The sequence below is a fragment of the Zootoca vivipara genome, chromosome 6, assembly GCF_963506605.1.
Source record: "Zootoca vivipara chromosome 6, rZooViv1.1, whole genome shotgun sequence".
In the NCBI taxonomy this organism is placed as follows: domain Eukaryota; kingdom Metazoa; phylum Chordata; class Lepidosauria; order Squamata; family Lacertidae; genus Zootoca; species Zootoca vivipara.
In genome coordinates, this window is record NC_083281.1 from 73,522,487 (window position 1) to 73,655,442 (window position 132,956).

At 47.7% G+C, this 132,956-nt stretch overlaps 5 protein-coding genes across 5 annotated transcripts; 2 read left to right on the forward strand and 3 right to left on the reverse strand.

The window, feature by feature from the left end:
- Positions 1-2,852: 2,852 nt before the first annotated feature.
- Positions 2,853-62,372, reverse strand: CHD5 (chromodomain helicase DNA binding protein 5). The gene is made up of 45 exons (XM_060276468.1): positions 62,350-62,372; positions 62,038-62,135; positions 61,564-61,694; positions 58,055-58,255; positions 49,706-49,888; positions 48,780-48,821; positions 48,397-48,515; positions 48,041-48,285; positions 47,650-47,774; positions 46,709-46,826; positions 44,397-44,563; positions 43,752-43,967; positions 42,645-42,851; positions 42,330-42,541; positions 41,338-41,469; positions 39,631-39,742; positions 39,031-39,222; positions 38,320-38,520; positions 37,130-37,267; positions 36,071-36,192; positions 34,393-34,566; positions 32,956-33,097; positions 31,244-31,375; positions 30,710-30,827; positions 29,532-29,656; positions 28,565-28,796; positions 27,769-27,894; positions 26,721-26,893; positions 24,052-24,226; positions 21,391-21,483; positions 19,572-19,660; positions 19,176-19,309; positions 18,157-18,301; positions 17,208-17,367; positions 16,154-16,233; positions 14,967-15,096; positions 14,268-14,366; positions 11,467-11,601; positions 10,329-10,437; positions 8,700-8,832; positions 7,838-8,033; positions 6,184-6,347; positions 5,557-5,671; positions 5,380-5,430; positions 2,853-4,815 (listed from the first exon to the last, which is right to left on the reverse strand). Exons 1-44 carry the CDS (start codon positions 62,370-62,372, stop codon positions 5,423-5,425), a joined length of 6,171 nt encoding a protein of 2,056 aa, XP_060132451.1. The 3' UTR covers positions 2,853-4,815; positions 5,380-5,422.
- Positions 62,373-66,498: 4,126 nt separating this feature from the next.
- On the reverse strand, positions 66,499-75,531 carry RPL22 (ribosomal protein L22). The gene is made up of 4 exons (XM_035120410.2): positions 75,397-75,531; positions 71,119-71,223; positions 68,393-68,517; positions 66,499-66,716 (listed from the first exon to the last, which is right to left on the reverse strand). The coding sequence occupies exons 1-4, from the start codon at positions 75,406-75,408 to the stop codon at positions 66,572-66,574; spliced, it is 387 nt and encodes a 128-aa protein (XP_034976301.1). The 5' UTR covers positions 75,409-75,531; the 3' UTR covers positions 66,499-66,571.
- A 3,783-nt stretch (positions 75,532-79,314) lies between these two features.
- RNF207 (ring finger protein 207) lies at positions 79,315-98,462 on the forward strand. Its single transcript, XM_035119779.2, has 16 exons — positions 79,315-79,505; positions 81,899-82,028; positions 82,866-83,010; positions 83,426-83,507; positions 85,032-85,107; positions 85,925-86,050; positions 86,253-86,299; positions 87,335-87,407; positions 88,061-88,129; positions 88,814-88,882; positions 89,677-89,798; positions 93,855-94,047; positions 95,982-96,167; positions 96,290-96,341; positions 97,506-97,623; positions 98,165-98,462. The coding sequence occupies exons 1-16, from the start codon at positions 79,315-79,317 to the stop codon at positions 98,277-98,279; spliced, it is 1,794 nt and encodes a 597-aa protein (XP_034975670.2). The 3' UTR covers positions 98,280-98,462.
- Positions 98,463-100,036: 1,574 nt separating this feature from the next.
- On the reverse strand, positions 100,037-109,095 carry ICMT (isoprenylcysteine carboxyl methyltransferase). The gene is made up of 5 exons (XM_035119780.2): positions 108,812-109,095; positions 106,038-106,126; positions 105,227-105,396; positions 103,749-103,966; positions 100,037-103,396 (listed from the first exon to the last, which is right to left on the reverse strand). Exons 1-5 carry the CDS (start codon positions 109,052-109,054, stop codon positions 103,214-103,216), a joined length of 903 nt encoding a protein of 300 aa, XP_034975671.1. The 5' UTR covers positions 109,055-109,095; the 3' UTR covers positions 100,037-103,213.
- Positions 109,096-125,271: 16,176 nt separating this feature from the next.
- On the forward strand, positions 125,272-128,250 carry HES3 (hes family bHLH transcription factor 3). The gene is made up of 3 exons (XM_035118803.2): positions 125,272-125,352; positions 126,068-126,149; positions 127,844-128,250. Exons 1-3 carry the CDS (start codon positions 125,272-125,274, stop codon positions 128,248-128,250), a joined length of 570 nt encoding a protein of 189 aa, XP_034974694.2.
- Positions 128,251-132,956: the final 4,706 nt, after the last annotated feature.

A 132,956-nucleotide genomic window follows, 5' to 3' on the forward strand; every position in this document is an offset into this window, starting at 1 on the left:
AGGTCATATGAACAGTGTGTGTGTTGGTGTGTTGGATTCTTCCTTGCAATGCTCACTGATTTTATACTGGCAACATTTATGAATGAGAATACTGTTTAGGCTGGAGAGCCACCTGGTAGCGGGCTCAAATGCTCTTTCAGCAACAGAAAACAGAGTAACAGAGTTGTAGCCACAACTCCATGTTCCAAGGCTTGAAAATAAGGGTGCCGGGGCACAGAATACTCACATCCAGGTACAAGGTTAGCATTATGGGACCTGAATTCTTCTTTGACTGGGACTTGGAATCCCAGCCTCCCCCTCCATCAGTAAGTGGGGTGGATAGAACAAGGTTTGGGAGATAAGAGAGTGCCTGGGATTGTGAGGGCAGGCTTAGGCACTGAAAACTACAACGTGTGAAGGGGGGGGTGCTCCGCTAAACTGTGCTTGCTGGTAGTTTTCTATATGCAAGGATTCACAGGAGAAACATTCCACCTATGCAAGCCTGAACTTGCTTGGGCTCAAGTCCTTCTTGCAGGTTTCCCACAGGCATGTGGTTGGCCACTATGAGAACAGGATGCTGGGTGAGATGGGCCATTGGCCTGATCCAAAAGGGCTCTTCTTATGGTGGCAAAGTATGTTGTAGCTTAGGCTAAGAAGCTTTGCAGTTTGGGGTGTATGCATTTTGTACCAAATATTCCCCAAATCTTAAAGTGACCTTTAAAAATCATCATCATCATCATCAAGAAAGCATATTTTTCCCCTTATTGAGTAACAGGGTCCTTATATTGCTATTTTATTTGGAATAAATCTATATGCTGTACTTTTGCGTGGATTGTTTAGAATCCTGTCCTGAGCCAAAACCAGCCCCTCGGGGACACTTGAATCACAATTAACCTCTCTGTGTCTGTCTTTTGTTTTACTGGCAGCTTCACGAGGCAGATTGATAAATTGGCACTTGTTTCTTGGGGTGACCTAAGGTTCTGATGAACCCACAGGTTTTCTCCTTGGGCCTTAAATCATGGGGTAGTAGCAGGCAGCGGTTAGTGCAGGTTCAGATTGACTCTAGACTCCTCATCCCTTACAATGACAAACGTCATGTCAAAAGTGTTTCTGTAAACGTGCCTCTTCCCATCTTCCAAACAGCAGAAGGTTGGTGGGACCCAGGAGAAGAACCAGCCAGCCATTCCCTCAGGTTTCCTTTTTTAAATGATTTATTAAAACACAAAAATTAAAAAAAAACAAAAGCGGGGGGGCCCTTTGAGACACACACAGAATTCAAAGGGAGGGGGGGGACAGTTTGTGGCATTATAAACTTGCCAGAAAGGCCACCCAAGGGTGGGGAGAGCACTGCTTTGATGTCCCACTTGCTGGTATCACACAAATAAAAACACAGGAGCAATATGACAAAGTAGCTTGGAACACTTTTCTCATTACCCCACAACCCGTGTTAGGAAATCTAACTGGTCTCACCTGCATTCATGCTCCCAGCTTAAGAGCCAGACTTTCTACTCAGATAGGGGAGGAGGGAGAAAGGGGGGGTCCTTAAACAAAGCCAGAGGGAAATGGTCACGGCAGGCAGGTGGTGGGGACTTGGGGTGGGTGGAGCCAGCAAAAGAAACTCAGGGGCAGATCCCAGCAGACTCTAAAGCTCACTGGTTTTCGGACTGCAAAACCGGTCATCTTACTATATGGATATCCTGCTCAGAGCAATGAAATGCTGGCTTGTTGTCAATCCTCAACATGAGCAACCTAGAGGCAGGCCTCTCTTTATCCATTTGCCTGTATTTCTAAGACCCAAGTTAGTTAATGGTACAGAGCAAAAACCACACTTCTAGCCACTGTTTGGCAAGCAGGCAGAGTCAATGCTAAAACTAGTAAATACTATGACCAGGAAGAGGGAAAATAGGGTGCTTTCCATTCTGGCCAACCCCAACATCAGAGGGTCTCCAGATCTTGTAGGACTCCCAACTTCCAGCAGCCAGCAAGCACTGGTCAGTGGTGTGGCATACCAGGAGTCCAGCAATGGCCAACCCCTCACCTGTGCATGGTTTGCTAAGGCTGACACGGGGCTTCCAGGTGTCAGAGTTCAGAAAGATCTAGGAGTCTAATAAGGCATCCTGAACTGCTCACAGGAAACCATTCTGGGCTTCTCCACATTCTGCCTTTCTCTCCTGGCATTGCACTTGTGTGTACCACAAGGAACTAAACTCCCACCCTCACTTAATCGAAGGGAGCTGGAGAAGCTTTGTTGTCAGGGAATAGCTTTGGTTCAACTGCTAAAACAATTGCCCAATAGCTGAGTGTTGTGCTCATGCGCTGAAAAGGATGAGCGTGCAACCTTCTCTGAAAAGCACAGTGGGGAAATAAATAGCAGGATAGCATCTGAAAAGGGGGGTGGGCGGGCATTCAAAATAGCAGAGACTTGAGGCACACATCCCAGGATCATCCACTGGGTACCTGCAATGCTCACGTAACCCAACAAAAATGCATACGAAGGTGCTACTTGTTGGGAAAATACTGGTTTTTGTCATGGGCACAGATCAGGACACCTCAAAGGCAGAGTCCTCCTTCAATGGCAGCCCCAAGAAGCAGATGGAACCATTCCCTGGTCCTCACCATATGGAGTCACAGGCACAATAACCCCTAACACCTTGGTCCGCAGACTCCTCAAAAGGTCAGGATTGCCCTGAGGAGGTATCTCCACAGCTTGAAACCCTGGGGCCTTAGAAGAAGCCAGCAGATGCAAAGAAAGGCACTGCCCCTTTAAATGGCCAAATGCAGCTTTCAAGGGGCATGGGGGGCTTTATGTAAAGCAGGGGTCAGCAAACCTTTTCAGCAGGGGGCTGGTCCACTGTCCCTCAGACCTTGGGGGGGGCAGACTATATTTTTTGGGGGGGGTGAATGAATTCCTATGCCCCACAAATAACCCAGAGATGTATTTTAAATAAAAGGACACATTCTACTCATGTAAAAACATGCTGATTCCCGGACCGTCCGCGGGCCGGATTGAGAAGGCAATTGGGCCACATCCAGCCCTCGGGCCTTAGTTTGCCTACCCCTGACTTAAAGGAATACTAAGCCTTGGTTATAAAGTTTGCTCCAAGACATTGCTAAGACAACTTCGATGGCCTATGTCAGCTGCAGGATTGCTGACCATGGTCTTCAAACACACAGGTTGACCACTCTCCATGGTGCTGAACTTGCCTTGCCTTCCTGTTTGCCTGGAACCCTGGGGCAACTGATCCCTTCTTCACTTCGGCCATCACCTATCCAGGGCAGAGGGCATTCTCCGTAGATCAGGGCACATTTTTGGGATTTAGACAACAGGGGCATGGGGACACTGGCACATTCTGTATGAGCTAGTGGAGGCAGAGGTAAAAAGGAAGGCATCCAGGCCCTTTGAACAGATTGCTCAAGCATATACAGGTGGAAAGGGACCAAGCCCAGATTATACTCTGGAAGAGTTATATACAGCTGTCTTCATTTTATGGGAAAGACCAGAGTGGTCATGGCAAGGGGTGGACCTACAAAATCAAATCAACAATTCTGGATTGATGTTTTCATGTCTGGGCACTTGTAGATTCACTTTGGGATGCAACCCCCTTGTCTCCTCGCCCTGGTTTTTGCTCAGGGGCACTGAGGACTTTCTACTGTGTGGTGGTTCACATCCCAATGCACATTAATGCATCTCCTTTTAAGTGTGATCAAGGTACACCCCAAGCCTGGTTCACACATGCACATTCATCACTTGATAGCAGACCATATCATGATGCCTTCGTTGCATTGCTTGGGAATGAGCATTCACAAACCCCAAAGACGGAACTTTTGTACCACCACAGCTCTTTTTGGTGCAGTCAAATTTACCTGACAGTCACTGAGTAGAGGGAAATCAAGCAACAGATGCACACATGTGAGATGGGCCTTGAAGATGACATGCTTGGTGCTTTCATATCCCTCATTACTGGGGCCAATTAAAAACCACATTGCTTGACCCTTGCAAAGCCTTCAATCTCTTACACCGTGACCATTAGCCAAACAACATTAAACACTTTGAAGTCCCACTGATTTCAATGGGACAGAGAGTTAACTGAACGATTAACTCCTGCAGAAAGTGATGGGAGTCTTTGGCTGGGCAGAGACCTTGGTGTCCATATTTCCTTTTTGAACCTCAGTTGGCTTTTTCGTTCCAATGCGGGTTGCATCCTCAGTCTTGAACACGTATCTCGATTGAGCACAACCACAGTTCAGAGCCTCCTCAACACACACACACACACACACAGCAGCAGCTGCATTCAGTCTACCCAACCTAGCCTATTCAACGTCTGAGCTCAGAGTGAGCTTGTACCTTCTCCAAGCACAGGCCAAACAGACATTAGCAAGGCTCTCCACTTGAGTCATGACTGCCACAGATATCTAGGTCGGGGGGGGGGGGAGGAGTAGCACATTGGCACCTGCTCCCAGTTTCTCATTCAGCTGCGTATGAAAGGGGAACAGCATCCAGGCTAAAAACTGAAGAATCCATTTGCAATCCAGCCAACAAACCTTTCAAGTCCTCAATAAGAAAGTGCGAAAGAAAAACCCAAGATACAAGGAAGTGAAAATCTTGCTGTCTCAAGGAAGTTTGTGAAATGGCCCAAGGGATGAGGGGGGCTGTCCTTGTTTTGAAGAACACTTTGAGATGTGAACACAGCAAGCCCAGAGCCACCAAGACTGGCCTTCAATCTTCGATGCAGATGACATTGCAATGCTGTCCCTTGCAGTCTAAGGTTGCACCATCTTTCAGGGGCTTGGGGACCTTTTTATCCGGGTGGCTCAAGGGCGGTCCATTGGGTGTTGCTGAAAATACAAAAATGGAGGGATTATGTTCCTTGGACTGAGTTCAGCCTGGATGGCTCAGTTGGTTAGAGTGTGGTCCTCATAACAGGTTTGATCCTTGTATGGGACAGATCACGAAGAGTCGGACACGACTAAACGACTAAACAATAACAACATGGGACAGGTGCATATTTGGGCATTGCAGGGGGTTGGGCTGAGATGATCCTCAGGGTCCCTTCCAATTCTATGATTCTATCAGGTACTTCCATCATGAGCCAGGGTCAATTTGTGAATTAAATACGTGGCCTGACCAATGCCATTTTTAAAAGCAGGGAAGACAGTATGTTTACTCCAAAGACTTACTGTCTGGGGATTACGCCATAGAAAGCACCCTTAGAATTGCAGCGTAAAGCTCAGGGGATCAAACCAATGAAGGTTTTGTCCATCAGGTGACAACGCAAACCCCAAAGGTTGCACGTTTGCCACCTGCGGGAAGACTAAGCTGGTCACAGCAGTGCCAGCCACCCCCACCCTGCCCAAAAAGACAGAACACAGTTTATCAGAGAGTAATAAGCATTGCCTTACCTCTCGTAGCAATGAGAACTGCAGAGGAAACTCTCGCAAACGGCTAAATATCTATTGATAAGAGAGAAAACAGCTGGCTTGCCCAATGCCCTTTTGTTTTTTTGACTCATGGCCCCCACTTTAAAATTTATATTCTTAAGAGAAGAGGGGGGGCAGCTGCAAGGAACCTTAACTCACCCGTCACGTAAGGTCCCAGGGGCATCTGACTGTAGTTGACAATCCCACCTGGTCCTGGACCACGGAAGTTTGGGCCAAAGTTGTTGCTGTAGATCTGGGAGGAGCCAAAAGAGGCCTGGAGAGGGTGGAGATGGGGAAGATCATTTATTTGAAATCACAAACCAACCCCATCCCCAATGGCTCTGGGTGGATACACTTTAGAAACAAAGAAACCATCAATATTACAATGATTATTTTTTTAACCGCTAGCGATTGATGCTGTGTACAAAATAACTTTAGCAAAAGAACAACCCTCTGCCGCACAGAATTTATAATCACAATTTCAAATTGAGGGAGTGGACACAAGGGAAGAGGAGAAATAGGCTTGAATTTGAACTGCTACAGGGTCAGCTGGATTGCAATTGCATCCCCAACAGATATATGGTTTGAAATGCAATTGCATCCCAAACGGATAAATGGTTTGTCTCTTTTCTTTACCAATGCACACAGAGCATCTGGCCACACACAGAAACCACAAGCCGCCACCCCCACCCCCACCCTGGATTAGTGGGGAAAGGCTTTCCAGAGAAAACAGGAGCGCATTCTGGGTGTGTTGATGCACCGATGCCTTTTAACACTGCCTCTAACCTGCTGGATGCTGGGGTCGCTCCCCCGGTTTGTCAGCCGGCTCAGGATGCTTCTCTCAGACATCTGGAGGCGAGCGGCCACAGGTGGGATGCGGGAAAGCATGGAGGGCAACCGAGTCACATCGGCTTTCATGTCACTCAGCAGCTCTTCCAGCTGGTTTAGGACTGCAAGACAGTTGGGCACCTATGAGCCCCAGAAACCTGAACCCAACCCATCTGGCAACACCACACTTCTGTGTAACTTAGGCTACCATTTCTTATATTTTATTTCAGTACGTGTCATCATAGGAAATCCATTAGCTGTGGGTGCATCTGACAGAGCCCATGAAAACCTATCCCATGATAAAATTGTTAGTGATTTTTAATGCAAAAGCATTTATAAAAATTAAAATAAATTAAATCGTTGATTGTTTTCCTGATATAGACAGAAAAGTGAGCCTGGCGGGCCGATTATGGGATCAGATTCTGAGAGAGAATTGTAACCAATGGGATCCCCAAAAGCTATGAAATGCAAGTCTATGGCACAGAATTGTAAAGTTGGAAGGTACCCCGCAATCTAGTCCAACCCCCTGCAATGCAGGAATCATAGCTCAAGAATCCCTGAAAGATGGCCATCCAACCTCTGTTGAAAAACCTCCAATGAAGGAGGGTTCACCACCTTCTGAGGAGCTGCATTCCACTGTCGAGCAGCTATTGCCGTCAGAACGTTCTTTCTAATGTCTAATCAGAATCTCCTTTCTTGCAATTTGAGTCCATTGGTTCGGGTCCTGCGCTCTGGAGCAGGAGGAAAGAAGCTTGCCCCATCTTCCGTAGGACAGCCCTTCAGATATTTGAAGATGGATTCATATCCTCTTTTCTAGGCTAAACATCCCCAACTCCCTCAACCAATCCCTGTGAAGCCTGGTTTCCATCTTGGCTGCGCTCTCTGCAGAGATGAGTCATATACCCTTTGGGGGTGTTCTTACTGTGCAAACTCTCCCCTCCTTCCCCCACCCACAACACGCACAGAGTTATATTTACTGATTGCAGACATTTAAATTCCTGTTGTTGTTGTTGTTGTTGTTGTTGTTGTTGTTGTTGTTGTTAATCCAAGTTCACTTTGCCAGCGCTCCCATAACCAGTGGCGAAGCAAGCCAATCGGGCACCTGGGGCAGTGCATGTGCACCCAGGGCCGGGGCCCGCCACACGCGGGGGTGGGGCCAGCTGCTGTGGGGGTGGGGCCAGCAACCGTAGGGGTGGGGCCAGCCGGGGCAGGACACTCCATGGGGCCTCTGAGGAGTCTGCCTGCCACCTCCCACTCAGATGCCCTACAGCTGAGGGGGAGGCAGTGGGAGGACCGTCTGGGACAGTGCAGAGCCTGCGGGCGCCCAAGCCACCACGTCACTCCCAGGAGAGATGCATGGCTTGGACACACTGCAGGCCCCGCGGTGAGTGCCGCCCAGCATTTTGTCACCCCCCTCAGTGATGACACCCAGGGCGGCCTGCCCCCACCGCACCTAGCTTCCTCCGCTCCTGCCCATAACACAGCTGTTAGTTTGAGTTCAGCTTCCCTTCGAACCTGAAAAATCTCTTTCCTCTCTTAGCCATCCAACTGGCATGGGAGAACCAAGACTGGGTGGAGCAGGGAGGGTGGTCCCTTTTCGGGAAAGACCCACCTTTATGAAGGACGGCGTTGGCGGGCTTGTTCCCCGCGAGGGACTCTTTGGAGAGGTGCTGGTGGCTCTCAGCAAGGCACTCCACTTCAGCCAAGCGGGCGTTCAAGGCCATGGCCGGGTGATTGGCGTCCTGGGTCATGTTGAGGTACGCTGCCCGGCGGAGCTGCTCCTCAATCACCAGCGCCTGCTCCAGCAACTGCAAAGAGGATACGGGGAGCAGGTGCCATTAACCTTGCAGAATCATCCAAGATGCAGAGGTGGCCTCTGACACAGATAGCAGCAGCCGAGGAGCGAAACTTTGACCAGGAGAACATTAGCAGAGCCTGCTGGATCAGGCCAATGGCCCATCTAGTCCAGCATCCTGTTCTCACAGTGGCTAAGCAGGTTCCCTAATGGAAAACTCATAAGCAGGAGCCCCAAGAGTGCTCTTGTTTACTGTAACTGGCATTGAGGAGCATTGCTGCTACTGTGGAGACAGATCATAGCCATCATGCCTAGTTGCCATTGATAGCCTTATCCTTTCAATATCCCATTACACAGGGGGATGCGAACGCGTGGGGGGGGGGACATCAAGACAGGCTGCAGAGATTTAAAACACCCTGGTTAAATTGTCCCTGTTTGCACCAGGAGGGAGGACATCTGGGAGTCCTTCAATTGAATCATTCTGGCCAGGGAGCTGGGAGTCCAGCAACATTTGCAGGGTTGCAAAAGCTCCCCACTCCTGATTTACATCAGTCAATCCTGAAAGGTACACTGCCTCTGTCCGTGGAAGCTCGTCTTTGCTACAGCGGCTGAGACCTGGCGATAGGTTTTATCCTCTGCAAATGTGGCCGCTCTCGAACGGGTATTTCTGGAAACCCACCTTGAACCGCCGTGCCAGGAACTTGTTCTTCATCTCCAAGTAGTTACCCTTGTGGATCTCTGACTTGAAGGGCTCGTTCAGGATTACATAATGCGGGTCGTTCTGGATGTCTTGCCAGCGGGCGTAGCCGTGACTTAGGCAGCAGAGGGGAGAGGCGTTAAGGGAACAACAGAACCATCTGGCATCTGAAACATCTCCATTCATTCATTCATTCATTCATTCATTCATTCCTGCCACCCCTTTCCTTAGTCAGTTCCCAAAAGCCTGTTGGAAAAAGAAAGTCTTCACCTGCCAACAGAAGGATAGCAAAGTGTGAGCCCGTCAGGCTTCTTTAGGAAGGGAGTTTCAGGGTCTGGGAACAGCCAACGAAAAGAAAGATGTAGAAGGGAGCTCTCAATTTCTACTTTTCCCAGTCTTAAATTTGGTTTGCCCCATTTCCACTTCAGCTTGGGCAATTTTTATAGAAGATTATCTCAGAGAATCTTCATGCACATTCCTCCTAATGGAATGCATTTTTGCATGTTCACTGATATTTCATTTTATTTCTTTCAAATAAATTTACTGTAAAAAACACACACCTCGGGGCAGTTTACCCCCCCAAAATTAAAGCAATTAAATGACCACTGAAAAAAATTAACAACAATAATTTGCTTCTTCTTTTTTTTTTGAAAAGTTAAAATAACAATAGACTAATGAAAACAGATTAAAACTTGCATCACCTTTCTAAACTTCAAGGCAGACACACCTAAAACAAAAATGATTTTAGCAGGCACTGAAAAGAATAGAGTGAAGGCGTCTGCCTGATCTCAATGGGCAGGGAGTTCCAAAGTGTAGGTGCCACCACACTAAAGGATCAAGTTTTTACAAATATGGAATGGGTATTATGTGGCACCTGTAACAGGGCGAGATCTGCTGAGAAAAAGTTCTGCGTGAACTTACCCCTGTTATATGCTTTTTTTGTTTGCATTTGTTTTCATCACAAAATCCAGTAATAATAAGAATTTGTATGCTGCCCATCTGGCTCAGTCCCCAGTGCCATCTCTCGGTAGGACCTTTCCCGTCAGAGTAGACAACACTGAGCTAGATGGACCAATGGTCTGACTCAGATTGGGCAGCTGCCTAGGTTCTTATATCTCTGTGTGTGCAGCTTGGCCGAATAAGCGTGTGAACTGCCCTTTGGATTTCACACTTCTCCTGTTTTGAGTCCTCAGCTCAAGAAACATACCAAAATGCTCATTTCAGGATTAAGTACCTTTGGAAATGTGCACACAAGATAAAATAGGGATCTGAATATGAATCTGCATGCATTTTTAAAACAAAACATCATAATAAGCCCACGTTAATTCAGAAACAGGGTAGGACCAACTTATATGTGCAAAATACGACATGGGCCGTAGTTCAGTGGGGTAGAGCATCTGCCTCGCATGCAGAAGCTCCCAGGTTCAATTTCCGATAGCGCCTCCAGGTAGGGCTAGGAGTGACCTCTGCCTGAAACCCTGGAGAGCCACTGCTGCCAGTCAGTGTAGGCAATACTGAGCAAGATGGAGCAATGGTCTGACTCAGCAGGAGGCGGCTGAAGGAAACCACTGCCGCATCCTCCCCGACTTCCCGTAACCACGCCAAGGATACGTGACGATTCCTGCCAGGAGCCAGTAATCGTGCCTCCGGTGCCAGATGTCGTAAATCTTCCCTGGGGAGACAGCCGCCCTCTCCTCGTTCTGCCACAGCGTGTGCAGTTCTGTAAAGCGAGAGCGGAGAAATGCTGCATTTCAGGCGCCACACCAACTGTGGACTGGAATGTCAAGAGGAGGCTTAATAACGCTTGACATTTCCACAGCCCTTGTGGGTAGGAAGCCTTGCAAAAAACTCTCGAAGGGAGGTCGCTGTTATTAGCTCCACAGGGAGCCGAGGGACAACAGGCTGCCCAGGAGTCCAGGCAACCAAGCCAAGAAATTCTTGCATTTCCTGCATTGCATGGGGGTTGAGCTAGATTGGCCTTAAGGGTCCCTTCCCTACATTTCTATGTGGGTTGCCAGGGCTCTGCCTTACCTCTGATCCTGTGTTATGCCTCTGTGTGAATTCATCATCGTCATTACTATTATTATTACCATTATTAATAATACCAATACAGTATTGAACAGTTATTTATATAGCACCATCAATGCACAAACGGCTCTGTACGCAATTGAAATAAGAAATTCTACCCCACAGGGTGTCCAAATCTAAGACAAACTTTAAACAGTAAAAAAAAAAATCAGTAGTTTGAAATGCACAATTCCCAATGCATAGCAGAATTATGTACACTTAGAGGAGGTTGCCTGTCACACCTCTGCATAACTCACTGCTCTGTCTTTCCCTCCTCCTCCCAGTTAAAGGGTAAGCAATTTTGCCATGTCTCTGCATCTCAGTCACTCCCTGTGCAGGGCATGGCAGAATTACCTGCCCTCAGAGGAGGTTGCCTGCTGTGTCTCTGCCCAGCTTGCTGCCCTGGCTTTGCATCCTTCCTCTCAGCCTCTGCTTGGGGCAGGTAATGCGTCTTATGCGACTGGATCAGAATTGTCCCTCCTTCTGAGGAGACTGCTGCTCGCCGTGTCTCTGTATAAGTCACTGCTCTGAGCTTCCCAACTTCCAACCCAAAATATGGGGCTGAGATGGTAACAATGAAGCCTGCCTCCAGTCTCAACCAAAGAAGGAACAGCGCTTGAGCCACCAGGATCTCACAGGGGGAGGCTGGCTTTCCAGGAGGTTGGGGCCTGCTCACGTGTACCTGTGAAGCCCCCGTCAGCGATGTTGAACATGAATCGGATCCCACTCTTGTCGTCCTTCTTCCCATCCTCCTCCTCCTCCTTTTCTCCATTCTGCTGAGCCTCTGACACCTCCTTTTCTTCTGCCTTGGCATCATCTGCTTAGCAAAACACAGAGGCACCACATCACAAGAACACAAGCATAAGAACATACTAAGGGCATGATGGGTCATGCCAATGGCCCGTCCTGTCCAGCGCCCCATTCTCACAGTGGACAACCAGGGGGAATTCATTTTTATAAATGCTGTACAGTGGTACCTCCGGTTAAGTACTTAATTGGTTCCGGAAGTCTGTACTTAAACTGAAGCGTACTTAAACTGAAGCGAACTTTCCCATTGAAAGTAATGGAAAGTGGATTAATCTGTTCCAGACAATGACAAACACCCCCTAAAACAGCAATTTAACATGAATTTTACTGTCTAATGAGACCATTGATCCATAAAATGAGGGCAATAATCAATGTATTGTACTATAAAATAAATAAGACAGTATTGTAGATGATAAAAAATAAAATTACAGTGGTACCTCGGGTTAAGTACTTAATTGGTTCCAGGATGCCATTCACACCCCGAAAAGTACTTAATCCAAGTGGCGATAGCACGTATGTGCAAAGCGCCAATAGAGCACTTCTGTGCATGCATGAAGCACGCAGATCGCTTCTGCGCATGCGCACGCTGCGGAACCCAGAAGTAAACACTTCTGGGTCCGCAGAGTACTTAAACTGAAAGTACTCAAACCGAAGCGTACTTAAACCGAGGTATGACTGTATTAGGTTAAGGTCTGGTTAATTACAGTAACATTTTTTGCTCTGTTTTCTACATGGGTAATATTCTTCTTCTTCTTCTTCTTCTTCTTCTTCTTCTTCTTCTTCTTCCTCTTCCTCTTCCTCTTCCTCTTCCTCTTCTTCTTCTTCTTCCTGCCTTACTCTGCACACTTGTCATTATGTATGTTTTATTTTTCAATAAAGAAAAGCATAAAAAGAGGGTGAATTGGAGGGGGGTTGCTTAAGAATGCAGACCAAACGAAATCCTTAGGGAAGCCAGAGTCTTGCAGAGGTTCTATATAATGATGGCTGGTTGCTGCTAAATTAATAATATCCTGAGTAAAGTGGATGGAATCCATCAAGTCTGCCTGTCCTAATACTGGCTCCATGCAGGGTAATCCCTCATGGCTAATCAAAAGTGACTCATTAATTGCTGGGGGCGGAGAACAGTAGCCAGTCAGATGCCCATGAATGGAAACCACAAGCAGGAGCTGAGCACAAGAGCCCCCTCCTTCCCCACACTGTGGTTTCCAGCAAGTGGGATTCAGAAACATGGCTGCCTCTGACAGTGGAGGCAGAGCATAGCCATTATGGCTGGTTCCCATTGATTGCCTTATTCTCCCCGATGAATTTGACCAGCCCTCTTCTAAAGCCATCCAAGCTGGCAGCCTTCAAGTGTGCAATGGAGCAGGTTCTCCAGAGCAGGGGTGCCAAGTTGAATAAAATATTGTAGGGGCCATGTGAGTCCTGCCTGGCATAATCGATCACATGACACAGTGCACACACACACACACACACACACACACACACACACCATTTGAATGGGTATGCCCAACAACTTTGTGGGAGCCCGTCTCCCTCAAATATTTTATAGTGGGGACTGAAGCCCTCACAGCCCCTAGGAGTTGGCTCCTATGCTCCAGAGTGAGCTTGGCATTCAAGCCATACCCAGCTGGAAGAAGATGCCCTGGACTTTTATCCTGGCAAACCTCATTGAGGGGCCCCAAGTGCAGCAGGGACCTCTGCCTGCCCACGTTGCAGTTGTAACAATGGGATATTTAAGAAACCTTTCAGAACACTTGCTCACAAATGAAACGAAAGGCACAAATACAGAATGGGAGACACCTGGCTTGAGAGCAGTACATGTGAAAAGGATCTAGGAGTCTTGGTAGACCACAAACTTGACATGAGTCAGCAGTGTGATGCAGCAGCTAAAAAAGCCAATGCAATTCTGGGCTGCATCAATAGGAGTATAGCATCTAGATCTAAGGAAGTAATAGTACCACTGTATTACACTCTGGTCAGACCTCACCTGGAGTACTGTGTCCAGTTCTGGGCACTACAGTTCAAGAAGGATACTGACAAGCTGGAACGTGTCCAGAAGAGGGCAACCAAAATGGTCAAAGGCCTGGAAACGATGCCTTATGAGGAACGGCTTAGGGAGCTGGGCATGTTTAGCCTGGAGAAGAGAAGGTTAAGGGGTGATATGATAGCCATGTTCAAATATATAAAAGGATGTCATATAGAGGAGGGAGAAAGGTTGTTTTCTGCTGCTCCAGAGAAGCGGACACGGAGCAATGGATTCAAACTACAAGAAAGAAGATTCCACCTAAACATTAGGAAGAACTTCCTGACAGTAAGAGCTGTTCGGCAGTGGAATTTTCTACCAAGGAGTGTGGTGGAGTCTCCTTCTTTGGAGGTCTTTAAGCGGAGGCTTGACAGCCATCTGTCAGGAATGCTTTGATGGTGTTTCCTGCTTGGCAGGGGGTTGGACTGGATGGCCCTTGTGGTCTCTTCCAACTCTATGATTCTATGAGGACAGAAAGCAAATTGATCCTGAGAAATCAAGGTGTTGATTTTGGAGGAAATTGAGCAAGTTCCTGGCCCTCAAGAAGCTGGTGGGGAGGAGCTTCTTTTGACCCTTGATGTGAGAAACCAAGGGAAAGTTATATATGACTATGCATGCTGAGCTGGGTAAAAGCTGAAGAGGGGGCTTCTCACCTGACTTGGATTCTTTACTGCTTCCTTTACAGGGGCTGGCATTTGATTCCGGTTTTGCGGCTGGCTTTTCATTCTCCTGGGAGGTCTCATCTGCAGGAGCTGGGCAGGGTGGGGGGTAGGCAGGGAGGAGGGGAAGGAAGCAAAGCCTCGCATCAGCCAACAAGGAGATGAACACAGCTTTCCCTCAGGCATCTTTGCATCAGAAATTGGCACCTGGGGCAATGGGGATAATATGGCCCTCTTTGGGGCCTTACTGTCTTGTCCCAAATATAATAATAGCCTCACCTTCCGCTTTTAAAACCATGCAAGTTGTTGGCCATCACTGCCTCCAGTGGGAGTGAGTTCCATAGTTTAGCTATGTGCTGTGTGGTCATATAATATAGCCCCTCATCCTATGGATGTGCACACTATAATGCGAGGCAGCTTTATTTACACTACTTTTTATTGCAGCCTATTATGCACATTTAGATAATTCTATGTGCTTTCTTTCTTTCTTAGTGCTTGTCATTGACAATAAAGATTTGCTTTGAACCCACGTTCCTCACACTGGCTCACTATTCCAGGGGCAAAATGACATCAAGCGAACTAGATCAGGGTCCGGTTTGATGGGTCGTTCTGAGGTACCGGTTGACACCCCCCCAAAAAAACCCCATTGCTCTTGCATTGTCACCTCCCCACGGCAGCTCATCAGCCCCACACCTTTTGCTGGCTGCTCCGGGACAGGCTCCACCCTCTCGCCCTCTTCAATGCTCTCTTCGCCCGGTTTTGCTTGTCCCACCACAATTTCCTCCTTCTCGTCCTTCTCCGCTTTCTCTCTGTTCACCGGCACCTTAACATAAAGCAGAGTTTCCATCACCCCAGGCTCTTTCTAAAATGAATTTGTCTGATCCTGATGGGGGCTGTTAGAAGGTAGACTGTAGTCTGTGGGTCAGTGCCCTATTCGTCCTAGTGGGTCTGCCCCACTGCTCTTTCTCATGGCCATCAAATGTCAGCCCACTTTCTACCCCTCTTTTTTCTTCTTTGTTATTATTAGTAGTATTTTCTTGATGCCAACCCATATATTTTCCCAGTTTACTCTGGGTTATCCCTTTCTGGGTGAAACTCATTATTATTGGGTCCATGGAGCCACAGGTCAATTCTGTGTCCAGGGTGGCTATCTATCAGCTCCATCTGGTATGCAGGCTGAGACCCTACCTGCCCGCAGACTGTCTCACCAGAGTGGTGCATGCTCTAGTTATCTCCCGCTTGGACTACTGCAATGCACTCTACGTGGGGCTACCTTTGAAGGTGACCCGGAAACTGCAATTAATCCAGAATGCGGCAGCTAGACTGGTGACTGGGAGTGGCCGGCGAGACCACATAACACCGGTCCTAAGAGACCTACATTGGCTCCCAGTACGTTTCCGAGCACAATTCAAAGTGTTGGTGCTGACCTTTAAAGCCCTAAGCGGCCTCGGTCCTGTATACCTGAAGGAGCGCCTCCACCCCCATCGTTTAGCCCGGACACTGAGATCCAGCACTGAGGGCCTTCTGGCGGTTCCCTCACTGTGAGAAGCAAAGTTACAGGGAACCAGGCAGAGGGCCTTTTCGATAGTAGCGCCCGCCCTATGGAACGCCCTCCCATTGGAGGTCAAGGAGATAAACAACTACCTGACATTTAGAAAACACCTAAAGGCAGCCCTGTTTAGGGAATTTTTTAATCTGTGATATTTTAATGTATTTTAATGTATTTTGGTATTTGCTGGAAGCCGCCCAGATTGGTGGGGGAAACCCAGCCAGATGGGCGGGGTATAAATAATAAATTATTATTATTATTATTATTGCAACACTAAGTCCCTATCCGTGCACCAAGGATGCCCCTCCTAGCTCAAGGGATGTGCCCTTACCTGGCTCTCCCGTGGCTTTTTTGCCCTCTGCTCCAATGGATCTTTTTCTTGGGGGATCCCTGGCTGCGGGTCCGCTTTGTCTGAAACAAGAGACAAGGCCCGCAAATGAAATGCAGGCAGCTTGGCAAAATCCTGCACACAAATCCATTTTCTAGGCTTTTACGCATCGTGTCAAGTCCAGGACTTCATCTCCCATCAGCCCCAGCAAGCATGGCCAAGGGCGATAGACATTGTAGTAAGGCTGCCATACGTCTGGATTTTCCCAGACATTACTGGGATTCTTAGGCAAGTCAATCGAAAAATCACTCAACAACTTTGGGGTTTGTCTAAAAGAAAAGCTGGGGGGAAAGTTCAACAACTTTCGGGTTGTACTGGTTTTTACAACCCTAATTGTAGTCCAGTAGCATTTGGAGGAGAGCATAGAAATAGGAATAATTTATTGGCCAAGTACCAACATACTTGAATTTTGCTTCGACTACATTGCAATGTAAACGTACCTTATACAAACACTATTCCACTCACAATACAATAGCACAGCAAAGAAACCCCACCCATAACTGGCCTCCCCTTCCGCTACACATCTACAAATTTAACAATTTGATGGCACAAGGGGGGAAACTGTTCCTGTGCCTAGGCCGTTTTTGTGTATAGAGTCCTGTAGCAATGTCCAGACGGAAGTAAATCAAACAGATGATGACCGGGATGCAAAGGTTCTGCGACAATTCCCTCTGCTCTCCTCCTAACTCGGATAGCATAAAGTGTCTCTATTAAAGGCAAACTAGCACCAGTTACCCTTTCTGCAATTCTTACTGCTCTTTGGAGCCTTTTCTTGTCCATCTTGGAGGCTGTGCCATACCAGGCAGTAATAGAATTACAGAGAACAGGTTCAATGATACCTCTGGATCAAAATTTCCCCACCACCCGATTTGCATTATATCAATCCAGCACTTTATGAACAAAAGAAGCTGCCTGCTATTGAGTCTAGCCCAGCCTTTCCTACACATTGTTTGACAGTGGCTGTCCAGGGTTTCAGGTGGGGATGTTTCAGCCATACCTGTTTGCAACGTGGGCCCCACCTGCCCATGAGCTGGGCTGGCCGGGACAGGCGTGTTTGGGTCTGAAGAAAGAACCTCCCCGCCCTTTTTGCTCTCCAGGCCTTCCGGGATGAGGTCAGGAGTGCTGTATTTCCCATTGACAGGTTCGAACTCTTGAACCTGGATGAAGGAATGGGCAGGGTGGGGGGGGAGGGAAGGTGCAAGGAACATGGGGTTAGACCCCCACACACACAGAGAGAGAGAGAGAGAATCCATTTATTTCTTAAAGTTTAAAGAACACCGTTTCTTACAGAGTACAAAAAGCAGCTTCAGAAACAAAAGGTTATGAATAAAATAAAATGAAATGATATTCAAGTTAATGACGTAATCACCCAGACAATGATATTTAGGTTAAGGTTGCCATATTTCAAAACATGAAAATCTGCACACAGAAGTTGATGAACTTTTTTGGGGGGGGGGCGGATGTTGTTGACATATCCCAATGAATGGCAGCCCTAATTTAGGTTGATGATGTCATCATCCAGGCAATGATATTCAGGTTAATGATGTCATCATGCAAGCAATGATGACTCAGAACTCAAACACAAAAATAAAGGTCATTTCACACTAACTCCCCCCCCCCAAAAAACAACCAACAACCCCTAAAACAGGAAAGAGCGAAACACCTTGATGATTAAACAGAAGGTAAAAACCAGGCCTGCAGTGCTATATCAGTTAAATTAATCTCGCCTTCTGCTACCTGGTGCCCTCCAGACATTTGGGGCCACAATTCCCATCAGCTATGAAAGCAACATTGGGTAACATCAGTAGAAGTCAACTTCTACAGTAGAAGTCAACTCGGACCCAACAAAAACCATATGAACAGTCTTACAATGACTTTTCCATCAACTCACTGAGCTCTTGTGAGCAAGCCTAGCAGGAAATAATTCAAGGAAAGAGTTGACCCACCTTCTTCCTTACTAGCGACATCACACCAATTCGGGTCAGCACATGCTGCCGGGACAACCCCTCGCGGGGGACACCGTCAGCAAAGGTCTCCGCCCCGTCTGCCCCGGGTTCGCACAAGTGCCTCATGAACAGGGAGACGTAGGCCCTGGGGAGGAAACAAACAGGAGGGAGGGAGACGCCAGGGCAAATGGCTTCCATTAAGTCAAAATCGATGCAATTGCCTCAACCCTTAAATTAGACAGCATGAGCTAAGCAGGGATAGATCTCTGTGCGGAAAGACTCAGCTTAGATCCAGGAACCAAACCAACACCCTGTGTCTTTTACCCAGAGTTCAGGTGGTGGATCCTGGAATCCTAACAAAAGGACAAAGCAGATCCCGCAAGTCTGCTTTGGTCTAGAAAAGGCTGAAATCAAGCAAAGCGCTTGGGAAATCCACTCCAAGGAAGTCCATCCATTCTCTGCTGCGACTACTCCAAAATAGGTCCCGAGGGCAGGAAGAGAGAAGGGTTGCGGGGCACCCCCAGTGCCAGGTGTGGAGAGTCCTCCCCTCCCTTTGGCAACTTCGCAGATAAGAATTAATGAGCAGTTGGTAGATTTATAGTCCTTTTATTACAGCATCATGTTGCAAGCACAAATACACAGCTCTCTGCAAGGAGGGCAGTTGCCCCTAGTCCAATCATCCTTCCGGCTTCCACAGCCTTTTCGGCACCAACGGGAAGTTCCTCCCTCCCTCTGACTCCTTTGGTCTCTGATACATTCAGACCTCTGAGTCTGAGGGGAAGGGGGATCCTCCACGCTCTCAAGTGACATGTCAACTAGCTGCTCCCTCCCTTCTGGTTCTGTCGTCATTATCTCATAACTGGGTAACTCCCCACTAAGCTGTTCAGCTTCTGCCTCTTTCTCTCTCTGCTTCTTCTCTGAGATTCTTCCCCCGCCAGCTCTCCATCAGAGAAAAGCTGGTCTGCCATACAATGCACTCCCTAATCCTTGTCTTTAGACCATTCCCTGACACCCAGTACCTGAATTCCTTCTCGCTTTTCCCCCGGAGGTCCCGCACCAGCCAGTGGGAATTGAAGGCATCCTGAGGGGGCATCCCCCAGCGCATGATGGCATTCAAGAACGCTTTCCGCTGGCGGGCGTTGAAGCCCAAAACCTGCAAAGAGAGGCAGGGAAGGGTGGAGAGGAAGGAGGCTGTGGGGAAAGGTGGCCTTCTCAGATGCCTAGGATAAAGAGGCAAAGCAGCATGGGATTGTAAGGCTGGAAAAGGAACCCCAGGGGTCATCTAGCACCCCCCCCGAAATGCAGGAATCACAGCTACAGAATCCCTGGCAGATGGACATCCAAAGTCTGAAGGAGGGTCCTTCACCTCTCTAGAGAGTCCGCTCCACTAGCCAACAGGGGGGGCCAAGACATACCTCAATGTTCCCACCGACTCTCGCCAATAACGGTGGGAGGGGCTTGTCCCTGTCACTCTTCAGCTGCCTTCGGGACTGCCGCCGGCCACCTAGAGAGCGTCAGAGAGATCCTGTGTCAATAAGCTGAGATCCTAGGAGGAAGCTGCAGCCTCGAAAACGCCCTGTGGAGGGAGGCGGTGCTCTAGACATTCTAGGGCGCTTAAAAAATAATAATGCATGGTTCTGTGCTGAGCTAAGCAACGTGGACTGGGATCCACCAAGGACCAAAAATGAAGACTTGAATTCTGCACACACCACACCAGAGCATCCCTGCATTCCGAAGTCATCACTGCAAGGACTTGACCCAAAATATAGGGCAGGGCTTCCGGGTTAGGCTTTGTTCGCTGACCTTCAGAGCGTCTTCAGCTGTGAGCCTGGAGGGCTGAGAGGCTACTGTGATGTTTTATTGGGTAGGATGTTGGACCGGACCTGGGAGAGCATTTGGCCATGATGAAGCTTGCCAGGTGATCTTGGGTTGAACCACCTCACAGGGTTGTTGTGGGGGTTAAATGAGGACTAAAATCTTGGAGAGGCCAGGGTTGAAATTCCCACTCAGCCAAGAATGAAACTCACTTTCTTTGTTTTTTTAGGATGGCGTCTTCTTTATGAAGATGAGAGAGAAAGGGACTTTAAACAGAGAAAGTGTGTGCAAGATAGGCAGAGATCCTTCAAAAACGATCTAGGAGAGACAACATCAGTGAAGCCTATCTTGTACAGAACTGCCAAAATGGAAGGAACTTTCTCCTCCTTTCCACAGGGTCGGACCAGGTCAGCCTTTCCCCAAAGCTGGTGCCTCCAGATCTTATGGACCACAAATCCCATCAGCCCCAGGCAGAACAGCTGCTCCTTCTGGGACTGATGGGAGTTGTAGTCTGAAATGACCTTGCTGGCTGAAGCTGATGGGAGCTGTGGTCCAAAATGGCCGTGATAGCTGGGGATGATGAGAGTTGTAGTCCAAAACATCTGGAGGCCATCAGCTTAGGGAAGGGTGGTCTAAACCAGTGGTTCCTAAAGTGGGTGGTACCACCTGCAGGGGGGGGGATTCCCTGGGGGTCACAAAGAGGCAAGGGGGTGGCAGGGAGGTGCTGGAGGTGCAAGTGACTATCAGAATGCTGTCGCTAGATCAAGTTCAGCAATTTTGTAGCAATACTATTAATGAAATAATACAGAACATCCACCCAGCATGCATGTTGTAAGCGACAGAAATTACCAGAGACAACAGCAAGCATAAACCTTGTCCGATTAATTCAACTGAATACTTTTAATTGGATTTTGAATGGACATGCAATTAATTGTGACTGTTTTGAATTTTACCGTGTTCTTCTCTTCCATGCTGGGCCGTGCAAACTGCTGTTCAGAATCATGCTTTTTATAGGAGGCGACAATGGGGATGGGTTTATGCAACAAAGGGGGTGGAGGATCCAAAAAAGTTTGGGAGCCACTGGTCTGAGCAAAGATTCGGGGGGGGGGGCGGGGAGAGAGACATGACAAGGAAGATTGCAGGCTGGACTTTAAAGATGAGTTCCAGGTCTGCAGGGTCAACCAGGGGTAACTGTGCAAAGGAATTAGTACCCCCTTTTTCTGCCTTGCTCCAACACCCACAGCAGACTCTGCAGATGCCTGAGCAAATGCCTGCTGTCCATCTACTTTGCCCCCACTTCTGTCAGGATCAGCCTCTAAGGGAACCAAGAGCAGTTGCTGGAACATGCCTGGCTGATGTCAGCACAGACAAGGAAAGGTGGGGGGGGGTTGCCATCGAAGTAACAAAGGTCTGACTCACTCTGACCTTCCGGCCGCTCCTCAAAGTCTTCGTCCTCATCTTCAGAGCCGATGGAGTACTCGGACTGATTGTCAGACAGCTCGTCCTGCCACTCTGCCGGCAGAGGAGAGGGAGGGGTCTCAAGAGGGAGAAGCAAGGGGTCCAATGCTAGGAGGCTCAAGGCTGGGTGCAGCAGCAGCAGCAGGCAGCAGGGTAAAGTGGCAGATTCCTCAAGGGGTTGCGAGGACTCTGCCACGTTGGGCCGCAAGCGTGAACTCACATTTGTGAACGTTTGAAACATAATAATAAAAATCTCCTCGCAACAGGTATTTAAACAACAACAACACAAGAGGCAAAGGTTAAGCCCGCCAAGGTCAAGATTCGGTTGTTGACATTTAAAAGGTACTTAAACATTTTTTTTTGGGGGGGGGGAACAGGCTACCTCCCCAAACACAGTCCAAGCTGAACTTCCAAGTAGACCCTGCTCTTCACTGCAATGATCAGCAGATTGTCACTTGGTGACAATGTGACAGTGGACCGTTCTAGGGGGCAGCAAACACCCTTGGGAATGCCCACCCCACTCAAGTAATTTGTTAGGCACGTGAAAAACATACATGTTTACCCATGGACTTCTACTTTCCTGGACTTTTTGTTCTTGGTTTTAATTGTTTTCTGCACGCGCCAGCTGCTTTATTTATGGCTTGTAGCTGCATTTGCTTCTTTGATTTTTACACTTGCTTTTAGGAAAAGTTGTTGAATACTGTTGCGTTTTTTTATTGGTTTCACAGAAATAGCTTTTAGAGATTTTTATTACATTAAAGCAGGCATCCCCAGACTTCGGCCCTCCAGATGTTTTGGACTACAATTCCCATCATCCCTGACCACTGGCCCTGTTAGCTAGGGATCATGGGAGTTGTAGGCCAAAACATCTGGAGGGCCACAGTTTGGGGGTGCCTGCATTAAAGCATTTTTGCAAATAAATAAACACACCCATAAATAGGGGTTAGCTAATTCTCTTGACTGATGGTTGCAAACATTCCATATGTATTAACATTTAATATGTTTTTTGGTGTACCGGATAAATCGATGGTCACTCAGGAGCTTTTCCAAGGGGCCAGTTTGGGTATACGTGACATCCCAGAATGTAAGCCTGGTGCAAGACACAATTGTACTGTGTTGGGATTTGCCACTGGGCTTCAGCTGGAGGAATCTCACAGTTTAGACACCCCTCTTTGTAGATCAAAAGCATCATTGCCTGCTGATTTCAACTTTTATTCTGATTCTCTTTTAAATTTACCAGCTGCACTGGCTCCCGGTGGAGTACAGGATCAGGTTCAAGGTGCTGATTTTGACCTTTAAAGCCCTATGAGGCATGGGAACCTTGTACCTACGGGACCGCCTCTCCTGGTATGCCCTGTTGAGGACTTTAAGGTCCACAAACAACAATATTCTGGAGATCCTGAGCCATAAGGTGGCTAGATTGGCCTCTCCTAGGGCCAGGGCCTTTTCAGTATTGGCCCCAACTTGGTGGAACGCTCTTTCACAGGAGACCAGGGCCCTGCGGGATTTGTCATCTTTCCGCGGGGCCTGCAAGACAGAGCTGTTCCGCCTGGCCTTTGGGCTGGACTTAGTCTGACCCCTGTGTTTTTCCTCCCTCATGGTTTGGATTTATGGACTACTTAAAATGAGGCTGCATTTTAAATTTTAATATTGTATTTTAATCTGTATTTTAATTAATTGCTTTTTATGTTTTATTGTAATTTTATTGGTGTTAGCCGCCCTGAGCCCGGTTTTGACTGGGGAGGGCGGGGTATAAATAAAATTTTATTATTATTATTATTATTATTATTATTATTATTATTATTATTAAATTAGTTCTGATGTTACATCCAAGTTGTACTTTATGCAGTTTTCCCCCCTTTTCAAAATGTACCCAGCAGCACAGAGAACATTGGGTTGATTGGCAGCATTAAAAAAATATCTGGAACTTATTAAATTGGGGTAGTCAACACAGTGACCTCCAAATGCTTTGGACTTCAAAACCTGCATCCTCCCTGGATACTGGCCATGCCAACTGCGGCTGAGGGGAGTTGTTGTGGTCAGAATATCTGGAGGGCACCAACCAGGTTGGTCACCCTTACATTAAAAATGTGAGCAGCAAGGAAACTCTCAAAAGGACAGATGAAAGCTTCTCCCATCCTTTCCCCTGAATGCACACTTAGAAACAGAATCAGAGGATTGTAGATTTGGAAGGGCACCAAAGAGACATCTAATCCAATCCTTGCCATGAAGGAATCACAGCTAAACCACACAGAAGAAAACCGGTCAGGATCACAGCCCCGTGGAGAGAATGCACAGAGAGTCACTGTGTGAGCTTCCTTCAGGGAAGCTGCATATGTTGAGTTTAAACATGTGTAGGCTCTTTCTCACGAGTACCTGAACCCATTTACAGGTATTTTGCACCCACGTAAAGTGTAACGTGTGGACACGCCTGGAAAGATTGTCCACGAATAACTAGTTTTCAAGTTACTGGATAGGATGAGTGCATATGTTTGAGAGAAGTTCCTGGACTACAATTGCCATCGTCCATTTCTAGCTACTGGCCATGGGCTGATGGGAGATGGAGTCCAACAGCAGCCAGAGGTCTTCAGGTTTGCCACCCCTGGACCACAACAGCCTCACCTTGGTCCTCCTGCGAGGCATCGTTGTAGTTGACCTGCTTCCGGACTCTCTTCCCTTTCCCAAGATTACGGGCCAGATCCTCCTGCTGCTGTTCATAGTGGTGCCTCAGGAGCTTCTCCCAGTAGTCAGGGTCCACGTTCTCCTCCTGCTTGATGATCTCGCGCTCAACTTCCTCCTGCAAGCGGAAGAGGCGAGAAGGGGACAGCTCTCAAACCACAGCTTTGAGAGATGGCAGTAACCATTCCCAAAAGGAGACACTCGCAGGGGGCATGTTGGCAGGGCTGTAGTCCAAGAAAGAAAGAAAGAAAGAAAGAAAGAAAGAAAGAAAGAAAGAAAGAAAGAAAGAAAGAAAGAAAGAAAGAAAGAAAGAAAGAAAGAAGCTTCCAAACTGGATTACTGCAATGCACTCTACATGGGGCTGCCCTTGAAGACTACTTGGAAACTTAAGGTGCTCCAAAATGCAGCAGCCAGATTACTATTTCATTTAGATGACATATAACCTGCTTGAAAACAGCCACACTGGTTGCCAGTTCATTTCCCAGCCCAATTCAAGGTGCTCACATTGATGTTTAAAGCCCTAAATAACTCAAGACCCAAATACCTGAAAGACCACCTCCTTCCCTACAGACCCTCACGGGTGCTGTGACTGGCAGAGGGGGCCCTCTTGGTAGCTCCTCTTCAGGAGGGGGTGGACCACAAGAGGGCCTCCTCCGTGGTGGCCCCTGAGCTGTGGAAGTGCCCCCCCAGAGGTGAGTCTGGCACCTTTGTTGCACAGCTTCCAGCCAATGCTGAAGTTGCGCACTTCTTTACCCTGGCTTTTGACACTTGAGGCGTTGGTTTTTAGGACCCACCTTCTTTTCATGGCGGCAAGTTGTTCTTAATTGTTTTTCACGTTGTGTTTTAATGCTGTAACTAGGACCTTATGGCGAAGGGTGAACAATAAATGAATTAGCTGCTCCAACACTTAAGTTACGAGACAGCCTTTGCTGCCTGGATGTGACTTTACTGCTAAATCGTTCGGAGGTATTTCACGGGAAGCAATTCATGAACGCAGTGAAATAAACAAATGAGCACATACTTAAGGGCTAGAAACATGGGCTTGGCTTGGGCTTTGAAGATTTTCAAGATGGCAGAATCACAAACCAATCTCTGCCCCCTGGAGCATAGCTGTCAAGTTTTCCCTTTTCTCGCGAGGAGGCCTATTCAGCATTAGGGAATTTCCCTTAAAAAAAGGGAGAACTTGACAGCTATGCCCTGGCCTGGAGTGTTCTTCGGTGCCCCAATGAACAGATTCCAATGGCAGGTGGGTATTACTGTCCTTAAGCATCCAGAGACCAAATAGCAAACATGCTCTGGATTATGGAGAAAGCTAGAGAGTTAGAGAAAAACGTCTACTTCTGCTTCATTGACTATGCAAAAGCCTTTGACTGTGTCGACCACAGCAAACTATGGCAAGTTCTTAAAGAAATGGGAGTGCCTGATCGCCTCATCTGTCTCCTGAGAAATCTCTATGTGGGACAAGAAGCTACAGTTAGAACTAGATATGGAATAACTGATTGGTTCAAAATTGGGAAAGGAGTACGACAAGGTTGTATATTGTCTCCCTGCTCATTTAACTTATATGCAGAATTCATCATCCGAAAGGCTGGACTAGATGAATCCCAAGCAGGAATTAAGATTGCCGGAAGAAATATCAACAACCTCAGGTATGCAGATGACACAACCTTGATGGCAGAAAGCGAGGAGGAATTAAAGAACCTTTTAATGAGGGTGAAAGAGGAGAGCGCAAAATATGGTCTGAAGCTCAACATCAAAAAAACCAAGATCATGGCCACTGGTCCCATCACCTCCTGGCAAATAGAAGGGGAAGAAATGGAGGCAGTGAGGGATTTTACTTTCTTGGGCTCCTTGATCACTGCAGATGGTGACAGCAGTCACGAAATTAAAAGACCCCTGCTTCTTGGGAGAAAAGCAATGACAAACCTAGACAGCATCTTAAAAAGCAGAGACATCACCTTGCCTACAAAGGTCCGTATAGTTAAAGCTATGGTTTTCCCAGTAGTGATGTATGGAAGTGAGAGCTGGACGATAAAGAAGGCTGATCGCCGAAGAATTGATGCTTTTGAATTATGGTGCTGGAGGAGACTCTTGAGAGTCCCATGGACTGCAAGAAGATCAAACCTATCCATTCTTAAGGAAATCAGCCCTGAGTGCTCACTGGAAGGACAGATCGTGAAGCTGAGGCTCCAATACTTTGGCCACCTCATGAGAAGAGAAGAATCCTTGGAAAATACCTTGATGTTGGGAAAGATGGAGGGCACTAGGAGAAGGGGACGACAGAGGACGAGATGGTTGGACAGTGTTCTCGAAGCTACGAACATGAGTTTGACCAAACTGCGGGAGGCAGTAGAAGACAGGAGTGCCTGGCGTGCTATGGTCCATGGGGTCACGAAGAGTCGGACACGACTAAACGACTAAACAACAACAACAATATTTGTTTTATTTGTACCATTTTAGAAAGGTGGGTGGGTGGGTGGGTGGATCTGCATGTAGATTTTAGTGTGCCATGCACAACTTTGCTTTGTGTGCGTTGTTGTTTTTTAATGCAACACCCTGAAATAAGCAAACTTATTGAAAAGGAAGGTAAACCATGACTCTGAACGCATTACCACACCGTCCTCTTCTCTCACAACATACTGGGCCACTTTAAAAGAGCTGAGATACTCGTTCATGTTCTGCAGCTCCGTGTCGTCAGTGGCATCTTGGTTGCGGTCCAGGAGCTTTGAGATGGCTGCATCATCGTAATGGATCACGCTGCTGTCCTCTACGTCTTTATTGTCACCTGGGAGGGAGAACATATGCGTGTGAGGAGAGCCTGCTGGATCAGGCCCATGACCCAACTGGTCTCCAGCATCCTGTCCTTGCAGTGGCCAAACAGATGCCCCAGCAGGAAGTCCACAAGCTGGACAGGAGGACAACAGTGCTCTCCCCTCCTGTGGCTTCCAGCAACTGGTAGTCAGAAGTATTGCTGCCTTCAACCATGGAGACAGAGCTTAGCCGTTGAAGCTACTAGCCTTTAACAGCCTTCCCGTCTATAAATTTGTCTGTTAAAGCCATCTAGGTTGGTGGCTCCATTAGTGCCTCCTGTGGGAAGGAGTTCCCGTGATCAGAGGACTGTGGCAAACTCTATGGTGTGAAAAAGTTATGACGCCTGGGGCTTTTTAGTTTAGAAAAGAAAGGCATGAGAACAAAAGGTGCATAAGATCATGTGCAGGAGAAAGTGGGTGGAGAAAACTTCTTCTATCCCTCACTTAACATCAGAACTTAATGGAGCCACCCTGGACTTTGAGAGGTTCAGGACATACCAAAGATACTGCTTCTTCACACAGCAGATCATTAAAACTGCAGAACTCACTCCCACAAGGAAAAGTGATGGCCCCCAACTTGGGAGGCTTCAAAAGAATGTTAGATAAATTCAAGTTGGATAAGGTGATCCACAGCTACTAGTCTCAAGGGCTGTGCTCTGCCCCCACTTTCAGAGGCTGTAGGCACTCAAGTTCTGTTGGTTGGCTGCCCTTCGGGGTGTCTGGTTGGCCATGGTGAGAATAGGAGGCTGGACAAGAAGGGCCCCATTTGACACCTCATCTTAGCTTCTCACGTACAAACTCCAGAGCAAAACAGCGTTGGTGGCATTTGTGCCTTCTGTCCTTCACGTACCTGGAGGAGCAGGGCCATGTTTTTTCTTCATGCTAGGAGTCACCGTCCCACCTTTGGAGGCTGGTGACTCCATGAAAGGGGTCATGGCCTCAGGTATGCCAATTTTCTGGGCCTGAGATATCATCCCTGGGAGCAAGGAAAAAATGTGAGTGTTACAGGTTTGTGCCAAGCAAACAAACACTCCACCTATTCTCACAGCAACTTGGGCCCACTAAGTCCAAGTAAAGCTCAATTGGCTGAGGTGTCTAGAACCTTGGTTCTTCAACTGTTTGAGGTGTCTAGAACCAGAACCCTTTGACTGGTTGAGTTATCTAGAACCTGGATCACTCAGCTGACTGTGGCATCTGGAATCATTGTCCATCAGCTGGTTGAGGTGTTTAGAACCTGAGCATGTTGACTGTTGAGGTATCTAGAACCTGGATCTTCAACTGCATCGTGTGTCTAGAAACTTGATCCTTCAAGTAAGTGAGGTGTCTAGAACCTTGGCCCTTCAAATACAGAGATAGAGTAATTCACAGATGGCCCCAGGCTCAATCCTGGACATCACGTAGGGCTGCAAAAGACCCCCATCTGCAACACTAGACAGCTGCTGTAAGCCAGTGCAGACAATACTAAGCAAGCTGGACCAATGGTCTGGCTAGGTATGGCAGCTACTTATGTTGGAATGGGACTATGACTTAGTTGCAGAGCACCTGCTTTGCATGCAGAATGTTCCAGATTCCATCCATGGTTCCCCCATCGCTGCCACCCTTCCCCACTCATGCATGGATCCTCAAGCACAGCCATGCCATCTCACCCTCAACGTCGTCCTTAAACAGTTCCTCTGTGCCAAACTTCAGGATGTCATCCAGCTCTTGTTTCGTCATGGAGCCAGACTTGGAGCCAAGGCCTGGGCGCACCACCAAATGTGTCAGCATCATCTTCCTCTTGGCCACTTGGGTGATGCGCTCCTCGACAGACGCCCTCGTCACAAAGCGGTAGATCATCACCTTCTTATTCTGCCCAATCCGGTGGGCTCTGCTGAAGGCCTGGATGGATGAGCAATGAGATGTTTCAGAATAACATGGAGGACCCTTCATGGAGGAGAATAGTATGTCGGTAATGGAGGATAATGCTAAAAGTATGTTGGGAGGAGAAACTATTAATGAATCTTAGCCACAATGGCAATGTTCTACCTCCATGGTTGAAGGCAGAAATCCTTCTGAACACCAGTTTCTGGGAGCCAAAGGAGGGGAGAGGGCCTTTGTGCTTGAAAGCTCAAATATAACATGGAAATTAACAGTTATGGAAATATCGGGGAAATGGAGTAGACTGCTGTGTGAATGCAGCCTTAGTCATGTGAACACCCCAAATGAATAAATTATTTCAGCAGCTTCATTTTTCAGCCGTCAATAAAATGGGGAACGTCTGGAGCAAATGCTGAAGCAAAGGAAAAACAGCAAAAACAAAAAAAACCAGCCAGCAGAACATTTCCATGTGAAAATGGCAGTGGGCAGAGAGGGGGAGAAGGAAAGATTTATACAAGAGGAGAAGGAGGAGCGAAGTCAGAAAAACAGGCATGCATTTCTAGGAAACACCAGCAACTTGCTTTGGAGCCAGGGATGGGGGGGAGTTTTTGAGGGACCCCAGCAAGATTGGTAGGGGGTGGGGAATGAGGCGAGGGATGCTAAGAGGAGGATGGGGGGTTGGGAGATGGAAGGTGTGGGGGGTGCGTTTTACTCCGGGGGTTACAAAGGCAGCAAGGGAGAACCGACGGAATTAACCTGAATGTCATTGTGGGGGTTCCAATCAGAATCGTAAATTATGACTGTGTCGGCTGTTGCAAGGTTAATGCCCAAACCTCCGGCTCTGGTGGAGAGCAGGAAACAGAACTGCTGAGCTCCGGGTGCTGAGGATGACAAAATCGACAAGGTTGTGGGGTGAGACGAGAGAGATGGGGAGACAGTGTCAGGGTTAGTCACAACAGCAGGTGCCCCTGACTGCAAGGGTGGGGAGAAGCCAAGATCAGTTAGTGGCAAACAAAGAGGGGTGATCGACAAGCAGGCAGGAGAGAAACAGACAACCTGAGCACCCTTTTCTGGGGTGTTGTTAGAGCCCTGCCAGAGCTGGCTAAACTGCTCCATCAGCAGTAGAAGCAAATTCATATTGTGTCTGCTTAAGTCCATCATTTTCAAACTGTGGGCCACGAAGGAAGGGCTAGCATGCTGTGAGAAGCAGATAAACGGAGCGAGAAAATGCTCTAGCGGTCCAGAAGCCTGCAGACGAGGCTGCCTGCAGGCGAGACCCAGCTCTGAGCTCACCTCCTTCTGATCTGGCAACCAGCTGCAGCCAAAGGAAGGAACTGCAGCGGGACCAAGGGCATATATGTTATGTAAATCAAACTGTGCAAACCAGGGGGAGCCCCCGGGCAACCAACGCAGCAGGAGAGGTAGCTCTTTAACCAATGGAAAGCTGGAATGAAGACTGTGCTAGTCCATGAGAATTAAGCTAAATAACATGAGTCCCCAACCCTTTTTGGCCATTTGGATAACAAAGAAACCACTTCATCATACATATCTTGCAACCGTCCTATAGAGGCATCAGCTGCTCATCCATGGAAAGACGTCAAATCCTGCAAACTTTCAGTGGCTCTGAGCTCCAGCTGGTTCTCCACCACCACCACCACATTCATTCATTCATTCATTTTATAACCCCCCCCCCTTTTCCTCCATGGGGCTTAAAGTGGCTTACATGGTTCCCCCCCCTTCGCATTTAATCCCCACAACAACCCTGTGAGGTAGGTTCAAGGCCGAGTGGGGATTTGAACCCTGGTCTCCCAGGTCCTCATCCGACACTCTAACCACTACACCACCACTGCCTCTCCACCAGCCACCTGCTGCCGGCACCTGCGGGCTGGAGCATGGCCTGCATCTTGAACACGGAACAGCCGAAACTGAAGTACCATTAAACCTGTCGATGGCTTCCTGCCTCAACCCTCCAGTGATGCCACCATCAATCCGCTCATACTTATAACCCTCGTATTCCAAGAAATCTTCCAACAAGTCAAGCATCTTCGTCATCTATTTAAAAAATTAAAATAAAATAATCAGACCATGAGTGCACCACCTGAAATAAAAAGAAACAATTAAAGGTCCCTTTAAGCCCAAAGTACTCGAAAACAGAAGACACTCCATGGCAGCCCCATGATTCCCCCGTGAAAACAGCAGGAAGATAACTGCATGCTGGTATACTGCTCTCAAACATTTGTCACTTTACTCCCACAATTTTCCTGGTCAAACGAGTTCCCCCCCCCTTTTCTTTCTAGAATCAAATAACACTAAAATGAGCACTAAACAAGCCCCATGTTCCCAAAGTTTCCCTGAAGTGCTTTCACATCACGCGGAATAACAAATGTGATGCGGAAATTAACAGTCTTTCGAGTAAATTGAATAAATGGCCGTGTGGATGCAGCCTTTGCCGCTCGACCTGTTCACACCTGGGAGAAGATGAGCACCCGGTGGCCGCCGTCCCTCAACTTCTTGAGCATCTTCTGCAGCAGCATCAACTTCCCAGACGACTTCACCAGCGAGCTGCCATCGTAGGATCCATTTGGCAATACCGGGGCTTCCTAAGAGCAAAGGGAAGTGAGTGGGGTATGGCTAAGTCCGACCTGCAAGGGAACAGCTCCTGCACAGCACGTGACCTCTGCTAGGAGGCCGCTGATTGAGCAAGAAGTGTCTCCAGAGAGATGAAGCCACACCCGGTCTTGGATGGACCAGTGGTCTTGCTCAGTCTAAGCCAGGCATCCCCAAACTTGGCCCTCCAGATGTTTTGGGACTACAACTCCCATCATCCCTAGCTAACAGGGCCAGTGGTCAGGAATGATGGGAATTGTAGTCCCAAAACATCTGGAGGGCCATGTTTGGGGGTGCCTGGTCTAAACCAACTCTCTGTGCTGAAGTCGGTCATGCTTCTGAACACCAGTTTCTAGGAGCCACAGGAGGAGAGAGGGCTCTTGTGCTTGGGTCCTGCTTGCAAGCTTCTCTTTGGGGTAACTGCTTGTCCCCTGTGAGAACAGGACAGTGGACTAGGTGGGCTACTGGCCTGATCCAGCAGTTTCTTCTTATGTCCTTATGTTCTGAATAACTTAGAGGTCCGCACGAAAAATTCCAAAATCCACAGTAGTTAGAACCCACCAAAATGTCCCAGGAACGACTTCGCAAATGACAATATTTTATAATGCTGACTAAACAAATAAACACACCGTTTACATCCAACAGCAGTCCTACTCAGAGTAGACACATGCAATTTAATGGGCATGGTTAACCTGGGTGCAATTAAGTTTAGTAGGTCTGCCCTGAGTAGGACTTAGTGCAGGAGACAACCCATATTGTTGGTTAAGATACTGTGAGTAACGGATGCATAGAGTTCTTAAGCAAATGGAATAAAGAAAATAAAAGGTTTATGGGATATATTCTGCCTCTGCAGTTGGAGGCAGTAATGGATACCAGTTGCTGGAAGCCACAGGAGGGAAGAGGGCTCTTGTGCTCAGATCCTGCTTGCTGAGTGGCCTCTGGGTAGCCACTGTGAGGACAGGATGCTGGACTAGATGGGCCATTGGCCTGATCCAGCAGGCTCTTCTTATGCTCATATGAAAGAGCAGAGTTGGGTCAAGGAGTTCCCCCACCTCCAATGGTGAACCTGATGAGAGTGACCTCATCCAGAGCAAGCAGACCCCTTAACGCTGGGTTGTTGGGCCTCTTGACCAAAAGCAACTCTGCCTTGGCTGGAGTAAGCGTCAGACTCTTTGTCCATGTCCAAACCACCCTTGACTCCACCCAGAGCTTCAGAACCTCCCCAGACTGAGATGGTGAAGAGAGACAGAGGTCCACATTGGTGACCACCAACTCTGATTCATACAGAGGAGACCCACTGCTGCACTTTTATTAAGTCCATCTGGACTCCCTTAGTGACTCTCCTTCCTTGGAGGTTTTTCAGCAGAGGTTGGGTGGCCATCTGTCATGGATGCTTTAGCTGAGATGCCTGCATTGCAGGGGGTTGGACTTGGTGACCCTTGGGGTCCCTTCCAACTCTATGATTCTATGATGGGCAACTGCCTAGGAAGCCCGCCCACCCAATGCACTGATCTGAGCTCCGGTTTGTAGCAAAGGTGGGGGGGGGGGAGAGATGAAATAGAAACAGACCTACCACGGCCGCCACGGGGAAAAGATACGGATGGTTACAACACTTCTTGAGATCCATCATGATATTGAGCAGGGACACCTGGTTGCCTCCACCTTTCGAATTCAGAGCCTCAAAGTTCCTTGTCAGGATTAACTTGTAGTATTTCCTGTGTGAACACAAGCGGGGAAAGGTCATCTTAGTTAAGGGGTTTCTGGGCTTCCCCTGGAAGCTGTAACATTTCCATGACTCGCAAGGGTGCTGAATGGGCATGCTAGATCCCCACCCAGCCACAAGCAAAATAAAGATGCAGGGGGTTGGACTAGATGACCCTTTGGGTGCCTTCCAAGTCTACAATTCTATGATTCTGTCTGAGATCCTAGGCACACTACCCTGCAGTGAATGGGGGTGGGGAGGATATGAGCATTTCCCTAGGCAATCGTATACATCTGCAAAGCTACCAGGACTTCCTCAACTGGTTGCAATGCTTTGCTTATGTTTCTGGAGCTTGGAACGAAAGCCACACTCTCCTGCCAGGAAGAGTGAAAGGGAGGGGGGGCTAAAACACAAAAGAGAATAAGAGTTTTGGGGGTAGCAGCTGTTAAGAAGCAGCCCCACAGAGCAGGAGGGCAGTGGCCTTTGAGGAAGCACATGGGCTTCCCATCTGCTCAACCTGTAAGTAAACAAGGACACAAGTCCCTAGCACTCTCTCTTCCTGGAAGAAAAATGATGGCAAACAGGCTGTCTCTGGAATGGCCTTCCAATGGGGGAAGAGGGAAGTGGAGCAGCCATGTGTAAAAGGCTGGCACAATCGGCCTCGTGAATTTTTTTAAAAATTGGGACATTTTCGGGGGGGGGGGTGTCAGCTGAGAACACTGCCTCCTTTTTGAGGAGGTGCTGCTTGCTTTCCCAAACTTCTTCTCTGCTCAGAGTTCTCACAAGATGACACTATTATTCTAACCACAATTCTTGCATCCTGCTTGATGCTTGTGTCCTGCTGCCTCTTAAAGACATGTGTGTTTCAACAGTCTACTCTGTTTTGATGGGCCTGTGACCGTATAATAAATGGTGGATGGGTGGAATGAGTTTTCTGTCTGTGTTTCAACGTGGGCATTTTTTGTGGAGGGTGGGGACTTGCAGGTGTTCTCACATTCCCCTTTCCACGACAAGTCTGAGGACAAGGATTGTCATGGAAGCCACTATGGACTTATATGGGAGCTTTTTCCTACTAAAGAGCATGATAAAATTGCCAATTATAATAATAGACACACCCACCATTTCTCTAACTATGGTAATGGATCGGTAAAGTTGGGGGCCCACATGCAGATGGAACAACTTCTGGGCCACCGGGACCACTGCAAATAAAAGCACCCCACCTGCCCCCCAGTTTCCAAGCTGTGAGCCATAGGGCTCAGTCACTGTGCTATTGCCTGGCCCAGCATGTCTTGCAAGGGGACAACTCACTTCTGCATCTGGCTGAGCTCCACCCTGACAATCAGCTCCGTCTTGGCAGGCATGTTCTTAAACACATCGGCCTTCAGCCTCCGGAGCATGTGAGGTCCCAAAAGGTCATGCAGTTTCTTGATCTGGTCCTCCTTGGAGATGTCCGCAAACTCTTCCAGGAAGCCCTCAAGGTTACTGTGGAACATCAGAAGATGAATTGTGGAGCAGCCAAGGCTTGGCGAAGGCAGCCAGGGCGCTCCAGCACAGCAAATGCCACCTGCTCTGCCTGCAGGATGTGTCTTGCACAGTGTCATTGGGTGGCTTCAAGGCAATGTCTGGAGAAGGTCCTGTTGCCAGCTGGCCAGGCTGGAGCTCTGGGCAGCCTTACCTGAGCGCAGGTTGGGAAGGGGTGCTCTTCGGCACGTGGGCGAGCCACCGAAACAAGAGCTGCAGGCAGCGGTGTAGCTAGCTGCCTGGGGGCAAACCTGAAGGCACCCTGCCAGGGGGCAGAGTATTCATCCTGTGCATGCATTGCGCGTCATGACGCATGACACACACATCATGACACACGGCGCATGCATGCACAGGAGGCATATGATGCGGCGACGTGGCAAAACCCGTGAGCAAGCCGTGGAGTGAGGCAGTCTCGCTTGCATCGAGGTTTCTCCTCGATGGCGCCAATGCAAGCGAGACTGCCTCACTCCGCGGCTTGCTCACGGGGTTTGCCACGGCACTGTGTTGTATGCCTCCTGTTCAGCCTGCTGCCCCCTCCCATTACTACGCCACTGGCTGCAGGCTGCATCTAGTCAACAGAGCCTTAAATACAGCAGGAAGGCAGCCCTGCGAGGTTGGCCAGGCAAAGGGGTAAGGCTAGGATTTACACCAGGCCTAGTCACTCCAAAGTCTTCATGCAGACCACCAACCAACCACAGGCACATCCACAGTCCCAAACAAAGCATAAGGTGTGGCTTGTTCAGCCTCAAGCTATGGTTTGTTCAATGGTCTGCCATGGAGCAGCTTTTCCCAATATGGTTTTCCCCTCAGCTGTTTTGGAACACATTTTCCATCAGCCCTAGCTTAGGGATGATCGCGTTGCAGTCCAAAACAGCTAGAGGGCACACATTTGAGGATATCTGTTTTGGAAGGTATGCAAGGAAGGGCATAACTTTCAGCATTTGGGATTTTTTTAGTTTAGAGAAAAAGTGAGGAAGAGGCGACATGATGGAAGTTCATAAAATTATGCATGGCATGGAGAAAGTAGACAAAGAAAAGTTTTTCTCCTCTCATGACACAACAACTCATAGACATCCAACGAAGCTGAATGTTGGAAGATTCTGGACGTATTCTAAAAAGTGCTTCTTCATGCATAGTTAAGACTATGGAACTCACTCCCACATGAGGCAGTGCCAGCCACCATATTGGGTGGAATTAAAAGAGGATTAGACAAACTTGTGTAGGAAAAGGCTATCAATGACTAGTAGCCACAACAGCTAGGCTCTGCTGGCACAGCTGGAGGTAGCAATGCATGTGAATACCAGTTGCTGGAAACCACAGGAGGGGAGAGTTGCTCTTGTGCTTGAGTCCTGCTTGCTGGTTTCCCATTGGGGCATCTGGTTGGCAACAGTGAGAACAGAATGCTCAACTAGATGGGCCATTGGCCTGATCCAGCAGAGGTCTTCTGATGTTCTTAAATACTCACTTGAACCTCTCTGGCGTGAGGAAGTTGAGCAAGTGGAAGAGCTCTTCGAGGTTGTTTTGCAGAGGCGTTCCGGTCAGAAGCAACTTATAGTCGATTTTGTAGCTGTTGAGCACCCTAAAGAACTTTGGAGAAAAGGAGAGGGGTTGACAGAGAGCTTATGGCAAAGGATCAGGGCAGTAGAACCATCACATAATCTTCCATTCAAAGAGAAGCTACTAACTACTGACCCTCCTAACCCATGTGATGTGATGCAGGAGTAAGAGGCTGCTCTGGAAACTGGTGCCCCACCATCTAGTTCACCCTCCTCTCCTCTTTGGAAGGTGGTGGACTCTCCTTCCTTGGAGGCTTTAAAGCAGAGGTTGGATCACCATCCATCAAAGATTCTTTAGCTGTACCTCCTGAATTGCAGATGACCCTTGGGGTCCCTTCCAAATCTACAATTCTACGCTTCTAGGGGGCACCCCCAGAGCAATGATCTACCTCATTTGGAGAGTGATGTTCTTGTTGGGACAGGTAACCTTGTATCTCTTTGGGTAAAGGTAAAGGGACCCCTGACCATTAGGTCCAGTTGTGACCGACTCTGGGGTTGCGGCGCTCATCTCACGTTATTGGCCGAGGGAGCCGGCGTACAGCTTCCAGGTCATGTGGCCAACATGACAAAGCCGCTTCTGGCGAACCAGAGCAGCACATGGAAATGTCATTTACCTTCCCGCTGTAGTGGTGCCTATTTATCTACTTGCACTTTGACATGCTTTCAAACTGCTAGGTTGGCAGGAGCTGGGACCGAGCAACGGGAGCTCACCCCATTGTGGGGATTCGAACCGCCAACCTTCTGATCGGCAAGCCCTAGGCTCTGTGGATTAACCCACAGCGCCACCCGCTCCCCTTGTCTCTTTACACATTCCCAAAACCAGCTTGTTCTCGCACAAAGCCAATGTGGTGCCTCCAATTTTGAGTCCAGGAAGGAGCATGCCTCGGTTATCAGCAGTTCGGGAAACACATCTGTCATTCAACCCCTGCACCAAATTCTGCCAACCTGCCCTGAAAAGGTGCACCTACTTTGGACTGGTTGTTCTTCAGCCTGTGGGCTTCATCCACCACCAGGCATGCCCACTCAATGGATCCCAGAATGGCCTGGTCAATAGTGATGAGCTCATAGGACGTGAGCAGGACATGGAACTTGATCTGAGCTTCTTTCTAGAGGAAACAAAAAGACAATGTCGGCAGCAAGAGAGACGTGATCTGGAGAGAGGCCGAGAGCTCGGAGCACACTGGCTTTTCACGCAGAATGTCCCAGGTTTGCTCCATGGCATCTCTCATTACAAGGAGCGAATAGAAGACCTCTTCCTTCTGCTGTGTCTGGAGTGCCACTACCAATCAGAATAGGTAAGATGGAGCTATGCGGGCAAACATTCTGCCCTGGTGTGAGGCAGCTTCCTGGGTTTCATGATGGCCCTGGGTTCACACACAAAACTAAGTCAGCTTTGGTTCAAGCCTAACTATGGTTTGCTTCAACATCCAGACCCGGCCCAGCAGACTAGCCATGCTTAGTTTTCTGCCCAACAAACCATGATGTGACACTATCGTTTGTTGCAGACCTATGAACCGGCAGCTTGTTTTAACTATGGTTTGGCATAATAGAGGTTAGATGGTCATCTGTCACAGATTCTTTAGCTGTGAGTCTTGCTTTGCAAGAGGTAGGACTAGATGGCCCTTGGGGTCCCTTCCAACTCTAAAAAAATTCCCCAACTGTAGCTTGTTGAGGGTGATGAGAGTTTTTAGGAGATCTCCTATTCCCCACACAGAGCTACAATTCTCAAAGTTCCCCGTGAAGGATTACTAAACCACTCTGAGAGTTTGTAGCTTTGTTAAACTGCAGCTCTCTGATGGGAACTGGGGTCTCCTAAAATTTCTTAACAGCTCTAACAAAATATAGTTCCCAGGATTCAGTGTGGGGTACATCATTACTGTTCAGAGTGGTATGATACTGCTTTCTGGTGCAAATGGGGCCTATGTTGGCTAGTCATTTCTATGGGTCTCCTCTGTGTAGAACTACTTTGGATACAAACCCCTATGTCTGGGATCTCCAGTGAGGGCTGGGAAGAACAATCCACACCTTAAACGCTGGCTGCCGGCCAGTGTCAGCAATAGTGAGCTTGATGGAGCAGTGGTCCATCGTGACATAAGGTAGTTCTTTCTATGTTCATAAGCATGTGATGCTTGCTCACTCCCCGCCCACCAGTGCTCACCTTCATCCGAAAAACTTTCTTCCCACTCCGGATGGCGTTGTCCTCAAAGGAGAACTCATTCTCGCGAATCACAGACCGGCTCTCCTTGTCCCCGGTGTACGTGACTACGTAGAATTCGGGCGCCCACATCTCAAACTCCCGCTCCCAGTTGATGATGGTGGAAAGGGGGGCGCTGACCAGGTACGGACCCTTGGAGTGGCCCTGTTCAGAGAAAGAGGGGTGTCTTTGTGCAAAGGGGAGGGATTTCCCCATAAACAACCTCCTTGCAAAGGAGGCCAGGTAAGGAAGAATGGTTGTGGGTCTGTTTAGCCTGGAGGAGAGATGACCAAGAGGGGATATGATGGCCATCTTTAAATATCTGAAGGGCTGCCACATGGAAGATGGAGCAGGCTTATTTTCTGCTGCTCCAGAGGGGAGGACCTGAAGCAATGGATTCAAATTGCAAGAAAGGTGATTCCGACTAAACATCAAGAAGGACTTTGTGACAGTAAGAGCTGTTTGACGGTGGAATAGACTCCCTCGGAAGGCGATGGACTCTCTTTCATTGGAGGTCTCTAAGCAGAGGTTGGGTGGCCATCTGCTGGAGATTCTTGAGCTGCGATTCCTACATTGCACGGGGGTGGAATAGATGACCCTTGGGAGTCCTTTCCAACACTACAATTCTAGAATTCTGTGGTTCTAAGTCAGGGTTAGCACAACAGAGGTCTCTACCTCTTTGTAAAGGGAGTAAAGGTACACAATGGTCTGGACGGTCTTCCCGAGGCCCATCTCATCAGCGAGGATGGTGTCCATTCCCTGCGCCCAGGAGAACCGCAGCCAGTTGAGACCCTCTAGCTGATAAGGGTGCAACGTCCCACCAGTTGTATCAATATACCACGGCTGCTTGTCGAATTTTACTGTGGGCTGCAAGGGAAGGAAGAAAACAAGGCATGCCATTAAAGCCGTCAAGCAATGGAAGACATTTCTAGTTGACTCATCGCTTTTCTAATAATAAAAGACAGGTATGCAACTGAATCTTCCATTGCTTCAAAATGCAACTGCTAAGGGCTGATCTAAGTTTTCTTTCCTTTTGTTTAAAACCAAGCAGCCAGCCCTCATGACTGCGACAGCATTCTTGATGTTGCACAGCCAATGCCTGCTGAACTCTCGGAAGCAGACCAAAAGGTGAGAAAGAAAGTGTAAGAAGCTTTCAATAACCATTTTTAAGGGGGACAAAATGTCATGTAGGAAACAGAAATGTGTACGAGGAGGCGAGTGGGGAAACAAGCTCTTCCTCCTCCCCCCCCCTTCCATATCCCCCTTCCAACGTACATCCACAAGAGGCGATTCTGGAGGCCTTTCTAGTTTCTCATCATTGAACTTCTTCCCTTTCTTGCTCAGCCTCTTGGCGGTCTGGCTGCTCTCCTCTCCCAGCATCATCTCCCTGCAAGGGACCAAAAACAAAAGTCAGTATGGTGCAGGAAGGCGCCTTAGAGCAAGTGATTCCTGCGCTGCAGGGGGTGGACTAGATGACTCTTGGGGTCCCTTCCAACACAACAATTCTATGATTATTATTTTTGTCAAACCATTGATCTGTCCAGGCTCTCCATAGTTCAGGCAGGGGTCTTTTCTCAGCCCTACCTGGAAATGATAGGAATTAAATATGGGACCTTCTGCATTACAAGCACTGAGCTATGAAAACTGACACCAGAGACATGACATAACTGTTTGCAAAGCCAACTATGGCTGATCTCTTCGGCCACTTGCAACACCACAGAAACAACGATGGCATCTCAGATTAAAACTCAAGGACGTTTGCAAGGGATCTTTGCCAATTTGAACCCAATGGCAAAATGGACGTACTGTAAACGCAGAAGGCAGGATTGGGAACCTCTCTAGCCCCTAGCTGTAAGAGCCCTGGCTTCAATATACTCAGGGCCGGCTCTAGGGGTAGGCTGGGTGGCGCCGGGCGCCAGGGCGCCGGGCCGGCAGGGGGGCGCCATGTGGCGAAGCCGTGTGGAAGTCGTGCTGCATGCTGCGGCCACCCACCAGGGCGGGGGCACCAGAGCGATCTCTGCACCACGGCGCCAGGGCGCCTGACATGCTTGAGACGGCCCTGAATATACTGAAATAAGACAGGGCTGGCTCAGCTGCTGGGGTGACGTGGAACATCCATAAACACTCCAACTTCTCCTGGTGAAAGGTGGAAGGGCAAAGGGGCTGATTTAGGGGAGGATAGAGGAGGGAGAGCTAGTGCAAGGATTGGTGGGTGTAGAACTGACACAGAAACAGAATCTATATATCCTCCATTCTCTGCTCTTGTTTTCATTATGTTTTTATCTTGTATTTCTATGTTGTGAATCGCCCTGAGATCTTCCGATGAAGGGCAGTATACAAATTTAATAAATAATAATAACAACAACAACAACTGAGAAGTGTTTGAGCTTGCTTTTCCCTCCTCCTTCCCATTCTTTTTTCTTCTTGTGTCATGTCTCTTTAAACTGTGTGTCTGAGGACAGGGACCATTTTAGCACTGATTGTTCTAAGTCACTCTTAAGGTAGGATTGCCATATTTCAAACAGTGAAAACTGGGACGAAAAAAGTTGTTCGCAAATAAATAATAATTGCCATTTCTGAGCTATTTTAAGGGGAAATCGGCACCTTTTTTGAGCTGTTTTAAGGGGAAATTAGCAAAATTGGCAACCCTTCTTAAGGACTTTTTTTGGCTAAAGAGCGGGCTATAAATGCCTTAAGCAGATAAAGAAGAATTTTCTGGTGGCAAGAGCTTTTGGGCATTGGAACAGACTCCCTTGGAAGGTGGCGGCCTCTCCTTCACTGGAGTTTTTTAAACAGAGGTTTTGTGACCAGCTCTCGGGGATTCTTTGGCTGCGATTCCTGCATTGCAGCGGGTGGGACTAGATGGCCCTTGGGGTCCAACTCTACAATTCTGTGATTTTATTCTCCGATTATCTGAATGCATTAGGCCCCTGGCTGCCCTCCCCGCATCGACATATGCTGGACAGTGCCTCACCCCCTGACCTGTGATTCCAGTATTGCTGCTTGAAGTTCTCGTAGTACGGAATGTCGATTTCATCCACCTCCCAGGTGCACTGATCATACGGCAGGTCCTTCCACTTGATCAGATAGTGGACATCTCCTTTCCTGTCAAAGCTGGGAAGCAGAAGACACAGCTGGTTTTTCAAAGCAGAGCCACAAACCTGCCCCAGTCCACCAATGAACAGTATTTCAGGATTCAGATTACATATTCTAGAAGTGGGATTAAGAATCTTCTGTTTAGTATATTTCACGTTGTACAGATATTATTTCATGACATTTGTGTTGTATGTTGCAAACCTACCTGTGGTCTTCTGACAAAAATTGGTATTATTATTATTGTCATTATTATTATTATTATATCTACTATAATATGGGGTGCAGGTGGAGCTATGGGTTAAACCACAGAGCCTAGGGCTTGCCGATCAGAAGGTAGGCGGTTCGAATCCCCGCGACGGGGTGAGCTCCTGTTGCTCGGTCCCAGCTCCTGCCAACCTAGCAGTTCGAAAGCACGTCAAAGTGCATGTAGATAAATAGATACCGCTCCAGCGGGCAGGTAATCGGCGTTTCCGTGTGCTGCTCTGGTTCGCCAGAAGCGGCTTTGTCATGCTGGCCACATGACCTGGAAGCTGTATGCCGGCTCCCTCGGCCAATAACGCAGGATGAGCGCCGCAACCCCAGAGCCGGTCACGACTGGACCTAATGGTCAGGGGTCCCTTTACCTTTACCTTTACTATACTATAGAAGAAACTTTGTTAATTAGATCCACATCTTCTTCATCTGACGCTGCTTTCCCTTTTAAAAAGACCAAACCATTTTATATGCAGTTGCAGCTAATCCACCAGATCCCCAGATATAAGATTGATAAATGAAGGCCAGCCTGCTGAAAATTTGTCCTTTGACCTCTAATCATTTGATGTTTGCGAAACCATCTTCCCGAGCCAACAAATCCACAGGTGCGGCGTGGGCCTCCTCACCTGTGGTTGAGGATACGATGAATCATCATCCATTCAGGTTTGATCCCGTAGCGATAATACTTCTCCTCCATCTTGGCGTACTCGGGGTCTTTGCTCTTCCTCTTCTCTATCTTGGTGTCCTCGTCGCCCGAGCCGTAGTCGAAAGCCGGAGGGTCGTCCATATCGTTCTTCCTTTGGTAGTTGCGGAACATCACAGTGTGGTAGAGCTCCAGCTGTAAAGGGAGAGCACTGAGAAAGGGCCGTAGCTCAGTGGGTAGACCGTATGCCTTGCATGCAGAATTTCTCCCCCAAGGCCTGCTGTGACTGCCTACTCACCTGCAACTCTTTAACCCAGGAGCAGTGCCAGTAGGACAGTCCTGCCCACTTCACGAAGAACTCTCTCTCGGGGATCCCCTCCAGAGGCTTCGGTGGCAGGGCAGCCAGCTCCAGATCCGCTGAAGGCAAGGCTGGCGCGAGCGGGGCTGGGGGCTCCTGCCAGATCCAGTGGAGGATCCTCTGCACTTTCCCTTTCAGTGGCGGGCACTGAGGACAAAAGAGGGCGAGACGCACACAATCTACAATTGGCTTCGCCCGCAAGAGCCAGACCAAGATCTGAGCACAGCACGTCTCACTTGCCTGTGGTGCAGAGTACACAACCAGCCTGGGGGGTGCAGTGGGAGGGAGAAGGGTCTCTGCCCTGAGGAGCTTAAAGGAAGGGAGAGGGGGAGACCAGGGCAACCAGCTGGCAAAGAGAGTGGAGTTGCTGAAGAAGCAAAGCAGGGGGAAGAGAGAGGACAATTCCTAGCCCCCCAGACAGGACGGCAGAAACTGTGCAACTGAATTATAAAGTAGGAAGACCCCTTAAAGATTGGTTGTTTTGACTCATCTTTTCGATGCAGGATCTGCAAAGATGAAACTATACCTTTCTTATAAATATTTTTAGAAAATGGAACAAAAATAATTGGGGGGGTGCCTTTTCCATTCTGAAATTTTACAGTGGAACCTTGGTTCCCAAACTTAATCCGTTCCAGGAGCCCGTTCGACTCCCAAAGCAGTTTGAGAATCAAGCCGCAGCATCCGATTGGCTGCAGGAGCTTCCTGCAGCCAATCAGAAGCAGTAGAAGCCGGATGTTCGGCTTCCAAAGAACGTTAGAAAACTGGAACAATAACTTCCGGTTTTCGATCATTCGGGAGCTGGAACGTTCAGCTCCCAAGGCATTCGGGAGCCGAGGTTCCACTGTACTTGGTGTGGATTTGACCTTTAACAAAACGAAGACAGGAAAGAGAGGGTGGGACCCTTGCTCCCTGCCAGGCAAAATTCCCCACACGCACCTCTAGGGGGATTGACTGGTGGCAGGGCCTTTGCGTTGGGATCAAGCCCAGCCCCACTGCCAGGGGGCACAAGGGAGCAGATGGCACGAGGAAGGCTGGTAAAACACTCACTGTACAACGGGGGCAGAGCCATTCACCATTTGGTATCTCCGGCAAAGGTGGGTTGAGGCAGTGCAGGTGGTAGGAGGACGGGCAGGTGTCGCAGCAAAGGAGCTCCCCTCCGTCCTTGCAGATGCGGCAGAACTCCATGTGGTCGTCCTCTTCCTCACCGACCTCCTCTTCCTCCTCATCCTCTTCCTTCGGCTCCCATTGGATTCCTTCTTTTTCCTGGCCCAAGGGGAAGGCAGAGCAGAAATGTTTCACATCCCAACTCTGGGCCCGCCATGTTTATCTCCTCTGCAATGGCCTGGAGCTAGATACTTTCCCCCTCACCGCAGTAATGTTCACACCATACATTTAAAGCACTATGATACCACTTTAAACACACACCCCCAAAAGAATTCTGGGTGTTGTAAGTTGTTAAGGGTTCTGAGAGGTACTAGGAGAGTGCCTTATTCCCCTCTCAGAGCTTCAATTCCCTGAATTCCCTGGGGTTGACTGTTTAAGCACTCTGGGAATTACAGTGCTGCAGAATGTCCTCAGCTCAGCAATTAGCCCCAGAGCATTGTCTGCCACACAGGTTAGAAATTTCCCTCAAAGCACATTCTGCACCCTTTTCTTGCCAGTAGCTGACCCTCAAGTGCCAAACCTCCTTACACAATGTGGACAACTCCACTTCCCTTCTGGCGCCTTCTCCAGCTCTGGGTCCAAACAGACGAGGTGGTAGGCCCGAGGGCAGGTGTCACAGAGAATGATCTCCCCTCCTTGCTGGCACACCTCGCAGTAATCCTGGTGGTCTGTCTCATAGCCGTCTCCTTCCTCAACTGGAAGGCAAAAGCCAGGTGAAGGAAACATCATTCTGTCTGGACTGTTTATCAGGGATTCCTCAATTAGTTGAGGTGAGTCGATTTAATATTTGCATCCCGCTTTTACAACAACAAATGTTGAGCTCAAAGTGGCTCACAATAATCACAACAGCATTAAGAAACAACAAACGTTGCAATCACTACGCTATCAAACACAATAGCATATAAAGCAAGCAACAACAAATCTGTCAAAACAATGAATATAATTCAAGATAGCCATCCTAGCTTATAGTATTGCCAGGATACTTCCTTTTATTTTTAATTTATTTATTTGGTTTTTCAAATTAAACTTTTATGGAGATATATCAAACTTAAATCATAAAAACAAGATTCCAAGGAATCTCCTGGACTTCCGTCCTCCCCTTTGTGGGTCATATTATTAATCATTTCCTCCTTCATCTTTTTGCCAGGATACTTCCTAATCTCATGGATGTTTACTCCAGAGCACCAAAAAATGGATTTGCTGTTGGCTATCAAATGCATTGTTTTTCAACACGGCAATGGATCAATCAGACTTTATTCGACTGTCAGTCAGAAAAAAACATTTGTCCATACAAAAATTAAAACATCTAAACATCTAAAGGAACTTAAAACGTAAACCAGGCATCCCCCAAACTTCGGCCCTCCAGATGTTTTGGACTACAATTCCCATCTTCCCCGACCATTGGTCCTGTTAGCTAGGGATCATGGGAGTTGTAGGCCTAAACATCTGGAGGGCCACAGTTTGGGGATGCCTGATTAAACAGAAAATAAGAAGTAGGCTATACATTTAGACCCGTGTCAAAGCTGTCAATTTTAACCTTACAATGCTTAAGGGCAAGAAAAAGAAATTTGGCCACCAAGGAGGCTGTTGTTCCAGTAAACTTGTTCAGCAAAAACAAAACCTGTCTTTCTCTGGCTAGGGGGCTAAGTTGGCATAGGAGTGGAGCTATAAGTTTTTGTCTAAGATCTGTGTAAAATGGGCAGACCAAAAGAATATGTTCAGTTGACTCAACCACTCCCAGGGCACAAGGACAAAAACTCTGGGCATATGGGACTCCCCTGTACCTTCCCAACAATACCGCCGATTCCAAACATGCCAATGGATGGAAACCTCATTCCCTGTACATGAATTATAGACACTGACACAGAACTATACATATAAAAACCATTTGGGGTGGGTGGTCAGCTGCAGACATGGTTGTGGGAAAAGGATTATCAGTCTGGCTTCAGGACTAGTTTCAGAACCGAAAGAGCCTTGATGTCAAAGGTTTATGTCAGGAGTGGAGAACCGGTGGTCATCCTTGATGTTGTTAGACTACAACTGCCATCAGTGCCAGGTGGCATGGCCAAGGATCTGGGTTGGGAGGGGGGCACAGATTCCCAAAATGGTCAAGCTGTTATCTCTGTGAAGCTCACAAGGAGGACATGAAGCAATAGCCGTCTCCTGCCATTGTTCCACAGTGAGTGGCATTCATTGCCACTCAGGTTGCCAGTTACATGACATGGCAAATAGTCATTGATGGAGATACCCTCCAGCCCAGGGGTCACCAACCTTTTTAGGCCCATGGGCTTAAATACGGATTATTGAGCAAGTGTCATAGGCACCACCTCCTCTGGTCATTTCTCTCTCTCCACCTGCCACCTAAGTAAATAACCTGATCCAGTAGAATGAATCTGAGTTTTGGAAAGCACATAGAGCAGAAGGGTGAATTGAGAAAGAGGGTCACTCTTCCAACTTCCTTCTTCAGCTCTATGTAAACTCCCATCACCAAACGGGCAGTGAGCAAGACAGGGGAGCTCAATGGCTTTGGAAGTGCCTGGAAAAGATTGTGCCCACAGGCGCCATTGCCCCAGCCACTACCCACTGCTTCTGGTCTTCCCAGACACATCAAAACATAAGAACATCAGAAGATCTTGCTGGATCAGGCCAGTCCAGCATACTCTTCTCACAGGAGCCACCCAGACGCCCTTTAGGAATTCTGCAAGCAGGACCTGAGCACAAGAGCACTCTCTCCAGCACTAAAGTGTGTGTACATAGCTCTTGGTGTGCTGCCCTGTCAGGATGAAGCCCTGCACCAGCCAATGCTGTGCCCCTGAGAGAAGTGCCTGGCGATGACCTACTTTTCTTCTTCTTCTTCCGCCTCTTTCCCCTCTTGCCCAGAACAGCAGAGGACTCGGAGCGCACTGAGGAGCTATTGATGCTGGCGCTGTCAGATTCCTCCCGTTCCTCCTCCTCGCTCTGGAAGGGAAGCCACGTGGTTAGCACTGGGGACCCTCCTGGCTACCAGCCCATGCCATCCGCCCCCAACCACAGCCGCACTCCCTTCGAGATGGCAAAACCTTCTAACATTAGACAATATAATTAAGGGATGCATTACAGCAATCAATGCGTATCTCCTCGTGCTGCCTTTCAGCTTGATCTACTATTTTCCGTGAACCTACATAGGGAAAAGATTTTGAGTGCTCCAATACGATTTTGTGGAGCAACTTGTTTTCCATGCTGTTCATAGCAGAACTTGGGTTCCCTTAAAACTGAAGCACCTAAATGCTTAGCCCTGGAGCACACAAAACAATTCCTCCTAGGTCTTTTTCCTGTGTGTCTTCTCCAGAGGAACCCGACTTGCCTCCTTCCACTCTGATTGGCTCCAATCAGCACAGAGGGTGAGAAGACTTCTTCTCGTTGGCTAAAAAGCTCCCCCTTCATGCTGATTGGCCAGCCCCAGGACCCTGGAGACCTCTTCTCGTTGGCTAAAAAGCCCCCCCTCATGTTGATTGGGCAGCCCCAGGACCCTGGAGACCGTGACCCAGCTTCAGAAAGAGTAACAGAACTTCAACCCTCCACACCCCTAGACCACTACACCACTGCCCGCCTCTCTTTGAACAAGAGCTATCCAGTCTCAGAAGTAGTGACTTAGTGCAGTTGTGGAGCAGGCATGAGGATGCGAGGAAGCTGGGGAGGTCAGGGGACTGCCACTATTATTGCAAAGGTTGTGGGCATGTGAGGAGTGATTCTGCACATGCCCAGGAACACCGGGCTTTAGTACAGACAGGAGCTTACTTACCGAGGAGCCCTTTTTCCTCTTGTTGGCGATTCCCCCAAAGCGGAATTTCAGAGCCCCCACTTTCTTCCCTTTCCCTTTCTTCTTGATCTCTTTGGTGTTCTTAATTTTTTTCCGCACGCCGGGACCTGCAGGAACATAGAGGCATTTGCGATGGAGACCACCTGAATTTCATTACCTCTCCTGAGCCCTAAAATCCCAAGTACTTTCCTCGTTTGAGCATTCAGCAGTTATCAAGAGCTCAAAACTTTCCTGGGCTTCTCTCTCCCTCTCCCTCTCCCTCTCCCTCTCCCTCTTTTCTCCAAATTTTTGTTGGCCTTAACACTCCCCCAGCCCTCATCGTTCTATTAATCACAGCTAGCACATCCATTCGCATTCTTCCACCCCATTTTACCCTTTCCCTCCTTGGTTTTGGCTTTCCTGATGGCGGGTGGTGGTGGCAGCAGTTGCTGGGGGCTGATGGTCAGTGGCGCCGGAGCTATGGCAACGGTTTCGACAGCCGCCGCTATGGCAGCTGCAGCAGCAGCAGCAGAGCTGCCTTTGAAGGGGTTGTTGGCGCTGAACTCCCTCCACTTGGCACCCAGAACAGTCATCATCTTGGACATGGGGATTTTGGGGTTCCTTTTGGCAACCAAAGGTCTGGAGAAGAAGCAGAAAGGACAGTTAACAGAAATCCAGGACACCAGTTAAAGTCCACAGACACACCAACACCAGACCAGATCAAGCCAGGCAGGGAACGGCATTACCTACCTGAGAAACTGGCTGAAGGCCTTGTAGTTTGTCAGCATGTGATAGTCTTCTTCGGAAAAGGCATAGTCCACGTCATCCAGACCCCACTCCTCCATGAGCTGAGCCGAGGTCTTGGGCTCCTACAGGAAAGCCAAGAGCTACAGTGAAGCTTCCCCACAAACTTCTGCAACTTCCAAGGCAGAGCTGGGTGAAATGCTTAGCAGACAGCATCACAGAGGAGTCATAGAATTGTAGAGTTGGAAGGGACCATGCTGGAATCCTGCCCACAGCCATCCCTGGGTGGGCTTGTACCACCAACCTTCTGGTTAACAGCCGGACACACTAAGCCATTCACAGACATTCCCCCACACACCTTCCCACGGAGTTGAAGCAGGCACACTCACCTGGCTGTAGTCATCCTTGTACCCATGGCGTTCTGGTGGCTGCTGTTTTAGAAGGGAGGGAGACATGGTTAGTGCCTCTTCAGAGGGAAGAAAAATACCTTGCAAGCATACCATGCTCCATTAAGAAGCTCCGTATGACTTTCTTGGAGCTTCATGTCTCATGAGGCCAGATCCTGATTAGCTTCAACAATGCTGGGGCATCACAGACCCTTCCCTGGACCCCAAAAAAGCACACTCCCCAAGGGTCCTTGGTGGAAACCAAGCAGTTCAAAAGCCCACCCATAGGGCCATTTGCAAGCCACAGGGGCACAGGGAGCCAGTGTAGTGTAGTGGTTTGAGTGGCAGAATAGAATCATAGAGTTGGAAGAGACCACAAGGGCCATCCAGTCCAACCCCCTGAATAGGAGAATAGGAGCGGAGAGACCAGAGTTCAATTCCCCCACTCGGCCATGAAGTTCACTGAGTGACCTTGGGGGCCCATCACTGCCTCTCGGTCTAACCCACCTCACAGGGTTGTTGTGGGGATTAAAGGAAGAGTGGGAAGACCACCTTGACCTTCTTGGAGGAAAAGGTAAATGCAATCAAAATAATGATAACAATTGCTGCCCGTGGTTCTTTCTGGTCACCCTAAGAGATGGCAAGCCTGAGACATAAGCTGCCAGGGATCAGCTCTTGTCATGCCAACACACTTGAGAAGAAAACCATCGCATAGACAGTCCTAAGATAGGTTTGGGTGCCCATGGCTAACTCAAATTCACATACACCAAGTCAAGGATGTTCCCATATGGGTACCACGCACACACAGGTGCATGTGTACACAGAGCCTTAGTCTGTAGTACTAATGTGATGCCCTCTCCTTACCCAGCCCCATCACAGCACCAAGCTGCTGGTTGCCACATCCCAAGATATCTAGAGTTGAGGGTTACTTTTAAGCCTCCTTCTTCGCTCTCCTCCTCGTTCTCCTCCTTCTTTTTCCTCTTGGCCTTCTTCTCCTTCTTCTCTTTCAGCTTCTTCTTCTTCTTCTTGTTGGGGGAATAGTCGCTGCCTTCACTCTCTGAATTCTCTCCAGCTTCCTCTTCGTTTTCGGAGATTTCATCCTCGTGGTTCCCCTACATTTTGACAAAAACAAACACGCGTGCATGAGTTAAAGGAAGACGGGTCATAAAATTGGATGAGGCAGATTCATGGAGGAGAAGGCTATCCATGGCTACTCTGCCTCCACTGTTGGAAGTGGTAATGCTAATGGTTTCCGGTTTCTGGGAGAATGCTCTTGCATTCAGGTCCTGCTTGCAAGTTTCCTACTGGGGCATCTGGGTGGCCATTCTGAGAACGGGATGCGGGACTAGATGGGCCACTGGCCTGATCCAGCAGGCTGTTCTTACATTCTTATGTTCTTAGGAAAAGAGGCAGAAGGCAGAGAACAGTCAGCTCTCCTGTCAGCAATGGGACTGCTTAACACACACACAACCCCCTCCTGGGCAGCTTCAAAGGCACGTCTCTGATTGTTAAGACTGGGAGGCAACTTTCTCTTGTTGTTATTATTGTCATTAGCTGCCCTTCAACAGCAGATCCATGGGCAGGTGACAGCCATTTTAAAATTCAGAATTAAAAAACAGTTAAAACATATTCCATTCACAAGAATAATCTGTCAAACTTGTGCAGTTAAAGTTTGCTTGTCTGTGTAAAAAGAAAGGAACCACTAGATTACAAAAGAAAAACCTGACCAAGTTGCAGTCAGTGGATCGAGGATTATAAATATGATCCAAAAAAACAGGGATGGGGATTCCTGGGGCCTCTGGGCATTGTTAGACTCCCAATTCCCATCACCTCCAGCCAGCATGATCAATGGTCAGGGATACATTTGTGTCATGCAAGCACTTGATATTGTCTTGAGCGTATACCTTAAATGTAATGTGAAAACTGTTTTACTCCCTCATGGCCTGGATTTATGGACTACTTGAAATGAGGCTGCATTTTAAATTTTAAATTTTAATACTGTATTTTAATCTGCATTTTAATTAATTGTTTTTACATTTTATTGTGGTTTTGTTGGTGTGAGCCGCCCTGAGCCCGGTTTTTGACTGGGGAGGGCGGGGTATAAATAAAATTTTATTATATTATTATTATTATTATTATTATTATTATTATTATTATTAAACTGTCTTATCCAGATGCACAGACTTATGCCATGGATCCAAAAGAGACCAGGACTGCTTTAGAGCAACATTTTTGCAGCCTCCCTTTCCATCTGACAAAGGCCACAAGCACATGCTGCACCAAGAGCTAGCAGTGATAAAGCCAGGAAGATTTCAGCACCTTGGACAGGGACAGAAGCCCAGAATGGGGCAGACCCAACTGCAGCCATCCCCAAACTTCGGCCCTCCAGATGTTTTGGACTACAATCCCCATCATCCCTGACCACTGGTCCTATTAACTAGGGATCATGGGGGTTGTGGGACAAAACATCTGGAGGGCCGCAGTTTGGGGATGCCTGCCCAACTGCATCCTCTGGCACAACTGGAATGCTCTGCATAGGAAGTCACTGCCACTGCCCCGCTGCCCCGCAAATCCTGAAGCTTTTAGTGCTGCTTGTATTTACAGCTGCTGCACAAGCACCAAAACTGATGTGCAAACATCTGGCCGATGATAAAGAGTCTAGAAGCCTACGTAAGACAATCGAGGGAGTTGGGTATGTTTAGCCTGGAGAAGAGAAGACTGAGAGGTGGCATCATAGCCATCTTCAAATATCTTAAGGGCTGCCACATGGAAGATGGAGTAAGCTTGTTTTCTCCTACTCTGGAGGGTAGGACCCGAACCAATGGAATCAAATGACAAGAAATGATATTTTGACTAAACATTAGGAAGAAGTTTCTGATGATAAGAACTGTTCTACAGTGGAACCAACTCCCTCGGAAGGTGGTGGACTCTCCTTCATGGGAGGTTTTTGAACAGGGGTTGGATGGCCACCTGTCAGAGATGCTTTAGCCGTGATTTGTGCATTGAAGGGCCTTGGTCTAGATGCCCCTTAGGGTTCCTTGCAACTCAACAGTTCTATGGTTCTATAGTCATGATTCCACTCCATCCAGTGTTCCACGCATGAGTGTCTTGGTTGAAACAACAAATGATGGATTCCCCCCCCCCCAGAATGCCAACTTTCCATCACAGCTTAGCACAGGGGGCGGCAACCTAAGGCCCATGGGCCACAAGCGGTCCATGAGGGTCATTTAACTGGCCTACAAGCTGCCCCTGAACTGAGCCACCCGCTTGGCGAGTCCCCATGTGCTGCGCTAAACTGGCACGGTGCAGGGACTTGCTTCCGCGGCGCCAAAAATCACGTCTGCGCATGTGCAGATGCCGGAAATCACTTCTGCACAGATGCAGGCGCTGGAAATCGTGGGCAGGCACGCTCACACTCACACACACAATCCGGCCCATGGAGGGATCTCCACTGGAGTGAACCGGCCCAGGCGACGTAAACCTTGCCTACCCCTGGCTTAGCATGAGTGAGAGAACCTGGGGCAGGGCTATGCAGATGAAAGGGGTGTGGATATGCAGACCAGAAGGGCTGCATTCTCAATGGCCTGGGGGGCATAGCTGCCAAGTTATCCCTTTTTTAAAAGGATTTTCCCTTATGCTGAATAGGCTTCCTCGCGAGAAAAGGGAAAACTTGGCAGCTATGCTGGGGGGGGGGCTTTCACAAGAAGTACAGAGCAAATTCACCCATGACCTGAGAACATCCCTTTCTTTTCCCTCAGATTGTGAATGGTACCATCTCCAGCCTGCAAATATTTGAGCATCCCTGGACCAGCGCACAGCATGACCAGATGGATGTTCACACTTGATATAAGCCCCCAAATCTCAATCTAGGTCCTTCCTGATGTTTTGGACTAGCCTGGGCCCATGGGAGTTATAGTCCAAAGTATCAAGAGGGCACCAGGTTGGGAAAGCTGGATCTAAATCATGAGTATAGAAACACACAAAGACAGCACTTGCTAATAATTCTGTGTCCTTCAAGTTTCCCATTTAATAAGGGGGGGGAAGGGGGAGAGAGAGAAATCTACTGTTGCTTTTCGCTGGCGATATGAACAGTTATAATTTAGGCCTGAATAATTGGTTGCCATGGTAATTTCTGCAGAACTGACTGAAATCCCATCTCTCTCTCTCTCTCTCTCCCTCCCTCCCTCCCAACAAGGACTTCCATCTACATATGTTCAGACTCGAACAACAGCCTGGTTATTTTATGTCAATACATCTCCCTCCTGTTCAGGTTATGCTGTTGAGAGCGCCAGTGGAGAACAATCAACAAATGCATTTGGCTGCCAAAATGGCAGGCATTGAGACAAACTAAATCTCGCAATCTAGATCTAGAATGAGGATTCGGGGGCGGGGAGGGGGCTTTCACAGATAAAGATATACAGATGAAGGGGAGGCAGAGGAGAAATGAGCTCCCCATTAGATTAGGGCCTCTCCCCTGTTGCAATCTTACTGCCCAGTCATGCCACCCTATGTACATACTTTTGAGGTGGAGGTCTTAGCTGCACCTCCACTCCTGTCCCCGCCCCCATCAAAGCTCCAGTATTTGGCTGCTCTGTTCCTTCCAGCCTTCACACACCCATTGGCAATTCAGCCATTCCATTCTGCTTTTCAGACTGCATCTCTGGTTCAAGGAATTTCCCTTCCGCCTTGTTTCCTCAGAGTTGAGCCTGCGGATTTTATCTCCATTCCTGGCAATTCATCCATCTATCTTCCTGGGGTCATTTTACTTTTGAGGTGAAGGTAGGAATCAGGTGGGTCCCAGTTTTACACATCTGCTTGGCATATTTTCTATCAGCCGCCCACTCTTCCTCTCGGCTTCCCCTTCTCTCTCTCTCTCTCTCTCTCTCTCTCTCTCTCTCTCTCTCTCTCACACACACACACACACACACACACACACACACACACACAACAGGTCACATCTGCAATGATACATGTATCAAGAAGGGTTTGCGGCTGCAGGGTATAGTACATAATCCACACTATAAATTTTTTATTCTTTATTCTTCAGTAAGAGCTTGTTGGCAAAAAAAAAAAATCCAGTACGAAAGGTCTGTCTAAAACATCATCTAATATTGAGCAGGAACAGCTCCCACCAAAACTCAACTGGTAAGGAGTTCCACAGGGCACAGCCCATCACACTAAAAGCTTGGAAACCCAAAAGCTCCCCATCCGAAGACAGTAGACCTCATATGCAGGAGTTTCTAGGGGCCCCTCGCCAGCACCTCCACTTCAAAGGATCTCAGGGCCCTGCTGCCAACCGTAATTATTATTTTAAATTAACTGTTAATTCATATACTGCTTAAAGTGGCAAGCTAGGCTTCAGAATGGACAGTTCAGAGCCTGACAGATCAGTATAAGGCAGCTGTTATCTGTATGCACAAGTCCTGGGTAAGATCAGCTCCCGCTAAAAATGGGTGGCGCCACTTGCATGAAGAAGCATTGCAGGGGGTTGGACTAGATGATCCCTGAGGTCCCTTCCAACTCTGCAATTCTATGATTTGATGAACCAGCTTTATACAAAACCAAGCCATTGGTCTGTCTGGCTCAAGATTTTGCCCCCCAGCCTGAGGATCTCAAGATGTTCTTGGACCAAAATTCCCATAATATCTGACCCCTGGTCATGCTGCCCACCCCATTCTTAGTAAAGAATTGGATAGACTACTGTATGCACCTTCTCCATTCTTCTCCACAAACAGAGGAGCTAAATTGAAAGACAGAGAAATGGATACTTGGATCCAGCCTGAAGTACCGTTGAGAGGACCAACATCCCTTCCCCCTTGCAACTTGTTGGATCAAAATAAGGAGCCGCCCAGCCTAGTGTTCTGTTCTCCAAAGGTGTTCAGCCTCTGGGAAGATCACATGCCAAGATTAGTCACTGGATTGTGCTATGGCAATAGTCCAACGGAGGACCAGATAAACTAGCAAGGTGTTCTGTGTGCTAGTCAGTTTTGCCCATTTCTTTGAACTAGGAAACGTTCCACTCGGTGGCTCATGGGAGGACTGTAGCTCTGGGGTGGAGCACCCACCTGGCATGCAGAAAATCCCCCGGGAGAGTTGAGAAAGACCCCCATCTGAAGCCCTGGAGAGCCAGTGGCAGTCAGTGTTAGCCCACCTCCCTGAACCTCTTGCCCAGCAGAAGTTGCTGGACTTCTGATTCCCATCAGCCCCAGCCAGCATGACCAATGATCAGGGGTGTTAGGAACTGCAGCCCAGAAACATCTGTAGGGAACCAAGTTCAGGAAGGGGGGGGGGACCTAAACTCAGAGCTGCTGCTGCTGAGAATCAGTTTCAACAAGGGTTGACGTGTGGACCTCTTTCCCTGCTCACACACACACACACACCAGTTTTGAGAATGGTGTTCTGTGTCACCACCAGGGAGACTGCCACTGTTTCCCCACCCATCTCTTCCTCGTGTCGCTCCCACGCACGTCTGTGCCGTCAACCGATGCAAATTGCTACCAGAATCCAGAGAGGAGAGACAGGCAGATGCAGAAGCCAACACTTTTGCTAATTAGAGCAACACCGCAAACGCTCACCCAAACAAAGGAGGCGTTGCCCACATGCCCAAGCAGCTTCAGAAGCATGAGCAGGAAATCTATACATTCATTTCTGTCATGGGAGGGTGTATCCTTTTTAATTTCGTCCATGTGTCTTGCAAGACCATAAAACTCCCAGGGTGAATGTGGGCTTCTCTCTATGTGCATCAAGAGCAGAGACCCCTGGCCTTGCTTGGTGAAACATGCCCCTTCTTTCCTAAGCTATATAATGTCATTCTGCAGCCAGGACACTGAACCTTTAAAATAATAACACTATTATCATTATCATTATTATCATTATTCTGCACAAATTCCAAACATAATCATGTGTCCTTGATGCAAATTAAGGGCATTTGCATTGCTGGGCATAATTTGTTTTCATTTCCCTGTAAAGAATGTATGTAGAGAAACATAGGAAGCTGCCTTATATGGAAACAAACCATTGGGCCATCCAGCTCAGTACTGTCTACACTGACCGGCAGCACCTCTCCAGGGTTTCATGTTTTATTATGTTTTGTATATGCTGTAAGCTGCCAAGAGTGGCTGGGGAAACCCAGACAGAGGGGTGGAGCACACATAATAAAATTAAAATTAAAAATTTCAGGCAAGCGTCTTTTCTCATTGCTAACTGGGGAAGCCAAGGATTGGATTTGTGACCTTCTGCATGCAAGGCAGTTGCTCTCCTGCTGAGCTACGGTCTTCCCCCTGTTTCAAGGTAAGGAGGCATCAAAGGCCCTCTGACTCTTGAGAGCCTTATTCCCTTCCAGCTTCCAGGATTTCTTCTCTAGGCATTGTCCACACGCTTCCGAGCACTTCTTCGCAAGGCTAGAAACTTGCTCTGTTGGAAAACAGTGATGCCCAGGAAGCTGGGTCCTGCCTGTGGAACTGTGGAGTGTGGGCAGCCGTCCGTCCTGTCATCCCGCTCTCTCCAAAAAGCATCCCCCAAGGTCCTTTCCCCTTCCTTGGATGCCCCATCCACAGACAGAGCATGGTTGGTACGCAGCAGTGAGCTGCCAAGATTTACAGCCAGCCACCAGGGACAAACTGTAAATGAGGTGCTGCAATGCAGCTGGAGTATCACACGGAGAAGGCCCAAGATGCTGGAGAAAACACTTCCGGTAAGGTGGAGAGGATGGGGCAGAAACAGCCACATCAGGATCCTGCCTTCACGCAGATCTGAATTAGTGCATGCATATTGTGTGAACACCTTGGCCCTTTCCTCAAACTTTCCTTTTAAAAGCTAATTCTCGTGCCAAGAGGTCCAGGACATACATACATCAGCAGCACCTGCCAATACTTTGCAAATCCAGATTTCTGCCAGAGGGAGGTTATTCTGTGCAGTGGGGCCAAGAAAGGGCAACCAAAATGATCCAGGGGGTAGAGATGTAAAAAAAAATATATGACCCCATAAGGAAAGATTGCAGTGTTTGGGACTTTATAGTGCCAAGGTGAGTAAGAGGCAACTTCACAGAAGCTTTAAAAAAATGATGCGTGGCATGGAGAAAATGGACAAAGTTTATCTCCCTCTCACATAACTCTGGAGCTTGTGGACATCCAAGGAAGCTGGATGTTGGAAGATTCACAGGAAGAAGTGATGGCTACCAACTTGGATGGCTTCAAAAGAGGATGAGATGAAATCATGGCAGAGAAAGTTATCAATGGCTACAAGCCATGATGGCTGTGCCCTGCAGAAATGCTTCTGAGTGTGAGTTACTAGAATTCACAGGACTTACCGAATCATAGAATCGTAGAGTTGGAAGGGACCCCAAGGGTCACCATCCAGCCCTCTGCAATGCAGGAATTCTTGACAGATGGCCGTCCAGCCTCTGCTTATAAACCTCCAATAAAGGAGAGCCCAATGAGCTAAATTTGCCGTGGGCATCAATTTCAGTGGGTCTACTCTGATTAGGTCGAATGTTGACTACAACCCATTATGGTGCTGAGGCGCCTGCCATGCAATCTTGAGACTGGGGGCTCACCCATACCTCAGCTTACTGTGAACTGTGAATCCCTCATGACTCCTTTAATTCCCTCTTGATCTCTACAAATACTGTTCTCCTCCCTAAATTGTAATGTCCACAAACAGCTGAACTGCAAGCACTGCTTTACAATGACCCAAAGCAGGCATCCCCAAACTTCAGCCCTCCAGATGTTTTGGACTACAATTCCCATCATCCCTGACCACTGGTCCTGTTAGCTAGGGATCATGGGAGTTGTAGGCCAAAACATCTGGAGGGCCGCAGTTTGGGGATGCCTGACCCAAAGCCTCACATTTCAAAATGCGATTGCATCCTTAAAACTGCACGTGTGCAATTGCAAAATGCATGGATTCTTTGGGGTGGGTTTTTGTTGTTGTTTTGCATATTTGCAAAGAGCACAAGTCTACCTCTCTGCTGAGAAACCTTTCCCATTGCTTTGACCTTCTTGTAGCAGATTTCCTTGCAAGGGAAAGGAGCTGTTATTGTGCACTTTGCGTAACATCAAGCCCTTTCCTTCTCTCAGCTAAACAGCTGGTACACAGGAGGAGACCCAGAGGGCTGGAGGGATGTATGGCTTTGGGGCCTGAAGGGTCCTCATCGCTGACATAAGCCAATTCAGCATTTCTGAAGGTACATACACTATCTCAAGATAAACTGGACAATCATGCAAGTGTGGACCTCTTACTCCTGCTTTCCTCATCCCAGAAAGCCCAAGAAAACCTACCTCCTTCTTCTTCCTCTTGACTTTAGATGCCTTGTTCTCCTTCAGCTTCTTGGCCTTCTTCTTCTTCTTCTGGGTGTTCACCTGCTCCTCGGGATAAAACTCCTCCAGATCTTCCAGGACTCCATCCTCTTCTTCTAGACCAGGAAGGAAAGGGATCAGTGAAGAAACTGGGATCCAGGAAACAGCTGTTTTAGCCGTACACTTAATCAGGCCTCAACAGCTGCCTCTCCCCATACAAACCGACCCGGACCCTGCAATCATCACCTGAAGCCCTTCTCCATGTGCCTCCTCCGTGAGAGGTCCAGAGGGTGACAATAGGAGAACAGGCCTTTTCAGTGGTGGCTCCCTGCTTGTGGAATGCTCTTCCCATGGAGGCTTGCCTGGCATCATCATAACATACTTTGAGGTGCTAGGCAAAACCATTTCTTTTCCCCCAGGCCTTTGGCACAATATTCCAGCACAATATTGATTCTGCCCGTTGTGTCTCTGCATGATTCATGACTAGAGACTTGACTTCTTAGCACCAGCCTTCAGTGTGAGGGGGTCATTCTGCTGCTTGTCTACATCAGGAATGATTGTCCCACCCACTAATTTGCCAGTGCAAATGCAGCAGAGGGGGCCAGGTCCAGAAAGGGTACTCATTCAGAGATGCGGTAGGGGTGCTCCTCTGACGCTCCATCATTCTGACTCACTGTCGTTAGAGTTTGCGGCTCCAACGCACTCTCTCACACACATACAGCCAGCAAGTATGAAATAAAAAGTTCAAAACCTGCAAATACATTGCCAACCTCACAGGGCTGTTGCAGGAATCATGGGGCCAATGCTAAGACACGCTTTGAACAAGGCCCAAAATGTGCCTAGTGCAGCCCTTGATGAAGTTAAGGTGATCTGAGTTTTGTCAGTGCCTGCATAGGAGACCACCCCATGTATGCCGGCTTTGAATGAAGGCAGGTTATAAATAGGTGCAGAGTGCTGTTACAGTTCTGGTGCAGCAGGTGGCCTTCAGTCACAGGTTCAGGTGAGCTTGTGATAAAGTAGTCCAGCATCCTTTTCTCACAGTGACCTGCCAAATGACCCAATGGGCAAGCCACAAGCAGGATCTGAGCACAATATCACTCTCCGCTCCTGCAGTTTCCAGCAACTGTCAGAAAGTTCTTCCTCGTGTTTAATTGGAATGTCCTTGCTTGTCCACTGGTTCGAGTTGTACCCTCTGGAACAGCAGAAAACAAGTTTGCTCCATCTTCCATGTGGCAGATATTTGAAATGGCTATTATATTTGAAGATAGCCATTTGTCCCTTCCCGAAACATTCTTCAAGGGCAGCGCTATGAAGAGTGCCTTATAGTAATCTAAGCTGGATCTTGCCAAGGTAATAGTCACAGTGGGTGACTATTATTGGATATCCAGGATCAGCGTTTAGATCCAGCAATTATAACCCACATTCTTGAGGGGGAGTGCAACCCCCCTCCCAAACATCTTGCATGACTAACCCTGCCTCTGTCCTTAAGGCACAGAGCCATCATCTGTATTATGGGGACAACAAGACTGACCTACTTTACAGGGTTGTCGTCAAGATTACTGGCAGAAGCACTTGAAACACGCAAAATGAGAGGCTTGAAAGTGTGTGTGTCCCTGCAGCAACATTGCAGAAGTATTTCTAGTGCAGGGGGTGCAGGACTTCAGAGGTTCCCCTGTAACTCAAAACCGCCTCCCCATAAAACAGGACAAATTGTGCCAACTGTTGAAGTGTTAGTTCATTAAGGAACTTTTTTCTTCAAGCAGTTTGAAGCAGAAAAGGAGACATTATTAGGCAAAGCACCCAAAGACCAAGCAAAAGGACAACCATGTTATTTATGAGCATCCTTTGGAGACCAATATGGTAACCTGTTAAAACTAGCAAGGCAAGCTTCCAGGTCACTAAGACAGGAGTGAACAGCTGAGAGCCCACCTAGTGGACTTTGCTAATTAAGTTTCAGAGTTCACTATAAGGTAAGTAAGTAGCAACAGCAGTGAGCATCTTTGGCAGTTTCCGAAGAGGCCTAGAGACAAATAGACTGAGGATATATCCAGCATCACTTTAGAGCCAAGTGGGGCCCTCCCCATTTCTCAGAAGGAAACCCCAGGACACTGAACGCGAGACATTTATAAAATTTATAGTTTATAAAATGAGTTTATAAAATTTATAGAAGTTTATAAAACTATGCATGTCATAGAGAAAGTGGCCAGAGATAAGTTTTCATCCCTCTCTCGAAACACTAGAAGTCGCCCAATGAAGCTGAATGTTGGAAGATTCAGGACCGATAAAATAAAGTCCTTCTTCATGCAGTGCATTGTTGAACTGTGGAACTCACTCCCACAGCAGGCAGGGGTGGCCACCAACTTGAATGGTCTTAAAGGAGGATTAGAAGAAAAAGAATATCTGGAAGAGAAGGCTATTGCCTTCTTGGTAGGAGGCAGTGATCCTTCTGAATGCTACAGATGGGGAGAGGCTGGTCATGGGCTTGCTGGCTTCCCACAGGCTTCTGGTTGGACTAGATGAGCCATTGGGGATGACCCAGCAGGGTTATTCTTATGTTCTTAAATGAAATTGAATGGAGGATGAGTTTTAGGAATTCCCTGAGGTCTCTCTGGAGACAGAATACCAGATCAGAAGGACCACTGGTCACCTGGCCCAGAGGGGAACACTTTCCTAGGATGTCCCACCAGGCTCACAAAGGCCTCCAAATAACATCTGCTACTTGTCGAACGTTACTTACAACCTGTGCTCAGGCTTGGCAGGAAACCCCATCGATTTCAGGAGGGTGTGTGCAAATCACCGCCCTCCCTCTGAATAGGCTTACTGAGGACAGCTATTAGCTAGAGGGGGGGGGGGTGAGGTAGCACACTTCTAAACTCCAGAGGCTCAAAGAGATGTGGAGAAGATGGAGAGCTGATATTATAGCCATCTTTCTGCTGCTCCAGAGGGTGGAAGCAGAACCGACTACTAAACCTTAGGAACAACTTTCTGAGCTGTGGAAAGGACTCCCTTAGAAAGTGGGGAGGTTTTTTGAAACAGAGCTTGGATTCAGAGTCAGGGATTCTCCAGCTGTGACTCCTGCATTTTAAGGGGTTGGACTAGATGACCCAGCGCGTCCCCTCCAAATCTACAATTTTATTATTCTAGTGGCTTTGCCCTGCTGCATCCAGACTCCAGGATCGGATGGAGATGGAGAGAGGCGCCCAACAAGCCTTTGGATAAGCTAAAGGGAGCCTCCATGGGCAGGGACAGTCTACCTGAAGTAGATGATCAAAGAGAGAAAGGGGCCACCACCTCAGGGCCCTGTTTGGGAGAGACCCCCCTCCCAGCGTGGGGGCGATCTTGCAGGCCACCTTGGAGAAAGGCGCCTGATCCAGTGGGGCTCCTCTTTGGGCTGTTTTGGGGAGAGAGGTGCACCTTCCCATATGAGCCCCCACTCGGGTCGGGTTTTGGTTTTTTTTTTCCTTCTTCCTCCCCACGCTTTCTCCACCTACCTGACATGTCCTCCGCGATCTGCGGCTCCTCCGCGCCGCGCATCGCTCCGCGGGCCGATCGGCGGCCGCCTCCGCCCGGTGCGCACGTTGCGCTGCGGAGGGCGAGGCAGCGAAGATGGCCGCTGCAGCGACTGGGGAGGGATGGAGAGGGGGTGCTCGAGAGCCCGGCGCGCGGGAGGGGGGCAGAGATCGGCCCCTCTTCTTCTTCCTCCTCCTCCTCCTCCTCTTTCTCGCCGCTGCCTGCCCCGCCGCGATCCGCAGCCGCGCAGCAGGAGGAGGAGGAGTGCGCTGGACCCACCTCGCACAAGCCAGCCCGGAGCGGCGGCCGCGCACACATGCCCAGGCGCGCGCGCTGACGTCCAGTCTGGTTACCTTGGCAACCGCATCCCATCATTTTGGGTACACCGGCGGCGGCATCTCTCTCGGTAGAAAGGCAAAGCAAGCCCCCTCCCCACCCCACCCCCAAACACGCACAAACGATCCTCCAAGAATCCTCCTCGTGGAGATTTTTACGCACAGGAAAGTGAGAGGCGCCGGGGGAGGAAGATGGGTTGGCGTTGAGAGGGTTGATCCTGCAGGGACAATGCGATATGAGAAAAGGACCACAATATTTCTGAGGGGAGATACTTTGATTTGGCTTGGCATTTGCTTTTGTTTTTAAAGGACCATTTATGTAAGTTTTTTTCTCCAAAAAGCCGTGTCAAAGGCCCATCAAGGCTAGAGAACTAGTGGTGCCATCATGGTTAGAGTCCAGGCTTCAAATCTCCTCTTGGCCACTAAGCTCACAGCATGACCTTGGGGCCAGCCATTCACTCCCTGCCTAATCTACCTCGCAGGGTTGTTGTAAGGACAAAGTGGGGAGGATGCCACCTTGAGCTCCTTGGAGGAAAGGTGGGATCTCAATGTAACACATAAATAGCAGTCCAACTTCCTGTTCTTGCAGTGGGAGATGCCTGTGGGGAACCCACAAGGGGGACCCAAGCACAAGAGCACCTTTTGCCCAGCCGCGATTCCCAGCAACTGTTATTCAGGGGTCTGCTGCCTGCAACAGTGGAGGCAGAACATAGCTATCAGAGTTAGTAGCCATTGGCAGCCCTCCCCTCCATGAATTTGCCCAATCCTCTGGGTTGGTGGCCATCACTGTCTCCTGTGAAAGGGAGTTCCATAGTTCATACGCTGCCAGAAGGAAGACTTCCCCTTATCTGTCCTGCAGCTTCCAGAATTCTTGGACACCCCTGAGCATTATGAGAGAGAACTTTCTACAGTTCCATCATGTCCCCTCTTACTCACGGAAAGTCCCAAACTCTGCAACTTTTCCTTGATCAAACCTTCTCCAACTCTGCAATGTCCTTTTTTGAGGTGAGGTGACCAGAAGAACTGCAAACAGTACTGCAAATGCGCCATATGATGTCGAAAGTTTCAGTTCCTTTCCTGATTATCGCTAGCATGGAATTTGTCTTTTTCACAGCTGCTACACACTGGGCGGGCACACTCTCTCCCTATTTGTATTCCCCAGCAGATGGTATTTAGAGATGACGCTGGTTAACCTGAAAGAGGTCAGGGAGGAGACTGGCGTGACCTGTGCCCAAATGAGGATTCAATCTCAGGGCTTCCTCACTTTGCATATTCTGAATGCGAAGAAGCTGGCAGCCCACAAGGGGAGCAGCAAATTGGGTCCCTGGGAAAGCCCCACAGCCACCCCGGGGTGGTTTGTGACAGAGCAAAGAGTCGAATGGAGGCTTCCACAGCCAGATCCTAAATGATCCCTCACCTTTAGGATGTACCTCTCCAAAACTAAGGCAACTAGTAAACAGTAGGCTTTGCTTATTATTCTGCTCTCTTCCAGATGACTGGTTAATTGAGCATTCAGCCCGGTTTTGTTTGCAGGTAGATTACACCATACATTGAAAGCAAATCATACCCACGCTTAAAGCTCATGATTTCTCCCCAAAGAATCTTGGGAATCGTAGTTTTTTCACCTTCATAGACCTACAATTCCCAGCACCCTTAGCAAACTACGGTTCCTATTATTCTTTTGATGAAGTTACTCTGGAATACTTCAGTCAGTAGAATTTGAGACTCTTAATCTCAGGGTTGTGGATTCGAGCCCCCCATTGTGCAAAAGCTTCCTGCATTGCAGGGGGTAGGGCTAAATGACACTCATGGCACCTCCAACCTTTGCCATCATGGCACCTCCAACCAACTTCTGAAATACTGTTAAACATCCTTAATATTACCTGGTGTGAAATGCCAGCTTAGCAGCATTTTATAAATTAAGAATATCTCTCATTGCTTTCCTTAACTACTGGCTGACACAATAGCCAGAGTACTTGGATGTTCACCCTACACAGCTTGGCAAACTTAATTTTGTTGATTTTTAATAGATTTTTTGGGGGGGGGGAGCTTTCCTCAACCTCTTCTGTTCCTCAGAAGCAAAAAGATTAGTTTGCCTGGCAAAAGAAACCCCCTCTTCCACAAGGTTGCTGCAACAGTCAAAGTGGGAATTTCCTTCACAGCCAGCAAACTGCATTTGCTCTCCAACTCATCTTATCCCACCCAGCTGCAAGAAGATCTAAGCAAAACTTGAAATAAGGACAGAGGTAGGAAGTAGCAGCCAGGGAGCTAGAAGCATGGCCTTGGGGTAGCAGAGGTTCCGTGGTGCCAGCATGGTCCACAAAGCAGGGCGTATAGTTCGAAGGGATCTCCAAGGGTCATCCAGACCAACCCCCTGCAAATCAGAAATCGCAGCTAAAGAATCCCTGACAGATGGCCATCCAATCTCTGCTTAAAAGTCCAAGGGAGCCCGATCCACTGTCAAACCTCTCTTTACTGTCAGAAAGTTATTCCTAAAGTTTAGTCAGAATCTCATTTCTTGCCATTTGAATCCATTTGTTTGGGTTCTTCCCCTCTGGAGCAGCCGAAAATAAGCTCGCTGATTTTCCATGTGACAGCCCTTTAGCTATTTGAAGGGGGCACTCATATCACCTCCCAAGTCTTCTCTCCTCCAGGCTAAACACCCCCAATTTCCTCAGCTGTTCCTCCTAATGCTTGGTTTCCAGACCCTCTGGCAGGCCACTAGTGCATCTGTCAAAACCCCAAACCCAACCACCTTCAATACTCTACACCAGGCATCCCCAAACTTCGGCCCTCCAGATGTTTTGGACTACAATTCCCATCATCCCTGACCACTGGCTCTGTTAGCTAGGGATCATGGGAGTTGTAGGCCAAAACATCTGGAGGGCCGCAGTTTGGGGATGCCTGCTCTACACACTGCTTCATACATCCCCGCCTCCCTCTGAAACCAGCCTCTTCTTCCATATTATACAAACACATGCTCTGCACCCCTCTCTCAAATTATGAAGCCTTTTCCATCACAGCAAGTGTGGGGAGCCTTTAGGAATCTAGACATTGATGAACTACAACTCCCAACGTCAACCTTGACCATGCTTCCTGGGGCAGATGGGACTTGGTACTTCAGAACCAGAGGTTCCCCGCACCTGCATTGCAGCAGCCCTTTCATCCCACCCCAATACAAGGGGATGAAACTTCCCCTCAGCCCGGAGTCTCCTAGGCTGGCACCCGCAGGCACAATGGCCCTCTCAAACACCAGCACTCAACACCCTCCCAATTTTAACTTGAGGTGCTTTAGCTTGTGGAGAAGAGTTTGGTTGGGGGGGGGGTGGAGGGCTTGTCCAACCTTTGGGGGGGTGGTCTTCTTTTTTCCTGTTTTATTTGTTTTGGAGTGGGGTGGGTAGTTGTTTTTTCCCATGGGGAGGGGTGGTGTTTCCGAGCATCCCGTTTTTTCTTCTACAAAATGGGCCCTTTGCAGCGATTGTGAGTTTGAGATTTCTAAGTGGGCTCTTGGGCACATCAGAAATGGGAACACGTGATTGTAGCGCCACTACCCTGGAGAGACTTTGTGAGGTTTATGCATAGATATGTCCTTGCAGAATGATGTATATAGGTAAATGCTCCAGGCAAGTAAAACTTGAACACGCAACAAAATCGTGGAAGCACCGCTGGTAGAACACTACATGCAATACAACACACAGAAGATGACTTCTTGTTTTTTGTTATTTTGAAGTTATCCCCAGATCGTTTCCATCGCAAGAATATTGACAAACTTTTGTTACAAGAGACTAAGTTCATTCATCTGTTTAACACTCTCTCCCTTGGGTCTAAACAACCATCAAGACTTTACTTCCTTTCTGTAATCTGCCTTATTCCTCACTGTATCTTTAAAACAGATTTTGTACCACTGCCTCTTTAAATTCTTAAATCTTTGAGTCTTTATTAGAACACACCCAGTTTCCTTCCTATATATTACAAACACACTTTGGTTATCTAATTTGATCTACATGTACACGTTGACTCTAAGACTACAGTACTTAGTAAGAATATATTCTCATTGTTATATTTGCCTAGACATGTTAAAGATTCTTTAAGACAGCGATATAGATATGCTTGTGTAATACAATGTTCTTAGAGGGTCTCTAATGAATGTATACTTATTCCAGCTGAAGAAGAATTGTCAAAACAGGGCCCTATCCTGGTACACACACCTATAAACTTCTATAAATAAATCCAGCTACAGAAGAGACTATTTGAAACTATTGTATCATTTGAACTACTACCAGGGATACATTACTAAGGTGGCCTGAGTTCTTGCCTTTCTACTACTGTATTTCTGTGGGGCCTTTCTGGCAATGGCAGAGGTGCCCACATGGTCCACTTTGCCCTATGCCACAGGTGGGCTGGCCCTGCTTGGGCAAAAGAAAAAGTTAAGGATCTCTACCACTAAGCCCATACCACCATCTCTCCATAGAGGACAGCAAAGAGAGGGAAGGGCAGGGGAAGCTTTTGGTGCAGACATCTATTCTGGCTATGTTTACATGGCAGACTGCAATCCAGACAGAACCACACAACAAGGAGAAATGTTATAACAACTTTCTCCGCATTTTATTGAAGGAAAAGTGAATGTACAAAATATTGCCAGATGCCTTTGCATTTAATCTTCCTCCTCCTCCTCTTCTTCATCCTGGTTGATCTGGAAATATCGCAATTCATAGCTCTCCTTGCTGTTGGCGACCACACGGAGCCAGTCACGCAAGTTGTTCTTCTTCAGGTATTTCTTGGTGAGGTACTTCAGGTATCTGCAGGAGGAACAAAGAAGCAGGGAAGCAAACTGACTGCGGCCCCCAAATGACGCCACCGGAGTCCGTTGGGCCAGTCGCACGCCCGGTTCTCGAGCGGCTTAAATAATTCAAGCTGAGCCAACGGCAACAGGATCTCAGTCACCTGATGGGGAATGCAGCAGCCAAAGATCCCCCAAAGGCATGATTTCTGCAAATGTGGGTGAAATTTGGGCAGCCCAAAAAACCCTTAGCTTTCTTGTCATTTTATCTTTTAAGAAATCACATTTCCAACTCCCTGTTTCTGGGTGTGAAGATGAGTTGACGACACCGGCTGAAATCTCCAAGGCTTAGAGGAAGGACTCCGTAGGACACCCAGAGGGTAAGAACTGGTTTCATGGGCTTGCATTCTTCAATACCCCAAGCCAAGAAAAAAAATTATTAAAGTTTGTTAAATGAGCAATTTGGCTTCATTTATACATGGAATGGGAGGGCCTGCATTCCCCTAAAAATATTTTTTGGACTTTCAACTCCTGTCAGTCCCCACACAAACTAGCACAACAGAGCCTTTCCAACCCTCCTTCTCACTGTACTCAAATCTTGTTTTAAACTGTCTCTATCCCGCCCTCCATGACACCACCTGCTCACTTTACTCAAACTTCCATGTTTTCCTCTCAGTGTTCAGGTTGCAAGGTTTTTAGCTGGGGCAATTAGAATAAGATCCATTATTTGACTATTGATCCAAACCCTCCAAATGTATTTTATATAATTGACTTTTTACCTTTATTCTTTGTATACCGCATTTTGTTTGTTTTATTGGTATGGCTGGTGGCTGGTGCAAATAAATAAATCATTCATTCATTCATTCCTCTCAGTGTTACTCCATCCCTGCTCTACTCAAAACCTCCACCATAATTTAAAACCACTTTTGTTCTTCTATCCCACCTGGACTTCACACAAATCCAGGATTGTGTTGCGACACTACAAATCCTCAAACGGGGGCTGCATGATAACATTTCTATTGGAAATGTTTTATATATAGAACTGTTTTATATTGTTTTCACACTTTTTTGGTTTAAGGCTATTGAAATATAACTCTGTATTTTAATGTTGTGACTCGCCCAGAGAACTTATGGTAAAGAGTGGGGAAGCAATTAAATAAAGCAATAAATAGCCCTCCTCCACTGTTGCACCCCACCAACTAGTAATTCAGAGGCAAGATTTCTCTGAAGATGGATGTTCTAAATCAGGTATCCCCAAACTTGGCCCTCCAGATGTTCTGGAACTACATTTCCCATCATCCCTGACCACTGGTCCTGTTGGCTAGGGATGATGGGAGTTGTAGTCCCAAAACATCTGGAGGGCCGAGTTTGGGGGTATCTGCTCTAAATAGTCCTTATGAATAGCAGCCATGAATAGATTTCTCCCCCTCCTCCAATAATCCCCTTCTAAAGGCACGAAAGCTAGTGGTCAACAACACACCCTGTGGCAATGAGTTAAATGTATTGTATGAAGCAGCAAATAAGCTTCATTGGGTGGTCCTCTTTTCTCATCCTGCAGCTGCAGCCAATTGTACAACAGGAGGGCAGCAAGGAATCAGAGGGGCAGGGGCAACACCACAGCTTAAGTACATCAAGAGGTAAGGCCTCTTTAAGTCAAAACCACCCCCAGTCTTTTAACCCCACATGGCTCCTTACCTCTTGGAAAAAGGGACCTCTGAGGTGACTGTGATTTTGCTTTTGCTTCTCTCAATGGTCACCACACCCCCGCCAAGATTCCCAGCTTTCCCATTCACTTTGATCCGCTCCTGCAGGAACTGCTCCTGCAAAAAAAGAAAGAAAAAAGAAATGCCTGTTTAAGAACTGGCACCCCAATTTAATTTGTTTTTTCCTCTACCCTCCCTGTCCCTTTTCCCTTGCGTGCTGTGTTTTTTAAGGTTGTAAACCTGCAGGAAGGGACTGCCTTGTTTTAAATGATTGTACGCAGGCCGCTCTGGGAGCCTTTCTGTCTGAAAAGTGGATAATAAATGCTCTAAAGAAACAACAAGCACTTGAAGAGTGACTGTTATGAGGCGATGCCTAACCTTTTATTTATTTTCAAGAACATGTTCATGTTGCCATTGCTCCCTTTAGGGAGATAAAGGCAGTGCAACTGCCCCCCCCCAATCCATTTCATCCCTACAACAACCCTGCAAGACAGTCTGAGAGACAGTAACTGACCAAAGATCAGTCTGCGAGCATCATGGGTGTATAGGCAGGGCTTTAAACCAAAGTCTCCCTGATCTTAGTCCAAAATCCTGACCACTACACCAAGTAAAGGTAAAGTCCAGTCGCAGACAACTCTGGGGTTGCAGCGCTCATCTCGCTTTAGAGGTCGAGGGAGTTGGCATTTGTCCGTAGGCAGTTTTTCCAGGTCATGTGGCCAGCATGACTAAGCCGCTTCTGGTGCATCAGACCACCGAAACCAGAGCAGCGCATGGAAATGCCATTTAACTTCCCGCCGGAGCAGGACCTATTTATCTACTTCCACTTTTTTGGCGTGCTTTCGAACTGCTAGGTTGGCAGGAGCTGGGACAGAAAAACAGGAGCTCACCCCGTCGTGGGGATTTGAACCACTGACCTTCTGATCGGCAAGCCCAAGAGGCTCAGTGGTTTAGACCACAGCGCCACCCGCATCCCTTGCGACCACTACACTAGCCTTCCCCAAAGCTGGTGTCCTCCAGAGGCTTTGAACTATGGATCCCATCAGCCAGTTGCAGTCCAAAACATCTGGGGGACACAAGCTTGGGGAAGGCTGTTCTGCAACAAAACTGGACATGCAAATGTCCTGAAAAAGGAGACACCACTGTCAATTTCTAAAGGTCTAAAGCACAACGAAGATTAATGAGAGACTTCAACGTAATTCTCACAAACGTCGAGAAGAACCAGGATGCATAATATTCACCTGTCAACAATTTGAGGCCACCAGCCAATTAAAGGATGCCTAGATCAAGGATTGGGAACCTATGGTCCTCCATCTCTCATCTTTTCTAGCCAGCAGTCAGGGATGATGGGCCAACACCACACAGGTTCCACATCCTTGTTGTTCTGGAGGGTCATAGTTTAGCGCCAGAGCACAGAAGGTCCAGAGTTCAATCCTGGGCACCTCTCATGGAAATCTCTCAGGCAGCAGGCTTGGCAAACTCTTCTCTCTACCCCAGACTGTGGATAATTGCTGCCAGTCAGTGCAGACCAGAGAAAAGAAGCCTGCAGCTCTCTGGCTGCTGTGGCTTCAATGTCCATCAGGCCCAGCCAGAATCGTCAGGGATGATGGGAATCATTGTTCAGCAACAACTGGAGGGTCACAGGCTCCTCAGCTCAGCTCTGCCTAAGGTGATTCCTTTCCCCCCTTGAGCGATTAATAAATTTACATTTGAATAAATCTGCATGTATAATACAGATAATGGCAGTGCTTTTTTGAGCGAGTGAAAGAAGCAAGAAAGGATTTATAATACATAGAAGCCTTTGAAAGAATGCACAACCAACAAGGAAAAGGAACAGCCCACTGGGGTGTCCAAACTACTGGCTGAATGTACGCACTGCAGCAAAACGGCAGTGCCACAAGCAAACAGGCATCAGGTTTTGCCACACAAACTTCAGATACACACACATACACAGAGCTCCAAGATATGCCCACTCTAAACCAGGCTGTTCCTAAACAGGACATAAAGCAAGAATAAGGAACTGGCGGCCCTGCTGAGGCCATTGGACTACAAGTCCCATCATCCCTGACCAATCTGGCCACACTGACTATGGCTAATGGGAGCTGGAATCCCAACATTCTCTGGAGGGTACCAGGTTCCCCACCTCCAACCAACAATAACCTCCTGCAGGATCCAAAACCAGTTGCAACCAAATGTATGCAGCACGAACATAAAAAGAGCTTGCTGGATCAGGCCAGTGGCCCATTTGGTCCAGCCTCCTGTTCTCACCACAGCCAATCAGATGCCCCAGTGGGAAAACAGTAAGCAAGAGCAGAGCAGAAGAGCACTCTCCCCTCCTCCGGTTTCCAGCCACAAGAGCACTTCACAAGCGTTACAGAGCATAGCCATCATGGCTAGCAGCCATCGATAGCCTTGTCCTCCATGCTAGCTGGAGAGATCAGAGAGAACAGCAGGTGCTTGTTAGCAGTGTATTTGCAAGCAGCCTTTTGACAGCACAAGGAGGCATATCCTGCCTGTCAAAAAACACACTCCGAAACAGAAGCCCTGAACAAGAAGATAGAAGTGCCTCCCATTTCCAAAGATGGCAACAAAGCAACCAGTTCTGTTTGCAATCTGCGTGGGAGATGTGTCCAGTTACCCGCCTGGCCTCTCAGGGTAGCACATACAGGCAGTTAATGGGATTCTAGAGGTGGCCAATGCCTCCAAGGGCCGGGAACTTACAAAGTTGGCAGCATCCATGATGCCATCTTCCACTGGATGGGTGCAGTCTAGAGTGAACTTCAGAACCTGCTTCTTTTTTTTGCCACCCTTCGTCACTAGCTTCTTCTGCAGGAGAGAGAGAAAGAGAGGTTACTGTTGCTCAAGAAATCCTGGCACACGCACCAGAGAGGAAATTTTAAGGGCTCTTGTATTATTTTAATATGCTGAAAACCGCTTTAGCTATTTTCCTATACAGTACTTGAAATGCAGTATATAACTTTCTGTAACAAATAAATAAAACTAATGTCTCCCAGCCTGCCAAATGTAGGAGGGGAGGAGGAGTGAAACAGGCAGCTGTCCCACCCCAAACCCAGATTTTTCATCTTGGCTGGAGTCTAAACTTAACCAAAAAATTCAGGGTAGATCACATTGACTATACACTGGTCCCTGCCATCCAAAAGGTGAAATTAAAAGTACAGAGGAATGCAGTAAAGAGGTAAGAATTGGTCTTTCAGCAGATTCTTGTCCACAAAAGTTTGTCCCTTAATAAATTTAGTAAGACTCTTTCGTTGTTTTTGCAGCTACAGAATAACACGGTTACCCCTCTAGTTAACAGCTTTAGATGCCTTACAGGAGGTGACAATAACCGTAAACATGTTTTCTTTCCCTATTGGTGCCTGATGCTCACTGTAAAAGGAGAGGTCCTCTTCTCAACACCAGGTGAGCCCCACATAGAAAAGAAATTGCACAACATCACGTTTACCCCAAGCCCTTTTTTCCCCACCCAACACTCTGATTTTGTCTCACGCCTGTTGAATCTTTTTGCTGGCTCCTTGCCACTTCTCTCAGCCAATCTAGAAGTCCCTCGTCCTTAAACGCAGGGCTCTACAACCAGCTGCACCTCCTCTCAAATTTCTCCCAATCTTTCTTGCTCTCCCCAACCCAAATCTTCTGCCCCTACAATGCCCTTCGTGATGACGATTCTGCTTCTGAAGTCTAAAACCACGTTTTTAAAAGTCCTTCCTAAAATCCCCCTTTTCCTCCAAGATTGTCAAGCTGCCCCAGGGCCAACTTTTCTTTGCTCCTAGTAGGTTTCTTTTTATTGCTCTATCTTCTGCTATCCCATGTTTTAATTCTTCCTAACTCTGGTTGACTGGAAGCCTCCTGAGGAGAGTCCAGAAGGGGAGTGATGTTGCTCACTGGGCTTAGAGGAGCTCAGGCTAATCCAGCTTGAAAAATTCTGGAGGAGAAGAAGTTTGTCATTTGCCTTCAGCCATGACAGCAAAGAACGGAAGTGAGAGGCGGCATGTTGACTATCAAGCACTGGGGACAAACACCAGTGGGTGGCTATTTCCCCTTAATCCATGCTGGCCCAACTATCTGCTGCAAGCTAGCAGGACCACAAGGAGATGATACTAACTGCCCCCTTATCTGGTTGTCTACAGAGAGCCAGAAGTTATTCCAGGCAATCAAGGTTTGTAGAAAGCTGGCAACTTTTTCAAATTTTGCTAGAAAAGAATGTCAAAACACAAACACAGCACCAGACCACTAATAACTGAATAAGATAAATGAACCTGGGGTTGTAATCAATGCTAGTCCTACTCATAGCAGACCCACTGAAACTAAGATATATTACTAATGCAGATCCACTGTATAAACAACCATAGCTTCCCCCAAAGAATCCTGGGATCTTAAGGCTGCCGAGAGTTATTAGGAGACATCCCTATTCTCCTTGTTGTTGTTGTTAGTCGTTTAGTCGTGTCCAACTCTTCGTGAACCCATGGAGCAGAGCACATCCGTTGGACGTTCAGCTTCCAAAAATAGTTTGCAAACTGGAACAGTCACTTCCGGGTTTGGGGTGTTCGGCAGCCAAAACACTCAAGAACTAAGCTGTTCGAAATCAAAGTACAACTGAAAAGCCCTTGACAACTTTGGAACCAGTTTACCTGCAAGAACTCCTTACTCCATATGTGCATGCTTGACCACTTCAATCTGCAAAACTGGCACTGTTACAGCTACCCCATTACCTGTTCTGCATTGGTAAGAAATCAATTTTGTTCTCTGGCAGCACCTGCACTTTGGAACTCCCTGCCTACTGACACTGGGCAGGCACCTTCACTGTACTCTTTTCAGTGTCTGCCAAAAATATTTTTGTTTAGCCAAGCTTACCCTGATATCTAGAATGTTGATGTGTGTTTTAGTTTGTTTTTAGTTTATTGCTGGTTTGAATGTTTCAAATTATTGTTTTTAATTGTTTTTACCAATGTTATTGTTTTATTCTTCTTATTAACAACTTTGAGATTTTCTACAATGAAAAGTGTCTAAACCTTAGGAAATAAATAAATAATTTGTGGCCGAAAATATAGTGTACCTTTAGTCTGACTCCCCCTGTGAGTCAATTTCCTAAGGAGTTGATGTGAAAATATTAAAGTATGCTATCTTTTCATATTGTTTCATTAGACTTACTGTTTCAGCTTTAAATTTTGATTTGGTGTGATTTTTTTTTGTTTTCTTACTGACTGCTTTGACTGTCCAGATAGAAAAATAGTACAGAAGAAATAATAATAGTAATAATCATCACAGCAACCTGAGAGACAGAGTTTAAAATAGCTCTTACTGCAACCAAGAATTGGAAAGGACAAAGCTATAGATTAAATATTGTGGCTAGGATTATATAGCAGGTTCAGCATTCTGCCTACCCTACACATTTTTTCTTTTATGAGTGAATAGGTGTCACCTGGTCATATGGGGTGGGGTGGGGGAATTAATGGTCTAAATCAGGCATCCCCAAACTTGGCCCTCCAGATGTTTTGGGACTACCCATCATCCCTAGCTAACAGGACCAGTGGTCAGGGATGATAGGAGTTGTAGTCTCAAAACATCTGGAGGGCTGAGTTTGGGGGTGTCTGGTCTAAATCCAACAGAGGCAAGCTTAAGCCCACTGAATTCTGTGACTTTACAGAGTGTTGGATATAGGCCTATGTTAGTGGGGACACTGCAAGTTGGTGTTGGCCCTCATCTCACAGGCAGATTTTTCAATTCCATACCCAACGCAGCCACAAAGAAAGCGGACACTGGTGAATCCCGGGCTGCCAACAATCAGAGCTGCACAACATGTGTGTGTGAACACATGTTCTATATATAATGTGACCTGGCTTCACAGACAATCACACTGGGTGAGGTGTGGACTGTACTCAAAGAGGTAAGCCACAACCCTTTAGAGAAAGACTATTCTCTCCCCCCCCCCAATATTTATGTGTAAATTAATGGCAAGGAAGGCCAACCCCCCCCCCCAAAAAAAAGACACTGTTGGGACTCTTAACTCCCATCAGCTCCACTTGGCATGGTCAATGGTCAGGGACGATGAAAGCTAGAGTTGTTCAGCAGCCTCTGTACTGCATATTTTGGGTCTATGGACCACAATAAAGTTATGGTCACACCTGAAGGCCTCATGTTGGCTACACCTGCAGTAAACTATTTATGGTTTGTAGTAAACCTACGGTCCTTCAGGTGATGTTCAGCCTTCAGCTCCCATCAGCCACAGCCAGCATGGGAAATGGGAGTTGGGAGTTCAAAAGGCAACTCTTGAGACACCCCGTTTGAAGCCTCTGAGATAAATGAAGATATAAAAGGGACCTCTGATATAAAGGGCACAGGGCTGTGAGAAGGAGGATGTGCACTGTGAGAAGGGGGCTGGACTAGATGGGTCCCTTTTGGCCCGTTCCAGGGGCCGCAGGGCTCTTCCCAGTTTCGCAAGATTTGTCAATGGAACCTGCATAGAGAGTGCATTCTACCTTAGAATGCTGGAGAGTAGGAGTGGGAGGAGGCTGTTGCTCTCACGTGCTGCTTGTGGGGGGTTCCCTTTGGGGCACCTAGTTGGCCACTGTTCTAATGTGAGAACAGGAGGCTGGGCTGGATCCTTTGGCCTGATCCAACAGCTCTTATGGGTAGGCCTCGCTTCCTGCGCTCTCCTTCTGGAGCCAGATCTCGAGGGCTGCAGCTCAGCTGCTCTCTGCACATGCTCGGGGGGGCATGGGGTGCCCACCCCGGAAAGTAAAACGGGTGGGAGTCCAGGGAAGTCAGAAATGCGCTTCATGGGGTGGGAGGAGACGCTGAGGCCTACCTTGCAGGGAGGAAGGGGCAGGGGAAACCCCACCCCCCGGCCAGGTAGACTCCCTCCCCTCCCTGCTCCTTATGACGTAACTGCCAACAACCCCCCTCCGCCTCCTTAATACGTCGCGATCCTCACCCCGCCACCCTGGGCCTCCCTTTCTAGGCCTGACTCGGCCGGAGACTCACCGCAGGCGCCATGGCTAAAGCAACGAGGGGGAAAGAGAGAAAAGGAAGGCGGCCGCGCGCATGCGCCTACTTCGGCGCCGTCCTCCCGCCCACTTCCGCCCTAGCGTCAGGCGGCGTGCGCTGGCACACTCGCCCCATAGGAGGGGCAGGAGGAAAAGGAAAAAAGACAGCGACGAGCGGGTGGTTGTGGGGAATCGCCTCCGGCGTCCCGTCCTCTTAACGGCTCTGTTCGCGGAGCATGCTGGGAGGTGTGGCGCAAAGAGAAGCATGATGGGGAGGGATTGAGCCCGCTTCCCATCCTTCTCCTCATCCTCTATTCCCGGAGGCTGATGGGAGTTGTAGTTCCAGGCGCTGCTCGGAGCTGCCTGAGGGGATTGAGACGAGGTTGAGGGGGGGAAGTCATAAAATTTGAATACCCTATGAAATGTATAAAGAGACTAACGAATTATTCCACTAATTCAAAGAAATAAGTAAATGAAATAAACTTTATTAGTCTCGTTATTAATTAAATAAAGTTTTCAAACAAGTAAAAAAGAATGTTCTGAATGTTAATGTAATAGAAAAAATAAAAAATGCTCCAAATAACATAAACAGAGCTGCCTCTCTGTTTCTTTATGAGAGCCGGTCATGCATATGCACTGATGTTCTCTGTAAAATAACAGATATATATCCTTCCCAAGGTATTCCTCCCACATTTAAACTGTTTACTGAAATAAATAAATAAATAAATAAATAAATAAATAAATAAATAAATAAATAAATAAATGGTTGTCTAGGCAGAACTCACTAGGAGAAAACAAGATCCAGTGACTTGAAATTGGGGCGGGGGGGATTTGCTTCTTGGAATTTACCTAACTTCCTGAAACAATCCACGAACTGAAACGCATCTTTCCTTGGAATTTAACACTTTTCCAAATTTTGCAATGTGCTTCTCCAGCTCCCCAAAATGTGTACAAAGATGCTTATATTAGGGGATCGTAGTAAGCATGCATTTAAAAACGCTTATATTGGTGGATTTTTTTGCAATAAAAAACGTGCGTATTCAGCAGCAATCGATACAAAAATTGTGTAGATGTCATGGACTGAAGACTGGAAAAAAGAAACATCTATTGTAAGCCTTTGCCAACATGGTGCCTTCCAGACGTTGCCGCTGATGGGAGCTGTAGTTCAGCATCTGGAGGGCACCTGCTTGGAGAAGGCTGATCTACCCATAACCAGTGACTGTGAATAGTGTCTACCTGTCTTACTCCTTTGAAATTGCCATTCAACTTGCTAATCCTTGTGGCCTCTGAAACACGGAGGGAGTTTGCTTTGTTTCCATCACATGGGCACTTGATCTGACCTTGAATGAACCTTGACAGCGGCGGCAAATGAGAGAGAAAAGATTTTGACGTGCTGGAGAAGGGAAGCAGACCGTCAGTCGATAGACATTTGCGCTTGCCTCTCAGTTATCCTGCCTTCCCAAGGGAGCTGGGGGAGCAGACAGGTTTTCTAGCACTTCCCAGGAAATGGGATACAAGAGCCAATGAACTTTTTGCCTCTTCGGATCTGGACACAGCGTCTACTCCAAAGTATCCATACTTACTGAGCTTCTGCAGAAGAATTTATGAAGTCTGTATTTGTTTTAACGCCATGGGTGCACACCTGAAATTTGCCTGCTGTCTTTCAGAAGGAGGACTTTTTTGCCATTGTCTCAGCAGAAATTCTTGTCCAGGAGGGCACGTTTTTTTCTGACGTTACTACAATTCTAAACAGGTGGTAATTTTTCTTATACCCTGGCCGGCTGAAAGCTACAGCGATTTTGAACTGAAGCAAGTGGGGAGGTGGAGGCAGCAAATCGATCACTGCAGAAGTGGGCAAAGTGGAGAAGACCGAAGGGAATCCGGAAAAGGTAAGACGTTTCTGCCCTCCACCCAAAAGAACAGCATGGCAGAGGTGAGATAATTTATAATTGTAATTATGACACCCACTCAACTGATGCAGGCCTAAATTCATAGGGCAGTCGCCAATGTTAGTCCTCCTCAGACTAACTTGTGTCCATTAATTTTGGTGCATGGCTAAATTCCTGGATGGAATTCTCCAAACTTAAAAAAATTCTAAATAGGAAGGACTCATACAGGCTCAATGGCTGATAGTATTTCCTTTAGATCTATTTATTCCTCAGTGTGAAGTTGCCATTCTGCCACGCAGTTGGGGAACAACTGACCTAGTAGGAAAGGAAGCGCTCTGGTATTTTCAATTTGCTTAATAGCATGCATCCAGAACATGATGAATCACTATTCATAAAGCCCTCAAGACTTTCCCAAAAAAACAGCTGCTTCAGAATGAAACAAAGGGATTAGCATCCACTCTTGAAATATTACCCTTTCGCTGTCCATTCGTCCTTCACTGGTCTTCGCGGCCCATTAATCCATATTAATTGCAAAGCTTAAGACAAAGCAGATCATGGTTGTGTTTTCCTTACATGGGTGGTAGCGGGGGGGGGATGAACACGTATGTACTGTAATGTGTGAAAACTGCACACAAGTGTCAATACTGCCTCTATTTATACATGGAAGCCACAGCACACCCTGGCTCCTCAAACATGTGTACTTGCAACTGGACAGAAACAAAAATTTCAAACATTGTTTGCACACTTTTGTTCTCTGTCCCTGTGGAGGAGAAAATATTGAGATGCATGAATATGACATCTTCAACCAGGCATGCTGGTATCAATTCCACTGTATTTCTGGGTTCTGCCAGCAGAGGTCACTGTAGAGCCAAATTGCAACCTAAAGATGAACTTTCCAAAGTACTGTACTGTATACCAAAGCCGCAAACACCTTTCAGTTTATTTTCTTCAGAAATTAAAATATGATTTCTGGTTCCTCAACCTTTGAAAGTTTTCGGCGATCAAAAATAGGAAAGCTGGAAGGACTTTGGATTCTGTTTGGTGCGGGATAGCAATGTGCGTAAATAGTTTTTTCTTTTAAATCACTCTTTGATTACTAGAGTGGAAATATGTCTCAATTGCTACCTCGTTTCCTCTAGCCAGAAGCAAGCAATAGAAAGTCACTGATTTTAGCCTTTACACACACTTGTGATCCTTATATATGTGTGCGTAACTTGCTATAAATACACACAGTCCCTACTGGTCTTAGAGAATACAATATTTTAATAGTTCAGTGTCAATAGACAGTGGTGTGCTGCAAGAGAACACACAATGTGCTGTGAGAAAAAAATGAAATCGTTAAAGGCACCTCTGAGCCCAAAGCACCCTAGCAGCACAGGATGCTACCTGCCGCATCTCTGCATGAGCCACTGCTCTGGGATTGCTTCTTTTGAACCTGGGTGAATACCCAAATCAATGATTCCGGCACAATCACTGAGGGTGGGCTCCTCTGAGGGCATGCAATTGTTAAACTCACGCACCCTAAAAGCAGAGGGGTTTATGAATGGGCATCCCATTCAGAAATAAAACTCACTTTGGCTATCGATTGCTCCAGCGGGTAAGACCTGGACCAATGGATTCAACTTACAAGAAAGGAGATCCCAAGTAAACATTAGGAAGGATTTTCTGCTGGTAATAGCTGTTTAACCGTGGGACAGACTACTTCAGAAGGCGGCGGACTCCCCTGCGCTGGAAATTTTAAAGCAGAGGTGTGTGGCCATCTGTCAAGGTTTCTTTAGCTGTGATTCCTGCATTGCAGGGGGTTAGACTAAATTCATTCAGATATTCGGGAGATTCTGTAATAACCTTGGCAGGCCAATGGTTAATTCGCAGAAGGGTTGTGTAGGCTTTGAGCTCACACAGAGCTCTTCGCCTTTCTGCTTCCACAGGACTTTTGCCTGTGCAATTCAAGAGGGCCGCTTCTTGTTCTGTGGCCAGTTACCCCTCTAGCATCTCCAGTAACTCCTCTCTCGCCACTACCCTTCCAGATGTCTGGTGGGATTTTCTCCCCCTTGGAGAACCTCTGCGACCTGGACAATGCCAACTGCCACCCGCTGGTGTGCTTCCTCTGCCACGAGCAGTACGAACACCCCTGCCTCCTTGACTGCTACCACAACTTCTGCGCCAGCTGCCTGCGGGGCCGCGCCATCGAGAGCCGCCTGACGTGTCCTCTTTGTGGGTAAGGAAGGACCATCTTGCTCCCCTACGATCCAGAGATGTTGGGGCGATGGCCTTTTAACCGATGGGTTATTGTACTTCTGCACTAGCCTGGTGGCCGTTTGGAGCCCTTTGTTTGCTGCAAGAAATGCATGTAGCAATTTGAGAAATGCATTAAATAAGTAAAGGTTGGTGTGCTGTGAGCCCAAAGGTTCTATCCACAGGGGAGGCTGCCCACTGCATCTCTGCATGATTCCTTGCTCTGACCTTGCCTCCTTCCAACCAGTTTCCATCCGGATACTACAGAAATCCATCCAAGCAGCAGGATATGGGCATCTTTGGGAGGGACATGCAAGATGGGCACAGACTGCAGGTTTTGTAAAGCCCCTGGGAACTCTGGAGCACCCCCCCCCATTTGTGTGTCTGCCTCCTCCTCACTCCTGTCATCATCAGCTGCTCTCCTCCTCCTTGCTTGCCAAGGAGAGACCTAGTGAGCAAGCCGGCTGTTGCACCTCTGCTCTGTGTTGTCTGTATTTTAGAAACCTGCTGCTAATTCTCTCGTTTTATGCTGTTGTGAAAATCTGCTTTATTACACATTTCTTATTATTGCAATTGCATTTCTACAATTCCCTGGGTGTTTATGTTGCATAGGTATTATGTTATGTAGTGACATTGGTACTGTCATGCTGAATGCTCACTGGGACTGATAGGGCAGAAAGCAAGGAGTCCAACAGTAGGTGGCGCAATAGCCAAAGACAGGAAGAAGTTGAGCCAGCTCATTGCACCTTTTGTCCCTATCCTCCTCTTTGTTGAGTTCTACAAGGGCGAAACCGCGACACATGCAAACTGCCATTATTATGCTAGAACTTTAGGGTTTTGTAACCCTGGGGCAACAAATCACCTTTTAAAAAAGCATCAAACTTCATTGTGGTTTGGAAAGCAACAGGAGATGCACTGAAAAGTGTGGGATGAACAAATGATCTGGGGGGTGGGGGAATGTACGAATACGCCACAAGCAAATGCATGCCGGACAAATGTTCCCCGTGTCATCTCCCGGCAAATAAATCAGAACGGGTGTTCAATAAATGCCATCTAACCTCCATGCCAACTCTGCACAAGCAAACCAGAACATGGGCTGAATAAACGTATCTTGTGGAGGGGCCCTAGTAAATCTCTCGCTAGTGTGAGCCAGGAATAGAGTTTGGGAATTAGCGGAAGAGGAATGAGGCATCGACTTCCTAAAAAGGGAAGCCGTGACCACGCCAATGCCTGGCCTTTGTCTCCAGTTGTAAGACACCCATATCAGATTTGACCGTAGCTGCCAAAGGAATCCGAGGCTTTGTGATTAACCCGCCAGGGACAGAAACTGGGAAATAGGAGGGGGTTATTAGAGTCCCCTTCAACATTAGGAAGAGCCCCGTTTCCCCACCTTTGGGATGAGCAGTGTCAGTTTGTCTGTTTCCCCCTCCCACTGGAAACCAGGGTGCAAATCTGCACCTCTCTCGCCTCTGAAACATGAAGCCTCCCACCACACAATGAGCTTCAGGTGCGAACAGCTGCTGAGCTGAATGTCTCCCCTTTTAGCTCCAGTGGAATGCAATTCGGCAGCAGGAAGGAGAGAGGGAGAGAGAGAGAGCGCCTTGGCCAAATCAGGCAAAGGCGAGCAACAGGTGGGGGAGAGAAATGCAACCCACCCATCATCTTTTTGTAAAACACTCCGACGGGTTTTTGAAACAATCAAGCCATATATACATGTTATGAAATAAATAAAAATAAAATCTGCTACCTGAAATGTTTTTTTTAATTAGTTAAAGCTTATTCATTTACACACCTGGTTTTCCTGTCCATAAGGAAATTGATCTTGTACCTGTTTTCTGAGATGCAACTTTCATTGTGTTCCATGGGGATTATTTCCACCCACTTAGCTCTGAGGGCTTATCCGAAGGTCCCTTCTTCTCGTGCATTTGTGACGAGTTACTCTCAGGATGCATTTGAAGCAGTCCTACGTGATCAGTACCTGCACCGTCTTTGGGACAGTCACACTGCTTCATTTCCAACCGGTGCATAACCAATAATTTCCTGCTAAAGCCCTATAATGTTAAATACAACAAATATTCTGGGGTTTTGCTTATTTGGGTGGCAGTAATGCGGTAGCACTGGGAAGCATCGCAGAGCAGAATAAATCCACCACAAATGCAGCAATATTCTGTCATTAACTTTTTAGCTGTGATTCCTGCATTGCGGTGAGTTGGTATTCCTTGGAATCCCTTCCAACTATACAGTTCTGTGATTCTGTGGAAAGTGCCCAGTACAATAAAGCACCATATCTCAACATCCTTGCATGAGTCTTCCTATATTACTTTGACATCGTCTTTCCCAGGGCTTCCTCTTTCTCCCTGTGTCTTCCTTCTGCAGCCACCAGTCCATTGTCAAGGGGAATGGCCTCCCTCCAGAAGACCGACTCCTGAAGTTCCTGGTGGACAGCTCTGGGGATTGTGAGGAAGAAGTCCAGTGTGCAAATTGTGACATGCAGAGTACAAAGCAGGTAAGCAGAGGGCAGCAAAGAAGGCTTTTTGAAGTTCAAAACCAGTGTGTGGGATTCAGCCAGAACTAGGAGTGTTCAAATCTGCCCGTTTCATTTGCTTTCCATTTCTAGTTTTGTCCAGTCTTTGTTTAGTCCTCCACATTTCCATATCAGTGTGCAATTTTTTTAAAAAAGGAAAAAATCCTGAAAATTCATCAGTTTTTTAGTGTGCATTTCTTCTAATGCTACACCTGCCTGTAAGCAATTCTGCATACAGTACTATACACATTTTTTGCAAACCCAGTCTCCCAAATATAATGCATTTTTTCCTGTTAACCTCACTTAATATATGCATTTTTAACATACTCCTCAACTGTCCTACTAAGCAGGACATCCCTGGAATTACAGAAGCCATCCTGGCTTCTGACTGGATCCTGGGATGCCCCATTTTGGCTTCCATGAGAGCGTGGCCCCAAAAGACACACACCCTGATTTTCCTCTGTGGCATCTTGGAGGGTATGTTTTAATGCGCACTTTCCCCTAGTCCAGGTATTTCTGTACTCACTTCTTGGCTGGACAACTGCATTGCAAAATTCAGAGAAGTTGGAATTTCAAAGGAGATATCTTGTTTTGGTCCAAAAGTTAGTTAGGCTCAAATGGAATTTCTCCAGCCCTTTCACGAAAAGCAGTCAAAAACTGTCAAACAGCTGTTTTAAAAATTGCTTCTGCATCTAAGACTGTGGGGCTCATCCTGGGGCACCCACTGTTGCCACTGAATAAAATGTACTGCCAGTGTGTGGTGGGGGTCCAGGCATGCCAACCAGAGCTTTGCCCTCTAACCCCCCCCACTCCCTCCAGGACTTGGACGCCATGTATTTTTGCAATACCTGCCACCAGCCTCTCTGCTCCAAGTGCCGCGAGGAGACCCACAAAGCCAGAATGTTCTCCCGCCATGAGATCGTCTCACTGACCAAGCGTATCAAAGACATCCACAAGAAATGCTGTAAGTATCTTTCCCATATGGGCGGCTGTGCCTTCCTTAACTCTCTGTAAACCAAACCTTAGGAGAAACGATTGAGGAAGTTGGGTTTGCTTAGCCAAGAGAAGAGAAGACTGAGAGGGGATAGGGTAGTTTTCCCCCCCTCCAAATATCTAAGGTCCATTACATGATGGAAGATGGAGCAAGCTTGTTTTCTGCTGCTGCTTCAGAGGGGAAGGACCTGAACAAATTGATTCAAATTACAGGGAAGGCGATTCTGAATAAACATTAAGAACTTTTCTATAGAGCTGTTTGATAGTAGAATGGGCTCCCTCAGGAGGTGGAGGACTCTTCTTCATTGGAGGTTTTTTTCTTTTTTGTCTAATTTCTTTTCTTTTTTTTATTTCAAGCTTAAAAGTGACACCTGTGTCTCTTACAGCACTTCACGAGGAACTCTACATCATGTTCTCAACAGAGAAAAAGTCCATGCTCTGCATCAACTGCTTTCGGGACATGCCCGTGTGAGTTGCTGTTATTTCATATCTACATCACGAGCTATCAATGGGCATGGAAGAGAGGTCCCTGCTCTGAGGTGGAGCTTAGCATCTAGAGGGGTTCTCCAGATATTTTGAACTGCAATTCCCATCAGGCTAAGCCAGGCTGCCAAAGTTTGGTCTAAAGACCGATAGCAGGGAGAGAACAGAGAAAGGACAAAACAGTAAATGACAAAATATGCTCTTATGCAGATTTAAATTTCAGTGCATCTGGGGAGAAGTTGAAGACTTCATAGACCGGGGCTGGGGGGGGGGGTTGAAGAAGAGAAAAGAGGGAAATGGCACCACATCCAGGATCTAGGAGGGCATTCCAGGCATCAGAGGATGCAAAACAGTGCAATAGCTTGAGAGCATGGGAAATCCAGGAAATACATTCGTTTTACGAAAAATTCGTCTAGCGAATCACGGTTTCCCATAGGAATGCATTGAAATTCAATTAATGCGTTCCTATGGGCAAAAAAAATTCAAAAGAAATTCAATGCATTCCTATGGAATTCGCTAGACGAATTTTTCGTTATAAGAAAAGACCCGTGGAACGAATTAAATTCGTCTAGCAAGGCACCACTACCTTCTTAAGGCTGCCTCCAGACTTTTGTTGCTACTTTCTGGGGTGTATGGTTCATTCACATACTGTACTTGCAAATTCTGGCTGCTCAGGTACAGTTGATTAGGAGCACTTGTGTAAGCAACCCACTTCCCCAAGAGACTGTGATTTTTTTCCAGTAAGCAATAGGAAAATGGGAAGGGTGGGATAAGAACTTCCTTTGATACAAGATCATGGAACCTCCCTGCAAACATATCAGGATGAATGCACAATTAACAGGTCATCTGCAACCACGCTTAATGTTGTTGGGTTGGGCAAAGTAAAAAAAAGGGGGGGGGAGTATTTCAGAAAAAAACCAACTCAGATAATGGAATTGATAAATGAATATTATGAATTTTTTTATAAAAAAAATCCAAAGATGGGAGCTTAAGAGTTGCCCACTGCACCCTGATGGGTTTGACACACACATCTGCAAAGGATGCATTGCAAAGGATGACACACACATCTGCAAAGGATGCACATTTATATAACGTGCATAATGAGCCAGTGGAACTCCTTGCCACAGGATACCCTCTTTTTCAAAGAAAGAAAGCGGTCATGTTGTGGATGACAAAGACTTAATATTCCTTGATATCAGAAAAATTCCTCCAGTAGCACCTTAAAGACCAACTAAGTTTTTATTTTGGTATGAGCTTTCGTGTGCATGCACACTTCTTCAGAAGCTTCCTTATATAGCAAGTCAGAATTTTGGTCCATTTAGCTCAGTGTTGTCGACTGGTTGACTGGTAGCAGGTGTCCAAGAATACAGACTGGGGATATATCCAGACCTGCCTGGAGCTGGGGATTGAACCCGGGGCTTTCTGCATGCAAAATAAGATACTGTACTCCACGGCTGACCAATAGCGCTTCCACTCTGATACCTCCTCCTCTGGTCTTTCCTCCTCCAGGGAGAGTCGAGCGCACTGCATTGATATTGAGACTGCGTATATGCAGGGCTGTGAGAAGCTAGACCAGGCTGTGATGGTGGGTATAAAAATTCAGGAGGTTTCACTGGGGGGGCAGGGCTGTGGCCGGGAGACGCTTTATCTTGACACAACCTAGGCAGAAACATCTGGTCAAAGCTATTCCTAGATCATGTTGGAGCAGGCCCAACCTCCCTGATTTTTGAGCCAATTGGCGATGACAACCTTCACCTGATGATTTAGATTACAACTCCCATCAACCCCACTGTGCTGGCTGGGACTGATGGGAATCGTGGTCCATCGCTTCTGGAAGGCACTACATTGGGCTGTGGCTTTGGGAACGGATACAGTTGTGTGAATGGTTTTCCTGGCCAGGACACTTAAGGCATCTGTTTTGTGAATGGGCTCCAGGATGAGATTTGGGTGAAGGAGCTCTGAATAACAGAATGTACATCTAGGAACCTTTGATATAAATTGTTTGGGGGGGGAAAGGGGGGTAGAATCAGCCTTTGCCAAACCGATGCCCCCAGATGTTTTGGACTACAACTCCCACCCTCTGTGCTAGCTTGGGTCAACGGCGGCTGGTACGACCCAAACCAATGGATTCAATTGACAAGACATTCTGACAGGAAGAGCCATTTGACCATCAGAAGGTGGTGGACTCTCCTTCATTAGAGATATTTAAGCAGAGGTTGAGCGGCTATTGTCAGGGATTCTTGAGCTGTGATTCCTGCATTGTAGGGGGTTGGACTAGATGATCCTTGAAGTCTTTTCCGATGCTGAAATTCTATGATTCTTACCCTTTCCATGGGGTCTGCTCTCTCCTGTTTATAACGCCTGCGGTTTTCAACACTCGCCTTTTCTGTCCTGCGACTCAGGCTGTGAAAGAGCTCCAGACATCCACCAGGGAGGCAATAGTGCTCCTCAAAGCCATGATCGAGGAGGTCCGCAACAGTGCGGACGAGGAGGAGACCTCTATCAACTCGCTCTTCAGCAGCATGCAGGTGAATTGCGGCAGGGAAGGGTCGCTTGCAGCCTTGGTGCTTGAGTCTGCCTGCAGGGGGCGCTCTCTGAGGCAGCAACCTATCCCCTGGAAGCCCAGTTGTGGTGGGGTGGGGGGAGGCTGCCTAGGAGGAACAGTCCATCTCTCTCTCTCTCTCTCTCTCTCTCTCTCTCTCTCTCTCTCTCTCTCTCTCTCTTCCGCAGGAGAAATTGGCAGAGCGGAAGAAGATGCTTCTGAAAGTCGTTCAGAGGTAAAAGTGTCCCCGTGCTCCTTGCTACACGTCCTGTCTGATTTTTCCCCCCGTTGGCAAAAAATATGCAGGCGTGTCTCGGGGCTTATCCAAACAAAACTTTAGTGTAATGACAACCCACAAAGACCTTGCTCATGTGTTGTGAAGGATTTCTTCAGGACAGATAAAAAGAAAGGACTTCTTCATGCAGCACATAGCTAAACTTTGGAACTCCCTCCCACAGGAGGTTGACCTATATGAGAACAGGATGCTAGACTTGACTGTGGTCTAAACCACAGAACCCTGTGGCTTGCTGATCAGAAGGTCGGCGGTTCAAATCCCTACGACGGGGTGAGCTCCTGTTGTTTGGTCCCTGCTCCTGCCCACCTAGCAGTCCGAAAGCACATCAAAGTGCAAGTAGATAAATAGGTACCACTACAGCAGGAAGGTAAACGGCATTTCTGTGCGCTGCTCTGGTTCGCCAGAAGCGGCTTGGTCATGCTGGCCACATGACCCGGAAGCTGTCTGCGGACAAACGCCGGCTCCCTCAGCCTATAGAGCGAGATGAGCACTGCAACCCCAGAGCTGTCCACGACTGGTACCTTTACCTTTTGTCACAGCAGAACCTCCATGCCCAGGGACAGTCTACCTCTGAATACCAGATAATAAGGAGCAACAACTGGAGTTCTCTGGTCCTGCTTGCAGGCTTCCAATAATTGGCCACTGCGAGAAGAGGATGCTGGATTAGATGGGCCATTGGCCTGATCCAGCAAGCTTACCTTACGTTCTTCTGAAGAGATTTCCTGGAAAGTGCTGCCACCCCCCTAGTCTCTAACCTTGTTTTTATGGGCAAGTATTAAGAGGAATTGAAGTTTCTCTGCCTGCCTCAGGTGCATTTTAAATATCATCGGCTAGCACATTTCAGGTTCATTCCCACCTCTCTAACTGTGGAACACTCTCATTTTGTGCATAAGCAGCCTTATAATAGGATTATTATTATTATTATTATTATTATTATTATTATTATTATTATTATTATTATTTTGTCATTTCCAGCCAGTATGAAGAAAAGGAAAAAGCCTTCAAGGAGCAGCTGGCACACCTGGCATCTTTGCTGCCCACCCTACAGGTAAATCACCTGAGTCGGGAGGGTGGCCATTCCTCCCCCCCCCCCTCAAAAAATAAGGAAGGCTCTCTGCACCTTAACAGTAATGTGGCAGGCAAGAATACAACAGGCACAGTCACCATATCTCAGCCCTGCTTACCTCACAGGGTGCTTGTGAGGATGAAACGGTGGGGGCTTCCTTGAGCTCGAGGTGGGGAGGGTGCAAATTTAAGTAAACAAAGAAAAATACACCCAATCTGAATGGCAGAGGAGAAGACGAGAATCCCACTTTCTATATTTGCATTGCATTGTTTAAATTTAGAGTGCACCCTAAGCTTCAAGGTCAGGTAAGGTACCTTCAACCTCGTTTCCTAAAATTATGTAAGTCAAGTTTTGCCAGAGTTTGGGGGTACTTAGAAGTCTCACGAGATAAAACGTAGAATTGTGGTCTTTGTTGGACTGACTCCGAAATTGAGTGAGGTTTAGGTCTTTATGGAGGACGAGCAGTCTAAGGTGAGAGAGCCCTGTCTCCCCACCCCAGAGGGGAGGAGGCATATATAGCCTATTCAGTGGTGAGAGAAATGCCCTTGGCACATGCTCAGAGGCCCCCTCAGTGCCTCTGCTCCAAGTACTCATAGTCTGCTCAGATGTCATGTTTCTTTTCCTCTCCTCTTCAGGTCCACCTGGTGACGTGCTCTGCATTCCTCAGCTCTGCAAACAAGGCTGAATTCCTTGATTTGGGCTATGTAAGTCAGCACCCCAAATTCAAATACCACACCCTTATCACAGCTGCTTCTGTGGGTACTCAGATGAGGCGCAAAGCCCTTCTTGTGAGTTTCCAGGGCAAGAAAAGCACTCTGCAGCTGCTCAGAAGCACCTGATGGTTATGAATCTTTGTACTTCCATCAAGAAAAAGAGGATAGGGCCCTGCCCCAAGGAGTTTACAAACTAAACTTTGACACTGGGAAGACAAGGAAGGAAATGGCAGCTTGGGGATCAGGGGAGAAAGTAGCTGTCAAGTTTTCCCTTTTCTCGCGAGGAAGCCTGTTCAGCATAAGGGAATTTCCCTTTTTAAAAAAGGGAGAATGTGACAGCTATGGGGGAGAATAAGGTGCATTTAATTCAGCTATGTAGACATAGCAACAGCAGAGTTTGGGGGCTCAGGGGTTATGCCAAGGACTCTGGTGATTTGAGAGGGGTTACAAAGAACGAAATAATTAAGGAGATCATAGAATTGCAGAGTTGGAAGGGGTCCCAAGTGTCATCTAGTCCAACCTCCTTCAATGCAAGAATCACAGTGAAAGAATCCCTGACAGATGGCCAGGTGGTTCTTGTTCTTGACCAGGAACAGCCACAGGGTGAGGGCTGCTTTGTCAACGAAGGGCAGCATTTCATAGAACTGACCAAATAATCCACAATTCTGGTTTCAGCAACTGATGGAGAGGCTGCAAAAAATCGTCAAGCTGCCCCATCGACTGAGGCCCTCCCAGACGAGCAAGGTAGAAGTTTCTGCTCTTCCTTGCTGAGCCAACCTAGCAACTCCAGGCACCCAGAGACCATTTGAGCAAATGTTCACCCACCTTTCCCTCTGGGGTCATGCCTGTTTCATCTATCAGTTCTTCATGAGAAGATCATCCGGCAAGCCAGATATCGCCTGCACCATGAGGTCTAGCAACATGCCTGTAAAGCCAAATTTGGGTGTTTAACTCCAGGTTCTGTACCTGAGGCGTCCCAGAGTTTTGCGGGAGATAAAGATGAGGCTGCCTACACACCATAGGTGTGTCTTCACAGACAAGACCCTCTCCTGGATTGCACCCCCTTTCCACAAGCCTCTGAGGGCAAAATAACTATCAAAAGGGCCCCTCTGCCAAATGCAGACTATAGAAGGATTGCAAGGAAGGATATTTGAGATCAGAGATATTTCTGAGTCATTTAGCTTTAAATACCAACGTGAGCACCTTGAATTGGGCCTGGCAACCAACCACCAAGCAGTGCAGTTGTTTTTTAAACGGGGGTTATATTGAGATCCAAACAGAACCTCGGCCAGTAATACGACCACTGTCATTTTGGACCACTTGAAGTTTCCGAGTCGCCTTCAAGGGCAGCCCCAAGTAGAGTCTATTGCAGTAATCCAATCTGGAAGTTGCCAGAGCATGGACTATGGTGGCCTCGTGTTTACCATGAGACGTAGTCCTGTCCAGAGAGTCCTCGTATATCCCTACGTGCAGGAGAAGGGCTTGCAACTCTGGGTGCTTTCAGAGTGACAACTTGTCTTAATTGGTTTCCCTTCCAGATCAACACGGAATACAGAGCTGAGTTTGCCCACTGCCTGGAGCCCTTGCTGCTTCTAGCGCCCCGTCGCTCCGTAGTGGTGAATGGAGCGGGCATCGGACCTGGGATGAGCAACAGTAACATGTAAGCTGCTCCCGAGTCCTGCTTCATCTGTGGCAACCTTCCCCCAGATGTTTTGGACTACGAGTCCCATCATCCACTGCCAACAAACACAGGCAATGGCTGATGGGAGTTGTAGTCCAAAACTCCTGGAGGACACCACGTTGGGGAAGGGGGGGGATCTGTGAGGAGGGAAACGCAGTAAAGTATTTTTAAACAAAGGTGGGTTGGTTGGAGACATTTTGAAGCCCAAACTTCTCTTGCCTGCCTTTGAGCTGGGCACCAGATGCCCTTGGAGACAAAAACAGCTGTCCTGATTAGCGAGCAGACCAGATGGGCTGGCAGTGCCAGTTCCAGGAAGCCAAGCTGGCTGGTTGGGGGGGGGGTGTTGTTGCGTCAGAGAATCCCAGTGCAGCTGGCACCCGATCGAACATAGGAAAACGAAGAACACCGTTTCTGTTTCTTTGAGATGTGGAGCAAGGAAGCTAGCCTGAGCAATTGTAGCAAAGAGGCTCCAGGGATGGGGCAAAAATTTGATTCTGTTTGCATTTAGATGCGAATTTACCTACTGACTTTTCGCTTTGTGAAATGATATATGAAAGAGGCCAACCTTCAAAATTTGCCCTCCTTTGAATTTTGCCATTCTCCAGCAGGCATTAAAAGTATGCATTAAAATGCACATATTTGTAAAAATAACATGCGAAAATGCATTATATTAGGGGAAACTGCTCTGCAAACATTGCAGAGAAGCATGCGCATATAAGGAGAAATTTGCACCAAAGTGCTGTTGATTTTTTTTTGAGGACTTTTTTTTTTTTAAGTAAACTGATGTGGAAATGTAGAAAACCAAAAGATTGGAAAGATGAAAAACTAAGAGAAACTGAAACGGATGTATTTGCCCATCTAGTGAATACTTGCTTGAAAATAATCCTTTCTGTTCTGGCAAATGATTTCCTTTGCTTGCCTTACACACACATTGCATCTCCAAATGTTGCTGAATGTTGGAGTAGCTTTTCTGCAACCAGCTGCACCGAAAAATCAAACATTTTGGTAAGAATATTCTTAGGCGGAGGGTGGGTGGGGATAAGCTAATACATTTATTGTGGCTTTCACTGAAGAGAGTCCATAAGCATGTTAGCTTCACTGCAGCCTTGTTTCTGCTGCAAGAGACTTAAACAGTTACACCTGTGTCAGCTTAAGAAAAGAAAGAAAACTTTTTGGTCAGTTAACATAAGTGAAGACAAATAAGTGGCCTCCATCCTGGCGTGTTCATGCATCTGGAGTCCTGATCCTTGCTGTGCAAACAAGTATTTGAGGGCTGCTTGTTGGGACCCAGGTAGCGCTGTGGTTAAACCACTGAGCCTAGGGCTTGCTGATCAGAAGGTCGGTGGTTCGAATCCCTGTGACGGGGTGAGCTCCCGTTGCTTGGTCCCAGCTCCTGCCAACCTAGCAGTTTGAAAGCACGTCAAAATGCTAGTAGATAAATAGGAACCGCTACAGCGGGAAGGTAAACGGCGTTTCCATGTGCTGCTCTGGTTCGCCAGAAGCAGCTTTGTCATGCTGGCCACATGACCTGGAAGCTATATGCCGGCTCCCTCGGCCAATAATGTGAGATGAGCGTGCAAACCCAGAGTCGGTCACGACTGGACATAATGGTCAGGGGTCTCTTTACCTTTACCTAGTTGAGAAGGGGGAAAATGGGAGACTGGTGTGACAGCCACAGCCATTTGTTTGCACCATACCGCAGCCTCCATGCAGGAACAGTCTACCTGAGTGATAAGAACTTTGGAAACCCAGCTGGAGGCAGTGATGGCCACCAACTTGTGTACCTTTACAAGAGGATTTGGCAAAATGGCCAGGTTGGCTCTGCCCTGAACAAAAGTAGCAGGAAGCCCCAGGAGGGGAGAGCACTGCTCTTGTGTTCGGATCCTGCTTGCTGGTTTCCCATAGGCATCTGATTGGCCACTGTGAGAACAGGATGCTGGACTAGATGGGCCATGGGCCTCATCCAGCAGGGCTTTTTTTTAAGTTCTTATCTGCAACATACCCAACCACTGATTCCAGAATGGGGTAAGTGGGGTCAGCTGAGGAGCCTCCCCCAGGTATCAAAACATCCTATTACAACTACAGTACTTGGGTGTGGAATGGCCAAGACCCCCAGAAAATAGCAACACCCCGATGCGTCTTGCTTTTGGTGCTCAGCTAGCGCGCCTGTTGCCGTAGTCTGCCTGATCACCTTCATGCCCTGACCTACTTGAGAAGCAGATGGCAAACCCAGTGGATCCTTGCGCACACACCCCAGCCTGCCTGGCTAGCAGTTTGCCTGTCCCTATTTTTATCAGAATTTCAAAGAACTCTGCAAAGCACATTTCCCTGGCACTGGATATATTTAGGACCATTGACATCACAGGCCCCTCTGTTCTGGTGCAGCTGATTGCTGTGCAGGCAGGGACGGCCCTCTCCCAAAGCACTGGGGGCAAAGTGATGGGTTGGGCCGGGGGTCTTCAGGATCCCCTTTCCCTCCAAAGGGAAACTGAGGCTGAGAGCATTGGACTGGGAGTGCCAAGTGCCCGGCTGAGGCAAAAGGCCGAGCGGAATCTGCAGGGAGTCCCCATCTGCCGGTCTGGATGAACCTTCTGATCTGTAAGTGGTGATCTGAGCATCTGTCTTGGCTGTAGGATGAGTCAGTGGGAAGGACTCTCAGGCTGCAGCCGGGCTCTTTTTAATTTGGTCGTGGGTGGAGGGTCTGTTACATCACAATTAATTGGCAGATAATCCTTTACTGGTGTAGATGGACCAGTCTTTGACTTGTGATGCTTCCAGGTGTGTGTGTGTGTGTGTGTGTGTGTGTGTGTGTGTGTGTGTGTCAAGTATGTGTGTGATGATTAATTTCATTTATAGATTGCTCTGTGTGTAGCGTATCAAAGCCGATAAAAACATACACGAAATACACTGCATATTTAAAAACAGCTTTAAAATCACTGCATGTCTTAAGGAAAAAAAGGTCAGCACAGTAACATATATAGAAACAATTTCAAATCCAATACTGCGATATTGCAAAGGGGCTGCTGAGATACCACAAAGGGTGTTGCTTCTATTATGGGATGCATGCACACTTTCCCAAGTGTCAAAACACTGTTGGCATCAAAAAACCAGTTTGACTCTACCCATTTAACCCAGATTTACATTTTCTTGGAAAAATTACTGTTTGCCAGTGACCCGCTTGTGGTATCTGCCTGGCTGGTTTGCTATATGAAACCCCGGCCTGGAACCAGCCTTGCTCATCGGCAAGAGCTTCCTTTTGTTTTTAACTCCCATCAGATTTTCCTTGGAAAAAAATAACTCTGGATTAACTGGTGGTGGTGGTGGGATTTGGGCTGGGATTTTGACGATGACGTCGTGTGGCTACTGCCCAAAACTGACATGTGTGCACACCATCCATCCCACAAGAGGCGACATAATCAAAGCTTATAAAATAATGCGTGGCCTGGAGGAAGTGAATGGAGGAAAGTTTCCCTCCCTCTCTTATAACCCTAGGAACTTGTGGACACCCCAATTAAGCTGAATGTTCTGAATGTTAGAAGATGCAGGACAGATAAAAGAAAGTCCTAATTCACAGCGCAGAGCTGTGATGGCCACCAACTTGGATGGCTGTAAGAGAGGATTAGACAAATTCATGGAGCAGAGAGGGCTACCGATAGCTACTAGCCATGATGGCTATGCTCTGCCTCCATGGTCAGAGGCAGCGATGCTTCTGAATACCTGTTGCTGGAAGCCACAAGATCTGAAAGTGCTCTTGTGCTTGGGTCCTGCTTGCTGGTTTCTTACAAGCATCTGGTTGGCCGCTATGAGAACAGGATGCTGGACCAGATGGGCCATCGGCCTGGTCCAAAAGGGCTCTTCTTATGGCCTTACAACACACACCTGCTGCAGAAGCAGCCTTGGCACATCTCCAAACACACTTTGTTCCCCCTTAAGCAACACACCTGATCATGGATGCGGAGTTCCAAAGCCGACCTTCTGGAGCCTCTTGCTTAGGGACTCCTCCTCTCTTCATCTGGCTCCCTCTTCTTCCTCCAGGATGTCCGGAGGTCCCTGCTCCAAGACCCTCCTTGTGTCTGGCTGCCCCTCTACCTGTGAAAAGATGTCCCTGGCAGGCTCCCTGGTCCGGAAGCCCACCATGCACCGGTACATAAGCACCAAGGTGCTCCTGGCTGAAGGCGGAGAGACACCCTTCACCGAGCATTGCCGCAACTACGAGAACATGTATCGGGTAAGGATGGCAGGGCAAGGGAGAGGCTGCTCTCGCTCTGTCCCTGGTGGTGGTCCTGGGCATCCATGGGAGCAAGCAGGCACCGCTACTGCGGATGCTGCTCAGCCTTGCAACAGAGCAGGCCAAGATGAACCGGCAGACCCAGCCAATGAATGCAAAATAAGAAGACAGGAGCATTATAGCCTGACCACTGTAGTCATGCTTTGGTGACCTTGAGGCGGGATTACTGCAATGTGCTCTATGTGGGGCTGCCTTTGGGTCTGGTTAAGGAAGCTCCCAGCTGCTGCAGATACAGGGATACAGGAGAGGATATATTCTTTGATTTTATCCTTTCCAACTTGTGCTAACAAGTTCTACAATTTAGCAGAGTAACATTCCCCTTTTTAAACTTGCACAGCGATTGCAGTTGCTGAGGCTCGCTAAAGCCTCTAAAATACATTTTCCTTTTGGTAATTCCCCATTTAGTCCCTCATAAAAAGATAGACATGATACAGTCTTCTATAAAAGTATAAAAAGAGTTTACTCATTCACATTCTGTTCACAAATGGATCCCAGAAGTTACAAAAGTAATATACAACTGGAAACTATCCCGTAAGGAGACAGCCCCTTTGTCCTTTCTTGGCTGGAAGCAGATGTTGCTTCTTCGATGAATGTGGTCAGAGAGATAGATGGCTGACCGGTCCTGCTCTTTTGATACCTGGGCAGGTGAGGTCACGCCCAACTCTAGGAAGTCTATCCCAGCCTAGGAGAAACAGGAAGTTCTGACTGGCTGGTCCAGACATCCCCTTTTATGTCCACTCCAGGGATGTTGTACTTGACTGCTCTTCTGTTTCACATGCCACAGCTTCTGGCTGAGAACATAGGGCACCAGCCTTGCCTGCCCATCTACTACTGAGCCAGGTTCAAAGTCCTTGTGTTAATTAACAAAGCCCTGAACAACTTAGGTCCAGGGTGCTTCAGGAAATGCCTGAACCCTTATATCCCCAGCTTAATCATGGAGATCATCTGCAAGAGTATTGTTGGTTATTCCTCAAGTTGGCGAGGCTCCTTTGACCATAACAAGGAACTGAGCCTTTAGAGCCATCAACCCCATCCTGTGGAACATTTTGCCACTAGATTCAGAAGCCAACCTTCTGTGCCAACTTTTAAATGCCTGTGGGAAATGTTTCTGTTCTGCCAAGCCTATGCAGGCACTTAAGAATGCATTCTTCCGCAATTATTAATTAAATCTGTATACTGCTCTTCACTGGTATTAATGAAAATGAACATTAAAGCATTAAAAAGCTAAGAACAAATATCAATTGCTGGTTTGTATTTAGCTTTCTATGCTTTTAATGTTTGCTTTCAGATTCAGTATTGCTGCAAACAACTCATATATGTTTTTCTGATATAAAAAAAGGTAAAGGTAAAGGATCCCTGACAGTTAAGTCCAGTCGCGAACAACTCTGGCGTTGCAGGGCTCATCTTCCTTTACTGTCCGAGGGAGCCGACGTTTGTCTGCAGACGGTTTTTCCGGGTCATGTGGCCAGCATGACTAAGCCACGTCTGGTGAAACCAGAGCAGTGCACGGAAACGCCGTTTACCTCCCCGCTGTAGCGGTACCTATTTATCTACTTGCACTTTGACGTGCTTTCAAACTGCTAGGGACCGAACAACGGGAGCTCACCCTGTCGTGGGGATTCGAACCGCTGACCTTCTGATTGGCAAGCCCAAGAGGCTCAGTGGTTTAGACCACACAGCGCCACCTGCATCCCTTTTCTGATATAGTGGTATAGAAATATTTTTTACAAATAAAAATAATAATAATAAATAGTAAGTCATCAATCCCCCGTAGTTCGGCAAAAAGGAAGTTTTCAGCATTCAATTGCTGATCCTTCCGCCTCGTCAACTGGAGCCTTTCAAACTCGCTTCCTTTTCCCCCCGTGTTGCTGCAGGCCCTTCAAATAGAGATTCAGAACTTGAAGGATCAGGTGCAGGAGCTGCACCGCGACCTCACCAAGCACCATTCCCTCATCAAGACGGAGATAATGAGTGAGATCCTGCAGAAGTCGCTGCAGGTGGACGTGCAGATTGCATCAGAGTATTCCTCTGTGGAGATGATGCGGAGCGTGTTTGAAGAGGTACACTGACTTTTTCGGGCTGCAGAGTCCTGCAGCAACTAGGCAATCACAGTACACACACATGCACAAAATCCCCCGGCTTGAGGAGCATGTGCTGATAACTCCGACTTTGTGTTTTGCAGACCTGGGAAGAAACCTATCAGCGAGTGGCAAACGAGCAAGAGATTTATGAAGGTGAGCACAATATGAACTTCTTTGAAGCCACCCAACCCACCCCCATCAGTGGTAGCTGGTAAACTTTTTGACTTGGTAGGGCTGCAGTATTTAACCCTGCTGTTTCAGCACAGCAGGACTTGTACATAGGAAGGTGTGCCATTGTACACATGCAGAGTGGTCCTCTCTGAAATACAAACCATTGATTATTCTCTGTACATCTATGAACAGGAAAATCACTTCCATGTAAGAAGGCCAAGTACGCTTTTCAGAAAAGATTGGCTCCATGCCTCTTATTTGGAAATGTAGCCATGTCGCATAAGGTTTTGAATTTGTGTATTGAGAACCACTAGCTTAACTTGAGTCAATGGTGTGATGCAGCTGCAAAAAAAAAAAAGCGCTAATGCAATTCTAGGCCGCATTGACAGTAGTGTCTAGATCAGGCATCCCCAAACTGCGGCCCTCCAGATGTTTTGGCCTACAACTCCCATGATCCCTAGCTAACAGGACCAGTGGTCGGGGAAGATGGGAATTGTAGTCCAAAACACCTGGAGGGCTGAAGTTTGGGGGTGCCTGGTCTAGATAAAGGGAAGTCATAGTACTGCTCTATTCTGCCTTGGTCAACCCACACTTGGAATACTGTGTCCAATTCTGGGCCTCACAATTTAAGAAGCATATTGACAAACTGCAAGGTGGGCAAAGGAGGGCAACCAAGACGATTAAGTCTGGAAACCAAACCTTGTGAGGAACAGCTGACAAAGTTGGGTATGTTTAGCCAGGAGAGCGAGAGGAGATGTGATAGCCATCTTCAAGTAGCTGAAGGGTTGTCACATGGAAGATGGAGCCAGCTTGTTTTCTGCTGCCCCAGAGGACAGGACCCAAACCAATGGAGTCCAGTGAAAAGAAAGGAGATGCCAATAGACATCAGGAAGGGCTTACTGACAGTAAGAGCCATTTGACAATGGAACGGACTCCCCCAGAAGGTGGTGGACTCTCCTTCATTGGAGGTTGGATGGCCACTTGTCAGGGATTCTTTAGCTGAGATTCCTGCACTGCAGGGGGCTGAGCTACATCACCCTTGGGAGTTCCTTCCAACTCTACAATTCTGTGCACCTATGCTTATTGTGTGAAAGGGCCAATCCTTTGGTCTTGACTGACTTAACGCCAGACTTCCTTCTCGTGCAGCACAGCTCCATGATCTGCTGCAGCTCAAGCAGGAAAACAGCTACCTGACAACCATCACCAAGCAGATCGCCCCTTATGTCCGCTCCATCGCCAAAGTAAAGGAGCGGCTGGAGCCCAGGTGAGGAAGCCGGGAGCCCGGTCCACTGCTCTGCTCCCAGATCCTGCACAAGTTTGCCTTCAAAAACCTCCACTGCCTTATCTCCAGAGGGGAGGATCAGAACCAGTAGATTCAAGTGACAAGGAGATTCTGACTAAACATTAGGAAGCCATTCAGCAGTGACAGAGACAACCTTGGCAGGTGGTGGAATCTCCTTCATTGGAAGTTTTAAAAGCAGAGGTTGGCTGGCCATCTGCCCAGGGTGCTTGAGCTGTGATACCTGCATTGCGGGTGGTTGGAATAGATGACTTGGCCCCTGCATTGTAAATCCCCATTGTGCTTCATAAAACACCCATAGCTGAAAGAATATGTAGTCTGGCAGAGGGATGATCAAGCATTGTGACTCTGTGAGGGAGGAGAGACCCTCTGTCCTCCAGAAATCTCTTTTGCTCCAACCCCGCATCAAGGTGTATGGCTTTAATCAGTAGGTATTTGTGGTACATCTCTTGAGTCAGCTTCCCCCATGCCAAAGCCCCCCAACTCAGCCCAAATATCCCTTCAGGTTACAGGACACAAAGGAGGAGAGGAATGGCCAGCCAGAGAGCTTGCTGAAAATATACGATGAGAGCCCAGAGGCTGCTGACGTCCAGCACAGGTATCTGCTCCATTTCAGGTAGCATAGAATTTTGGTTCTATGTTGATGCCACAATACCGTAGGAGCAAAAAGGTGAATCTGTTGTTTTCCAAGTGGCCACTCCTCAGGGGATGCAGATTAACTAAGTGACGTGGTCAGTCAGCCATCAGTGTTTGCTTGGGAGGGAAAATACTTGATCTAAGAGGCTGGTTTAAAAGGGAAGCACTAGCAGTTTCATGCTTCAGTGTCAAAGAGACAAATTCATGGAGGAGAGGGCTATCAAGGGTTACTAGTCATGATGGTCATGCTCTGCCTCCACAGCTGGAGGCAGCAATGCTTCTGAATACCAGTTGCCAGAAGCCACAGGAGGGGAGAGGGCTCTTAGACTCGGATCCTGCTTGCAGGATTCCTACTAGGGCACCTGGTTGGCGACTGAGAACAGAATGTTGGACTAGATGGGCCATTGGTCTCAAACCTAGCCCTCCAGATGTTTTTGGCCTACAACTCCCATGATCCCTAGCTAGCAGGACCAGTGGTCAGGGATGATGGGAATTGTAGTCTCAAAACACCTGGAGTTTGAGGAAGCCTGGTCTAGACTCTAGCAAACTCTTCTAAAGTTCTTAAGAGCCTTGCAGGGCAGACTAAAGGCTGCCTTGTCCAGAATCTTATGCCCAGTAACATCCATCCAGATGCTTCTGCAAATTCTACAAGCTGGTTCCCCAAAACTGGTAGACTGTGCAAGAACAAAGAGGTTCCATTAAGCTGTCAGAGCTACTAGGCCTTCAATAGGCCCATCCTCCAGCAGTTTACTTGGTTAAAAACAGCTTGGCATTTATTTAGTGATAGAAAAGCCAGGGCTTGTTATGATTTCCGAGAGCATTCCTTCCACCCACTGTTCTTTTTCTCTTCTATCTGAGGCCTGATTTGTGCAGCGGCCTTGAGGAACGAGGAGCCTCGGAGCCCAAAGCAGAAAGCCAGATTCTCAGCCCAGCCGCAGAGGACCCCCTGCTGAAAACAAAAGAATATTACAGGAGCAAGCAGAAAGGCCGACCCGAGAGTCCCCCGCCGCCACTGGGACCTCGCAAGACAACCAAGGAGGCAGATCAGGAAACAGAGCTTCTCCTGTGCTGAACCTGCACTCGCAGTCTTTCTGAACAAAAATGTTCATGTACGGCATAGCAGCCGCTTTTCAGTGTGGTGTGTGCTCAGAAAACCATATATATTCTGCGCTAAGATAATCCCGATTCTGCAATGCCTAAACCATGCAAAACTGCAGGATTTATTTTGTGTTATTCTGCAGGGCTTCTTTCTTGTTGGCATTTCCAGAGCTCAGCAAGGTGTGGGCTTGTTAAGAAACAATGGAGGGTGCAGCAGTGGAAATCTTAATTCCTCCAGCTTCTACCAAGTATTGCCTGCGTTATTGTTTTCTGTTTAAAGACAGATGGCCTTGATGCAGTGCCTCTTGGCATGATGGGAATTGGGAGTCCAACATCTGGAGGGTTGCAGGTTCCCAACACCTGCCAAAGTGGTTTTAAAGTAAGAGGGCCCCTTCTTTACCCACCAGGAATTATGGGGTTATTCCCAGCCATGCATTATGAGGGGGAGACTAGAGTGCAAACCCCCGCTTGGTGACCTTGGGCCAGTCATCAGCTCTCACCTACCCTCCCTCACAGGGTTGTTGTGAGGCTCATATTAAGGGCTATATACACCACCTTGAGCTTATTGGACAAAAGGTGGGGATGTCGATGCAATAAATAAGTATGATCTAAGAAAGGGGCGCTGCCAACATCTGCCAAAGAATAGAGACTTAAAAATATTTTTTTATTATTCTTTTAAAAATACAAGAGAACAGAACTGATCCTCTGTTTGGCTGGTTGCCAGCCGACTGCTCCAAAGGGGACTGGAAAGTAAACAACTGCCTCTCAGCTTCCGAGGTAACAAAGCAAAGAACAGCATGATTAATTTTCATAGGGAATCTCAGGATATTCTCCTGGTAACACAAACTGGCTAGTTACCAGGGCAGCTGGGGGTGGGGGAGAGGGGGAGGCAGACCTGTGTGTATACCATGATTTCTATAAAAATGATGCTAGGATTATACATCCAAAAATTTGTTCTAATAAAAGTTGTATTCCACAATCCATACAAATTATACTGATTTGATTAAATGTGCATACTTAAAAAAACAAGTTTGCTTCTGCATATTACAGATATTCCCTGCATATTACAGATATGGACATGTATTTTGACCGGGGAGGGCCTACAGGTCTGAAGTAGGAACATAGGGTGCAACCTGATACTGCTTCAGATCTTTGGGTACATCTACCTCAGTACTGTCTACACTGACTGGCAGCAGCAATCCAAGGTTTCAGGGAGGGGACAGTCTCCAACCGTGGACTGAATATGGGGCCTCCTGCATGCAAAGAACAGAACTACCTCAGCTGCAGCTCCTTCCGTACAAAGCAGGGTTTGCAAAACACACACATGCTATGCAAGGAATTCAAACCTCATCCAACGAAGTGCAGATCCATTGAAATGAAGGGACCTTAGACATACCCATTCATTTCAGTGGATCCACTCTGTGCAAGACAGATCCGAATCTGACCCTTGAAAACCTTAGCAACTTCCTAGATTTTGAAATTCAACCAGACACACCCTTCCTCCACCATGAAAGCACATTTTGCAGCCATAAGGACTAGGAACCTTTATATTTACGACAACTGATTTTCTTGGGGACACTGATTTCTGCAACCGATACCCCATCTCATGGCGAATATACACCCCAGATCTTCTTCCCCATCCGAGCAAGCAAATATTGGGAAACATGGGTCAATGGACTGACTCAACATAAGAAAGAAGCTTCACAGCTTTCTGTTGCAGTAGGTCAACTGTGCAACAGGTCCCCCCACCAAGCTGTACTGTGACATTTGCACAAAGCCAACCAAGGGGCTATCAATCGCCACCTGACCGTTCACAAGCAACAGAACAGAATTTTTCAGATTCTGCTTGATTCTTAACGAGCCACCAAGGAAACAAATCGCCCTGAAGCTCCAAGTCATGAGTTGTGTCTCTCCATCACACACCTAAAATTAACTCAGCCGTGCTCCCAGATTAAAGAATTAAGGTCAACAGAAGCTCTTGGGCTATGCCGTCTAGAAGAACAATGTCTGAGCTTCTACCTAACTCTGGACAGCAGGGGAAATATTGACCAGAAATTTCCAATGCTAAAAGCAGACTCTACAGGTACAATAGGAAATGGGGGACACTATGTAGACCAGGCACCCCCAAACTGCGGCCCTCCAGATGTTTTGGCCTACAACTCCCATGATCCCTAGCTAACAGGACCAGTGGTCAGGGATGATGGGAATTGCAGTCCAAAACATCTGGAGGGCCACAGTTTGGGGGTGCCTGATGTAGACTGTCTTAATTTATACAGAGGTGTAGAATCCAGCTTTTCCTAAGCATAGAATTGTTTGGGACCTATTTTTGCAATATGTTTTTTTCTCTCTCTCTCTTAAGTGCACCTGCCTCATTTTCTTCCTCCTCCCCACCTCCCCAAAAAAGTGCCCCAAGTAAAGAAGCACAAAAGCCTGCTGCTCACCCCTCTGTAAGCAAGGATGTCACCGAGTAAAAGAGAAATTAAAGCTGCTTGCTTGAGATTTTGGCCATTTTGCATTTACAAATCAAGGAAAGTGGAGACAGATGACAGCTTAAAGAATCATTCTTGCTGGGTACACACAGAATGATAACTAGATGGCAACTGGCCCCTCAAAATGACAGAAATGCCATTTTGCCAGTTTTGGCCACAGTTTTCAAGCATCTTATTTCCCATCTTCATTATAAATAGATCAGTAGAACAGAAAAACATTAAACTTCTCTTTGGTATATTAAAATGGAAAAGTGTGCAGTGAGAAATTTTTTTAAAAGGCAGCCGGGGAGGGTGCGAGGGAAGTCTCTCCCAGTCAGTCATGTGCATCCTGCTTACTTAATATATATTGCGAAAGTAATACTTGTTCAGTATGCAAAGTCAAAAGCATCCATCCCCTTGCACTTTGTAGAAACAGAATTAGAACTTTTGCTTCACAAGCAGGATTCTGGCTGGGGGAGAGGTGGTCATTATCAAAAAATGTGGAATGAAGACAAAGGTTGTGAGGCTGAGCGGCAGGAGTGAGACAGGACCGCTCAACCAGGGCAGAGGGCCGTCAAGATGGCTGTGAAAGAAACAGGAGACCATAACATTTAGGTGCAAAGACTTCTCTTTTTTCATTCGTTTGTGAGGTGTAATGCAAGCCTTGGTTTGGAAAAAGGGCAAAGGGAAGGGAGATCTCTTTGCCTGCATTGTTAATCTTGACAGCAGTCATGCATTTTAAGATAGAACCAGAGGGCCTGGCTGCTGCAAACAGACCCCACCCCCTGCCACCCCAGCCTTGGGAGAGTGCTTAGGAGATCAGGCCCACAGGTTAAAGCTGTGCTGTGCTTGCCCTTTGGTGGGGCGGCGTTTGAGGGGAGGGGGAAGAACTGGAAGGGCTGGGTCCCTTTGCTTTAAAAAAGAAAAAAAAACTTTCGACTAGAGAGGTGAGTTTCTATCCAAACCCCTTCCAGGGAGCAATAGTGGTTACTCAAAGGGCGAGCTTGTCATTGAAATCTGCTTTGGTGCGCTTTGGTCCATCAAAGCTGCAAGAGGCAGAGCGACGAAAATTGTTTTGCTTCCAAAGTCGGCCTTGAGGATTCAGTGCAGCTCTGATCATCCAGGCAGTCCCTTCTCCCGCTTACGTCAAGGGAGGGCATCTATTTTTGCCTAAGGTATGGAGCTTCCGCCCAGCCCTTCACAAACCTCCAGGAAACTCACTAGGTATTAAAACTGACCGCTACTGTACCGGCACGGCACGAATGTCACCGTTGTTCTTCTGCACAGGCCAGGCCAGGCGGCCCCTGGAGCTGGGAGCTCCCACATTCTGCTCAATGCCAGCCCCGGGGCCTTCATAGCTCTGCTTTCACGCCTCTGATGAACGGCAAGCCTGTAGGGACTCTCCTCTTGTAGGCCAGGTACTCTTCCCCAAAGAAATGGATCAGCGTCATCTCCTCCTCTTCTATCCGCTCCCGGAAGAAGCGCCAGGATGCCAGCGTGTAGCCCACCATGCAGACTGGATTGCACAGCAATACCTGAAACAAGGAATGCAGGAGAATGGCTGCGAGGATAATCAGAACTGGCAAGCTCAAGAGACTCGTAGGTTGCATTCACACCATATGTTTAAAGCGTTCTGATACCACTTTAAATTACCCTGGCTTTTTTCTCCAAAGGATTTTGGGAGCTGAAGTTTGTTAAAGGTGCCAAGAGTGGTTAGGAGACCCCTATTCCCCTCCCAGATCGACAATTCCCAGAGTTTCCTGCAACAAGGGATTGACTGTTAAACCACCCTGAAAACTGGAAGGTTGGATGCATGAATTATACGCTATGACACATTCCTCTTAATACCCAAAATACTGCAAGATGCACTAAGCGGTACAACAGTACCTGGGTCCCGATACTCCAGTAAAACCATCCCACGTACGATGGGTGACGAAACCAGCCATAAACACCTCTGGTCACGAGAGTGTGAGTCTCCGATTTTTCATTCTGAACAATGTGGTTGAAGTTGGAGCCAGCTGTGAGCATGGCGGCCTTCCTCAGACAGTCCCCGAAAACCACCATGAGCAGCCCTGCTGAACTCAGCCAAGTGATCTGCTTCATCTCTGCAAATGAGAAAGTGCAGGTTGAAAAATGGTGCCACTCTGGTAGAGTGGCAGCTGCACCGGTCAGAAGGGGAAAGAAGGCACTCGGCGCGTGTAACAAGTGGATTAACTTCACAAAAATACATTCTTCACAAGGGACCAAGGCAGACAGCTGCACTGGAGCTGGGTTTTGGTTTTCTTTTGGACCAAAAATGACTGACAGAAGTCTGTGCCAGCAGGTGGGCAACAACAAAGGTTTGTGCGCTAGTTAACTTTTGTGGAGACCCACCTGCAAACTTCACAATTCGATGTACACAAGAAGCAGAATGCAGAGATCAAAGCCAAACTTCCAAAAACCCTAGTTGATAACAGTGATCTCCTCCCCTTCGCAGCGTCATTTAAAACAAAAAAGGACCTTAATGTCAGAGCATGAAGTCAAAACAGTCAGCGTTTTAGAAGGGTCAGAAAATAGTCCAACTAATGACAGAGAGCTAAAGCCACACACAAGTGGTGTGTGGCCATCTTTCAATGCAGCCTCTGGATAAGCTTCAGGGGCAAAAAGTCCACCCCGTTATCAGCATTTTCAGGCGTTTATTAATAACTGACGGCAAGCAGGGTGCAATGAATAGAGCACTCTCAGCCACCACCAAAGGGCTGTTGTTACAGCTAATAATGCAAGTTGTGAAGTCTCTGATTCAAGGTGGTAATAAGCTGAGTAGGTGGCCTTCACAAAAAGGAGTGCTGCTTACTCTGTACCTGCAATAGTAGGATAGCAGCTTTCTGAGATAATGCATGCAAAGCCCCTTGACACTCAAAGGGCAAGTCCTACACCTTGTTTCAGCATACCAAGTTCTTATTTAAATAAATATTTATGACCCGCCTTCCCACCCAGAGGTCCCAGAGAAAGAATATATGGCCCAAGCACCAAAAGTTTAAAAAAGAAGATAAAAACAGCATGCAGCAAAATACAGTCTTCAGTTACAAACCACTAGCAGCAGTGGAGATTCAAGCACCCAATACATAATTCATCCCTCCCCAAAAGCCTGGGCAAAGAGGTGTGTCATCACCTGTTACTAAAACAGTATCAGTGTTTTGGTGAAACACACCTTCAAAGGGGAGATCATTCTTAAGGTGAGGGGTCAATATCGCCCCAATTAGTTCAGGTTGGGGAGAGACACAGCTTCATTTTCAGACCTGCCTCCAAGTCCATGTTCCTGGGTCCCCCATTACAATGATCGAGTTTTTCTGTTTCAGTTGCATAAGAAATGCATAGTTACTGACCTGGGCAAATGAATTTTTCCACGGTGAACTCAACCCAGGATGAGATTGCAGCTAGGTTGTATTCAAAGCTGTGGTTGATCAAGAAAGAATCCAAGGAGAGACTTCTAGGGTTGTTAACGGCTGTCACCAAGTATTCAGAATAATGGAAGAATGAGAGCGAACACATATACCTGAAAGAACAACCAGGGACTTAGCAAAACCTTCATGTTTCAGCCTCCTGGGTTTTAACTCTAGGTTTGCTCTTCTGAAGAGCTGCAAACTGGGCTGCTCAACACACCAGCTGCTTATCTCCAATGCTGTTTTAAAAACGATATTACAGGGGTGGGCTCATTTTTTGGATGGTTCCTTTTCCAGCAAGCATGCAGACTCAAATATAGCATCATTCACGTCACTCAATGAAGGTATCCTAAAACACTGAGAGGAACTTCCACACATCTATATATATATAATTTACAGAACAGATGCCTAGGTCTCACATCCAAAATTAGGATTGGGGAGGCTAACCACCTCAAACTAAGAACCATCAGTTATTCAGACATTCACCTCCAGGTGTCTGCTTTTGTCCCCTGGCAAGCAGCTAGGATTTCCTAAGTATAGAAGGCAGAGGAGAAAGGGGGGTCCAAAAAAAGGATTCAGAATCAATGCATTAAGTAATATTTGTCTCCTATGGCAGGCTATCCTAGTGTCCCTAAGAGGATCAAGGCCAGCCAAACAGAGGTGAGTGCCGGTCCCAGGAGTCTCCAGGAACAAAAGAGCTGTCCCCAAGAGCCCACAGTTTTCTTTTCAGAAATCTAAAGTGCTGCCCTCTTACCATCCAAAATGCTTCCACGTAGATTGTCCGAAGCTGAGCAATAAACCACACCCGAATGCAAAGCCCAAGAAGCAGGCACGGATGGCAATCTACAAGGCAAGAAAAGGCAGAGTCAGAAACTCACCTGCCCATCAGCCAGAGGGGGAGGGGCAACCCCACATACTCCTTCCCCACAAGTCACCAGTTCTGAAGCCAAATCTCCAGCACATCATGGGAAGGATTGACAGCAGGAAAGCCCTGGGTGGACATATGCCTATCCTGACCACCGCTTCAAACTCTCATCATCCTCCCCAACCACTGATCAAGTCAAAAAAACATATGGAAGGCTGCAGGTTCCCCTTCTTCTCTACAGCTTATTTGTCTACAATATCATTTATGAGAAAAAGATAGATGAGGAGATCTATCGGGGACGGCTTTGCATCCTAATCTTCTAGCACAACCTTATTTCAAATAGGGGTAAGGGCTTGAGATTTTCCTCTTCAAACTTTTCCTACTTATCCTATGGCAAGACATTAAGATCCAACGCTGAAGACTTTTAAGAGACCAGCCGCAGCAAAAATGACTGTGGGCTTGACAAAGTAGGTGCCAGGCGAAAACAACTCACGCCACAACAGGTAAGTAAGAGCCTTGCAGAATGAAGCCAATGGCCCATCTAGTCTAGTATCCTGTTCTCACAGTGGCCATCCAGAGGCCTGTGGAGAAACCGCAAGCAGAAGATGAGTGAAACAGCACTGTGTGCAGCAACTGAGAAATAATGGAGGCTGATTCTGGCTAGCAGCCAGTGACAGCCTTGTCTTGCATGATTTTGCCCAATCCTCTTATAAAGCCATCCAAGTTCGTGGCCATCACTGCCTCCACCATGGGAGGGAGTTTCATAGTTTACCTATGCGCTGTGTGAAGAAGTCCTCTCTTTCATCTGTCCTGAATACTCCAACATTCAGCTTCATGGATGTTCACAAGTTATTGTGAGAGAGTAAGAAAAGCTCTTCTATATCCACTTTTTACATTCTGTGCATAATTCTATTGGCTTTTATCATATTATCTCTTACTTGCCTTTTTGCTAAATGAAAAGGTCCTAAGTTCCGAATGCTGCAACTTTTTCTGATAGGCGAGTCACTTCTCCTCTTTGATCCTCTGGTTGCCCTTCTCTATACCTTTTCCAGAAATTTCCTTTCTGAGGTGGGGCAATCAGAACTGTGCACAGTATTGCATATGGAACCACATCATTTGCATAACGACATTATGATTTCAGCAGCTTTGGCTTTATGTACTTGACGAAGCAAGTGCCATCCTAGGACAAGTAAACCAGCCCAGTCATGAGAGTGCTGCAAGACTCCTCACAGGCATGGACTGGTTCAGCGGCTAAAGCACTCTGTGCTTGCGCAGGGACATACTTGCCCCATGATTCAGCCCTAAGCACCGGCTTCAGAAGAAGATAGAAAGTCATTCAGCAGAGTTGACATATCTGGGTCAAGAGCAGAAAAGCAAACTCATTAAGGAGATGGCCACACCCCTCCTTAAGCAGAGAAGGGAGTGGCCTTTGATGAAAAAGTTGGGGTTTGGCTTTTGTTGTCCAACTCCCCATGGGACTCCTAAGTCCATGATTGGTCAGAGAAGAATGGACCACCCCCCCAAACCATCATACATGCATCATAGGAGGTAGTCTACAGCAGAAATCCTGTCTCCCAGGATACCTGATAATGGTCACTGATTGCATTACCTGCCACGCCTGGCCATTCTTTTGTGATGGTTAATACTTTAGCTCAGGCATCCCCAAACTTCGGCCCTCCAGATGTTTTGGACTACAATTCCCATAATCCCTGACCACTGGTCCTGTTAGCTAGGGATCATGGGAGTTGTAGGCCAAAACATCTGGAGGGCTGCAGCTTGGGGATGTCTGCTTTAGCTCCTGAATCCAGGTCACAGGTTCACCTTATTCATACACAAATATGCCCCCTTTAAGACAAGAAGGCTTTCCCCATTTGCTTCCCTTAATGCAGAGGAATATTTGAAGTCATTGGGAGAGTCAACATGGCTTCAGGATTGCTCTCCTGCACTATTTCAGACACATGGATTATATATATTTAGATATGTATGCATCTATGAATATTTGGGAAAGATTGAGGGCACTAGGAGAAGGGGACGACAGAGGACGAGATGGTTGGACAGTGTTCTCGAAGCTACGAACATGAGTTTGACCAAACTGCGGGAGGCAGTGCAAGACAGGAGTGCCTGGCGTGCTATGGTCCATGGGGTCACGAAGAGTCGGACACGACTAAACAACAACAATGAATATTTATTCTATATTTGAGAGCTTAGAATTCTTTTACTACCCTTGGTTAGACACGCCCAGGGGAGATAGCCACACCCCTGGGCGTGTCTAACCATGTTATAACAAAATAAAAAAATTCCTTCAGTAGCACCTTAAAGACCAACTAAGTTTATATTTTGGTATGAGCTTTCGTGTGCATGCACACTTCTTCAGATACACTAGAAACAGAAGTGTCAGACCCTATATATATACACGAAAGCTCATACCAAAATATAAACTTAGTTGGTCTTTAAGGTGCTACTGAAGGAATTTTTTTATTTTGCTTCGACTCAGACCAACACGGCTACCTACCTGTAACATGTTATAACAGAGAGGGGGTATGGCCACGCCCTTCCAAGGCCAGAAGTGGGCGCACCCTGCACTAACCACGCCCACGAGTTCGGATAATCCCTCCGCCGAAGGGAGGAGCCTCACGTGGACACGCCCTCCTCCCAGCCCTTACCTGGTACATGCCCCCCGGGGCGCGACCCCAGGCCAGCAGGAGGGCAGCGTTGACTCCGGCCACATGAAGGGCCAGCGCAGCGCGGCCTTGGAAGCCCAGCCCGGAGAGCAGCGCCGGCGGAGGCGCCGACAGCAGCAGCGGCACAGCCGCCACGGAGCTTCCTAGCACGAAGGCCGTCAGGCTGGTCCGTGCCTCGCGTCCCCTTCGCCCGCCGACGCCCGCCTTCCCCTCAGCGCCGGCCATGATGGACCGGCGGCCGGAGCCAAGCCCCGCTCTCGCGAGGCCTCTCCCGCCAATTCTCGCGAGACAACTCCGCGGAGGCGGAGCGTAGACTCCGGCATCTTAGCATGGGACGGGGGCGAGACCTCGCGAGATTTATTGAAAGCGGCCCGGGGGGTGGCGTGCCCGCTTCTGTAGGGCGGGTGATCATAGAGATAAGAAAGGTGAAGAGAAACGCACGCCACGCGAGTTTCTGGTTTCGATAACGCTTTGATGATGATGATGATGTACATGTAGATGTACTTCCCGACCCACTTTTTCTATTTAACGGGCTATTCAAGCCGAAAAGGTTCCCAGAGCAGCTCAGATAGCAGCCGATTTTGACTGCTGGACGGACAACCTACCTAACTTGACTTTAATCAATTTTTAACATGTTTTAAATAACTGCTTAATTCTTTTAATTTATAATTGCTATTGTTTTTCTCCTTGTAAACTACAGTACTACTTTGCGGTGCTTTCTTACAGTTGAGGAGCATGCTTATGAAATGATTAATTAATAAATAAGAGGTGGCACGAAAGGAAAGAGGTTCAAGGAGGGAGGGAGGAAAAAAAGAACACTGGAACCAGTGGTAAACGCGGAAATAGCCGTACTCGCAGTCAGCCGAGCAAAATAAAAAAAAATTCCTTCCAGCAGTACCTTAAAGACCAACTAAGTTTTTTTATTTTGGTATCAGCAGAGCAGTTAGGCTATTTTAGACTTGGGACTTTAGGGCCATACAATGTGGGCTCCTGATGTGGTATCACTTCAAAATGTCATCTGCTGCCTTGGGGGGTGGGGTACATATACACACATACACACACAAGGAGAGAGGGAGACCAGTGTAGAATGCAAGCAGTTTAAGGAACAAAAGCAGCCCAATGGAGCTGGCCCTTCAGCCATGCATGGTGGTATGGGCTCTGATTCCCATCTCACCCACTGAGGCAGCCCATAGAAACCAAGAGTTCATCCAAGAGGCATCCAAGAGTTCTCTAACGACTTCCAGCCTACTGCATTATTAAGAGTGGCCTACATGGAAGAACATGGCCCGGGAGGGGGGGGGAATGTTACAATCTCATCGAATTGTAGAGTTGGAAGGGATTCATTTAGTCCAGGGGTGGCCAACTCCCAAGACACTGTGGTCTACCTCATAGAGGTGAAAACTAGCAGTGATCTACCCCCTTTTGGGGGGTTCAGGTCAAAGTTGTTGAGCTTTTTTTTTTGAAGGAAAGCGCTGTTTTGGCGGGGTGCAGACCAACACTTGAACTTCTTTTAGGGGAGCCACAGACATCAAGTGATCACCATCTACCTGTTGGACGTGCCTGATTTAGTCCAACCCCCTGCAATGCAGGAATCTCAACTAGATAATTCATGACAGATGACCACCTGCAACCTCTGCTTAAAATCCTCCAAGGAAGGAGAGTCCACCACCTCCCAAGAGAGACCATTCTACTGTTCAGAGCAGAAGAAAACAGGAGAAAACAATCTTGCTCCATCTTCCATTATCCACCTACTGGTACATTGGGGATAAGGCCAAAGAATGTTTCCTTTCGGGGTCGTTGTTTTAATTTTTAATAAATTTCTATACTGCCCTGTATCCAAAGATCACACGGCAGTTTACAATATAAAACCACAAGAATACATGACAAAGTAAGAGACAAGGACAAAAACTATTCCACCAGCCTGTCCCTCAACCTACAACATAGCACAGGAGTGGGGAATTGGCAGATCTGGCCATCACTGTGTATGCTGCCTTCCTACCCTCATCCTGGTCCATTCTCCTCCTGGTGCTGTGGTTTAGTGCGCCAGACAACGACCTGGGAGAGACCAGGGTTCAAATCCCCAGTTGGCCATTAAGCTCACTGGGTGTGACCCTGGGCCAGGCACTGTCCCTCAGCCTAACCTACCTCACAGGGTTGTTGCTGGATTAAATGAGGGGGCAGAACCATGTGCACTACCTTGAGCTCCTTGGAATAAAAGTGGGATATAATTTTTTAAATAAATAATATAGAAACCACTTGTTCTTTGGGGTTGAGGCATTGTAAAGCTTAAGTGTAGGCCATGCATTAAAACTGAACGTTGTTCAAAAAATATATTTTAAACTGTGTTTATAAAAGGATATTTTGTATTCTCTGGATATATTATGCTTCCTTTGCTAGGTAATTGTTTGTCGGCTGCTCTAAACAAATAAAAAAATATGGTTCAGACTTAAGTTACTTAAGTGGCTACGTAGATTTTAGAAGATCTGAAAAGCTAGTGGCAAAAGGATACCATTGGATCATCTTCGATTTCAACTTTTAAACACTTGTGGAAAACTTTTCTGTCTGGCTTAAGCAGGCAATTAAGAAGACATTATTCCATAATAGTTGGCTGATTTCTGATTTTTATATGGTTTTTAATCGTACGGTGTTGCATACAATTGTTGTAAACCGCTCTGATTTGTTTTTAAATGAATAATATGTATTTTTTTTTTATGACTGAAAACAAAATACCAACCAAAGGTGGGTTTTTAATGTCTACCTCTTACAGGCTGCCCCTGCAAAAACAGAGCCACCACCTCTGGAAATGTTTACACATTCCCCTGCTGCCCCCCCCCACGCACCCCACACCCCACTGTTGCGTGTGCAAATGAGTTTTGAACAATAGGGCAGGGTAAATATTGAAAGATTACCTCCAGCTGGCTCAAGGCACAAAAGACACAGACAATTGGGCCTTTCTCTGAATTCACTCCTAACTCTCACTTTGCACACTCTGGTTGAGTGTTGATTCACTCCTCTGAGTCTATTGTGTCCAGGCATAGTGGGCCCCTCTCACCCCTCTCCCTTGGCAATTCAGATTGCTAAAAGCCAACTTTTATTAAGGACACTTGAAAACCTCCAGCCCCTCCAGGATGCATCTCTAGAGAAAGTGTGGTCATTGTCTGCCAAGAGACAACAGAAGCTGAAATTCACTCAGCTTTCATGGGGGGAAAGAATGCACAGCCTTTTCTCTTTCTTTCTTTTCCCCCCTCCAAGCTCTCTATCACCCTCAAAGCTTTTCCCAAGAAATTGGAAAGCGTGACTCCTTTTCACAGGCCGACTGCCCTGAAGAGCTGTTCGCCTTTTCCTTGTGCAATGATTAACTTCGTTTTGCAAATGTTACATTCTGTTGGCTTCTAAAATATGATCTCTAGTTGGGTATGGAAGAATTGGGCTTTGTTTTTTCACATCTAACGTGGCATTTGCAGCTTAGATGGGGTTTCCAACTAAGACTGGTGCCTCATTTTTGGAATGCATTTGGAATTGCAGGAATACTTGCCTAGGAATAAGTCCCATCACACACACACAGTTGGACTTATTTCTGGATAACTGTTACTGTATTAGGCTTGCACATATGCAGATGCAAATCACCCACTTGGGAGTGCTGTCCTTGGGTTTCAGTAGAACGTACACATATTGGGCTGGACTGAATGGCTTTAGTTTATAAATTAAGAAGTAGGATCATTTAGGCACATTTTAAAATGACGGTCCTGCAAATCCAGAACACACGATTATTCCTCGGAAGTTTATTTTGGTTCTGGCGTGACTGTTAACAAGGAACAAAGAGGAATCAGGTGAGATGGCTTTTCAGTCTGACAGTGAATGGTCCTGCATTGCAGGGGGTTGGACAAAATGTACCGGTAGTCCCTTCCAACTCTACAATTCTGTGGCACTATATCACACATCCTTCAGCACCTCAATAAAAGCATTTCTCTTTGGGCTTTGGCATCAAGGTGCAAATGTATTTAGATTAAACCAATTAAACACTTGATGTTTTGGGCTCAAAAGCCCATGATGATTCATCAACTCACTTCGACTGGCTCACCCAGGGCACAGCTATCGTGACTAGTAGCCATCAGAAGCCCAAATCTTTCTGTCTCTTATATCGGCAGCTTTAGCAGTAGCAAAAGCAGGCAAAGAATTCTTTTCAGTACTCTTTCTCACAATACAGATAGTTGGGGGGCACCTCTGCCTGCTTACCTCCTTGGTGAGAACTGCCCATTTATTCCTACTTGGTCCCCACCCAGTTCCTTAACCTGTTGTTGTTGTCGTTGTCGTTGTTGTTTAGCCGTTTAGTTGTGTCCGACTCTTCATGACCCCATGGACCTTAACCAGTTACCAGTCCATAAACAGACCTGTCTTCTTACCCCATGACTGCTCATTTTACTTAGGGACCATTGATGAAAGACTGTTTTTAAAAGTCCTTAGGGCACAGACCCAGGACACTAATTGGCAGGTGCTAATTGATGTGCATAGGTGCCATAACGATGCCTGAAGATTGGGCAAGTTGTTTTAAAAGCATTTTGTCCTGTAGCTGATGTGGGGTCCTTGGAGAGAAAGGTGGGATATCAACACAACAGATAAATAATAAAGTACGTAGTAATAGTATTTTCCCCTTAGTTTAATTGTAAATCTGGGTTAAATGGGCAGGAGATATGAGGATATGAAAGACCCATGGCTGTACCTTCTGGGCTCCTACATCAATGCCCAGGGTATGGTGTTGTCAATGCTGAGTTAGTTTGCTGCACAGCCGCTTCTTCTGAGCAGTCACGGTTTGTCTACCTTGCACAGAGGTTGGACTAGATGAGCCTTGGGGTTACCTTCCCAGCCTACAATTCTAATGTAAGCAGAGAGAAGCCAGCAGTTCAGGAGATCATATCAAACGCTTCTGTAACACTCGGTTAATATGATCTCGTCTTTCCAGGAGCTCTGTAAGAACTTAGCAGGGAGCTCATTTATAACCATTAGGACAAGGCATGGCAATTTCTGGACAAAAACTGGACTGGAAGCCATCTCTGTGTGAGGTTGCCGTTGGGGGGGGGGCACCAGCAGCAGCACAGGGCCCATTTAGTACGGTGCAGCCTCACACCACCGAGCGTGACCGTGCGTGAATGGCAACAGCGGGCTTAAAGCAGGGGATCACTCCAAAAGCAGAACATTGCAAATTAGCACCATTTTTCGGTCAATTTTCCACCGCTGAGAGGGCCCTCGCCACCACACAAGGCGTTCAAAACCAGCTAGATGCGGCATGCAGAAGAGGCTGGCCTGGTGACTGGTCTGGGATCCCTTTGAGCAAGGCACTCATTAAACACGGCCTGCTGTGTGGGAAATATCCATGTAATTAAAATAATGGTGGAGCAAATTGGGGGACTGTTGGGGATTGGCCGGCATCAGGGAGGAGGGGGGAGGCAAGCAAGGAGGTCCTCGGAAAGGCAGGCATGGTCCTTTCTGAGCTCATGAGCCTTCCCCCCTCCCCCCCTTTTTTTTTTAAAAAAACTTTGCTCTGGCTATTTGAAGACTTTCCAGCAGGGGGGGGGGGTAGGAGAGATGAACCCCAACTCATTACGCTTCAAAAGCAAGTATTTGAGAGTTGGTTATCATTTGCACAGTGGTTCGAAATGTGGGTTTAAAATGTGGGGCATGACCTGCAGCGTTCAGATCATGCCCCAGCCACAGGTCAGCCCTGCGCATGTTTACTCAGGTGTAAGTTGCATTGGGCTTGAGGTGTAAGTTGCATTCAGCCTGTTGTGATGCATATTTACTCAGGAACAAGCCCCTTTCATTTCAATGGGCTTAATACTTCCGAGTAGGCTACAACTTAGTTGGCATCAACCTACTCTACTCGATGAGACACAAATAGCCAAACAATTGTGTCCCTTCCTGGCTTTACACATGCTTCTCTGCCTGGCCATTGGCTTTTCCTGACTCCTTAAGGTCTAATTCTGCATCTATGTATTTATTTATTACTTTATTTGCACTTCAGTCTGGATTTTAATGTGTACAATTTTTATGGGTGGGGAGAGCACACAATTTTGTGCCTAATTCTGTTATGTTTTTATCTAATATCGTACGCAAGCTTAGGTCTTCTCTAATGTTAATTGGTTTAGAGTTTTTTGTAACAAATGAATGGATAAATCAAGCGATGCGCACGATACATTTCAAACTTTAAATGTGCTGTAGAAATGCTCGATGTTGTTATATATCTCAAAGTGCTGGCTTGCTTTTTTTGTTTTTGTTTTTAATTAAAATTAAATACTGTCCAAGGTGCTGGACTATAACACAAAACTCTATTTATGTTCTCTAACTTGGAGGGAGTTTTGGGGTCGAGGGAGGGGGAATAGAGAGATTATTATTTCTCTGTAACAGAAATGTACTCCCTACGACCTCAGAAGCACTCTCTCCACTATTACTGTTATGCCTATGCATGTTATAAAATTGTTCTTGGGGGGGGGTGTTTCAGTGTTCTGGAATTAGAGATGCTTTGTTTGTTTGATTGTTTGTTTGTTATTTAATGTGTTTATACCCTGCCTTTCTCCCAGGCTGGGATTTGAGGTGGCTTCCAACATCTAAAAACATAATTATAAAACAAAAAAGTAATAAAAGCAAACTGGTTAAGAGCAATAGTTGAAACACTTTTAGAGCTGACAATTAACAATTTCTATCCCCCCCCCCCGCCCCGGTTAACTGGGACTAAGCTTGCAATTGGCAGTAGGTTGCGTGCTGGATTCAGAGGACCGGTTTTCGTTCTGTGCAACGAACGCTAACAATCTGAAGGCTTCTGGTTAGGACAAAGCCCACCTGTCTGCAGAATGAACATTCAACAGGTGCAGATTGCCTCTCATCTCACGTAGAGATGCAGTGATGAGGGGGGGAACAGTTTCACCGGTTGGATTTCTGCCTGAGAATCAGAGAGAAGAGGAGGGCAGCTACCGGTAGAAGTGGTGGATGTAAAAGCCAGCTGGGCATCAACATCACTCCAACATCTGGTTTGATGAACACATGCCTTCAGAGCTAGGAATTAGATGGATACAACTGCAGCCGCCTGTTGCCCTGCTTCCATGTCCTCTAGGAAAGGATGTCACCCTAAGCTTGCCAACTTATTTACAGCCTCCTGCTTCTCTGTGCACCTGCGAAGATAATTAGCAACAGATTGTGCTGCGGGCCAGGCCAAGATATCTATCTCCAACCTGGCTTAACATGCCCAGCCCTCTTCCATCATCTGGCCCACCTTGCTGAATTTTAAGGGCATCCAAAGTTGCATAAAGCAGGTTTACTTGTACCAGTGGATTCAAATTGCAAGGGAAGAGATTCCAACTAAATATTAGGAAGAACTATCTGAGCCGTTCCACAGCCTTGCTAGAAAAGCTAAGCAATAAATTGGAACTGACACAAAGGGATAAATAGGAGAGGATGCCTTCACCTCAGTACGGCTCCCCTTTATCACATACACAGCCCAACAAGGCAACAAGAAGAACCCACCAACAGCATACAAATCAATCTGGCTTACTTGACCCAACAAGACTCCACCCCCACTCACAAATGCAAACAAACCCTATTGCAGCTAAACATAGACAACCAACCATACCCAGGGCCCCCAACCACTCTCACTATCAAGGAAATGTAACAAACGAATAGAAAGAGAACCTATCTAGTGGACGCCGACACGAAACCCCCACAAGTACACTGCAAAAAAAAATATACCCCTCTTTTTCCTGACCTTATACTGTACTCAGCACTAAAAGTCTCACAACAAAATGTAACAGATCTGTAGAAAAGACTGTAAAACTTGAAAAAAAAGAGACAAGGCATGTATTTTTGTAAATCAAGAAAATCTTTAATAAAAAAAATCAAAGGTTGGGTGGCCATCTGTCAGGGATGCCTTAGCTGTGATTCCTACATTGTAAAGTGTTGGCTGAGATAACGCTTGGGAATCTACAATCCTATGATTCTGAGAGAGTTCTGCCTGATACTGCCTTTGGAACCATCCCTCCTCCTGTGGCCCCGGTTAGACCCCATTCTGTTTAGAAAAAGGGAGCGCATGGCTTTCTTCTTTTCACCCCACTGAATGCCAAAAGTGAGGCAAGAGAGCCTGGGGCTGGTTAATACAAGACCAGCTTTGCAGCCTCCTGTTTAATTACCCTCCACGGCTCCACCAAGTGGGCTTTGGGTCCTTGGGCTGGGCCTGCCGAAAGGGGCATCAACATAACAAGGCTTATTGGGTTGCTAATAGAAGATCCCTTTTGAGAAAGCTTTTTTTTTCTGGGGGAGGGAGAACCATGGGGGCTTTATGGCAAGGAAACAGATCATTAGCTAACAAATTGCTCCCAGAGAGGCAGGAGGTGTCCCTAACAAAGGCAGGCGCTGGCTAAGCCTCACCCTGCTGTCCTTTTCAGCCGGGCACCTCCGCCCACCATCCCAGCACATGCGGTCTCATAGAATCGCAGAGTCGGGAGGCACCCCCAGAGGTCATCTAGGCAAACCCGCTGCAATGCAAAGGTTTATTGGCCATGTTCAGACATCTCCAGGACTGCAGAGGGTGGAGAAAACCAGTACAAAATCGCTGGGGCCCCATCTATTTGGCATCCGTTTTATGCCATTCTTAACAATATTTCAAGCTCATCGCATGCACATTTATGAATGACGGCTTGTAAAGTTGTGCCACAAAGTGAGTATTTCCAACTGCCTACGGACATCCGCGCCTGCCCTTTGCCTGTATGTGCCAACACAGCCTCATCTGTGTTTGCGCGTTTCCAGAAGCAAACCCCGCATGCATAACAACAAAGCTGTCGCGTGATCCACATCACATTGTGTTGCACGTACGAGTTTGACATTTAATGTGTATGTTGTGTTTAGCAACAGTCGTGTGGGTGATTCTATTATTGCTGTTCGTCATTAGGATGGTAAGATTCTGCACAGGTTCGAATACTGCAAGCAAGGCAGGCGTAGGAAGGGCCTCGGCTCAGTGGGCAGAGCACCTGCTTGGAATGCAGAAGGTCCCAGGTTTCATCCCCAACAGCATCTCCCTGTAGGCCTTGGAGAGACCCTTGCCTGAAAGCCTGAAGAGCCCTTGCTGCCAGTCAGTGTGGGCAACATTGAGCTATATCAGCCAAGAATCTGACTCAGTGCAAGGCAGCTTACTCTGCTCCCAGCAAAAGGAATTGAAACAATTTCTCGTTTTACTCTGTACCGAGATCATCCTGGGGTTTTCCGCTATATGTTAACCCTCCCCCCTTTTTATTTTGTGTCTCCCTTCTTATTTTAGGCAAACCCGTCTCGGATCAAAGAAATCAGACTTAACAGATTTGCTAACAAGGCAGTTTTGGTGTACAGACGCACCCACCAGGGTACGCCTCAGATTTGGGGAGGGGGTGCTGCATGGGGTATTCTATGGGATCCTACCCTAAGCTGCTTCAGCCTGCCCCCCTCCCCAGCCTTCAGTCTTTGCAGCAATTGAGCTGGGGGGGCTGAATAACCACCCTCTCCACCCCACTTCACCCCACATTTGCTTTCTAGTTCACAGGCCCTTTATACAATACATCAACTACCTCCCTCTTTAGCCAAGACCCTCCAAGAGGACGTCTGTGCAAGGGGGGGTTAAACCAAGCCCCCCCACCCCCCTCAGCAGAGTGCCCGGCTATTTGGAGGGGGGGTCTCAACTCACAACACTGAAAGACTGTGGGGCGGGCCACGATTTTCCACGGTGTAAGATGCTGTCCTTCCTGAGAACACATCAATATTCCCCCATGAAAGGGGCAGACAGGCTACCGGAGCGGGTGGGAGAGAAGCCCCCCCCCATCTGTTTGGAGGAACACAGACAAGCCTCATCTAACTCCCCCCCCAAAAAATCTCCCCAGGCACAGGCTGACTCTGGACTACACAGAGCAAGCAGGGAGACTCTGGGTGGAGAGATTGGGGGGGGGGCTTGCCTTCTTCCTAATCCTCATCCTGCTCCAGGATAGAGAGAAAAACAGGGTTCCTCCTGAAACTTCAAGGCCCATTTGGACAAGTAGGACACAGAGTTTGCTGCCCACTCCCCCCCCCTCCAAAATAAAAACCCCAAAGAGGGTATGAGGCAGAGTGGTCTTGGAGAAACAGCCCTAGGCTGAGAGGGGAGCTTATAAATTGGAGAAAGCTATCAATGGCTGCTAGCCAAGATGACTATGCTATTGCTATCCCTCCAGGGATGGAGGCGGTCAGTAAATGCTTCTGAATGCCAATTTTGGAAGCCACAGGAAGGGACAGTGCTCTTGTACTCAGATCCTGCTTCCAAGTTTTCCCGCAAGAGTCAGGTTGGCCACTGTGAGACAAGGATGCTGAGCAAGATGGGTCATTTGGCCTGACACAGAAGGGCTCTTCTTATAGAATCATAGAGTTGGAAAGGGACCCTGAGGATCATCTAATGAGGTTTCTAGCTAGCTACTTGTCTGTTCTCATCCACCCCACCATGCCCTGATCTGGGACAGATTCCCTGTGTCAGTTGGTGTTTTAACTGCATGTGCTAGTTTCTGTTGATGGAGGAATCTGCAGGCTTCTGAGTAACACAGAACACCTTGGCAGGCAGAGGTGCCAACACCTTACAGGGCTGTTCTGAGGATTACAGAGGTGGATATATTTGCATGTCTGTCTTCTTCCTCTGTTGCAGATGGAAGCTGAGAGTGGTGTGCTTAAGGCTGCTAGTCGAACAATCTTGAGATGTTTTCAGGAAAGTGGATACAGTAGGGGTTGGGAACCTCTCCCCACACCCCAGGTGTTGCTGGACTTCCAACTCCCATAAGCCCCAGCCAGGATGGTCAATAGCCAGGGATGATGGGAACTGGAGCTGAGCAACATCTAGAGCAGTGTTTCCCAAACTTGGGTCTCTAGTGGTTTTTTGGACTACAGTTCCCATCATCCCTGACCTCTGGTCCTGCTGGCTAGGGATGATGGGAGTTGTAGTCCAAAAATAACTGGAGACCCAAGTTTGGGCAATGCTGATAGGGCCTCAGGTTCCCCATCCTTTGAATAGAAAAGGCAACCCTAGCAAGTTTGTGGCCGAGATCATATTTGAATCCAGGACTGCTCGGATTCTAGATCAGGGGTACCCAAACTAAGGCCCGGGGGCCGGATGCGGCTCAATCGCCTTTTCAATCCGGCCCGGGGACGGTCCAGGAATCAGCGTGTTTTTACATGTGTAGAATGTGTCCTTTTATTTAAAATGCATCTCTGGGTTGTTTGTGGGGCCTGCCTGGTGTTTTTACATGAGTAGAATGTGTCCTTTTATTTAAAATGCATCTCTGGGTTATTTGTGGGGCGTAGGAATCCGTTCATATATTTTTTTCAAAATATAGTCCGGCCCCCCACAAGGTCTGAGGGACAGTGGACCGGCCCCCTGCTGAAAAAGTTTGGCGACCCCCTGTTCTAGATCAACCTTTCAGCTGCTGTGCTACTCTCACTGTCAAATGTAAATACTTTTGGAGCAGAAAGAATTAGCCAAATCTCTCCAAAGACTCCTTTGGGCTTTCCCAAAAATCTGCACACTAAGGCATGCTCTTTCTCTGTTTCAGAACATCTGGAAAGGGCCATATTGGTCACTCCCGCCATAGACGGATGTCAGCTTTGAGAGTGAGGTTGGGTTATTATTATTTTTTGATGGGGGGAAAATCAGCTTTAGGATGGAGAGGATGCCAGGACTTCCTCAAAGGGACAACCTCCTCATCATGGGGGTGCATGGTTTGGATTGACACCATAATTATTTTGGGGTGCAAAACATCCAGCTCCCTGTTTGGAAGCTTTGGACCAAGTGCATCAGAAAAGGGGACAACCTCCTGGTCAGGCAGACATATGATTTGGGGGCATCTCAGTGGTGGGGGGGGTGCAGAGATGTGCCCCCTCCAGAACTATCATGTACTTCAAGTGCTGATTGTGGAACTGGGAGCCAGGAAGAAGGAACTGGGACACCAACAGACCTCAGCTCATGCCGTAATAAAATGGGTTAAGTCTTTTTAAAGACCACCAGACTTTTGTTCGTTTCAACACATCTGGGGGCTGAAAAAGGAGGTGGGAGGCCCTTCAGTCTGGCTTGGAGGTTCCCACTTGCTGACATTGTTCAGCCATATTGCAGGCAAAGCAATAAAAGGTCCCTTATTCCTTGTGATCTCCCCCCCCCACTTCCAACTGTAGTGTGTGTGGTTAGCAGACAGTATCCTTAAGAAACTGGAAGGGAGGGAGGACAAATTACAGGCAGGGGGGGAGACTTCCTTTGGCCACCTCTGGGCCATCCAATGGCCAGGAGGCCCCCACCTCCAGCCAAGCTGGCTTCCATTTACAATTTCAGAGCAGGCATGCCTGCCTTAGCTGGGGTGGGGGCATGCATGTGCGGGTTAGACAGTCATTGGCATTCCCTTCATCTGTTTTCCCCACCAAAGCACCAGCAGCAGCAGCCCGGCTCCCACCGCCAGGCCGCGCCTGGCAACATCTGGGGTTTTTGTCTGAGGCACCAAAGCGAATCGCCTATTATGGAGGTGGTGGCAGTGAATGGGCTCCTCAACAGGAGACTCAGGCTTCATGGGGCAGGCCTGGGGCGAGGAGAATTAGGGCCACGCCTCCCCCCTCCCCAGCCAAGCTCATTTCCCATGTGCACTTCGGAGGCAGGGAAACAACCCAGCCTCCCACCCCCACCCCCAAAAATGCAGTCAAAAGGTCCAGGGGCAAGGAACCCCGAGATCATCAAGGTCTGCCTAGGAAAGTGTATCTTCTTTCGAATCTGCAGGGTTTTTCCTCCTTCTTCTTGGGATTAAAAACATCAGCGATTATACAGATAAGAGAAAGCATCAAGCAATGTCCAAAATGTAGCACTACTATTAAAAAAAGAGAGGGGGGATTATTCCAAATGTACACAGCTTTCCAGCTTTGCAAGAAATAAATTTCATGAATTGCATCACTAGACGAATGAGAAGTGCTCTGCAATATTGTCCTCCTTCCCTGGCTGTTAGTCCCCCATTCTAAACCTCTTGCCTCAGTTATGCTCTCTTGCAAAAGCAAAGAATCAAAACCCTCCCACTATTTAATGTACAGAAAACAGTACAACTATTAATGCCTAAATAAACACATGAAATGCAAAGAAAGCGCTGCTGGATCAGGCCCAAAGGTCACGCTTCCTCACCGTGTAAGACAAGGTGTCTCTGGAAAGCCCACAAGCAGGACATTAAGAGATCAGCCTTCCCCTCTGGTTCAGCCCACACCCAAGTATTTGTTGCTTCGAGTTAGACTGCCAGTCAGCATGGAAAATCTATCTTTAGTTAGCATCCTCTCTACTAAGGCCTGAGTGAAAGCACTCTGCACATGCTCAGAGGCACACATCATGTCTCCTGTGGCTCAGCCCTCACACCAAGAAGCAACTCTGATGCCAATCCCCGACCCCAGGGAAGAAAATGTGGGGTGTGGGTGGGAAGAAAGAGGGCTCTGCTGTGAGTCTGAAAGCCCCCCCCCAATTTGTCTTTCCTCTGCCACAAAGCCCTGAGGTGGGCTTTTGGCAAATGACCACATCTCAGGTAACCACCTGCCACATGGGGTACTGTCACCCTTACTGGCCTACCTTGCAGGGGTGTCTTGAGCACCAGCAAAAGCAAGGAAGTGTAGAAAACACTGTAGGAACATAGGAAGCTGCCATACATGGAGTCAGACTGATGTGTTCCATTTGGCCCAGTAGTGTCTACACGGGCTTGGAAGCAGCACTCCAATATTTCAAACGGGGAGTCTTTTCCCAGCTCCACCTGGAGACCCTATGGGGAATTGAACCTGGGGCCTTCTACATGCAAGACAAGTGCCCTGCCACTGAGCTATGTCTTCCCTGCAGCCATAGAGGAAGTTGAGCAGAGACCTATCCCTTGGGGGGTTCCCTGAGATGAGAAAGGAGGACAGGGGAAAGTGGAGCATTCCCCACCACTTAACAGCAAGTAGCGTGCCTGCTGCCCCCCTCTCCCCTCCTTGCATCCTCGCTGCCATGCTTTAATGGGACACATGTCCAGGCGGAGCTCAGCGAGAGCGGCTACGCTCTTTTACAGTCACAAAAAGGCAGAAAATTGCTACATTGTCCAGCTCTCCTCCTTCGTCCCCAGCATGAAATGTGCGGATGGATGGCCACTCAGGGAGACCCTCCCTGGGAGGAAGGCTTTGGATCCTGGCTCTTCAACTGCAAGGGAGCCTAATCATTTCTTTTATCGAGGCACTGCGCGTGGTTCTCCATTTCATCCTTACAACAACCCTGTAACGTAGGGTAGAGACCCAGAGGCTGTGACCGACCCAAGGTCACCCTGTGAGCTTTGGGGCCGAGAGACTATTTGAACCCTTGTCTGACACTCCTCGTACCACAGCACCAGGAGGAGGAAGGGCTGGGATGAGAATGGGAAGAGAGCATACAACCCTCAAGCCAACATTTTGTGACTTACAGCGCAATTCTATATTTCAGGTCATGAGTTAAACAGGCTGCGCTTAGGGCTGAAGCCTGATTCAGCTGTTGATTGACTGCTTTGCCTAGGATTTGTCCCCCAGCCTCCACTGTATTTGGATTAAGCAAGCAAGCGCCAGGATCCAAGTGCCATAATCAACTCACAATTATTTGGCCTGGGCGTTTTTACAGGAGACAAAACAACCCCCACTTTTAAAGCTGTCGTCCCTGGGGGTAAGCAAGTGCTTAACTGATCCACCAAGAGGTTCTGGGGTCCGTTTTGGCTTCCCTCCTGATTCTGGCTTGTTTGTGGGCTGTGTAGTTATTCCACTGAAATGGGAAAGCGCTTTGTACATGCTCGAAGGACATTACAACGAGGAACAATTCACCAGGGGCTTGGTGCCTTCCACCACTAAGGCGCTCTTCCTCCCCCCCCCCAAGGCCTGGATGTTTCTAAGTAGACAAGGCGCATTATGACAAATCTGTCCTTAAAGCAAGACCTGAAAGCTGTTTGATGCAGCAGGAAAATCCAAATGCCTCTATCCCGCCCTCCATCTCTCTGCAAGCCCCCACCCTCTCCTCCACCCTCCACCTCTTCCCTCCCCTTTGGGGGGGAGGTTCCCCAGCCTGAATGGACCCATTGAAATGGAAAACAACTCAGGAGATAAAATGCCACCTCCTTGGTGCAGGGAGGGCAAAGGATGCAGGATGGGTACGGACCACAGACTGCAAGAGAGGAGGGCACTCAATTCCTTCCGCAAGGTTGGTGGGTCTGATGCTACAGATGGGAGCAAAAGGACAGGGGGGCAGCCTACCTGTCCCCCCCTCCCCAGGGTGGAGGGAGAAAAGGGTCCCTTTGCCATGTGTTTTTTTCCCCTAGGGGTTAATGTGTTCCCAATATGAGCTTGGCACCTGTTCCCAATGCCAGGAATAGTTGGAGATTCCCCTGAGCTTATACAGAGTGCAGGGAGAAACTGCAAAAAGCCAGCATATATCACCCAATAGTCAATATCTAGACAAAAGAAGAAGAAGATTGCTTTGACCTGAAAGCTCTTCCCCACCCACCCACAATCTGCAGGTGTCTGGCAACTCTCTCTAGGCAGTAGGGGCACCAGAAAAAAATATGGGGGGGCAGAAGGGGGAAAGTTTATTTCTAGGTGGGCAAGTTGTGCCCCACATATTAAAATATCTGAAAGATAATTAACAGTCTCTGTTAATGGTAGAAGTCCAGCCACAGGAGGCGGACAAGTGGGGCGAGTGAGATACTTTGTGGGGGGTGCTTGCCCCTCTGCCCCCCCACCTATGTCTTTATTCTGTGGTGGAAAGAATGCACTCTGTGTGCACTCAGGAGTCCCTTCATCTCTTCTTGGTTCAGAAGTTGTATACCCTTTAAAAAAATGCATTTGAGACAAAAAAATGTAGTGAGCAAATGAATGAATATGTAGTAGTAGTAGTAGTAGTAGTAGTAGTAGTAATCATCATAATAATAATTTATTATTTGTACCCCGCCCATCCGGCTGGGTTTCCCCAGCCACTCTGGGCGGCTTCCAACAAAGATTAAAATACATTAAAATGTCACACATTAAAAACTTCCCTATATCACATATGGTATTACCGGTATGTGATATAATGTGGTTTAAATTCCAGAGTTAAGCCTAGATGATGGATAAGGGATGCCTAGCTGATCCCTGAGAGGCAGCGCGGTGTAGTGGTCGGAGTGTTGGACTTCTAAGCATTCTAATTCCCTCCCCTGCATGAAGCTTGGGACCAGTCCCTGCCTCTCAGCCTAACCTACCTCACAGAGTTGTTGTTGTTGTTGCTGCTGCTGCTGTTGTTGTTACATTAGGAGAGGGGGGGGGACAGTGCATGCCACCTTGAGCTCATTGGAGGGAGGGGAAGTGGGATTGAAATGTAATAAATAAAATAAATAAATAGATCTCCCCCCGCCCTGTGTGCATTTTTTCAGGTCTCCAAACCCCTCATGGAGAAGAGGAGACGAGCTCGTATCAACCTCTCCCTAGAGCAACTCAAAGCTCTGCTGGAAAAGAACTACTCCCACCAGGTGAGGCTCCCCTTTCCCTTGCATTTCCAGGAGAAGGGGGAGGGTCGGGGGGAGCCAGTTTATCCCCACGGAAGGGGGTTACATTTTACTTTGAAAATGACAGAGGCAGGAGCACAAAGGACCCCCTGCTCCTCTTCACCCCTCTCCGTCTTTTTACCTTTCTCATCACACTAATTTTGGAAGAACGGAGCAGCTCAGTGGCGGAGCACTTGCTCGGCATGCAGAAGGTCCCGGTTTTAATCCCAAAAGGCATCTCCGGGTAGGACTAGTGATGTCTCCTGCCTGAAACCATGGAGAGGAGGACAATAACATACTAGATGCCTCAATGGTCTGGCTTAGTATAGGGCTGACTCTGATGTTCGTAAGTGCAGGGTGGGGTGGGGGAGTCGGGAGAAGGGAGACGCTTGGCGCTTGGTACATCAGGGGAAAGGTGGTGAGACTCCAGTAAACTTGGATTCAAATCCCTACTCAGCCATGGAAAATCTACTTGGGGCTAGCCACTGGCTCTCAGCTTAACCCACCTCGCAGGGCTGCTGTGGGGATTAAATGAGTAGATATGGGATAGAAATGCAATAAATAAGTTACTTCCGTCCTTCGACCCAGCTGAGAGAGAAGCCGACAGGTTTAGGGGTGGAAGTCATTCACTAAGGGCAGGGCGGGCAGAAATGACCCCAGTAACCCCTTGGCTTTCTTTGGTTTTGTGGGGAAATTGCAGATCCGGAAACGCAAGCTGGAGAAGGCAGATATCCTGGAGCTGAGCGTAAAGTACATGAAGAGCCTACAGCCCTCGGCCCAAGGTAAACCACCCAAATGAAACCATGGAACCCAATTAAGGAAGCATTGGTAGATTAACATTTTAGCTGATTGTCATAGGGCAGGGGTGGCCAACTCCCAAGAGACTGTGATCTACTCGCAGAGTTAAAAACTGGCAGTGATCTATCCCCTTTTGGGGGGTTCAGGTCAAAGTTGTTGAGCTTCCTTTTTTGGGCTGCTGGGCTAAAATGTTTAGCTTTTTTCGGGGAGCCAAAGTTCTTGGCAGCGCCGTCTTAAGCGCCCCTGTTGCCATGGTGCGCCAGATATCTCCGGCGCCCTTCCGCCCCGTTTCCCAACGCGGTGGGCAGGTGGGCGCCGCGCGCAGCTGCACAGCGGACTGGCGGACCGGCCGGCCAGCGGGCGGTCGCAGCTCGCGGTGCCCTCCTGGCGGGCCGGCGCCATGGTGCCCTGCGCCACCGGGGGTCTACGATGAGCCAGCCCTGGTTCTTGGGCTTCTTTGGGGGGAGCCGGTGATCTACCAGTGATCTACTGCAGACGTCCAGTGATCTACTGGTAGATCACAATCTACCTGTTGGACGTGCCTGTCATAGGGGAAAGCAACACCTCAAAAAAGATGGATTGCTTCAGCTATAATACCACACACACTTGGGTCTAAGCCCCCTTGAGCTCAATGGAGCCTACTCCTAACTAGGCAGGCACAGGGTTGCACTGTCCCTTGGGTTTCTAGAATGATGTATCAAAGAAGACATAGCCTCAGAAGAGGCATTCTCTTTCTGCATACACAGATACAGAGATGCTGGTTGCTGTCTACAGTTAGTAGCCATATTTTTTAAATAAAATATAGTTTTGTTTTTTTTCATTTTTAAAAGTCTGCTGACTGATCATTCAAGGACACATTTCCATTAAAAAAAAAAAAAGACGTAGCTGATTAACCAACTAATTGACCGAACACTACAAGTGCTAGCAAATTGTAACTGATCATCAGACCATCACAGTTCTGAGCAAAAAAAAAAGGAAGATGCGCTGGAGTCCTAGCAGAGCTGTTTTTACACAATCGGCTGTTGCAGGACACAAATTAATAGCGACCCTGTGGCTCCCTAGGTGTTATTGGGCTACAACTCCCGTCATTCTTGGCTATTCGTCATGTTGTCTGAGGCTACTGGGTGTTGAAGTCTGGAGACGTCTGAAGGGCCACAGGTGAACCTTCACTGCCTCTGACAGTAACAGCTTCTGATAATTAACCTCTAGTGGTTCCCAAAGTGGGCAAGAACACTCTCTATGGGACAGTGGGATTAACTGGGGGGGCAGGGGCAAAGGAGTGGGGTGGCAGCACTGGAAATGTAAAATACTACCAGACTTTGGAAAGCTGGTATCACTGGATCAAGCTAATTAATTTCGTTGAATTAATGAAACCAACTAGTTTTAATTTGATTTTGAATGAATGCGCAATTAATTGCTCCTGTTCTGAATTTTATTCTTCCTCAGTGGGTCGTGCAAACAGATATTCTGAATAATGCTTTGTATAGAGTAGGGGACACTGCGAGTGAGTTTATGGAACCAAGAGGGCGGTAGCCTGAAAAAGTTTGTGAGCCACTGGCTTAAACCTTAAACTAAGAGTGGCCATCTCTCGCCTATCTTGAGTCCTGGAGCGCGAGTGAGACTGGGAGCGTGAGTGGCTCAGTCTCTATCCGACTTCCCGACTTCTTTCCTCCTCCAGGGGTGTCGCTGACCAAGAGCGCCGACTACCAGGCCGGTTTTCGGAGCTGCCTGCAAGGAGTGCGCCAGTTTCTGCTGCGCTCCGAAGCGGCCAGCGAAGCTTCCTGCTCCTCTTCCTTCCAGCTCCTGCACCAGCTCGCCCGAGTTCTGCCCATGGCCGCCGCCGGAGGCGTCTTCAGCACCAGGGACAGCGACCCTCAGGCGGCGCTCCCCAAAGCCCGACTGGCCGCGCTGGGCAGCCCCGGGGGGCCGACGACGACGACTCTCAGGAAAGCGAGGCCGCTGAAGGGCCGAGGGTGCGAGGCTGCCTTCCCCGCGGCGGGAGGCCGCAGCCAGGCGGGGAGCGACCGGGGCCAGAGCGGGCAGGCGCTCCCTGAGCGGAGCCAAGAGCTGTGGCGACCTTGGTAAGAAACCGGTGCGCCGCCCTGGCCGTGCGCTCTCGCCGTGCGCTCTGGTGCTGCGTCCTGTGCCGGCCTCCACCTGCGCGCTAGGTTGGAACTTGCCATCCTACCGTATGTACATTTACATGAGAGTAAACCCCACTGATCTCCATGGCGCTTGCTCCCGAGGAAACACGCATTGGCTCCCGTGTGTGGCACTCGCCCTAGAATCCTGATGGCACCACGGTTTGCTTGAGGGGATGGGAGGGCGGCTTTGAAGACTGGCAGAGAGACTATTTCTCGAGTTTGATCAACGCTGTGGACCCACAAGGGATACTTTGCTCTTCCTTAAAATGCATAAACTGGGTGGTTCCGATCCAGACCCCAAAGGCCCAGAATCCCTGTTCCAACTGAAGCAAGCGTTTAGTTTCAACGACGACCTGGTCCTGTCTGAGCTGAGCCCCCATTCTGTGTTGGGCACCAGATTCTGACGCTTTAAAAATCCTTCCTAGCCCCGTGCCCCTATTTTGTATTAAAATTGGGCAGGGAGACAACGCAAGAAAAACCAAACCTGTCAGAAAAAAACACGTTTTCACCATGGACAGAGAGGCAGTGGAAGAGAGGAGGCTTCACCTGTTGGATTCCTGCCCATTGCAAAGCTGTTAAAGGCACATAGGCCCCTACATTGGGAGCAGGAGTTAATATGACGACCCCATTTTCAAATTTTTTTTTGGGGGGGGGAGTCAGGAAAATTGGGAGGGATGAACAGGGCGAAATTGCCAGTTGAGGAGGAGAGTTGGTGGTGGGGGAAACAGAACAACTGGGGCTGGATTAAATTTCCTTTTGGGTCCCTTCCAACTCTACAATTCCATGATTCTATTATTATTATGCCCTAAGCAGCCACAGGATTCAACAAGGGACACGTTTACATGAAAGCAGCATTGCCGCCAGATAAGGGCCCGTTAGAGCTAGCTTTTTTAATTTAAAAAAAAAGGTTGGCAACCTTTGCACAGGATCAGGCCCACCTCCTTTCTTGCAGCTCTGCATTTCCCATCAGAGGAAGGAAAACGTAACTTTTACGACGTTGACTTTTATATGAATAACTTCCGTTTCTTTTTTAAACTGTTTCTTAATAAAAACTAGTGTACAGTTACTTTAAAACAATGTAACAACTTTAATAATAATAAAATAATAATAAAATTGCCTTACCCCAAACTTGGTGTGGGTCTCCTCTTTTCCACAATTCAGAAGGCTAGAATCAGCTACTGGTGCATCCCTCAACTTCCCGCCTAGGTCACTGCTTGGACCTTGGCACCTGTGAGATGTAGTGACAGCTCCCAACTTGGGTGGTTTTCAATGGAGGACCAGGCTATCATTTGCCACTAGCTCCCTTGTCAGAGGCAGCATCCCAGATACCAGTTGCTGGGGAGCCCAAGTGGGGAGACAGCTCCTGTTGCGCTCAAGTCCTTGGTCACTGTGAAAACAGGATGCTGGACTAGATGGGCATGATCCATCAAGGCTCTTCTTAAGACTGTGAACCCAGCCCCCAGAGATGAGGGTGCTTGTTGCAACTCTGCATGAGTCACCATTCTAGGGTTTTCTTCTTTGCACGTTCTATAGCTAATGTGCAATTTCCCCCTGTGTCAGCTACTTCTCAGTCTGTGGCCAGTGCCTATAAAATGGAAAGGAGCTCACAGTTTCCCCTGTGAATAGACACCATAGAGTTTAAAGCCTTTTGCAAACTAAGCATACTTGGGATCAGTTGCAGTACCCAGAGCGCAATCCTATCATTTTCTCCCCCATTCTTCCTTCACCTTACATTGATGAGAAAGAGAGCAATCCCTAGCCTGCACAATTGCCCCCAATCCTTATTCTAGGAGAAGGAAGAAGCCCACAAACAATTGCTGTGGAACGTGTTGAAATGGCCTCATTGAAAGGGCCAGGAGTAGGAGTTGGAGTTGGTTCCTTGTCTGTCACAGCAGCCTGAATCATGGGAGGTGAAGCTTATTCCTAAGTGCCAAAAACTAAGGAAGAGGGGGGAGCCTTCCCTTGCCCATTGGAGGCTCCCTGTGGGGCTTTTTTATATGAGGTGCTAATTACGGTTAAGATTGAGGGGGGTTTACAAAGGGCACTTCGAGCTGGTTGCTGATTAACTGGGTCATTCAGTCAGCACCTGAAGCCATTAAACATCATTTGACTCAGAGGGGCTGTTGCATTTCCCGCCCTGCTTTCAGAGGCTTCTCTTTGGAGAATCTGGCTGGCTGCTGTGAACAGATGCTGTTGAGCTAATTGGGCCCTTGGCTTGATCTAGTACGTAGTAGGACTCACACGAGGTCCTTAAGAGCCTATATAGCAGGGGAGGGACTGTATCTTCATGCATACAAACTCAAGGAATTTGGGTGGGTGCCTGTGATGCTCTTGCCAACCACTAGGTGGGAGTGATTCCATGCAAAGTTCCAGCTGTTTGCCAAACGAGAAGCACATTAAAAACCAAGGAGCCATTTCATTCGCTTCCCCAGTCTTAATGCTACTAAGCCAGGGGTCAGCAAACTTTTTCAGCAGGGGGCCGGTCCACTGTCCCTCAGACCTTGTGGGGGGCCGGACTATATTTTTGGGGGAAAACATAAATGAACGAATTCCTATGCCCCACAAATAACCGAGAGATTCATTTTAAATAAAAGGACACATTCTACTCGTATAAAAACACGCTGATTCCGCGGGCTGGATTGAGAAGGCGATTGGGCCGGATCTGACCCCCAGGCCTTAGTTTGCCTACCCATGTACTAGCCATGTTTAGCAGCAGCAGCAGCTGAAACCCCACACTCTTCTCTCCTTCCGTTCTTAGGGTTGCCAGACTCAATAGAGGATAGGACTTCTGTGCCTTTAATTGCCCTGCTCTCTTTTGAGTCTGGAAACCTTAAACAGAAACCAGCAGACCCTTTGTTTAATTTCCAAGCAAAGGGCCTGCTGGTTTCTCTTTAAGGTTTCCAGACTCATAGGAGAGCAGGGCAATTAAAGGCACATAAGTCCTGTCCTCTATTGAGTCTGGCAACCCTATCCGTTCTGCTACTGGGAACCAGATTTCACAACCCTGCGGAAAGGAAAGAGGACCAGAGACTGGGCAATGTGTTATTTTACACCAGATGGGGTTAGGCTCCCAGAAGCCCCAGCGTAGCCCTTGGTAAGGGATGATGTGAGTTGCAGGCTAGCAACACCTGGAGAGCCACAGGCTCCCAACCTTTGATGAAAATGTTTAAACAGCATGGGGGAGCCTTGAGGGACATCCATAGGTTAATAGGCCAATGCATTGGACAACAGTCCACTGGGCCCCTTCAGGAAAGACCAGAACTAGCACCAAGTTTCAGGTAGGTAGCTGTGTTGGTCTGACACAGTCGAAATATATATAAAAATTTGTCCAGTAGCACCTTAGAGACCTTAGCACCAAGCTGTGCTCCTCATCCCAATCCCAGTCACATTTGGATAAGGTGAGCCTGAAAAAATCTCATCAAGAAAAAGAAATCACAGGAGGGGAGAGTGCTCTCGTGCTTAAATCCTGCCTGCTGCTTTCCCTCAGGGATCTGGTCTGCCACTGTGAGAACAGGATGCAGGAATAGATGGGCAATTGGCCTGATCCTGCAAGCTGTTTTTGTGCTCATAAAGCTTTTGCCTTGCTGCCAGAATGACTCAATGAAAATCAGGTCCAAGAAAAAGAAAACATCAAATTCTAAAAGAAAGAAAGAAAGAAAGAAAGAAAGAAAGAAAGAAAGAAAGAAAGAAAGAAAGAAAGAAAGAAAGAAAGAAAGAAAGAAGAAAAAGAAAAGAAAGCAGAGGGGCTACTTTGTATTGGCAAATTCAGACAAGCAGGCATTTTTGCATATTCACCAGAATATCCAATTGGAGGGGAAATCTGATAAGGTGGGACCTTTTAGTGCTGGATACCATCACAGGACAGTAAATGGACCGGTTTAATTTTCGATAATAATTTTACTTCCAGGGTGCATCATTCGGATGTTCTGCCCCCTGCAATCAATGTTTGGGTTGCCTGCATGTAAACTCCAAGCCCAAGGCCTGCAAGCAGGCTGGTTCCCTGGACATAAACCAAAGACTGTCCTTGTGGCAGTTTCACAAATGGTTTCTTAGGTTTTTGGAACTCATTGCCACCAGAGATGGTGACTGCCACTAGCTTTGATGGCTGTTAAAGAGGATTGGACCACTAGATGGAAGAGGAGATTGGCATGCTGGCAGACCCTCCAACATTACTCAGATGAAAATAGGGATGTCGTCAATAATAATAATTTTATTATTTATACCCCGCCCATCTGATTGGGTTACCCCAGCAACCCTGGGCGGCTTCCAACAAATATTAAAACATAATAAAACATTAAACATTAAAAAAATTCCCTATACATGGCTGCCTTCAGATGTCTTCTAAAGTTTGTATAGTTACTTATCTCCTTGGCTGTGTTTTGGGTTTTTTTGCCTAATTCCATACCCTCCAACATTTCTCTGATGAAAATAGGGACGTCCTAGAAAAAGTGGGACATTCCGGGATCAAATCAGAAACCAGGACGGCTTCTGTAAACCCGGGACTGTCCCTGGAAAATAGGGACACTTGGAGGGTCGGCGCTGGTTATGGCTTCTGTTGCCTAGTCCCCCTTCAGTAATTTGAAGAGATGTAACTTAACCCGCCGCCCCCCCCATCTCTTTTCCAAGCCAAAAATCCTCAGGATATTA

Bases quoted from the DNA above. Each gene is read 5' to 3' on its own strand.
- HES3 (XM_035118803.2), top strand. From the start codon at position 125,272: ATGGAGAAGAGGAGACGAGCTCGTATCAACCTCTCCCTAGAGCAACTC. The intron at 125,353-126,067 runs GTGAGGCTCCCC...GGGAAATTGCAG, and splicing joins AAAAGAACTACTCCCACCAG to ATCCGGAAACGCAAGCTGGA. The intron at 126,150-127,843 runs GTAAACCACCCA...TTCCTCCTCCAG, and splicing joins CCTACAGCCCTCGGCCCAAG to GGGTGTCGCTGACCAAGAGC.
- CHD5 (XM_060276468.1), bottom strand. From the start codon at position 62,372: ATGGCTGGCCCCAAGGTCATGCT. The intron at 48,822-49,705 runs GTAACCCTCAAC...CTTCTAAAACAG, and splicing joins GCGAAGAAGGAGGCTTAAAA to CAGCCACCAGAACGCCATGG. The intron at 34,567-36,070 runs GTGAGTATTTAA...GATGTTCCACAG, and splicing joins CTCACGCCAGAGAGGTTCAA to TAACCTTGAGGGCTTCCTGG.
- RPL22 (XM_035120410.2), bottom strand. The intron at 68,518-71,118 runs GTAAGTTCCCGG...CTTTTTTTGCAG, and splicing joins TCATGGATGCTGCCAACTTT to GAGCAGTTCCTGCAGGAGCG. The intron at 66,717-68,392 runs GTAAGGAGCCAT...TTCCTCCTGCAG, and splicing joins GAGGTCCCTTTTTCCAAGAG to ATACCTGAAGTACCTCACCA.
- ICMT (XM_035119780.2), bottom strand. From the start codon at position 109,054: ATGGCCGGCGCTGAGGGGAAGGCGGGCGTCGGCGGGCGAAGGGGACGC. The intron at 106,127-108,811 runs GTAAGGGCTGGG...CTTGCCTTGTAG, and splicing joins CCCCGGGGGGCATGTACCAG to ATTGCCATCCGTGCCTGCTT. The intron at 103,397-103,748 runs GTACTGTTGTAC...TCCTTGTTTCAG, and splicing joins ACTGGAGTATCGGGACCCAG to GTATTGCTGTGCAATCCAGT.
- RNF207 (XM_035119779.2), top strand. From the start codon at position 79,315: ATGTCTGGTGGGATTTTCTCCCCCTTGGAGAACCTCTGCGACCTGGAC. The intron at 86,300-87,334 runs GTAAAAGTGTCC...TGTCATTTCCAG, and splicing joins CTTCTGAAAGTCGTTCAGAG to CCAGTATGAAGAAAAGGAAA. The intron at 87,408-88,060 runs GTAAATCACCTG...TCTCCTCTTCAG, and splicing joins CTTTGCTGCCCACCCTACAG to GTCCACCTGGTGACGTGCTC.